Below are 112,335 nucleotides of genomic sequence, written 5' to 3'. Positions count from 1 at the left end.
CACCCCAGACTGGTGGCCACTGCAGGGCAGCCACACGTTACTCAATGGGCAGCGTGTAATAAAATCCCCCCGTTCACCTCTGGCTCTGTCACAAGCAGCGTTTAGCCATGACTCGAAGAAGGAGCAGAAGGGCTGGAAGCTGTCAGACCTGCTTAAAACCATGGCGGCTCAGTGCTAACATGCAGCACAGCAGCAGCGGCTGCAAGGTGTGCAGCCAGGCTGGGCAGAGCGCAGCTCCCCAGACACGCACCGTGCCGCAGGCAGGTCTTGCCCCAGTCCCCGTGTCCCCCCACAGCCTCCCACACCTGCTGGAAGCCTTTAGGCAGCCAGAGGGTCTTGTGGGGTCTTGGACACTGGCAGCCCTGGGTCTGTCACCATAATGGAGCTCTGGAGCCCTGCTCATCCCACACAGACCCAGCCTGCCAAGCAGCTGGCACGGCTGGGGGAAATTTGCAGGGGGAAAGAGTAGGGGCAGCCCCGTGGCTGGGCCATGCAATAAGCAGGGTCCTTGGCAGCAGGCACCTGGCCCCAGGGAGGGACAAGTCGCCTCCTTTCCCCCAGGGAGGCAGGGCGGTCCCTGGGGCCGTCCCTGGGGCCCCAGAGGGCACAAAGCAGTCGATCAGGACCCGACTCCATGCTCCCCTGCTGCAGCACCCCAACCCTGCCCCGGCCGCCGTGCAAGCAGCACCGCACCGCGCCCTGCCCGGAGCCGCCCGTGGCCGCGCTGCCCCGGCGCCGGCTGCGGCAGGGAGCCGCCCTCCGCCCGCCCCCGGCACGGCAGCCGCGCAGGCGGCAGCATCCAAGATGCCGCTTGGCGCAGGCTCAGCCGTCTCCCAGGGCCGGCAGAGGAGGGGGCTGCCAGCCACGGCCGCACACGCCAGGAAGAGGGGCTTTTTCTGGCCAGAGACAGTGCCCAGCTCGCCCAGGCTGTGGCTCCGCTGGCTCCAGGGCACCCCCTGCCCACACCCCAGGCAGGACGGGGGGAGCACAGCCCTGCTCCTGCCCCAGCCGTAGGACCCTCGGAGCAGGAGCCAGCTAGCACAGCCATGGCAGTGAGCAGGGCTTCCACCTCTAGGGCCACCCAGCACAGGCTGTAAGCAAGCAGAGGCCCTGGCACGGTCGCCCCTGGGACATGAGGGGATGTTTGAGCCAGGTGGAGGCTGCTCCCCAGCGTGATCCTTACAGAAGGGGAGAAGCAGGGATGCACAAAGGAAGCAGCCCTGCACACACATCTGTCTGTCCTCAATTAACGAGGGAGCCCATCTCCATCAGGCCTGGGCAGCAACACCTTCCAACCCACCTGCAACAACACAGCAGGAGCCTGGTGCAGGGCAGAGGGGGGCTGTGGTGCCAGGCAGCCCCCACCGCGGTGCCCCTGAGAGCAGCCACCTGCCTGCTCCCAGCAGGGAAAGGGCTCAGCTCCAGTCCAGCAGACACGGGCCCATCAGCCAGCACATGGGGCACTGCCCTGGGTCCCTGTGAGCCTCACCATATCCCACACAGAGAGGGCAGAAGGAAAACATTGGTCAAGAAAATCTACCACAGGTCAAGTGGTCCACAAGCAAATTGCAGAGGAAGAACCAGAAAGAGAAGAAAGGTGCTGGTGACAGCGGTTTCCAGGTTCAACAGACAGCAGGAATGGAGAGCACTAAGCTAAAGCAGCCCGCTGCAGACAGAGATGAGACTCCATACCAGCAGGCTGCATTAGGCAGGCCAAAAGCTGAGAATGCAGCATGTTACCCATCCACAGAAAGCACTGTGGCTGTCAGGAAGGAGCTAGCAGAGGAGCCTTGGTGCTTATCAGCAAAACCATGCTGCGATGAGTAGTGTTGTGAGTGCACTCGGTCTGCAGCTCCTCCTAGACTGCAGAGGTATGATCTTGAGCATCTCTGTAACTGCTGTGGCTCAGAAGCTGGGCTTGTTAAGGCTCAGAATTACCCTGCAATGTAACTCCCTCTTTGCTTTATACCTCTGTCGTGGTAGAACACGCCACAGACTACTAGTAAATCAACCTACAAATCCTACAAAGCTTGCACAAACCCTTGCAAGCATACGAACACCAGCTTATGAAACAAACAGGGAAGAAGGGCTTTCTTTCCCAAACCAAACTGTTTAGCTGTTCACAAAAGCTGAAAATGCAGACATCAGTTCAACTGAGAAAGAGATAAAGACCATGTGTAGAGCTGTTGCTGGGCTGTACTGGGAGGAGCACTGAGGAGGAAAGGCAGGCTCTGAATACACACTCCTTTTGCAAAGTAAGCTCTCTGTATTCATCCGAGAATGTCTGCAGTACGGGGTTCATCTGGTATAAATAAAATACAAAATTTTACAATGTCTTAATCATTATTTTAACAAAAATACTAAAAACTGAGTAAAAACTGAAACCAAAGTGGGAAGGGAGACTATCAGCCACAAGGGATCTCCATAAACGTTTGTAGAAATCGGATAGTAAAAACACTTTTTCTGTACAATAAAACCATCCTCCTGGCATCTCCCTGTGAGACGGGCAGCAGCAGCACTGGGGGCACAGGCCCAAGGACAGAGGCTGGGGCAGCCCCTGTTTGTGGGTCAGGCTGAAGAGGCTGTATCCAGTCCACAGTGATGTCTCCCTCCTGAATTGGGCTGAAGTGCCACGGATCAGTAGCGTCCAAACGGGTTGTTGTTCTGCTGTGTCTGTGTATCTGTTGAGGTCAAGACAGAGTTAGACAGTCACGAGGTCTGGTTCAGAAAAGAGACCCCTCTCCCCACATCAACAGCACAGTATGAGGAGTGTGTCGCAGGCTGTGAGAAGAAAAAACTATAACCTTTATGGCACTCCCTGCTCTGCTCATTTGTCTGAGCCTTTAGGCAGCAGCACAGTCAGGACCTCACATTCTTTGAGGAAGAGACAGACATGTGCCAGTCCCGATCCTGAAGCTTCTCCAGAGGAGATCTCTCCATCTCTCGCGGTGGAATAGGTGCACCATAACAAAGTCCTGAAAGGTGGCAGCTAGCTGGGAGGATGAGTTTATGGATGAATTATTTCTGACTTTGAAAGAAAAATCAGCCCTACAAGATTGCACAACACCTGCAGCCATACAAGCTGCTCAGACAGCTAGTGTCAAACACTCATCCTGAGGCACATCCAGAAACCAGAGCTAGTGAAGGTTTCAGAAACAACTATCCTGGCTCCCTGTCAGTATCTCAGTACAAAAGAAGGACATGCCCAAAGGACTTCCAGATGGCACAAAAAGGGCAGGAAACATGGTAAAGTTATATTCAAGAACCTCGTGAACTTCCAGGCTGCTGGGACTGATGTTCTGTGATGTACAGTGCTCAACACCTGGGTACTGTACAATTAATAAAATTATGTCGTTTTTTTTTCCTGAAACCTCATCAGCATGTTTGACCCTAAGTCAGACTAAGTAAAAGGAGACCAGTGTAACCTGGCTAGCCTGCTCTCCTCCTCAACTCTGCTGGACAACAGCACATTCAGGGATACGCTGGGGCCTCCTAATGCAGCCTATCCTGGGCCCAAAGTATTCTTGTCCCCCTCCTACAGTCTGTTCTTGGTTTATGTCCTGCTTTCCACTCCATCCCAGACACTACAAATAAGAACTCCAGATGGTTCCTGGTGGAATTGATGCAAACCCAATGAGGGAGCATGGAAGCTGCATGCTGACACATGGCTGCATTGGACCCACGCATCTGTTCCATATAAAACAGCTCCGTTTGCTGTACAGACAGGATACAAAAATATGGCTATTCTGCTATATTCAGATTCTTATATGAGGTCTTCCTATACTTGAATGTCCTGGCTGCGATCCTTGCACAGACTTGTGGTTTGTGAATCAGGCTAGCGGGAAACTTAGCACATTAAAACTTCTGGTTTGAGGAGTTTTTTTTGGTCACAAGGACTAAGAATTTTCCTTCAGTGAACAAGTATAAGCACAATTTCCAAGCCTCCACTCCACACATTATTACATCTAGCACAGCCTCACACTTAATGGACTGCAAAAAACCCTGTGCAGTCCATTTCTGGGTATTTTCATAGCATGTCTACCATTTTTATGGCAGAAAAGCCAGTGAGGTGACAGTAAAACAGCAGGCCATTCAGAAAGGAACAGCACAGACACTGGGTTCTGTTTCTAGATCCTCCAGCCAGTAGTTCAATGCAGATTACAGGAACACAGTGCCAGACTGAACACCAGCTATGCCATTACCCTGTCTGTGACGGCAGCCACAGAAGCCCACAGAACACCGCAAACACAGCAAGTGTGCAGCAACACTTCCCAGAGTACCCTCCCTGCCTCCAAAAAGTCTTGTCCTGATCACAAGACAGACATAGTATCTCTGGGTCATCCACCAAGCGAGTGCCCCAGGATTACAGCCTCCCTGTGCCCCTCAGAGGTCATCTGCAGCAGAGGAAATACCTCTGACTGCTTTAAAGCTGCAGACCGGATCCTTTCAGGAAAGCTGTGTGGCAGTCCCTACAAAGGCTCAGCTCCCTCATCCCTCTGCAGGCAGCAGAAGGAAGGTCTGGAAGGTTGCTCACAAGCTGGCAAGCACTGCCTGCCTGGCTGCTGTGCCCCCTTGGGCCAGGAGCTCTAAGTCCTGATGCCACCTCCCTGCCAGCATCATTTATGGCCTCAGACAGTCTGGCTTGGCCTTGCTTCTCTACATCAGGGTACCTGCAATAGAAAACTGCGGGGAGGAGACTAAGGACAGGATCAAGAACACTAAGGCTTACTGGAAAGCTGCTGTTGAAGCTGTCGAACCAGAGCAGCTGTTTGCTGCTGCTGCGGTGTCTGCTGAAGGGCCTGGCGCTGGAACTGCAAAGAGAGAAACGTAGTTATAGCCACACCACCTGGCTGGCAGCCTTGGCATTCACACGAGCCCTGGGAGTGCAGGGGAGGGAGAAGGGGGGGGATGCAGGTGGAGCACCGTTGGATTTGTGCTGGACTATCACGTCCCTCTGCCTCTGAGGGAACACTCACAATGGGCTGCTGGGGGGCAAGAGCCTGCATCCCCAGCCCGGGGGGCTGGCCCTGCGCCTGTGGCTGAGGCACTGTGGAGACCTGGGGTTGCTGCTGCGGCTGTGGCTGCGGCGGCTGCGGCTGCTGCTGTTGTTGTTGCTGTTGCTGCTGCTGCTGCTGCTGTTGTTGCTGCTGCTGCTGCTGCTGTTGCTGCTGTGAAGACAAAAGAGAAGGGACCATCAGGGAACTGTCTGGGCAATGCACACAGCAACAGGGCACAGGAGGGGCTGAAGGAGGAAGGACGTTCCATGCAGTAACGTACCCTCTTACACCATTTTCCTTTTAGGTACCTAAATTACCCAGATTTCACCAGGACCCTGCCCCGGGCTGAAAAATGGCAAGAAATACAGGACAGTAACAAAGTTCTTATGCAAGATGAGGTATCGACAGATGTCAGGAAGAGGACTACAAGTCTACTGGTCAGCTGGGGAATGACTAGGAGCAAACAAGATAAAAGAAGAGAAAACAACTAAGAGCTACCCTCAAGAGGTTGGCTGGTTCATCTCTTGCCTTCTGGTTAAGATCAGCAATACTGACTTCACTGAGTATTTGCCTGACCTATTCTCAAAATTTTTCCAGAGGTAGCAACAGAGCTCCTATAACCTCCCTACGTAATCCACTCCAGGTCACACAGTTACTCCTACCACTGGAGTTATCCCTACCTCTACCCTAAATCTCATGCGTTACGATTCAAGGCCATTTCTTGTCCTACAGCCAAGGGACAGGGACAAGAACAGATAAGGCTTTTTTGAAGACAAAAAATTTCAAGACTTATCTCTCCTCTTGCGTCTGCCTCTCTAACTCAATGCCCAGCTATTTCAGCCTTTCCTTCTCAGTCACCTTCCCCAACTCTTCGATCTATCTTGCTGCCCTTCTCTGCCACTCATGCCAGCTGGTGTTGCACTTCAGTAAAAGGATGCGGATAAAATTGGATGCAGTGCTCTAACCTAGATGTTGACAGAACTAGTTACGGTGAGAAGAATATTCAGCATGTTGAACTTGGAGTCAGAATATACCTACAAATCTCAATGTTCTTTCATTTCTCCTAATTTTCAGGCATTTCTCCCATCTGCCAATGTAGTTTTGAACTCTCTAGATCAACAGAAGAGAAAACTACTAATGCTATCATAAAAAACCAACATGGTGATGCCAGGTACAGTTCCAATCAACTGGCTCAAAAGGGTAAAGTTCAAACCTTGAACAGACTCAGGAAACAGACAAAAATACAATCAGGAGAAGGGACAGTATCTTATGAGAGGAGGTTAGAAAAACCATGATGTATGCAAGCTGCAAGTGCTCCCTAGGAATACGTTGGGTAAACATCAGAGAGAAAGAAGAGCCAGTAAACAACAGGACACAGTGGACAATAATAACTGGATACAAGAACCAGTCACAAACACATTGAGGATTCGATCACAGATTCAGTCCAAAGGGAGTGAGTTTCTAGAACAGCCTCCTAACTTCCATCTTAAACCAGATTGGCCACTTAGGTTCTTGAAATGGATGCTATGACCTGGGTACACAAGAAAGCAGATGACTGACTAAATGAGCCAGGATACCCCTCCCAGTTTCATGTCCTACCTTCTTGCAACAGCTGACTACCAACCCATGCAAGACAAACCAAAAGGCCACCCGTCCCTTCTTACAAGCCACTGCCTGACAGTCAACTCAAGCACCAGGCGTGTGTTCTTCATCTGGTATGCCTCTGATAACACAGCAGGAGTCATAGTAACAGGGGAGATTTTGGGCACTCCACTGTGTTTTTGTTTTGTTTTTTTTTTAAGCAACCAAGCAATGTCAGCTAAAAGCTGAAGGTATACATGAAGTTACTGAGCTAGGAGAAGTGCTAGCAATTTGTCTGAGGCATGTTCTTATTCTAAGTATGAGTGATGGAGAATGCTAAAAGAAGCCAAGTAAATAGTCAGGGGGTGCTACTCATCAAAAGGACTAAAAGCTGCTGACCATGCTACAGGCAGTCTCTTGTCCTGTGCAAGGCAGCAATTCTCAAATACTGCTGATTGCAGCTCTCTGCAGGAACCACTGTCTTGCTCAGGCCCCTCTCAGAACACAAAGCCTCAGCACTCCGTGCCATGTAAAGTTTCCCCATATTCTACAGGTTTGCTAGGCCTTGTCATAAGGTATGCAATTCACCAGTTAACCCAAGCTATGTCTTTCTCTGTCAATTCAATACATTTCAGTAACTCCAAGAAATGTATTCATATCTGTGTAAGTATTTAATATTCATAAGACCATAATGCAAATCCATGGAATACTCATGTCTGTTGACACACATCTGTAAACTTCTTCAAACCCAGAGAGCTGGGTCTAACAGCTTACTTTGGATCAGTTTTTCACCATTCGCTGTGAGCTGTGGAGTACATGGACTGATTCACACCAGATTTCCTGCCATTGGAAACTGCAACAGACACTTATTTTGATCTTGTGAAAATGCAGATATGCCCCTAAAAATGATCTTGTAAGGAACAACTCTACCTGCTCTTGTGTGGACAGGGGGATTTTCATTTTGTTTCTAGCTCCTGGCAACACTTCTAAGACAGCTAGCTTTCTGCACAATCTTATGGGCTCAGCTGGAGCAGGAAGAGGTGGGATGCAGGCCACAGAGGACTAAACAGACCTTTACTGCTCCTAACTTCCCTTTAGCTCATGCTGGGTGACTGGCAAAAGGCAGCACAGCAGGTGTCTCCATCAGGAGTGCCCAGCTCTAAGGAAGGGAGAACTGCCTAGCAAATTATTACAGATGACCCCCAACAGAGTTGACATCCTTCCCAGCACAGAGGGGCAGAGCAGAGCACTGCTGACAGAGAGGTAAGCAGTGCTGGACAAGCCTCCTCCAGCTCCAGCAGCCTTGCTCCTGTCAGCAACCACTCACCCTCAGCATCTGCTGCTGCTGTTGCTGCTGCTGCCTCAGGTACTGCTGCTGCTGCTGGTCAGGCAGTATCTGGCTGGGTCGAATTCCTGAGGGGACTCCTTGTGGACCCAAATGGTTCATCCCACTCATCATGGGGGCCTGCTGTATTGACTGGTGAGGAAACCTGCAACAGAAAAGCTCATGGAGTAAAAGATTCATGTGCAGCCAGATTCTTTAATCCAAACCCAACTTCTGCCATCAACAAGACAGACAGCCCAAACAGCCCCCTGCAATCCACACTGCCTCTCTGCAGAAAGGTGAGGGACACCAGGGCTTTCCAAGGGTTTCACTCAACCTGTTTTTCTAGAAGCCATAAGTAACAGTCCTCGGTCCACTGTTCTGCATGGTTTCCCTGCTGGATTTATGCCTGCTCAGGAACAGTGGAAATCCCAGATTCTAGCCCTTTGATGGTAATCTGCTGGTCAAATTTAAAACCAAAAACTATGACTTTCCCAGGTCATTTTTCTCATCCTTCCCAATTCCATCTTTCTCTGGCTGGTAACACTGTCTCCCGCCTGTGACTAGCATCTCTGAATTTCATCCTGTCTCTCTGTTTCTTCCCAGGACTGAAAGCTGGATAAAGATGTTCCCCTGAGGGTGTGAAGGACTCAGATGCTGTATAACACAGCATGAAGAACAGGATTTTAACAGATTGCTGTTAGCGTTGTGTGAGCAGAGAGGGGAAGCCCTTGATGAAACACAGCTTATTAACACCCAGCAGGGTGGGAGGTACCTTTGTGTGTTGCCCAAGGTGTGCCCATAGCCAGGGGCCTGCTGGTGTACGTAGCCGCTTGGTCTCTGCTGCATCTGTCTAACAGGATCCACCAGGGCAGGATTAGAGCTGGGGTGAGAATTCTGATAGGGCTGGCCAGAATAGGTAGGAGGTACCATTGTGCCTGACTGGGAGGGGTGCTGCTGAAGGCCTATGTGGGAGACGTAAGATGTGTAACCCTGAAATGAAACAAAAAGCCTTTATCAGTCATGGGGTAAGGTACAAAAGAGAATCTGGAACACAGGACATCAGCCTCCTGTAAATATTGTCACAAGGCTGATCATCTCTGGGATTCAGATTCATGCTGCCCAGTAAAGGAGTGAGAAGAGCCAAAAAATGTCAGGGTTTAGCAGCAGAAACAAAGATGCTGCCCTGTGCTGGAGTCAGATTCCAGTCTTACCTGCAGTCACTGCCACTTACCTGGGAGGGCTGCAGTGCTCCATAGGATGGGGTTGGAGCCATCTGGCGCACGGGCTGCTGTCCCATTATGCCTTGACCCTGCTGGAAGGCAACAGAGGAACACTTTTTTCAACATCTCCAAAGGGTAGGACAGTGCTGCTCTTCTCTCAGCAGCTCCCACCAAACCAGACAAGTAGCTTCACTGCTAAACCTACGAGGCTGCTGCACAGCTAATGATTTTTGCCTCACCCCGACTTGGGACAAATAGGCCACTAACATCCCTACCACCTCACAGCCAGGATGTGCCCCTCTCACTGCCCAACAGCCGCGGATGCCCCAGTGCACCTCACTGACAGCCTCCACCACTGTCAGTGGCGTGGGCCCACAAAGCAGGTGGTGAACACAGTGCTGCACCAGAGGAATAGACATAAGAGACAACACCTTTCCAGGGCAGAAACAGAGACAGGGTTGGAGAGTTCTGGCTAAAAGGGATCGCCCCAGCAAAGAGCTTGGGCTTGCTGTACTGTGGGGTCCAGCAACAGCAAGAGCACAGCTTTGACTTACCAACTTTGCTTGAAGCTGCTGCCTCAGTATCTGTCCCTGGGACACTGGAGGCTGCTGTCTGTACACTGCTGGCTTGTAGGAGGGGTCAATGCCCATCATGCTCCCCATCCCTGGAGGCAGCACACCACTATAGGGAGGACGACTCTGAACAAGTTTCCCCAGTGGCACACGTACAGGTCTGTAGGATGTATCCAGGCGAGGGCCACCTGTAAGAGGAATAGAAACAGGCTGACTAGTCACATGCTAATGCTGACCCTTGTAGCTCCAGAATGACTGTTCGTCACTGTATCTAGACACATGACAGGCAAAAGGGGAAAGTGTAGGGACTTGCATAGACCATCTCACAGAAGGGGTTCTTACAAGAGGTTCCCAAAGAGGTGCAACATGCTTACCTCTCCTGTGCACCTACCTGCTGGAAGCGGCTGATTCTGGGCATAGAGACCCACTGGTGATTGCCCGTATGCCAGCCTCGACATAGTGCTTCCTGACTGGTGATGCAAGAGATCTGTAGGCATACCAACTCCATATGAAACCCCTCGGCTAGGGCCCAACACATAATCCTGCAAAGACAAAGAAGGAGTAAGAAAGATCAATGTGCACTGGGAATCTGTGAATGGATGAAGAGTATGAAAGGGTTGCAAAGTCCACAGCAGGAAGCCTGGGATGCTATCTGAGCTGGGCAGCCTCCTTCCCTCCCATTTGCCTTGCCCCAGGCTAGAGAGAGCAGGATAGAGCTCCAGCACTCCCAGCTGAGAGGAAACACATCCCATCTTCACCATTACACCACTCAGGCTTCTCAGGAATACTCAAGGGAGTGCTCTGTGACTAGGAGGGGTGGACACAGGAGATCCATAGCTGCTGGGCAGTCAGTTACCTCAGTTTTGCTGGCAGATTGGTTGCGTTTCTTGGTTTTGCTCTGTTTCTTCTTGCGTTCTTCAGTAGAGGTGGCTGGATTGGAGCTTGTTTTATCAGCCTTGACTGGTTCCGCAGCTTTCTTCTCTGGCTCTAAAGCCACAGGTGTAGGAGGCTCTTCCTCTTCAGGGGGCAGTGGCAACGGCTCCAGGTAGTAACTGCGGGGCTTGGGTTTCAAGTGTGTGTGGTACAGAAGAAGCCTCTGCTGCTCCTCAAATCTAGACACCTTGCGATCCACCCGGACTGTCCCAAACCATCCCCAGGAGAGGGGGGCTGAGTGCTTTAAGCCCTCAAACAGATCCCAAGGGGAAATCTTCTGCTTTGTAGAGACTTGCAAACCCTTTAAAGCAAAAGAGAGAAGAACCTCCAAGCCCCTGTTGTTTCCCTTATGAGGGTACAGGAAATTCTATGCTTTCTTCAGGCTCTACTCCATGTGTCCCACTAAACAGCCTGAGCCCTTACTAGTGGTCCCTGCTCTTCCATGTGGCAAAGCAGTCATTTCTAAAGGCCTTCATCAACAACTGCCAGTCTCCTTCATCCCATCTCTACCAGTCTTCTGCATGCTGGCACTACCCAGTAACTCACATGACAGGGATTATGGGTTTCTCTTTATGCTTTGATTTCGTACTTATGGCTATATAAAGTTTAAACAACTTCTCAGGCCGTAGCAGCATGTATCGCCAAGCATTAACACCCAGCTTTGCCCTTTTTGGACATGGTTATGTGCCAACTTGTCTGTGTGCAGCCAGCCACTTCAAGCTCAGCAGGCAACAAGGCACTGCATACAGATGCCTCCCAAGCTGTGTAGACTCAAGGCATCAGAGGACAAGGTGACACCTGCACTCAGGAGCTGTGATGCAGACAAAAAAGTTTAATTTACCTCCTTCTTGAAGATGGAGTCAAATCCAGCTATTTTATTGCCTTTGGTGTCAATGAGGGATCCCTGAGGTTCACAGGTGATGACATCTCGGGTCTGCTTGGGAAGTGGCAGTAGCTGTCGCACCTTCTCCAGGCTGTCAGATTGCCGGTCCCCCAGCTCTTTCTGCACAAGTGGAATAGAGAAGACTTGAAGAATCACTCAGGAAAAATCATGCAAAGCCCACCTGTGCCTCTTCTGGTGACAACCTCCATCCCTGCATTACCTCTCACCTTTGCACCCTTCAGCCCTACAGAGCCACTGGGGCCATGCCACCCTCACTGCTTCATCCAAACAGCAGCAACAGGACAAGTACCATTCTTGAGACACAGGTAAATCTGCATAGTTTGACAACCACAACACCACACACACTGCTCCCCATACAGGGCCTGAAGTCCCTCACCCTGAGTTTCTTGACAAGATTCATGTATGCCCGCTTGTTCTCCTCCATGCTGCCCTGAGAAATGCTGGACATATCAGCAGCCAGGGTGCCGTTGATGAGAACACTCAGCATGTCCAACACAGTGGTGAAGAGCTCACTGTTGGTCAGAGCAGAGAGGTCAAAGTCACCTGAGAAGCAGATATAAAGGCTCTGCCATCATAGTAACACCAAACATTATTACATTGCCGAGAGTACTGCTTACAGTCAAAAGTGCCAAGCACTTTTCAGACTAACCTCCCAGACTAATCCTCCTTTTGCTTATACACCACAGGGTGTTCACACTTGAGTTAAGTGCAGTATCACAGATTAAGACTGGCCTCCTGTCTATCCATTCAGCTTCTCCAAAAAGCAGGTCCAGACTCAGCTCTCCCTTGCTTATCTCTCTGCATATGGACAGCCAGGTTTGCTCTGGGTATATCAAAGCGCACTTGGATACTAGTACCTAGGTTGTGGCTTGCTATTACTCCAAAGTCTCTTTTGGCTGTCCCAGTACATCTGACAGATCGTCTAGAGAGACAGCTAGCTCACATGAGAAAAGGGGCCATGCTAACAACTGCCTCCCGTGGGAAGTGTACGGATCAGAAGTCAGCCAGAAAGTTACTTGTTTGACTGCATGTCCACGGTGCCACTGCTGATGATGTCCAGGAGAAGCACAGCCCATTCAGTTGTCTGCTGTGTACTGCGTTGAACTGTGTCAAACATTCCCCCCACCTGGCAGAGAAAAGTAGTTTAGTCACAAGGACACCATGAAGAAACACTAAGATTTAAAAGTGAGAAAGGAGCCTAAACCAGAACAAGTCCTGGGCTACAGCAGCTCCTACTGAGAGCTGAAGGAGACTGCAGTCAGCAAGACAAACCTCAGATGCAAGTAGTAGTGCTGTGGACTGCAAAAGCATTGAAATAGGAAGGCACGTCTCCAAAACAGAGACCAAGGCTGTGGATTTCATCCTGGTGAAATAGAGCAAGGGGGTTTTTCCACGCATCCTATCCCAGTCAGGGCTCAAGACCTAGAAGCAGCACAAGTGCCTCTCCTACTTCCTTGCCTCGGGACATATATAGCCTCTCCAGTGTGTGCATGTTCCAAAAAAAAAAAAAAAAAAAAAAAAAAAAAAGTTAAGCTCTTTGCTCTTTTTCTGCAACTGCTCACCAAATTCAGCCGTAGTTTCAGGGCCTCATGCATCAGCTGCTTGGCTTTGCAGTCATCTTGGTACTGATCTTCCCGCCAATTTGTAACAATCTAAAAAATTCAGAAAAGAGGACAGACCTCACGAGCTGTACACTGAAGTTTACAGAGAGCAGCTTGTACTGCCCACTGTCCAGTGACTTAGCTCAAGCACCCTATACTGACCAGGGTATGATCTTTGCCTTATTGAGCATATAATCAGACAGACAACATCCCTGAGGACATGTCCAATAGCCTGCCTGCTGGAGAAGCATGCCCTTGAGGAAAGTGAAGGGAGAAGCGGGACACCTACCTGCTGGACTTGACTGTACAGAGAGGTGAGGAGGCCTTCCCGCTGCTCATCCTGTCCTTTTAAGCATGTTAGCACCAGTGACAGAAATGGCTGCTGGCTCAGGAGAGACATGCTGCAGAGAGAACAGAGATGGAGCTATACTGCCAGGCTGGGGGATCAGCACAGAAAGCATTGCCTGCCCTTTCTCCAGGACTCACCTCTTCTGCTTCTGGCGGTCCCGCTCTTTGCGGGACGATGACCCCAGATGTTGTCCTTTCTCCAGTTCTTCTCCAGCAGCTTTCAGCACATGGCCCTGCACTGATGTTGGAAGCTTGGCAATCAGAGGGGCCACCAGCCACACTCCTGATCTCTCCAGGGAGCTGTGACAACACAGGAGAGAAAAGCAGTTTGCAATCCAACCTATGATTCAGACTCATCTAAAGGCAGCTGCATGCTGGGACTACACCTACCTGAGGATGGGTTTGGATTTGTTGCTGGCAGGCGTAGCACTTGCTGAGCTACTGATATTGTTGACTCCATTGCCAGCACAGCTAGCAGAGCTGGTCTCTGCTGACTGCTGGAATACCTCAATGGTGGCCTTGGCTATATTTTCTAATAAGGAGTTCATCTCCTGGAGATAGGAAAGAAAAGACAGCCAAGTCCTTCTCTGAGAGCACCCACTGACAGGCCTTGCACGTTTCAACACAACTCAGTACAAACCCAGTTTGCCAACTTCCCCATGGCTGCTGCTCTTCGGGTCTCACACTCGTTGCATCCTTCTCATGCTTGGCTTTCACAGGTCTGACTCCCTCTTTGTTTACTTCCTCCCTATTCCCACTTCTGCTAGGCCACCTCCCCACCACCTCACAAGCAGCCACTTCAAGACTGGCAACACACATCCCTGTATGGTCCCTCTGAGCAGAAACTCACATTGTTTGCCGTCTGCTTAATCATGAGTTGCAGCTCCAGCGAGGACTGCCTCATGGTCCACTGGTCCAGATTCTGCAACACACGTGCACACACTTCATATGAGTCCTTATCTCAGTTCAAACTATGTCAACCCACACCCTCAGCTCCCATGATGATGAGTGTCAGACCCCTCAGAGGGCTGCATTTTGTACAACCCCACTCTAATGCTACATTAGGCAATTACTAGGACATTCTTAGATTCTGCCAGGAGCCTGCACCTGTAAGATGCGTTTAATCCTCTGCCGCTGAGGATTTTCTCCTTCCTCATTGTCCAGCAGCCGGTGTGGATAACAGATCAGCTGCATCAGCCTCTGGGCCTGTGTGCTGCTCAGGACAGGATCCTGCAAGTCATTGCTGTCTTCACAGAGGGACTTCAGACATCTCTCACCTACCCACTCCTGCAAGATGAAGGCAAGAGTCAGCACAGTCAAACTGATGTCTGATTCCAAACCAGCGCCCCTGCTTTCAATCTTGGAAAGATGCAGGGAACATGTCAAATTCATAAAAACCTTATTAGTACACAGTTATGCCTGATAATCATTTCTCTTCATGAACTGTACTATCCTGATTCAGCAGGCATCAGGCACAGCACAGCAATCACAAGAGAGGAAACATCAACTTTGACAAGTCAGCAGTGGCGAAACACAGTAGCTGCTTTTTCTTTTGATAAAATATTGGTATGATTTAACAGTACACAGTCACTGCCATGCTCAGGCTGCATCAACACTGCTGCTTGGGCTCAAAAGATCAGAAGGGATCACTTAAAATGATTTGGTCTATTTCCTGCACAACAAAGCCCTAGAGCTGTCCTAAATTAAATAATTTGGGGCTGCAGCTAAGGCTAAACTAGAACATGTCTTTGGGAAAAGCACACCCCTTAATTCTCAAATAGTGATGGAAAACACACGGCCATCCTTAGTAAAAAACAATGACTTTACTTCTCAAAGCCTGGAAGGGGAAACAACTGACTGGATGCAAGCCATTTATAAAGTCACAAATTATGAGGAGAAGTTAGAGAGAAAACTATTATTGTTGGCCTCTCAATTTCAGTTGGCGGTCCCTAAATGTATGACAATAATAAACGCAGCGGTTTCCAAAACAAACATGAAGTAGGTACTTCTTCACACAATTTACAGTTAACTTGCAGCATTTGTTACTGCAGAATGTTTTCATATTGAAAATCAATTAGGCAAATTCATGAATTTAAAATCTACAGAGGACTGCTATAGAAGCACTTCTGCAGCTGCAGAGCAAGCCTGATCAGAGAATTCTTCCACTGAGAAGTGACAATCAGAGGATAAGAGATGAGGATCCAGTTCATGAAGCACAGGCGCTGGTGCTAAGCCTAGAAAGCAGGGAACAGTCCCTCTCAGCAGCAGACAGCACTCTAAGCACTAAGTAGAGCACAAAGATCGAAAAGGCTAAATCTCCGGTTTGAAATCCTTGTGAAACTACAGCCTAGATCTTCAACTTCATCCCACATGAAGTTTCCAATACAGGCAATCCGGTGATTTCACCAATGCCTACTGCATTTCTCCCCTTCAGTGTCATCATAATCTCTTGAAACTTCTCTTCCTTGCATATGTAACATGCATATCCTTGGGAAGACCGTTTTTGTCACTTGCTCAGCTTCCTACAAGAAATCAGACTTTGTCTCTGACCCACTTTATTGGTATAATCTCACAAATAAGTATGAAGTCAACTACCATTTTCAACCTTGAGGGACTTCTAGCCTCCCTCTCTCTCTCTGCGTGCAACATTTCTTTACAAAACAGCCACCTCCGCAGGCTTCATATTACTGAAACAGAGCCCCTCATCTGCCTTGTCACAGGAGACCACTATGAATCTGTTTTCCAAGCACTATGGACAACTCCACCATCCCAGTCACCAGATTCAAGTTAGCACCTTTGACTCTAGCCTCCCTCTTGGTTCCCACTGTGGTTTATCACAGCTCTATGAAATTAACCTTTTCAAAAGGCCAGCCATGATTACATTTACTAATTTAAACAGGCTAAAGGGCAGAGCAGCAACTACATCATAATCATTTGTACCTAAGAAACCTTTAACTTAATTCTATAATCTGCTCCTTTTCCCCACCCCCTCATGATGAAGTCTATTATAAAATATACACCTGAATATGAGATGCAACATTTTGAGTAATCACAACCTGTAGTTTAAGACATTCTACAGACATTTCAGAATTGATAGTGTGAGTTCTGCAGCTCACGCTGGAGGTGCTAATATTAAACACATCATTTTACCAGCCCTTTACAGCTGCAGGAACCCTGCAGGAGCTCTGGCACAATTTGGTGTTACTCACTGGTGTCTATTGGAATGCTCACTCCTACATGACCAGCACTGCCAACAACTGGTGTGAGTAGTGATACCTGACACTGCTACTCCCTCCTGTACACACACACACACACACACACTTTCTACCTGTTGTGAGTCCTTCCTACATACACGGGGACCAGCAAGGGAATATCTACTTCTGTCAATGTTTCAGGTCAGGTTTCAGTAACGCCAAGTATGTTGAATTTATGTTTGTAAATAGGTGGCTCCAGTTCTTCTTTGGTAGGCTGGTAACACTGCTATATAGCAAGCCAATTAATAAACAACAGCATCACAAAGCATGAGGACAACACAGCATTAACGTGTTGTGTTTACACATTAGTAATACGGAATACAGGTTTCCAACTGTAACTCTACATCTTTGCTGTTGACATAATAATTTGCAACCAAAGCCAAGGACACCCTTCAACACCCATTTTCATACAGTAGCAGTAACAGCCACTCCACTCTGCAATTAAGTACCTTATTAGCCAGGTTTCAGTTCCTTAAATGTCAGTTTTCCACAAAGGAACAGAAATACTGGTGCTGTCAGATTAGGCTAAGCAAAAGATTTTTGTTGTTGTTCCTTTAATTAACTAAACAGGGCACTGCAAAGCCCAGGGATACCTTAACAGCCTAGCTGCAAGCAACACTTAAGCAGCATTCTGAAAGGCACTATTTATCACGTCAACAAGCTGTCTTTTTCATGCTTATCTTCTTTGCCTCCAGCACACATCTCAGCAAACCACTCCCAGCACTCCCCTCCTTGGACAAGAGCCCTGTCGTGTTGCCAAAGCAAAGGGGATGTGCAGCCCCTGCATACTGCAACACCTAATCTTGACAACTGTTTGCCTCTATTTTTTTCCTAATGGTGAGCAATCCTTGGCGCCATCACGTGGCAGAACCATCGCAGGTTCTTTACTGATGTGCCAAACCCAATCTGCAGAAAGTCCTATGGGATATATCTGTCTGTAGAAGGACAAACCTAGAGATGGGACAGACTCACCTGTTGACATATACTCCTTAGTACATACTTGGCATAAATATCCAAGCTAGCTGTTTCTACAGTTACTACCCGACCACCGGCCTTCCTGGTGCCCAGCTCATCATCCATGAGATCATCGACACCACCAGGGTGGGAAAAGCCAGAGCCTTTCAGTTCTGCATCTCCTACAAGGAAAGCACAAGTGTCACTTAATCATCAACGCTAAACCCAAAGCCTGACCCACAAGACGTCTTAAGCTTTTGTAAACTCTCTGCGATCAGTGACCTCTCTGCAGCTAAGAGATACGAAGCACGTTTACAGTTCAACCAAAGGGCTTCAGAACAAGCTATATATCCACCCAAACAGATCTCCTCTGGCCTTCTGTACAGCCAACGCATGCAATACAGTGCCTTTCTCCCACCCCCTAAAAACCATTCTTACAGGTTCAGGCTAACACAGGTACACACCCAGAACAAAGACAGCCTTCAGCACTGCAAAGACTGCTCCATCCACAATACGATTCTGGGAAGCTGCCAGTAAGTGACGGTCACAGGAAGAGCGGATTCCCACCGTGGGTTTGTCTGCAAAGAGGACAATGGGGAAGGGCAATACCCAGCGAGAGAGAAAGGCACAGGCTCCAGAGCTGCCTGAATTACGTGCCAGCCAGTACCGTAGAATCCAGCTCAGAGAATCCTGAGGCTAGTCCTTTTCCCAACTGTAACATGGGGTCAATTTAATTAAGTTTCACGAAGCATAGTGCCAATCACGCTGTGACAACTGAACCATGAAATCCAAATGGGGAGCAGTGCCTGTGTCATGAACTCCAAGCTCCAACAGTACCCTAACCTAGAATACAGGCTGGGTTTAGAGATCTGAGCTATCAGGATACTGATGAGGAGCCAAGAACAGAGCTTCCTGGACTGTGTCCATCATAGACAAAAAGGGAGTGCTGTAAAATAACAGCTTCTGGCACCAAGTTAAGAGGCTATACAAAGCTCTAGACATAAAAAAAAAAAAAAAAAAAAAAAAAAGAAGTGATCATTACTCTAATGGCTTAGTGACAGCAAGGCCACCTCTACTGGCTGGCATCCTGCCTCCAAGGACCTCCTCCCCAACATGCCTGACTACCATGGAGTGACATAAATGGAAGGATATTGTTCTTTGTCCTCTGCAGAAAGCAGTGTATCAGGCTTTGCCTGCTGTATTCAAAGCAAGCAGGTCATGATCTCTAATCATAGGGTTCAGTATCTCTTTTCTTGGGGTGCAAGAGCCTCAGTACTTTCACAATAAAGAAAGGCTCTACTTTCTTTCACTTACTGCCATCTTGCTGGCATGGGTTCAGCTGCGGAGTCTTAAACAGATGGAGTAAAATCCGGCAGGTCAGACGTGCTCCTGGTTCTGAGTCCTGCTCACTGCAGGCTATGTAAAGAAAAGAGTCAACTGAGATTTCTTAAGCACTGGGACAGCTGACTCCCAATCCAAAAGCTATTCACAGTGCACTGCCCTGGCAGCCAGCTGAGAAGCTGCAGCAGCCTTATTGTATCTACAAATATGGAGCATGTGCAGCAATGAACATGCAAGTGAGCGAATCCATCAGTATTATCCCCAATGACATGCACTGCATTCTGTTTGCTCCATCTTCCCGGCTTCACCCTGTCAGAGCCTGAATGCTGCAATCTCCAGAGCAAAGCTAGGAAGGCTGGTGGCAGAGTAAAGGCAGAGTGACCCAGACACTGTAGGCCCAATTGGTCAGCTGGCTGCTCTAGCCAAAATGCTAAGCTGAACCATATCAGCAGTAGGACGTGCGCTGCTGGAGTTCAGAGCTGAGTACACTGGTCAGTGTGGCTGATAACATCTCTCCGTGCTTATTTTAGATTGCACACAAATTCCAGAGAGCAAGACACTGAAAAACTTTAGCAGAACCAGTTTTTGATAGAAACCAAAAGGCCAGAAACTCTCTAAAGCAAAATGTTCAATTCTTAAGTACCATACTATAAAAGCAGTATTGGAGGCATGTTTCACAACTATGGGGTTCACAAAGTATCCATTAAGCACAGGCTTTTGCGCTAGAATTAAGACCAGCTTTCTGCAGTGATGCACTTACCAGCATTGAGGAGTGAGGGGATAGCAGCACAGCGAATCAGGTCCTCCAGCAGCAAGCACTGCCGGGCAATGAGAATGGCAACAAAGGTGGCCAAGGAATCATGGAAAGATAAGTCACTGACCTGGAAGAGAGGAGATCAGCCAGTGATCACAACAGCCTCTGCCTCATTCCCTCTGTCAGCAATTCCTCAGCTTGCCTAGGAGCTGGGGGGTAGAAGGGCCCATAACCCCAGGTCAATGTCCATGATCAGCCCAGGCTGCAACAAACACCAAAAGGTAGCCCTGGTATTCAAAGCCTTTCCCCTGTCCTCAGAAGACAAAGCCTCCATCCCTTGTTCATTTCTGCCTTCTCCCAAGGGATCCCTCCACTCCTGCTTCAATTCCTTTTCCCCTTTTGAATGTTTGCACTTGCATCAACATTGCAGAGGAGATCATTGAAGCCACAGGTCCCATTATTGGAGGAACAGCACAAAGCTTTGAGCACACCCAGCCACTCGGCGCTTAGAGACTTGCAGTAGCCAGTTAGCTCAGCACACAGGATAGCAATGTCGTTCACCCTGTTAAATAAATAATGAAAAAAGCAGAGGGTCAACTTTGCTACTCGTGCATGCCATCAGGTCAGTGATTCTCTATAGGAACCCAGCATTGGCTCCTTCTTCCTCACACCCCAAGACAGCCAAGGAATGGCTACTGGCTTTCTTATCCTCACCTAAAGATTTTACTATCTCAGTAGAACCATGAAAGTTCTGCTTCTCACCTGTCTGGATCGTGGTGTCCCACACACACATGCATAAGTGCATTACAGACGAAACTGTAGCGGTTGGCTGGGTTTTCGTTGAGGCTCTTGCCCAGGTTGGTGTATGTAAAGTTATGTGCAGATGGATTTTCAATAGTGTCAATCATGAACTCTGGTTCCCATAGCATGTTGGAGTCAGATGGCTCAACATTGCAGTAGATTGTGTTCTTCACCTTGGAGCAGAAGTCACTAAACAGGACAGGAAAGAGAGATTAGGAACACAAAAAAACCTAAGCTTCCACTGAACTCTGATAAGCAAAGCAATCCTGTGCAAGATAAGCCCTCCTTGGGCAAGAACTCAAGATTACTGTGTACCATCAAAGACTCTCCCAAAAGAGTGAGGCTGGTTCTTTGTTGTGGAAACACATGGAAGGTATCCATGGGCTCAGTGTACATAGCGTGGGAATGGCTATTCCAGGTCAGATGAGGGAAACACCTAGCTCAGCCCTTGGTGTCAGAATAGTTGGTGCCCAGAGAAGAGTTTAAGAGCAAGGTAGGCACGTGGCAATACTGCTCCAGCATCCTTCTCCACCCTGCTGCAACCTAGGGCTCACAGATTTTCAGAGTTAAAGAGAATGCTCTCCTCAACATATTTTCCTCTTGCAAATTTGTCCACCTACTTTTTGAATCAAGTAGATTTTTGATGTTCACAACATGGAATGAGTTCCATATTAACTATGAGAACTACAAAGTTTATTCTTTTGGTCTGAACATCCTATTTGTGACTTTCTATTCATTCCCTTTTGTGCTTGCATTCTAAGACATATTGAACACTCAGTTTATTTTCTGTATCAACCAGAACTTTACAAACTTCTATCATTCCCCCTCAGTCCTCCTCTTCTGTGGGGAGGAGACTCAGTTCCTCAACAGTAAGTCATTCCAAACCCCTGGTCATCTATCCACTCACCCTCCTTTGGGCCTAACTCCACTATGTGCTTTCTGGAGTCTGTTGCCCCAAACCAGAAGGCACCATTGTATCATGACTTAAATGGTGGCCTAATGACGTGCTCTGGTCTGTTCTCCATTCCTTTCCAAACAATACCTAATGTTTAATTTGCTTTTTGACTGTTACTGAACACTATGATGACATTTTCAATTATGTACCTGTTACAAGATCCTTTATCCAATAGCTAGTACATATCCTTCACTACATAGAGTTTGGGAAGGAACAAGGACAATCCTATGTGCATTATTTTATGTTTCACAACACTAAACTTAATCTGCCAGTTTATCACCTGGTCACCATCACCGCATCCTACTACAACAATCTGCAGCCAACTTCTATTGTTATATGCTGAATAACAGTTACATGAAAAGTTTTGATATCACCACTCATACAACTTCCAGGGTGTAAAACAGCAGAAGCACTAGCAGAGTCCTATGGGACTCCTTGCGGAAGGATCACCCTCAAACTACAAACGCCCACTCCTTGTCTCCATCTCTAACCTATTGTTTGCCTGCTAGAGGATATTCCCTTTTATCTTGGCCATTTAAAGCCTTGCTGAACAGCTTTTGGGAATTCAGTTAGACTAATATCAGGTTTCTCATTTCTGTATGTGTGACGACTCCTTCAAAGAACGCCAATGCACCTGTAACCACAGCACTCCCTCTTGCTCTCAATTCAGTCCAGAGAGAGACTTCAAAGGCTCTCAGCAGCCAGGAGTTTAGCCAGCTGACACCAAGGCACAAGCCACTCAATGCGGGGGTAACACTGAGGGTTAGACATCCCTACAGCACGCCTGCACTGGAAACACTAATAGGGAACAGGGGCTGCTAGAGGAGACAAAGTGTAACACTGTACTGGGAAACAGGGCTGTCAGGAGAATTACCCCTTCACAGGATCATGTAAGCAAAAAGCCAGGGAGATCTGTGGACTCCATTTCTGGGCTGCTAAGGGAGGAGCTCCACAGGTAGCTGGCGGAGGGACAGTTCCCAAGAGAAGCACTGCAAAGGGCAGAAGGCCACCGAGTAAAGTAAGCCCATGGGACAGAGCCTGGGGGCAACATCAGCAGAGCAGAACCTGAAGAGCCAATAGGAGCAGAACGAGGATAAGGAGTGCAAAGCAGCACAGGAATAAACCCAGAACCAAGCAGAGCAGGTTCAGAAGCAGTCCAAGGATTATTAGGGAGCTGAGCACAAGCAGAGAACAACCTTTAGGATGAACTGCTCTGTCATCAGAGTTTGGTAGGAACAGACCTCTCTACTTCTATTCTCTAGGAGCAGGGTAAGAACAGACCTGTGGAGGTGCAGAGGACTACTAAAGGGAATCTACAAAAAAAACCTTGATGATCTAAGAGTCAAGATTATCCACAGGATCATTAACTACCTGTAAAACAGGCACTACTCCCAAGACTTCAGTTCCCCATTGAGAGGATCTCGGGGACAATCCCATCAAACAAGACCACAAGCAAAGCTTAAGCCGAGGTGCTATACTGGTCAGCACCCACTGCATCCCACCTGCCTCAGACTCACCTAAAGAGCTCCCCAAATTTACTTTTGAGGTGACTGCAGGAGGTATACAGGTCGTAGAGATAGGCCAGGATACAGCGCTCTGCTGAGGAGCCATCCGAGCGGTTCATGCCATGTTTCACCACCCCACACAGACTGTATAGAGACAAAAAAATGCTGCAGCAACACAAAAAGAAAATCTGAAGGAATAACCTCATTACATAGTTATCTTCCTGAGCTCACAGCAATAGTGCTCACTGGGTGCTCATCCTGTTCTCCACGAATTCTGTGAGCTGAACCCTCAGGCACAAAGTTGCTGCCTTTTAGGAAGGACACAGATATACCCCTGCCCCTCACAAGTCCCCAGAAGATACATTGCTTTCTTCCACACGGTGGGGGGAAGATTCCCTTACCCTTCGAAGACCTGAGCCATCTGGTCCTGATTCAATATAAGGCAGGAGTGGTAGTGCCGCAGCACAGCCACGATGCACAGGCACAAGCTGGTGGTGTAGCTGCCAACAAGGTCGGAGGATTTCAACAGCAGTTCTGCCTCCACCACGCTCAGTTCATTCAGCAACTGCACCCAATGACAGAAAAACCCTTCAACAGCCACAGGGGTAAGGTATGGTCAGAAATGGAGCAGGCACACCACACCCACAGCCTCTAGGACCTGCCAGGAAAGGGACTGGCAGGCACTTTCTGCCTAGACATGTACCCCTGGAACAGTTGGCACCCCATACTTAGGCACAATGTCTCACCCAGGCAGTATGAGGGGCTGTCAGTGCTCAGGTATCAGCGGGTGATTGGGATATGGCCACAGATAGTAGCAGGCAGCTTGTTTGGTAATTCTGTCCTGCATAAATCTCACTTGGCTCCCTTTTTAAGGCTAACAGCCTCAATTCCGTCAGCAGCCATAGCAAGGCTTCAAGAGACACCTGGCAGAGGCTGCAGAAACAGCAACAGGATTTCAGCAGGATCCAGAAGGCAGCCTGCGCTGCCATGTGCCAAGGATCCTTCTAGGGGAGTGAGGTAGGAGAGCTGCCAGAGACAGACGATCCCCTTCTCACTCAGAACAAGGCCTTGCTGCAGCCAGGGACAGAGATGCAATGCAAGTCCTTTGGAGACAACCCTGAAACCTCTGGAAGGATAATCCTGAGAACAGAACGTGTAAGACTACCTGCCACAAACAACCTATTCGTAATAGCTGCAGCCCAGGAGCACCACAATGACCACTTGATCTGACCACCTCCATGACACAGGGAAGAGGATCACCAATGATCCCAGGAGGAGCCCAACTATCACAGCACAGATCTGCTGCCTTTCAGACTGATGAACCCCTCCCCAGAAGGTGTTTGAGCACACTGCGCTTACCTGGATGGCAAAGTCGATAAGACCACTGATATTGAGTGAATACTCCATCAAGTCAAATATGAACTGCACGTGCTGTACCAGAGGCAGGTGGTATGACATTCCCAAGGCAAAGCTGGTGATCTGTTCCAAGACATTGCGAGATACCTGCAAGTGCAAGACGACACATAGTACTATCTCCCCTTGCAGAAGTCCCTCAGCAGGCCCATCTCCCTTTCCCTCCAGGAAGCTGCTCTCAGTAACGCAAAGGAACACAGTCAGGGCTCAAGAAGGACAACAGTCTTGCAAGATTCATACCTGAGATGTGACTTGGTGCTGATCAAAGTGAGAAAGGTGCTGAAACTTTGCAAAGATATCTTCAGCTGTTGGGAATGCTTCTGGCTTGCTCTTTTTCCTTTTCTGGCCTTCCTCTCCACCTACCAGTTGGAAGGATCAGAAAACAGTATTAGGCTACCTTCCTCATCAGAGGAGGACTAGACATCAGCCATCAGCACCTGCCTCAGCAAGAGCAGCCCCTGCCATGCAGCATAGCCAAAAAGCCTGAGTCCCAGACCTTAAGCTGATAAGGACCATCTTGAATTCAAAACAACAAACTGCTGAGGAAGGAATTCCTAACCTGAGAATAACAGTAGGGTTAACATCTAGTTTATCCCAAGTGAAGGTACTCCTTGGAGGGGGAAAAATACTTTCTCTCTCGATTTAGAGGTACACTGATTCCCTGATGAGAACAGACGTTCTGGATTGGAGATGTTCAGCCTCAAAACTTCTTTGTCAGAGCACCCCATCTTTTAAAGAATCATCTTTCTACCACATTTCAAGTTGCCTTTCAGGAATCAGACTAAGAGAAAAAAAATTGTAGCCAGATTCTCAGCTGATGGAGGTCAGAGGCTTTCTATTGATTTTGATACAGCTATCCAAACATCCCATCCTATGCATTTAGCATGTGCCCCAAGCGTAACGACGTGCTACATTTAATCAAGGTCTTCGCTGAATATGCATAGGCAAAGTCCTCTGCTTCTTGTGCAAGGATTTAAATGCAAGAACTAAAGAAAATAAAATTTGAAAAGACAAAGTTTTGTCCAGGGTCTGACTGTGAATTTGATATGACTTAATCCTCTTAATCCTCTTCTGAAGAAGAGTTCAATTAAACAGATATTGTCAGCAGGAAACCAATTGTCTTACTTGCTGGTTAGTATGTCTGGGAACAGAGCACCATTCTAGAATCTCAGTGATGATACAGCTTACCAGGCACTGTAGATTATATAAAATCCTTTCACTGTGAGACTCCAGAAAAAGGAGCCAGGCAACTAGAAAGAGGCTCCTACTTCAGAAAGGAGTGGCTCAAGCTCTACTAACCTGTCTCTGCAGTGCTCTTTCTGTTTAATACTTTTAGAATGTCTTTGGTTATTTTCTTGATCGTATGCCGAGCATCATCCCGTTGTTTTCCAACCCCAAAAAGAACTACCAACCGTTGGTTACATTCGTGACTGCATGACTCCTCCTAGGGAACCAAAAGAGACAACTACATTAGCAACTATGAGTCTGAATGCTTTAATCTTGTTTTACATCTGGTCTCTTAAAGAAAAAGGAAAGCTTCATCTCAGAAGTTGCTCTGGGAGTAAGCGAGGAGACATCACCTCCCGCAGCAGTGCAGGAAAGCATGACTGCTCCTTACCCACCCACAGCAGCACCGCAAGGAAACACAGCAGCCTCATGACCAGAGCACAAGGCAGCAACAGGGGAGTGGTTATGAGCAGGTCTCATACCTGAGGAATAGGAAAGTGTGTTGCATACTGGATGTGCCGAGGCTGGTCATACAGGGAAGCTAGCATTCCTTCCACAGACTTATCCTTCAGCAGAGGCTTTGCTTCCTTTTCAGGATCTGGTTTCTCAGGGGAAGGGCTGGCTTTAGATTCACAATGCATTGGAGGAGAAAACATCTAGGGAGACATAAGAACAAGAAAAGGTAGCTACGCAACATGGTCATGCAACAGTGAATATTGCTGAAGGAAGGTACATCTGCTCAGGCCTAACAAGGAGCAGGAAAAGGGAGGGTTGGAGAAACATCCAGTTCTTACGGCAATGACCAACGCAATGTGCTAAGACACTATTCCCGTTTCTGCTTCTGGTCCCTTTTGTATATTGAGTTAAAAACAATAGGAAATAAATAACATCGACTTAGGATTTTGGGAACCACCACCTCCACAGAACAAGCAAGGATCCTGGGAAAGCCACATAGCTCTGCACATCACACCTGCTTAACATGTACCTTGAAAGGCCAGAAATGGCTGGAGAAATGTAGGTACTCAGGGATTTTTCAACCACCACAAGTTATTTTTATTACTACGTGCTTCAAAGCAACCACAAACTATGCCCACAAATATTATGAAGAACTGTAAAACTGAAGAAGTACTGACGGCCACACAGTACAATGACAGCAGACGTGTCCTCTCCCAGGTGATCAAGAAAACCCCTGCCAACAGTAACCGGCCACTCCCAGTCTCCTGGTGCTATCATGGTCATCCATTTCCCAGCAGCCCACTTCCTACCCTGCCCAAACACTGGGCTGGCAGTGGCCACAGCGTAAGAGATCCCAGGAATGACTGGGACTCACTCTACTCTGATGGACCCTGACCTGCATAAACAGGTTATATGGACCTTTTTACAGTGTCAGCTGCCTTACAACCCAGCCACCTCCAGCGTACTGGCTCTACAGCAGAGAGGGAGTACTCACGCAAAAGTGAGGCACGTGCTGTCCCTCGTCCCGCTACAACATACTGACCTACTTACGGCGTAGCAGGTAGAAAATGCAGGAACATACCGAAAAGTCTGTCTTCTCCATGTCATCAAAGAGCATGCTGGAGTTGTGGTCGATGTCCATGGGCTCAGAAAGACCTGTGTCCTGGGAACAGACAGAGCAGCTTTACATCTCAGTGATGCACCAGGGAACAAGAGAGTACTTGTTTACTACAGCACTCGATGCCCATCACAGCAACATGCCAACACACCCATGGTGCCTGGCAAGTTGGAGCCTAATATGCTGCAAACATCATGCACAGGCTTCACACAGCATCTCAGGATATGCTGCTCTGCTCCGAGCACTGCAAGGTTTTCCTATCTACCCCCTTACATTCTGCAGACCCTTTCCAGCCACTTAGAACACAGTCTTCTACTTTCGAAACTGAAATGCTAAGGAAATAGGTTGGGGGAAGGAGAAGCGTAAGTCACTGGTATATCCTCCAGCAGGTGACAACAAGGAGGTTGCAAAGCTTTTAAAAATAGGCAAGCATAACATGGGGACATGTACAGGAGCACCATTGTGTTTGTGCTCTCACCTCTAGCTTGATACCACTGTTTCCCTCTGTCTCCTTCCTGTCGTGCTCCTCAGCAGCATCGTCAAAGGGTGAGGGCGGGCGAGGCCCATGAGAATCCATGGCGAGATCACCCCGGGAGATGAGCGTGCACATGTAGATGTTGTGAGAGAAGACATCATGTCGGATTAGCTCACAGAACAGCAGCACCAGGTTAAAGAACTCCACCTTCTCATTCTCCTTCCCAGGATCAGCTGCAAGGACAGCACAGACAGTCAGGGCTATCAGAGTTCTTCTGCAACACTCTGAGCAATACCAGCCACCTAACCTAGTGCTACAGAAAGTGTTTCCAGAGATCTCAACACAGTAAATGACTGATACACAGTTCTGGGATTACAGCAGGCACTAAGAGCAGAAAGCCCAGTTTCAACAGATGGTAATTAAGCAAGTCAAAAACTCTCCAGTTAGTCTCACAGACCAGAAGCATAGGACTTTAGCCTGGAAGTGCCATTCGTGGGTGTACAAACAGCTGCCTGCATCATTCAGAGCTGTATCCTGTCCCCCTTAATCTGTTTGCAGTACTTCCTCTGAGAGACTATTCCAGAGGTTTGTCACTTACTAGTTAGAAACCTCTCCCTCGTTCTCAGCCTGAATTAATTCCTGATTAGGCTATACTCATTTATTCTTGGCCAACACTGTCAACAGAAGTGCTTCTGCATTATCTTTCTGTCATCTGGCCCTCCAGGCTGCTTTCCCTCCCTCTGCAAGGTATGCTCTGGATTGCAAGGAAGCCAGAGAGAAAATTTAGGTACATCCAAGACCTACACACAAGAGAATAGCACACAAATTCAAAGTCTGCAGGAGAGGGAAAGCTAGAAACTGGGAGACCACAAGTTCTTAGTACATACTTAGCATAGGAGCTTGAGTGTCAAGGAACTGCATAAGGACATCCTGAAAGACGGGAGCGCTGGCTGCTGAGAGAGAGCCTGAGGAGATGGAGCCCTTCTCATCCACGACTTCAGAGTCTCCACATCTCTGTAGAAACAGAAAAAAGTACAGACTGCTGTCACAGAGGAGAAACTCACTATCCATAAACCCCCAAAACAGAAGTCTTCAAGAGAATTTTCCTATCTTGCACTTATAGGAAAGCCACCACACAGGTTTCTGTAAGCTACTTCATAGTCTCCAAGTATGCCAGTGCTTCCACACTGCAATCACCTGTCTTCAGACATATCCAAGAAATGGGATACACACCATCCCACAGGCTCATTTATGACCTACTTTAGGTTAGATGGAGCAAATGCCATGATTAACAGCACCAGTGTTAAGAGGCATTGTGCCGACCGGCCTTTGCCTTTCAGTGCAATAGTTAGATAATTGTAGTTAGGTACCTCTGCTCTCCTTTACGCTGCTAGCCTTCCAGGAATAAGGACTTACCTCAGCCTCTATCTCTGCTTGACGCTTCTCCAGGAGTTTGGCCACGACCATAGCCCTGTGGCGTCCAGAGCGTTTATAGCTGACAGCCCACTCGCACAGCAAGGCCACCACTGCATCATCGTCTGGGGAGATCTGTTAAGATATAAGCACTACAGTGAGAACCTGAGCCAAACAGAAGACGTGAGCAGTTCTAAGGCCTCAGGTTTGATATAACAGTGAGTCTACTTCTAGTAGAGGACAGCGTGAAGACTGCTACATTCCCCTCTTCCTAACATGGAAGACAGATGTCAAGCTAAAGCCCTACTGCTTTTGACTCCACTTTGCAACATGAGGTGATCCTCAGCCCTTGACAAATCTCCAGGATGGCTTTGCTTCAGAAAATCATCCCTCTTCCAGGAGCACATCTATGGAGTGCTAATCTTCGCACAGAGTGAAACACAGCTTCTCAACAGCATTACACAAAAGTATGCAAACTACCAGTCCTGCAGCTCACTTCCAGGAACCAGTGCAGTATTTGTTGCACTATGGTCCTACACGTCATAAACATGTCCCCTTCCAGGCTAAGAGGAACTTGAACTGCGAGCTCCCAGACTCCCAGGAAGTAGCTGCCAGCCCAGAATTTGACAAAGCTAGCATTTACTTCTCTCAGACACATAACATGTCTTTATCATCGGCCTGCTATCCAGACTGATGTCTTCCATCAGGAGACTCTCCTCAGTTAGCTGTGTGGATTCCCTCAAGCTTACACGTACTCATTAGTGTAGACTTTCTAGAGCACAGACCCCCCATTCTCACTTTAGTACCTCCCTAACTTAAGGCTGCATGAAATCCTTTTCAATGGAGATCGCGTCTCTTGGCCAAAGGCCACTACCTAGTCAGCTCTCTGCAGACACAGGACAGTAACCGTGGAATATAAACAAGAACATAGCCACGTCCAAGACCAGGGCCCAGCAGCAAAGTCCCAAGGCACCTCATGACTGTCTTTGGTTGGACCCAGCCCAAATATCCTGTTATACAAGGAATCCAAAGAGTTGCTGAAGTCAGATCTTTCAAAGCTGTGACTGTCCAGAACTTCTAAAGTGTGCAAGACACGGCCAATAGTGAAACCTAGAAGAGAACAGAGAAGAGAAATGCATATTTGGCAACTGGTACAACAGACTCTGGAACAAAAGTTTCTGTGAGCTCATTGCTCAGGAGACTGCCTAAGGAAAGCTGTACCAGTCAGGCAAGGGTCTACCTAGCTTAGTATCCCGACTCTCACAGCAGCCAAGAGCAGACATTAGGGGAAAGCATCAGAACACGGCATGTATACAAGAGTATAGTTGTCTGGCATACATTTCCAGCTTCCTGTAACAGAAATTCCCCCTATACCTAGGGAAACAGACCCATGCAAGATTTTGCACTGGAAAGAAAAAGAGCCACTTGGGTTTTTTTTTCACTGCTGACAGTAAACATGAACAGCAGCGAATAGAAAAAAAAAAAACAAAAACAAACAAACAAACAAAAAAAAAAAAAAAAAACAAAACCAAAAAACCAAAGAAAATAGCCAGACAGGAAGATTCTCAGGGTAACACAAGGAACAGGGGGAGAGAAACTTTAACCTACAGAAAGTTACCTGCTGTGGTTTCCTGGCACTTGTCAAATGACCAGCGAACCTCCACAGCCTGGCCACGTTCCTTTATCTGCTGCTCAATTTCACGCAGCTTTGCCCGAACCTAAAAGCAATGGACTTGTGTAAACATATAAAAGGATGCCTTGGAAGCCCTGTGTACAAAGTTACCAGAAAACAAAGAACATGACAGTAATTCTACTCAAGGTTAAATATTGCCTGTCTTCCAAGGACATCACTGTCTTGCTTATGGCAGAATGGGAGCAGTTAATTCCTTGGGAGTGAGGCAGCACTTCCAGCTCTGCTTATCACACAACATGAAAAGAAAATCCTGAAAGAGCTAAGATACAGCTATTATCCTGAATCACAAGAGCTCCCTTATTTCAAGGCTGCTCACCTGCTGTGTAAAGGCTGAGTTCCCTCCTGGCATGGGCAAGTTGGATGGGGCTATAGGCAGGTGGTCCAACGGAGAGCCAGTCTTTATCCTGCTATCAGTCAATGAGTAATGCCACACAAGGGCACTTGGGCAACACAAAATTATACTCTGCAACAGACAGAAAAGTCAGCATCATTGAGCAAATCAAGGTCAAAACAATTAAGTTAGATTACTTTCTACAGAAATAACCACTCCTTTATCCTACTGCCAAGGCATTCATCATCCTGTATACATATTTACTATTTGGGATTTTTTTGTTCTAAGCTCTGAAAGAGTCTTTGGGCTAAAGACCATACTAGAGTAGAAAGGAATAAACTAGCATTTTTGCTGTACTGAGTTTCTTGCCCTAGGTATGCTTAGGAAGCCAAGACCAGAGTTCCACGTTATCCAAAAGCAGCAACATGCTGTTGCAGAGCTCCCTGCTGCTTCTGAACAGAACTTATTTTCTACAACCCACACCGTTAATGCACAATGCAACCCTCGTGGTCCAGGAGCAGCATTTACATTAGTGACTTAGAGCCCTCATCAAGAGTAAAGTGTTAGAAGAAATATGAGTCAACAGACACAAATTCATTATAGTATATTATTTAATAATTACAAGTATGATTATAGTAATGATTATAGTAACAATACTATTATATATGCATTTTCATTCTTTTATGATCTTGTATAGACACCCACACAAACACAGACAAAACTTCACTGAACGATTCCTAGGATACACCCCTACAGCTTCTGGCTCACAAGGAGCCAGACATTAAGATAGACAACCAAGGCTGTTTTAAACACTCAAACCAAAGAATCCGCCACATCTCGAGAACATTTGAGCAAAGGTTAATTATGTACACTGTTAGAAATGCATCTGTTTCCAGCCTGACTTTACCCAGTTCCAACTTCCAACCACTAGATCTCATTCTTCCTTAGCCTTATCTACTATCTGCACATCAGAAGAGCTGTAGATCTTGTATCAGAACTCTTCTGAGACATACTAAAAGAGATCAGACCATCATTAACCAATTTGAACTTTTTAAGCAGGTTGTGTTCAAACCCCAAATCAGCCAAATCTTTGAGGTGTATATGCTCATATATTTTCCCTAAAGTAAGCTCCCCAAATGATTTTTATATTTAAAAATACGTGGTTTATCACACAGAAACTAGGAGAAAAAAAAATCTAAACTTTTTTACCTGAAAGCGACCAAGAAAGACTTAATAAGAATACAAAGCGGTTACTTATAACCCTCACATTGCTTTCTAGTCCTTGCAGACTTACTTCTTACCATTTTTCTTATGCAAGTCAGTCAAGGGCACTGCTACAGCACTGATGCTACAGTACAAAAGCTCTATAACATGTCAGCAAAGACCTACCCTTTGACAACCATAGTCTGATATTTCTGTACTCAGGAAGTTGCTGGCTCAGACTGTAATGATTTTTCTGTGATGGCATACAATATAAACTGTCCCTGTTGACCCCACTATCACCAACCACTACTCAAACCTACCTGGAGGATGCAGCTGAGCCCATATACCACTGGCCGGTGCTGGGGGCACAGCAGTAAGTCACTGAAAGGGCTGGGAGGAGGATTCCCTGCAGCTGGCTGAGGGGTGGGAGTTGAAGGAAGAGCGTTCCCTGTCTGGGCAGACAGGATGTGGGGTGGGTGCCCGCCAGCACCATCCAGTTGCATTGCAAGCCTGCGGGTGCAGAAGTAGGCCAGACGTCTGGACAGGTATGCAGACTGCACAAACTCTCCAGAGTACTGTAGGGAAGAGGGAGGGAGGAGGAAACGTCCTCGTTACAAGCAACACAAGAGAAACCCTTGACCCTCCCAAAGTAGTATACTGTGTGGCACTGCCTTGTTAGAGACAGTCCCTTTTTACAGAGAGCTCCTTAGCACCACCAATCACCCACTGGCTACTAAGCATCAAAAAACCCCTTTAAATGCTCTATGGCAACGACCTCGTATCAAAATGTACCCACACCCAGCCTTCCCAGGGCTTCAAAGGTCTGCCTAGAATCTGTTGCAACAGAAAGAAAGAAAAGCAGTTTCCATGTAGTGGTGCACAATGAGTCCAACTATCACAGCTATGACATGGGCGGGGACTACCAAGTCCAGTGCAGGGAAACAGGGTAAAGGAGAAAAACAGAAGACAGCGGGACTAAAAAGGTGTCCTTGCGTGAGCCAAGAAGGATGCCCGGAGGAACACTCCCTAGTGTTCTTGGTGCAAAATAGCTCATCGTCTCACAGGCGACAGGAAGGGGACTGACAATAATGGAAGTCAGCGCTCTCCTGAAGAAAGCTGGGTACGTATTTCTCACCCGCAGCAGCAGGGGTAGGAGCATTTTCAGAAATTCATCTTCTCCTGACCGTATCTTCTCAAAGCACTCGAGGACCCACGTCAGGAATTCATGCCGGTCCAGCATGCCATCCTGCACACAGATAAAGGCAGAGCAAACAGGCAAAAGCTGAAGCAACATCCACTAAGGAAAGGCAGAGCAGCAGCAGCTGCTTGCTTTCTAACAGCAGAAACAACTCTAGAAGTTTGCACAGTTCTGTACTACCCCTGTTCTGCTACTGATCTCAAAACTGTATCCAGCCCTAGTGGTCTAATCACAGAAGGATAATATTCTACAAAAATAAATCAATTTGCATCCACTTCCCCTAGCCCTCCTCTGCTATGCACCCACCCAGCAGCCCCCTCCAGTCCCTCACCTGGAACATGAACATAGCTAGTTTCTCATTGTAGTCCCACTGCTTCAAAGCTTGCTCCACCTCTTGGGGCATTGGCCCAGACGGTGAACCACAGCCTTGCCCTGGGAGCTGTCTATAGAACTCCGCAATTTTCTGCAGCTGCTCTGACAGGTACTTGGTGATGATCTGCGTCCATTCTGGAGAAGAGGAAACAGGTTAGCAACAAGTGCCGTAGTAAACAGAAGCAGGAAAGAACCAGGCTGGTGCACAGGTGGAAACCCAAAAAAGTTCCTGTCATTTGAAAAGGACAGAAAGACAAAGAAAGAAAAGTGAGTGCCACAATATTAGCTTTCCTTGTGGCCTGGGGGTGATAGGGAGGAAGAGGCATCCACAGAAATAGGAAACAAGTGGAAAAAACTTCTGTGTTTGGGGGGCAGGGTTACTTTGTACAAGAAAAGCTGGGAAGAAAGATTCCTCAAATGCAGTTGTTGAGGATCAGCAGGTGGAGAGAAGAGGCTTTCCAGCAGGGAGCAGTGTTAGGCCAGCCTAGTTTAGCATCCTCAATAATCTGACAGACAGCAGAAACACTGGAAACACTTCAACTCTGAACTTGTTCTTAATCTCTTTCAGATATTAGTGTAAAGCCATGATCAATGATTTTTTTTAAATAATTGTTTTTACTAAAACCTAACTGTACAAGAGAGAAACTTGATACACAAAGTGACAGCACGATTACACTCCTCTAGGACAATGCAGATGGCAAAACCCAAGGCAAAATATGCAAGAACATGAAACAAACAACACTTACAGGGTCAGCAGTAGGACAAACACCCAAAGGAACAGGAAAGTAAATGGAATAAATATATCTAACAACCAATCAACCTCCAGAAATAGAGCTAAGAAGCCTGTGAAATTTTTATACCAGAGAGAAACAAGAAGGGGGGGAATCCATGGACTTCAGCTGCTATACTGCTTTTCAAAGGAGTGTGGTCAGGTCCTGTAGTCACAGCCATACAAACCACAAAACAGCCAGGGGAGCTCTCCTAGATCACAGCAATCTGGAGCAGGCCAGGGTGCAAAGCATGTTAGATATGGGATCCAGTAATGCTTAATGAAATTGGAAATGCAAACAGGGAATAACATACTGGAATTCTCTGGGAAACGTACTTACTCACTGAGAAGAAGCTAATCAGTCATTGCTAAGTTGTAACATTTACAGTCTTTGTAGGGTTTAAAAAAAAACCCAACCAAAACAACAGGTTATACAGCGGGGGAGCACAGTAGAACTTAACAGGGAGAGAGAAGAGCTAGGCTCTCAGGAAGTATTTGTGGCTGCTACGACTTATTTTTTAACAGTGTACTCTCACAGGTGGTCCCTGTTGTTTTAGACAGTTATGCATGTCAGAGCACTAGGGCTTATCAGCAGGAAACAATTTTATATGTATTTCTAGGCTCTCTCTTACTATTCAAGAGCAGGCTGAGAAGGAAACATCTGGGATGGACAAAACCAGTACTCCACACGAAGTGCTTACCAATGAAGGGATCAATGACATGACGCTTTTTCACCTTGGTTTCTGTGATGGCAGCATAATAGGCACAAGTCATTTTGATGAGCCAGGCTGCTCTCATTACTGGAACAGTGTATTTCGCCAAATAACCAAAGACCTCTTCCTTCTTGCTGAAGATGGGCACCTGTAACAGAATTGAGAGGGAGAATTGCAACCAAGGACTTAGATGGGAGCTATTCCAAAGCAACTACACACACTGTAGGCGCTACAAGCTGTGAAAAAGGGAAAAGGTACTGTGTTGCTCTGTCTCTCAAAAAAACCTACTGCAAGAATTCACCTCTGGTCAGAAAGCAACAGTACCAGAGCTGCACTTCAATAGAAACAGAAAGAAAACAAATTGAAAGAAGACAGAAAACATAATTACATCACTGTAAATCCACGCCCTGAATCCTGCAAACAGCTTTGAGGATATCCTCCAGAGAGGATATAAACAACTACAAAAGGTACAGACTAAGGACTGAGTCAGAAATACAGAATAACTACTACACAGAATGAAGATAGGACTCTTCATTTTGTAAACAAAACAGAGGGGTTACAGAAGTCTTGTAATATCATGAGTAGCCAACAGAAGACTGAGAAACAGGGAACTGAGTACCATAGTAGGAAGGACTTCATTAATCCAAGATTCAAAATTCAAGATACAACATGGGAGGATACCAGTGAAATCATCAGACTGCAGATCTACAAACCAGGAAGCAATAACACATCACAGGAAAAAGTACAGCTATGGGGCTCGTTTCTACAGGATACTACAGACAGCTAAAGTCTGCGTGTGTTCACAGAGGAATGAGACAAATTCACAGAGAACAGGTCCATTTGGTAAGTATCTCAAAGCTCCTGAACTACCAATGGTTCAATCACTTACTTGCTGTTTCTTACATTCTTCCTAATTATTCTCTGATGCCTCAAAGACACAAAGACACAGACTACTTGGCTACCGACAGTCGCTGCTTTCATCTTCAAGTCCATGAAAACTGACAGAACTCATTGCAGGAAACTGGGGAAGGCCTTGAAAAGTTCAACCTTTCACAGTGACCTCTAGAAGCTGACAGCCAACATGCAAAGAGGGACACGAGGACTAAGTTTATAAAGAGACAGATTCTGGGAAAATCTGATTACTTTCTTTTCCCCAAGAGTGACTCAGAACACCAAGGACCAGACAAACTCCAGCTTCAAAACTATGTGCTCTGCTACCATTTCGCAACTGGGAGTTACGTTTTTTCACAATGCATACTAGATTCCCAAGCTCCTTGTTTATAAGCCCACCCTGACAGAGAGTTAGCTCCCCTTGCTACCAGGCCCGATACAACGGCAGAGTAAGACCCTTCTTTCTTCTTTCATACTCTACAGAATTCAATGCTACCAGAGAAATAATCTAGCCCTAGACCCCAGGGCACAGAAACGCTCTGGCCTGGCTGAGACCAAGCTATAATACACATACTCTTCTCAGCTTAAAACCAGAAAAGTGTCACTACAACAGAAGTCTGGGAATTCACTCAGCTGATTATTTCCAGTAATTCTCACTGATTTTTGAGAACTTGAAAAACTCTCCACAGTAAGAATGGTCCTAATCTAAACAACAGACCACAGGCAATAGCAGCAGCTCTTCTGAAAAACATCCAAACCTTAAAATAAATCAGTCATATCATACAAGCCAAAAGGAAAAGTTGAACACAACCTCCAAACAACGGACGAGGGACCAGTTCTTTGAGTGGGGATGATTACAGCCAGTGCACTACAAATCCTGGATACGCTCTTCGAGCTGAAAGCTTCGAGAGATACAGACAGCAGAAACTTCTCCAAAGAGTAAAAACCTTCTACTATACAAACACTTCAGAAACAAGAATGGATTAATGCTCCGCCCTGCCAGGCAGCCTCTCCTGTAACATACCTTCTTAGCGAGATGAGTGAGGGGCTTAGTTCCAGCCAGATCTGTAAACCAGTTATTTATGGCACTCTGAGAACGTGCTGTCACCAGCCAAAAGTTATCCTTCTGATTCACCTGGGGTTTCCGTCTTCCCGTGTCAGGCAGCGTATTGCACCGCAGCTTTTCTGCAATAATACTGCTAAAATTTGAACTGATCTGGAAAAAAAGAAAAAAGGATGAATTACATTTCACAGGTCAAAGATATACTCTATGTGCTTAAAATCTCATTTATCATTCCTACCAGAAGTCTCACCAGTATCAACTTCTGAAACACAAAAAACCTGCCAATAATTTCCTTTGTTATACTTGCAAAGAGGAATGTTTCTAGACAACTCGTACAATAACCAAGCAGGGACTTAAGTTGAGATGGACACAACTCTTTACAAATACTTGTCAAACCAGGCAGAAGGCTTCTCGGACAGATGTCAGCCAAGGAAAACAAATATACTGTGCTTAGTGATTGCCTTCCACCCAGGTCATTACCAGGCCTCTTGTCAGGGAGACCAGGAAGTTAACATCTTGATTTTTAGAGACTGGAAAAATGGAGTTGAAGCTTGTTATGTAACTCCCACATTTAAATTGCCAGATGTTTCGAGAAATCTTACTTCTCTTCTACCATGGCCATAATGTAACCAAACCAATAAGAAAAAAGTTTCTCGTTTCTGATATCCTAGTCTTCTGCTTCAATTGCAGAATACAACAAATTCTAGATGCTGGTTTAACAGAGACTGCAGATACAGACCTGTCCCTAAGATGTATAGAGCAAGACAAGAACCTGCTCTGTCAGAGGGAGGACACAGTTCCAAAAGAATGCAGAACATCATTGATTTTTACAGGGACAGAGAGTTAGGTTCTAAAACACCTGTCCTAAGGGGGAGGGTCTCCTGGTTCTGGAGATGGGGAAGGAACAAGACCCAGGACTGTCCAGGACCCAGCAGCCTGCCCATACAGGCACCAGGCCCTGCCAAACCCCCACACCCTCCTGATAGCTCTCACCTTCGCCGGGTTGAAATTGACATTTTTGGCACTGCCGTGCTCGTCCCCAGAGACGGCTGGCTGGTTATTGAAGCCTTGCTTGACGTTCAGAGCGGTCAGCTCATCCTGCAGGGGAAGGACGATGAGCAGGGCCCGGCGAGGCCCCTCCACGCCAAAGGCCCGCAGCTCTCTCCCCACCACGTCTGCTCAGCCAGCGGGGGGACAGGGGACGGCGAGGGCCCGGCGGGTCCCAGCCGGCCTCCCCCGGGCCCTGGCGGCGGGGCAGCGCCCCAGGCGAGCGCTGGGACACGGGAACGGCGGGTGCCCGGGCCAGGCCCCCCACCCACAGCCCAGGGGCCCGGCCGCTCACGCCCGGCCCCCGCGGGGACGCCGGGCTCCCCACCCCCTGCTCGGCGGCTCCCGGCGCACCCCCGGGGCCTCCTCACCGCCAGCCCCGGCACGGCGGCCCCGCGTCCCGCGTCCCCCCGCACGCCCGGCCCCCGCACCTCCTTCTGCTTGGGGTCCTGCGGGTAGACGTCGGGCGGGCCGAGGCGCGGGCGCTTGAGCGGGCGGTGCTCGTAGCTGAGGACGCCGAAGGCCGCCATCCCGGGCCGGCCGGCGGGCAGAGGCGGCCGGGCCACAACAAGGACCGCCGGGGCCGCCCGCGCCTGCGCCCTGCGCCGGGGCCGCCCGAGCGCCGCCGGAGAGGCCCGAGCGCCGCGCCGCGGTCACGGGCGCCGCCGAGGGGAGCCGGAGCGTCCCGAGGCAGCGCCGAGGAAGGACGAAGAGGCCCGAGCGACGCCGGGAGGGCCCGAGCCCGCGCCGAGCGGCAGCGGAAAGTGTCGAAGAGGGACGGGGCGGCCCGAGGGGCGCGCGGCGCCCCCTGGCGGCGGTCACGTGACCGCCACCCCCGGCGCCACTCGCCGTCGCCCCCGGGGCCGCCCCGCAGCCCACGGCCGCCGGCTGCCCCCGCTGCCCGCGACGGCGGCCCCGGCGGCCCCCGGCCCCCGACCGGCCCCGCGCCACTGCCCCCGCCGCTGGCACCATCGCTGGCCCCCGCGACCACCTCCCGCAACTGCCCCCCGCTCCCTGCACCTGCCCCCATGAGCCCCTCTGTCACCGTCTGCCCGGCGCTGCCCCCGGGACTGCCCCAGTGACTCCCAGTTCTGCCCAGTTCTCAGGGACCCAGGCCTGCACACCCACGGTCAGGCCGTGGGTCGGGATTGCCGCACTGGCCCTGCTCCTGGGGGGCAGCCTCGTGGGGGTGAGCCCTGCAGCATGGCGGGGTGAGCCGTGGGAACACGGCAGGATGGAGTGGGGGGTCCCCGGTGAGGCCCGGAGGGGTGAGCTGTGGGGCCTGGGTCGGAAGGGTGGTGGGGCCCCACTGGGGTGAGCCGTGGGACCCTGTTGGAGTGAGCCATGGGGCCCCACTGGGGTGAGCCATGGGACCCTGTTGGAGTGAGCCGTGGGACCCCGTGGGGGTGAGCCGCAGGGTGCCGGGGCAGTGAGCCACGGTCCCCACTGGAGAGACCCATGGGGCGCGGTGTGGGGTGGGCCCCTTGGCAGCGGGCGGTGCCGTGGGGCAGGAAGTGGCGTGGGTGCGGAAGCCGGCAGCCTTGCGCAGTGGGCTGTGCGCGGGGCCCGCTCGCACGCACCCCACGGCTCGCCCCGCCATGGCGGTGCCCGGCACCTTCCTCGCACCCATCATCCTCCTCCTCGTCTGTGGCCTGAGCCCCTACCTTGCTGCTGCCCACAGCCCCCCAGGTAAGGGGGCACATGGACCCCGGGGGGGAGCGGGAAGCTGCAGTGTCCCATGGGTGGTGGGGCTGAGGGATGTGGCTCCCCAGTGATGGCGGGCGTGGAGGACAGGACGTGGGGCTGCGTGGGCTGGCAAGCCGCTGGGGCGTGCACCAGAGACCCCGCGACCCCCCGATGCACTCCATGACGCCTGGCACCTACATGGCCCCTTGCAGTGGGGCTGCTGGGAGAGCCAGGCTGTGCCAGCAAGCCCCATTGAGTGTCCTGGCTCCCGCCCTGGCGTTGGAGCATCGCTGGCACCACCAGCCCCATGACTACCAGCCCTGCAGCTCTCCTGGCCCCACGGCTCCTGGCCCCATGGCTCTACTGGCCCCATGGCTCCCAGCTCCACAGCTCTGCTGGCCCTGGGGCTGCCAGCCGTGCAGGCAATGCTGCTGGGAGGGACCCTGGCCATGGGGGTCCCCAGTGGCGGGCCGGGGTGGTGGGCAGTGGCAGGATGTGATGCGCAGATGCTATCGGCCCTGTGCATCAGCCAGGCAGGGCGGCAGCCGGCAGATCTGCGCCAGCTGCCCTTTGCATCCCAGTCACGTCAGCGGTGCTGTGCGCAGGCAGGGGACAAGGGACAGGGGACAGTGGCTCCTCTTTCCACCCAGCACCCTCACCCCAGCCGTCATTTTCCGAGAAAAAAACCACTTCTTGGCTGGCTGTCAGTAAAACACTGGCTTTCCGTGGAAACACAGCCCCTCTGTACTTCCTGGGCTGCTGGGAAGGTGCCCTCCATCTCCATGCGCTGAAACAGCTGGAGTGCAGCGCCTGTTTGCTGTGTCATGTTACACTACAACCCAGAAAAGCCCAGCTCTGGCTTTCTCCTGCCCCCGCAGCACTGGCTGATGGGTTTGGACCTCGGAAGGGACCCGGTGTCCCATTGCCTGATTTTTAGGGGGAAAAATCACATTTTCTGGGAGCCTCCAGGACAGCTCTCAGCCGCCAGCAGCTGGTTTGGCACTTGCAAGGGCTCTGCGAGGTGCCTCAGCCCATCGGAGGAGCTTGTCCCACAGCGAGCTGTGCCAGCGGCTGCCAGAGCAGACTGCGGTGCAATGCCCGGTGCGGGGACCAGCACTGCCCTGGTGGCCCTGCAGCCCCCAGCCAGCCCAGGATGTGGCCTCCGGCTGCGTGGGCAGGACCAGGCTGGCACAGCGTGGCGGAAGGAGGGGGCAGAGGAGCCGGCGTAGGCGCCTGGAGCGGCTGCTCGGCCTCCCGGGGCTCAGCGGTGTTTCCTGCAGAGATCAAAATGCCGGGGCTCGGCTCCTGGCCCCGTGGCAGAGGGGCTGTGGTGGGAAGCACAGCCCAGCATAGCCCCCATCACCCAGACACAGGGACACATGGGCACCATGCAAAAGGGTAACAGCGAGATTAATTTAGCCAGGATGGAGACATCAGGCACAAATCCCAGAACCCCCCCAATTTTCTCATGGAACAAGCAAAATGGGTTGGCAGGGAGAGGTTTCTCTCCTGTCCCGCAGCGCACAGCTGCAAACAGCGGCCGCGGGGTGACTAAGGGGAGCAGATGGAGGAATCGGGGTGAAGCAGGATGTCTGAAGCAAGAGAAGTTGATGGCATGGCTGCGGGAGGGACAGCTGCTTGGCCAGCAGTCCTTTGGAGGAAGATGTGGGGCTGCTGGCAGCCAGGCATCACCGGCACAGCACGTGCGAACAGGATGGTGAGCGCCTGGCACTGCAGGCAGGCTGCACTGCAGCTCCGCCAGGAAGAGCTGGGCTTGTTTGGCTCACACAGAGGAAGGCTGATTGGGATGTGCAGGGACTCCTGGCACGTGCTGTGTCTCGCCGGTGCACCCCCGGGCCCTGGTGCGGTGCCCAGCGGTGTTTGTCCCTTGCAGGGGTGGAGTGTGTCCTCTTCAATGAGGAGTACATGACCTGCACGTGGGGGAGCAGAGAGACGCTCACAGCCAACTACTCTCTCTACTACTGGTAGGTGCCCCTGCCCCATGGCCAGCCCCACAGCAGGGTGTCCAGCGTTGGGTCCCTGTGCATGGGGCTACTGCCAGCATTGCTGGTCCCAGCATCAGCCTGCTCCTCTTCCCCGAGGCCAGGGTGGGGGGGGCTCTGTCTCTGGGGCAAGCGGGATGGGATGTGCTGGGGAGAGGGGTCCCAGAGAAGGCTGGGGTGTGCCGGGTCTCGGGGAGCCCCGGTAACCCACTGCGGCACAGGTATGAGAACAGGTCTCCTGTGGTGGAGTGCAAGCACTACCTGCAGGATCAGGGCGTCAGCGTTGGCTGCCACTTCGACCAGAGCGAGATCATCCAGTTCCAGTCTTTCCGCGTCCTCGTCAATGCCAGCCTTGGTGGCAGGACCCTGGAGATCCCCAGCGAGCGCATGGAGCTGCAGGACCTGGGTACGAAGTGGTGGGAGGCACCCGCTCTCCTCTGCGGGGCTGTGGGTCCCCAGGGCAGCCCCATCACGTCCTGGCTGGCAGCAGGGCCACCGGGGTGTGGGGATGGCACTCACCGGGCATCACCTGTACCTTGCTTGCAGTGAAACCGGAGGCGCCTGTCAACCTGACCGTCCGCAACACAAGCAGCAACCAGCTGGAGCTGACCTGGATCTCCCCGTACCCCAAAGCCCACTGTCTGGAGCACGCTGTCAAGTACAAGAGCAACAAGGACACCAGCTGGACGGTGAGAGCCCCCTGGATGTGGCACCCTTGCGGTTGTGCCTGGGGATGAGCTGTGCACCAGCCTCCATGGCAGTGCCAGCCCTCATCGCATGGCCCACGTCTCTCTGCAGGAGCACCGGGTGAAAGGAGACATCTTCTCCTTCCCCAGCGTGGACTACGAGAAGTACTACACCTTCTACGTGCGCAGCAAGATCAACAGCTACTGCGGCAACACCCAGCTCTGGAGTGAGTGGAGTGTTCCCGTGGTCTGGGGCAGCAACTCCACCAGCAAGGGTAGGTCCTGGGGGCTGTGGTGCGGTGGGATGGGCTGGGGCAGGTGGGGCTCAGGAGGCGAGGGATGGCCTGTGTCACCCCGGCTCTTTCCAGGTGCCGCGGAGGAGCAGCTGCACTGGTTCTGGATCCACACAGTCTTGATCCCCATTGCCTCCTGCCTGCTCTTGCTGGTCCTTGTCGTCCTGCTGGTGCGCATGGAAAGGTGAGCGTGAGGGGCTGGTGGGGGGTAGCAGCGCTGGGGCTCTTCCCCTCCGACACGTCTCTCCCGCACAGGGTGTGGGTCATCCTCATGCCCCGAATCCCCAACCCCAGCAAGAATTTTGATGAGCTCTTCATCACTCACAACGGCAACTTCCAGGTAAGGCAGCTGTGGGCACCCCTGCCCCGGGGTCACCCCCTGCCCCACGGGGCTGGGGCTGGGATGGGTGGTGGCTCCTCTCACCCTGCTCTGCTCCCTGGAGGAATGGGCCGGAGTCCCCAAAGATGTCATGGAGAGCTTCAAGCCCAACTACAGCGAGAACATCTGCTACGTGAGCGAGCTGCCCCCCAAGGACACGTATGAGCCCCTCTGGGAGAACAGCAACCACCATCTGTGACGCCCGGGGCCCTGGCTGCCCCCCGTGAGCACAGCCCCACCAAGAACAGCCATGTGGGAGTGTGACGCACTCCTGCACCCCTGCACCCCACACTCTCTGTACCCCCGCTTGCCCAAAACCTCACTGCCCCGCAGACCTCACTCCCAGATCCCACCCTGCCTTCACCAAATGCCCAGGACCCCCAGCCCGAGCAGGCAGGAGCCACCGGCCAGCCAATGGGGAGACCGGGGCTGAGGAGTGCCAAGGGCGAAAGGGGCCAAGCCACCCTTGTCACCCCCGGCCCCAAAGGCTGCTGCCCCCGGGGCACTGGGCAAGCCCAGCTGTACCCCGGGGCCTCGCCGATCCTTCATCTGTGCCTGGGTTTCCTGATGCAATAAAGCTCTGCTGCGCTGGGGGCCAGTCTGGGATTGTCTTGCAGAGTCTGGGGGAAGCGCCAGTGGAGCCTGCAGTCCCAGCCCCACCATCCCAGTACCACCACCCTGGGCTCACAGTGGCAGCATGTCCATCTACATCAGTCACGGGAGTGAGTCCCCTCCTGGCCATCCCACGGCTGCCTGCTCCCAGGCACAGCGGGGATGTGCCGTGGCCTCGCTGGGTGGCAGGCTCGTCCTCCAGGCTCTGTGGCCACTGACAGGGCTGCCTGCTGCCCTCAGCCACCGTCCCTCTCCCTGCAGATGACCACAACTTTCTGGCCAACACCAACTGTACCATCCCACGGCTGCTCTCCTACATGGGGAGGATGGTGGGGGTCCCCAACACTGGTGAGCCCTGGCTGCGGGGCTGCAGCTCCCCCCAGCCTTTGCAGCAGCACCAGCGCTTTGTCCCATCTCCAGTGGGATGCTGCAAAGGCTCCCCATGGCGTGGGCGCAGCAGTGAAGTGGGGGTCCCTGGCTCACCACGCTGGCAGCCCACCCCACCCAGCTTTTCCAGATGTCATTGACCTGTGTGACGAGCTGGACACCCCGAAGCTGCTGTTCCAGCTGCCCAACCTGAGCGATAGGACCAGCGAGTTCCTCCGGGCGCGCAGCACCTACTGCAGCGTGCAGGGTGCAGCTCAGAGCACCTGGTAGGTGTCCAGGCACGCAGAGCCCCCCGGTCCCTGGGGGTCCGGGCAGTGCACAGGGCGGTGGGGCACAGCAGGTGGGAGCGACCGCAGGGCCGTCCCCCAGGGACCGAGGAGGAGCACTCGTGCTGGTCCTTCGCGCCCCTCCTGGAGCACCCCAGCCCAGCACTGACAGGTGGGCGAGGGGACAGGGATGGGGAGCAGTGGGGCGGGTGGGCACAGGCGTGGGGGCCCGGCGGTGGGGCTGGGGGCTGCCGTGGAGCCCCCAGCCCCACCTCTGGCAGCAGAGGCCCTGCGGCTGCAGAGCGGCACCCCGAAGATGCTGGAGGAGAGGACGCCCGACACGGAGACACTGCCCTCCACGGCACGAGGCCAGGGAGCGTAAGGGCCCCCAGGGCGGCCGGTGCAGCCTTGCCCACCTTCACCAAGGCCACCTCTGCCCTGGGGACGGGGGGACGCTGCCAGCCAGAGGCCAGCCCTGCCCAGGGCACCTTTCCCCCTTGCGGCCTCCAGCACCTGGTGGATGCGGGGCTCGTGACAGGAGCTGCCCCGGCCCCACGCCCTGTCCCCCTTGTGCCCCGCTGCCCCACCTCCGTGCCTGCTGTCCCCAGGCCCCGTCCCCCTCACGCCCCGCCATCCCCGCGCCCCCCTGCCGCAGCCCCCAGCGCCACGGCTCTCTGCGCGGGGGGAGGCCCGGGCAGAGCGGGGACAGAGGGGACCCGGCGCAGGGCGGCTTCACCCCCCGGAGGGCGGCCGGGGCAGCGGCGCGGGCAGCGCTGGGGCTCGGCACAGGCCGGGGCCGGGCCCCCCGCGGGCGGGGACGCGGGCAGGGGACGCGCGGATCGGTCTCTCCCCCCCGGCCCCGCAGCGCCCCCCAGCGGCGGGCAGGTCCGCCCCGCCCCCTACCCGGGGTGGGCGTGGCCTCCGCGCTTGACGGACGGGTAACTTTCCACCCCTGCCCACGTGGTGCGCACGGCGCCCGCCCCCCTCGCGGCCGATTGGGGGGGAGAGGAGCCGGCGGCCCCGCCCCCTCGCGGCGGTGATTGGCGGAGGCAGAGCGGCGGCCACGCCCCCCCGCGGCTCGGGCTGCCGCGGTGCCCGGTTCGGCGCTGCCGGTGGCCGGGACGGGGTAGGAGGGGGCGGGCGGGACCGGCGCCGGTCACCGGCACGGCACGGCACGGCACGGCACGGGCTCACCATGATCGTGTGTCCCCAGAGCGTGGAGCACCCCCGAGGAAGCCGGTGCCAGCGGCTGCCGGGGCAGGTAGGACTCGCCCCGCCGCCAGCGGAGCCCGTACCGGAGCATCGGGCTCGGCCCTGCTCGCTGACACCGGCCCAGCCCGGCTGCGGCGCCAGCAGGCCAGGGCGTTTCCGCCGCCCGCCGGCGGTGCGCGGGGCCGCGCTCTCCCGATGCGGTGGCCGGCGACCCGGTGCCGGTGCGGCGGCGCCGTCCGCGTCCCCGTCCCCTTTGTGCGGGATGTGCCGTGCCTCCATCACTGCCAATCAAACTTGTTTTTCTCTCTCCGCCTGCACTGCTCGCGCCGCGCACCGGGGGCGCTGCCGCCGCCGCCGCCGCCCGCACAATGGGGCCCCGGTTACCGGCCGCCGGCACGGCACCGCCGCGGGGACCCCTGCCGCGGGCACCAGCACTTCCCCCGTCCGCTGGAGAGCCGGGGCGGGGGGGCCGGGCGGTAGGTGCCCGCCGCGTCTGCGTCCCCGGCGAGCATCACCGGTGGAGCCACGGGTACCGGCGGAGCCGCGGTCTCGCCTCACGGACGGATGGAGCCCCGGGGGTGCGGACCGCGGAGTCTCGCCCGGCCGGGCGGAGGGGGAGTGAGGCGGGGTCCCCTGGCCCCTCTCCCGCGGCTGCCGGCGCTGCCCGGGCTTGCTCCCGGGCACAGGGCGCAGGACCGGCTGGGCTCCTCCATCCTCCTGCCTGCTTTACATGCACACTGCTGCCCGGCGATTGGCTGGCCGGGTAGCACCGGGGCATCGGTCCCCGGCAGCGCCTGCCCGGGCCCGTTGGGGTGCAGGGGGCTCGGGCACACGAAAGCCCCCCCGGGGAGGGAGGCGATGCTCCCACCGCCCAGGGCTGCGAGTGGGCGCGGGGGAGGAGGAGGAGGAGGAGGGTTATGGCTGGGGAGGGTGAGGAAGGTGGCACCGGGGGCAATGCGGACGTGGCCACCAGGAGACACCCTGAGCTGAGCCAGCGCCGTGGGGAGCAGGCAGGAGACGGGGGACGAGGGCAGAGGTGCGGGGCTGCCCTGCACCTTCCTTCGTCCTCCCCTTCCAAGCCATGGCTGCCTGGTTGCTTGCTCCATCGTCACCTCAGCTTGCAGAGCGAGGAGAGCTGGCAGCCCCGGAGGCTGAGCCGTGGGCTCCACATGGCTCCTCGCCGGGGCCCACCTTCACCCGGGGGGAGCAGAAGGGCCCGTGGCTCCTCCACCTCTGCCCACCAGAAGGAGCAGACCAGTGGCTGTAGCCCCATGGGTGTCCTCAGGGCAGCTCACTTCCCCGAGCAGAGGGACTTTGCAGGGGACTTCCGCAGTACAAACACTTCTGGTTTGCACCTTCTCCTGTGGGACAGAGAAGCCAATGCTCTTCATCCCTCCCCATGTTAATTTGGGGTTTGCGAGTTTTTTTGGCCAGAGGAAGCAGAGAGGAAGCTCTAAATGGCATCAAGTCAATCTCTTGACACCTGAGCGGTGGTGCGTTCGTCAGAAGTGCAGAACAGTAGAAAATAGCCAGAGCTGCTTCCTGCACTGCCTCTGTGGGTGCGACTGCTCCGTGCTGCTGTGCGGCTCAGCGCCGCTCTGCCTCCCCCTCACCCCAGGGTGCTCCGCTCCGTGCCCCGCGGCTTTGCCATCCCCACTGGTGCTGCCCCGACCCTCTGGGTCACCTCGTGGCGCCACACCAAGGTGCTACAGAAATTAAGGCCTGATGCAGACCTCCGATTGGCAAGATAGCTGCTGGCAAGGTGCGGTGCATGGGGCATCAGGGTTCCTGGTTGGGGCTCCGAGGGCTGTGCGTGTGTCCTGGCCAGCAGTGACAACCTGGGGTCACGGCGGAGCAGGGGCTGGTTTGCTGCTGTGCCACTGTGGTTGCTGTGCCCTGATCACCGGCGTTTGGGTGACTGCACCAGAGAGACAGGTGGGAGGAAGATGATGGCAGCGTCAGCAGGGCCAGTTGCTCCAAGGGATATTTCGGTTTGAGCCCTGGATGGGAGGCGCATCCTCTGCATCTGGGCTCCCGTGCGCGAGCGGGAGCCGTGGCTTTCTGTGTGATAAGGGTTAGCACCTGCTGCACCCGTGCCTCGGGACGGGCAGGCTGTGGGTGCAGACCCCGCTGTCGGGTGGGAGGTGTGGGAACAGGGCCGCTGGGTGCCAGCAGCTGCCCGGGTGCCTTTTGCACATCCCCACCCTCTGCTCCCACCACCCTCTCGGGAGGGACTGGGGCAGTGCGGCTCGGGGCTGTGCTTGGCTGGGACACTGGTGCAGGGCTGGGGCGGGCACTGCTGGGGACGTATGGACCCCCCTCGCCAAGTTGCCTGTCTGTGTTTTCACTGGTGGGCACACCCGGTGCCAGCTGTGCCGTGCACCCGTGTGCTGTGGGACCTGCTCCCATGCTGTCGCCTTGGGCAGTGTGTGGGGAGACCTCCAAGCCCCTCCATGTGCTCCCCACCATGTGGTGGATGCCAGGACATTGCTTGCCCCTTGGCTTGCTGGGGTAGGAGCCTGGGAGCAGCTCAGCTGGCCCCACAGCTCTCCCCCTGTCCCAGTGCTGGGCGGGAGGGCTCGGTGCTGGTGGTGCAGGGGCCTGGCAGTAAGGCTGATGGACTGCTCCATTCTGGGAGGTCTTTCATCTGTCATGTTTCTCCTGTTCCGGCCTTGCCTTCTGCCTCTAAGGCTGCAAGGAAACATCACTCCTAGTTTGCCCTTTGCTGCTGCTCACCAGGCAATGCCCTCTCCTAGGCAGAGACCAACCTGTGTTTCTTGCAGCCTGTCCTCCCACTAGCAGTGACCGTGCTGGGCCGTGCTCTGCCCAGCTCTTTGACCCGTGCACTCTGTGGTGGCTTCTGACCTGGTGATGTCCCTCTGGGAGCACCGAGCCGGGAGAGGGGTTCCCAGCCCCTTGCAGAGCCTGGGCTTGGCTGGGGTGGGCTGCAGCAGCGGGGGCTGCTCCGGGGAGAGTTAAGCAGAGCATGTTCCCCGCAGGTAGTGAAGATGTCTGGCAGCGACCCCGAGCGCCCCCAGTTCCTCTTTGTGAAGGTGCTGGCGAGCCGTGGGCGGCTGGAGGCAGTGACCCAGCAGATGGGCTACCACCCACAGTACCTCGACAGCTTCCTCAAGACGCAGCACTACCTGATGCACATGGATGGCCCGCTGCCCTTTGACTGCCGGCACTACATCGCCATCATGGTGAGCCCCGCTGGGAGATGCTGGAGGGGATGGGGGGCTCTGCTCAGGCCCGCAAGGCTCCCCGCTCTCCCTTCACCAGACTGCCTGTGCCACAGGCTTCTCTGCAGAGGCCAAAATCATGCTGTCCTGGAGGTTGGGCAAGAGGTGGGCACAGGGTCCCTAGGACGCCTGTCCTGCCAGTGCGGTGCAGGGATGCTGATGTGCTGCTCTTGCAGGCAGCTGCCCGGCACCAGTGCCGGTACCTGGTGAACCTGCACGTGCTGCAGTTCCTGCGGGCAGGGGGCGATCCCCAGTGGCTGCGTGGCCTCGAGTTCATCCCCCCCAAACTCCGCAACCTCAACGAGATCAACAAGATCCTGGCACACCGGCCATGGCTCATCACCAAGGAGCACATTGAGGTATTGGGGGAGGGACTATCAGCCAGGGACCAGGGCGGTGGTGGCAGGGACAGCAGCATCCCCAGGCGGTGCCGGCACCCTGCCCGCCTGCCCGCATCACATCGCTGGTCTGTTCGTGTCCTGCAGAAGCTGCTGAAAATCAGTGAGTGGAGCTGGTCGCTGGCGGAGCTGGTGCACGCCGTCGTCCTCCTGGCGCACTGCCATGCGCTCGCCAGCTTTGTCTTCGGCTGTGGCTGTGAGCAGGACGAGGGGCTGGGGGGCCGAGGCTCTCTGAAGCCCTTGTCACCTGGGAACCAGTGCTTCTGCGAAGCCACCGCTGGCAATGGCTGCAGCCAGGAGCTGCTCTGCATCAACCGCAAGCGGGTGAGGCCCCGAGTGTGGGTCCACGGGGAGACGGGGGGCATGGCTGGGACCGCTGCCCTCACCCCCGAGCCTGTCTCTGTGCAGTCCCTGGACTCCTGCATGGAGCTGGATTCCCTCCGGGAACGCATGCAGCGGATCCACGTGGAGACCGAGGGCAGGGAGGAGACGAGGCTGCTGCAGCAGGACCGAGAGGAAGGTGAGGAGCAGGAAGCGGAGGTGGGTGTGCAGGACGGGAGTTCCTGTGGCATACCTGGGTGTTGCTCGCCCATCTCTATACTTCTGTTTTCTGTGATGTACGGTTTGGAGAGGGGCTCCTGGGATGCTGGGGAGGGGGAAGAAGGCAGTGGCACTTCCCAAAGAGGCACAGCAAGGCTCAGCTTTCAACGCCGGCTGCAGCTGGGAACAGGGCAGCTGAGCATTGCTCTGACCCATTTGCGGGGCTCTCTCCTCGCAGATACTGATGGGGAAGTCACCAGTGCCACCAATCTTTCATGCTACATGCAGGACCCTGACTTCGGATACCAGGACTTTGCCCGGCGCGATGAGGATCAGACGCAGGTATTCAGAATCCAGGTGAGGTTCCTGCTCTCTCAGCGGGCAGCAGCCCGGGCTGCCTCCGCTCCGCTCCTGTCTGCTCCTCTCTTCTCCTGTCCGCTCCTCTCCGCTCCACTCCTGGTGGGGAGCGGGCGGTCGCGGGGTGCTCATGCAGCCTGGATCTGGTGCAGCCGCTTTTGCAGAATGCCCAAGCGGGGAAGCTCAGCTCTGAGAGGGGACCTGCCCCACTAGCTTTGGGGAGAGGGAGGTGACTGGTGACTTCTGTCCCCAAGGACTGCCAGTTTCTTCACATCGCCCTCATGGAGGCAAGGGTCAAAATCATTCAAAAGCGGCCTGATGAGGGATGTTGTGGTTCGTGGCAGAGCTGCCCCCACAGCAAACCTACTGAATTCTGCTGCATCCTGAGGTCTCCAGCCCTTCTTCCTGGGAACGTGCCCTGGGCTCCTTTTTTGCAGTTGCGAAAGCCTCTTGCTGTGCTCAACAGGATTACTCCTGGGAAGACCATGGCTTCTCGCTGGTCAACCGGCTCTACTCTGATATTGGGCATCTCCTGGATGAGAAGTTTCGGATGGTGGATGGTCTGCAAAGCAGTGCCATGGCCAAAAGGCAGGGCTGTGAACCTTCTGTCTTCAAGCGGGGCATCTGGAACTACATCCACTGCATGTTTGGCATTAGGTAGGGAAAGCAGCCTCGTGGTCCAGGGGAGAAAACTGAGCTGATCCAGGCAGGAGGAGGGTAGGGCACTTGGGTTGTCTTGCAGATAGGCTCGGAAAAGAGACAGAGATGAATTGCCTACCTGGATGTTGGGCCAGGCAGGAAAGAGATGCTCAAAGGGGCTTCAGTGCCTGGTGGCCGCTGCCATGTGTCCCCCTGCCCCACGGCTGTGCTGTGCCCCGGACAGAGCACGGGCCAGGTGCTCTGTACGGACATGGTGCTGGCCATGACTCACCCCTGTGCTCCCCGCAGGTACGATGACTACGACTACGCAGAAGTGAATCAGCTCCTGGAGCGAATGCTCAAAGTTTACATTAAAACTGTAACCTGCTACCCAGAGAAGACAAACCCAGAAATGTTTGACAGGTTCTGGAAGCAGTTCAAGCACAGTGAAAAGGTGGGACAGCCAGCCCCTGGCTCTGACCGGCTGCGGTGGGGCCGGGAGTGGGCAGGTGCTGCAGGCTGGAGTGCTTTGGGGGGTGTACGGGAAACCTTTGAGCCACCAAACCAGTCTGAGGCAGGTGGGGGGGAAGTGGAAACTGGTTGTTTGTAAGGAGTTGGGCTTGGCGTGGCGTGGGGCTGCCTGCAGTGTGACGAGCACAGGGGCCACTGCCAGCGTGGGGATCTCCAAGGCCATTACCCCATCAGTGAGTGTCTCCAGGCGAGCCCTCGGTCCAGCTGTAACTCGCAGGAGCGGCTGCTGTGGGTGGCAGGGACTGTGCCGGTGCCAGCCCAGCATGCTGGTGCCAAGTGTGCCAGGGACTCCCCAGCACGTGGCTTGGGGAGGCAGCCACAGCCTGCAGGGCTGGAGGAGGGGGAAAGGGCAGCTGCCTCTGCTGGAAAAATTGGTGGCATTTTGTCCCATGCCAAAAGACTCGCTAGCCCCGGTGGGCACTTGTTTGCACCACTGCCCGCAGCACGCTGCAGCTGCCTGAACCTCTCTTGCTTCTCCCTCAGGTCCACGTGAACCTGCTCATTCTGGAAGCCCGAATGCAGGCAGAGCTGCTGTATGCGTTGCAGGCCATCACCCAGTACATGATCTCCTAGACGGGGAACTGCACTGTGGCAGGGCCGGGCAGCATCCTCTCTCCCTGGACTCGTGCGTGACCCCTCATGCTGGGACTGACGGCGAGGGATTACTCAATTTAGTTTACTTGACTGTCTTGTTCCTTCCCTCCCCGCCCCCCCCCCCCCCCATCGTGGGGCTCGCTGAGTGGCCCCGTTATGTGCAATTACCAAACTGTGAGGCAAGTCCGTGCTGCTGAGATGTCGGTGTGATGCTGGAGACTTGAACATGTCCAAGGAGGACTGCCAAAGATGCGGGGTAGAGGGGGGCGGGAGGAGACTGGGGCTGCTTTAGAGGGATGCTCCCCTGCGAGCAGAAGCTCCTTGCCCGGGCGCTGCAGGAGCCTCGGCCGCCACAGAGAGGGCAGACGGGAGAGCTGGCTTCCTTCCCTGTGGCCACCCTTCGGCACCTGGCCTCGTTGGGGTGATGCATCTCGCTTGGGAACAGCGCGGGCAGCTCATGGGCGCGGTGCAATGTTCCAAGCTGCTTGGTCAGGCGGGGAGGAGCGCTGGCTCCGAGCGAGGGCCCTTCCCCAGGACAGGACAGGAAGGGGATGCGCTTGCTGCCTATGTGTCCTGCCCTTTAGGTCTATGTGCCAAACCTCTCTGGGATGGAAAAGCAATGACCCAGGCAAACTCCAAACTGTGAAGCTCTTGCTGGCAGGGTGCCCGAGTGCTCTGCCTTCTCTGACAGCGAGGTGAGAAGGTCTCTGACAGCGTTCAGGCTCTGGAGGTTTCTGCAGGGGACTTTGGGCAGTCCTCGAGGAGCTTGCCCCAAAGCCCCTCCTCTGCCTCCCGTCAGTGGAGGGGCAGGGGGAACACAGGAGGCTTTGTGAGTTAATGTGGCTTGAATCTTCTTACCACCGTGAGAGGGCTGAGGTCCTGTGCCCAGTCACTTGCTGCTTAACAGCATGGTGGAGGAGCCTGCGGTCAGCACAGGTGAGCTACGGGAAGCTTCTCCTTGAACCTGGGCTGGGGGAACTCCCTAGGCTGTCCCCGTTTGAACAGTGGCAGCCCGTGCACCAGCCTTGCCCTCTGCCCGGCGGGCGGGAGCACGCACCACTGCTCCCCCCGTCCCAGGGCTGCTCCCTGCCCATGCTGCAGCCCCTGGCTGGGGAGGTACGAGGGCTCTGGCGCAGGCTCCAGAGAGCAGCCGCGAAAGGGGAATGAGGCTACCTGTGATAAGTGGGAGCCTGAAGCAAGGGCAGCCGTCGAGTCAGCCCAGCGCACGCTGCTTCAGTCGACCTGTTTACTGCATAAATGTATGGGGAGAAAACCTTGTGTATGAAAGCTACAGAAAAAGCCTATTTTTGCTATAAATATATTATGTTTGACATGGATGCGTGCTTTATTTCTGCCAGATGTTGGAAAGGGGATCCAAACTTACACAGCCACTCTGAAGGCAGCACAGCAGGGCCCGGCTGACTGCGGCCCCAGGATGGCTCCAGCTCCAGGAAACCCAATGTTCCCAGCTGCGGCGGGACCAGACAGCTCTGGTCCAGGGCCAGCAGCTGGTCACTGAGGCTGGACCCATCCTGTTCAGCTCAGATGAGCAACTCCCTCAGTGTTGCATGTTCAACAGGAAAAGAGGGAAGGTTTTCAAGGGGCTGCAGTGCTCTGGCAAGGAGGAGGGTGCCAGAGGAAGGAGCTGGCTTCTCCTCTGGCAGGTACCTGGCCACAGGTGGGCAAGGTGTGGGCGCTGCTTCTGCAGTTGAGGAAGCAGCATTTTGCTTGCACTCACAAGCAGATGCTTGGTGAGCAAGGCCAGAAACCAGGACCAGCTCTTTCCCCAGTCACGCTGCAGGTGCCCTCCCTGCAGCACAGGCTGGAGGAACCTGCGCTGGGGCTGGGCCAGCTTGTACTGGGCCAAGCTGGTGCCTGGGCAGTAAAACGCCAGGACAACTGGTGCTGGGCAGTACTGGCTGAGTCAGTACTGGTGCCAGGATGACTGGTGCTGGGACCCCTGCTACCGGGTTTGGCTCAGCAGTACTGGGACAGGCACTGCTGTACCATCCTTTAGCCCCAGCGAGGGCTGGGCACAGATCAGGTGCCCTGCTCACCACCAGGAGCAGCGCTCTGATTAACCGTAGCAGCCTGGCTGCCTGCCAGCTGTTTTGCCAGCCTTTCCCCTGCCCCTGCGAAAGCAGCTCTGTCCCCTGCAGGGCTGGGACGAGCTGCAGCAGCCAGTTCTCCGCAGGGCTCACCGCTCCCGAAGCAAGCAGCACATCCGCAGCTCCACGCAGCCTGCAGCTGGCTCCCAGCATGCTGCTAGCAGCAGCATCCTCACCACCCACCATCACCCTGCGCTGCTGGGAGAGAGAAGGGAGAAGGCAGTGACAGCACAGCGCTGTCTGGGGGCAAAGGGCTGCCCGTCCCCAGGAGACGTGAAGCAGGTTCCCTTTTGCTCCCCATCTCTCTCTGTTTGTGCACAAAGAGCTGGCCTTGCAGGAGCTGGGGCAGCTGCCGCTTGCTCCAGCTCGCAGAACAAGCACCGGTCGCAGCAGCAAGACAAAGGGCTCCATGGGCTATCACCCCTGACCAGAAACGAGCACAGCTGCTGGCAAAGCCATGGGGGACCGCCAGCCTCAGCTCCCCAACAAGAAGAAAACATTCCCACATGATCTCAGAGCTGGAAAGCAAGAGATGAAACAATCATCTACTCCCATCCCTGCAGAGCCAGCAAAGTTACTATCATGTCCCAAGGAGGTCTTGTAGCAGATAACTCAAGTATGGGGGACTGTGTCACTGGAAGAGCCTGTAAGGGTTGACCAGACACTTCAGGGCAGTTTTACACCCACACCACTAACTACAGCTTAGCTTTTGAAACCCATGAGCTGGTCCTTCACCTTATCAATGCCCCCTGCTCCTCTCCTGTGCCTGGCCAGGCTATGAAGCTGCTGCACGCACTGAGGCCCAGGCTTTGAGGCTTCTTGGGAAGGGCAGCACAGGCACTGCACTGTTTGAGGTAAGCAGATGACTCTAAGCCACACAGCACACCATGAGTCTGGCAACTTCAATTCTTAGGACCCTGCCCTGGTGCCCCCTGCACCCTTAACCCGCTTGGACTAGGTATCGGACTAGGATATTCCTCTCTACTGCTCTGTGGCTGGAAGGAGGAGAGCTGCCAGAGCCCGGGGTACCTCTCCTCTGCAGGAACCCTCCGGGATGTCCAGCACACCCACGTGGGAGCCAGGCCACCATGACCTTACCTGGAATTACTGAGGGGAGGATGCAGGCACACATCCAAAGCAGTCACCAAGTTTCTTGCAACAGCCTGTAGCAGAAAGGCATGCTGGCAGGCGCAGCCAGGACTGCTTTTGTAACAGCTGAGCTGTCCCCAAGCTGTGTGGTGGGAGGAATGGTGTGTCCTAGCCTGCAGAGAACAGCAAGCTGCGCAGCAGCAATGGTTACTGTCACGGCTCCTACAACCCACCCATTAAAAGCCAGGCCTATGGCTGCTGGTCTTACCACAACGGTGGAGAGGGAAAAAATAGTACATGGGAGCTGGGGACAGACTGTCCTGCCAGGACAGCTCTGGAACAGGCAGCGTGCAGCCCACCATCTCCCCATTCCCCAGCCTGCCTTACCCACATACCAGCTACTCCACCACAAAAGCCACATGAAGTAGGGCAACAGACTTCCCCACTGTGCTTTCACACATGGTCCCATCACTGGTGGCACAGGAGAAGCGTTCATCAACCAGCAAGCATCCGGGGCAAAGCGGATCTCTGGCCAGAAACTACGCTGAGCAGAAAAGCCGGTGAAGTTTTTGCACTGGCTTCAGGTACTGCTGCTCTGCAGGCAACTAATCCATAGGCCAAAATGCTTATGGTGACAACTTGGGAGAGCTATGAGGTCTCCAAGACTACAAGAAAGGCTGACCTACTGCAAACAAGGTGCACTGACCCCACGTAGCTGTTAGGACAGAACACAGCAAGACTCAGTGACACACAGCAGGACTCCTGATGACTACTGCAGATGGTGTCACACACATCAAAAGCGACCCCGAGCCAAAGCATCCAGGTCCCAGCCTAGCATCTACTCTGCGCTTTGCTCTCCTTGTCAATGCTTAAGAGTCACAGGTCAATGCTCAAATCAGCAAAAAAAGCATTAATGGCTACTGGGGGACTGCGTGGTCCCCTCTTCTATGTTGAGTTTTGAATGCATCCACTCTGATCCAATCAACAACTGCAACATCCACCCTCGGCATTTTGTTTCTCCAACAGCACCTACTGTCACGTGCTTGTAGGAAGCCCTAAGAAGTGCCCAACAAACAGATGAAGGACAGACAGTTCCCCTAAGGATCTCCTCTTAATCCCCCATTTTTGGAGATTGGCTTAAATCTTGAAGCAGGAGCCTTAAGATCCCTTCCAGAGTTATTTACATTAACTATTTAACACTATTATTTTTCAATGGTATTCTTTATCAGATATTATTGAATATTGAGTATCCAAGGCTTTGAATGCAAGTTTTCTGGCCGTACACATACTGCACAATTTCATGAATGAGACTTTCTCCTCAGTAGTTTTAAAAACATCCCCAACTTGCTCTCCATGTGTCTAACCAGGCCAGTGGAATCTGTGCTCTACACCCCTTCCCTCATTTCTCTCCGATCTCCTTACCTGCCTCTATTCCAAAGCAACATAACCAAGGCTCTGAACTGGTCTTGTCTTCTGCAAGACCTCTCCTGAGCTGCACTGCATGGAGCACCCCCCAGACAGCACATTCTCCAGCCTCATCCCAGCTGTGAGAAGGCAGACCTGCAGGAATGACACATTATTTTCATTCAAGGGCTCCATGACATTCCTCACAAGCTGCTTCACTAGCTCAGACTGTATCTGCATTCCTACTTGCCTTATGTCAAGGAAGGACCCCTTAAGGTACCTAGCTGAAGCCTTCTCCTGCCCAGAAAGGCCTCTTACCCACTCACACACCTCTGAGCATTCCCAAGGGATGACCAGCTCCTGGCTTCCACTCCGAGATTCATGTCCCCTTTGATGGGCAGCTCCAAGCCATTATCTTCTAATACCAAAAATGGTCCCCAGCTGTAGTAACCTTCCTTTTTCTGATGGAGGATTTGGGGTAAGCAAGCAAAGATAAAAGCTCACTCACATGCTCATCTGTCCTTATTAAGTGTCAGCATCTGCTTGCGGATGGGGTGGCTGAAAGAAGAGAGTAGCAGCATCTCTCTCTTCCTAGAGATAACTGGTAGAGTTGTCAACACTCAAAAGATGTCTGAATGTAGCTATATAAAATGAACAGAGTCATTTTCTGCACTCAGGTCTAGAAGGGCAAGGAATGAAGGGGCTAGGGTAACTTCTGCAGGACTAGTCCAGAGTCAAAATGCCCCAGGGTCAGTTTTAGGGCTTGGCAACCCCCTGGGTCCCCACACACTGCCGGCAAGTTGTAACAAGGGGCTCTACACACTGCACGCTGGAGCCTTCAGGGGCTGTCACGCTGTGACCCTTCCAGCTCTGGCCAGCTAAGGGGTTGCCCTAACAAGTGAGGGCAGAGGAAAGAAGCCAAGGGCAAGGGAAAAAAAATAACTTGTCCTTACCAGGGAAGCAGAACAAACCACATGAGACACAGAGCAGAGGATTACAGGTTTTTATTTGTCAAACATTCCCCCCTAGTCTAGCACATTCTACAGTCTTGCTAGCACAGATGGTAACAAAGAGCCTGTAATGGTTCAGAAGTTACACTGCTACAGAGAGCAAACAAAAGCAGAGATTTATTACATAAAAAAATTTATTGTGAGAAATGGGTGAAAGAGTGCAGAGGGGATGGAGTGGAAACTAGTCAGCTAGTGGCGCCTGCCTTGCGTGCAGCAGACGTCTGTGCTAGCAATGCAGAAACCCTTCCTGGGATTGCACCAGGTGAAGACTCCACTGTGCTGGAAGCATCATTTCACAGAACCATCCTCATTGCCTTATGAAGAAGGCTCCTTCCAGGAGCAGTGACCTATCTTCTACGTAGCCAAACCTCTCAAGACACCTTGGGGAGCACCACAGAGTAGCACCACGCTGAGCACCACGGCACCAGCTGCAAACATCCCCTTCTACCGCACACCGTAACACTGCCTGAGCCAGAGAACCATAAATGCAACATCATCAGCTCTTTCACCTTCAGCTTCTCCTGCCTCTTCTCCCTGCTTTACACCATGACATCAGATGTGACTTTGATTCCATCAGAGATTGTTTTCCATTGACTACAGACACATCGCGGTGCAGGGAGAGACATAAAGGCTACTGAAGAGAGGGGATTCCTTTCTTGAAGGGTGAGCAACTGTCGTGATGGGTTACCACATGCTACTGAGCTTTCAGATGGACAGATCTTTCAGGCTTCAGAAGTCACTTCTTGCTTGCTTTCCCCCACATTAATTAGAACATGTTTTTCATTAGACATGCAACTGAGGCAAACCCTAAGCTATCCCTGTTCGTGCTCATGTCCCAAAGTTGATTGATTTCTTGGGGTTTTTTTTTGATAATGCATCCAAACTTGCACATTATTTTGGTGACAGTCCAGGACACCACTCCCAAGGCACTCCTACCTGTGGCACCAGACACAGGTTTCTCATTCCTGGAGCAAGGCTAGCCCTGAAGCATTTGAGTGTGGCTATAAATAAGCAACTAAGTAAGAAAATTAACAAATGATGATCTACATAAAAGCTTTCTAGGCATTTCCTTTGGAAAAGCTGATTAGTGCTACTTGCTTCTAGTATGAGCCTCGTTTATAATACACCCAGGCTCTGGAACGCTCCCACTGCTTTCATTACTCTCACTTACCAGGATGATTCAACTGCTGTTTTAAAGCAGCACAGGGTAGGGGATGACATGTTTTTAGACACACCAACAAGGAAAATTAAGGGCTCCAAGAAGCTTTCAATATTCCAAGCTCTCACAGGAAGCTGTGAGTATAGTAAAATATGTTTAAGTTATAAAGAAGGCCCAAGCAATTTGCTAAAGCCAGGTGTAAATCAAAGCAACAAGCCTGCCTCCTACTAGGCTCCTGGGCCTAGTTACCCGAATCCTTCGCAGCCCAGAGCTGCATGGTGGCTTCACGCTGTGAAAGATGGCATTTGATCCTCTGGAGATGAAGAAACTTGTTACCCAAGCTCAGTGAGGACAAGGAAAACGCACACAGCGCAACGCAAGACTTCATGCCAAGAATCCCCTGCCCACTCCCCTCACGCGCTTATCCAGGAGCATCACTCCCCATGTCACTGGCTCCTTCCCCTCCCCCCAGCTCACAGCTGCTCTCGAAATCCCAGCCCAATCCTTCATTAGAGCAAAAACTAGCCCACAAGTACAGGGCCTGTGGCGCTAATGCAGAACGAAGATCCACCAAGACACTATCCTGAATCCAGCAGCAATCAGTAGCAAACACCTTGGACAAGAATACAAAAACACAGACGAGTATTGAGCAACCCCCTGCCATGTACAGCCTTTCAGCAAGCAGCAGTTTAGGAACTTCAAAGTCTCCTATGTCCTATGAGGAAATATCCCAGGCTCAAGGTTTATGAAAAGGAGGTTATTTGAGAAGGGGTTGGAGACCTCCCAAATTCTCTGCATCCCTGCCCATGATCCAAGCTATCCTGCTACACATACAAACGAGAAGTTAAGTTGCCTGCCTGAGCCTGCAACATTACATTCATGCTTTATTGAGCACTCCTGGAGCACTGTTAGTCTTCCAAACACCATCCTCACCAACAGCAAGCTCTCAGGCTTCTTCAGCCACTGCCAGCTCCTGTTGCGTTGAGGAGACAGAGAGCACCTGCACGGACTGCTGCAAGACAGAGACCTCCCTGTCAGCACACTGGTACAGCAGGGCTCCAGCCACAGGTGCTCCTGTCTCCAGTGTTGTCCCCAGGACAGGCAATTCCTCAGGAGTCTGAGGGAAAAACAAACAAACAAACCAACCAACCCCAAAAACAAAACCCCAAACAGACAGGTGCTCTATTCCTTTTTTCTATTCCTCTATCCTATAAAGGACAGGGTCTTTTATGAACTCATACTGTAGGGCACCAACCACAATGAGCTTTGGTGTACCTGGGCTGCAGCTCCTTCAGCTGGAACAGGGTGAGGACATGTACTAGCTGAGAGTATGTCAGATCTCCCCGGGGCGCTACCCGAGTGCTCAGGGCCAGGCTCTGCAGCCAGAGATCAGGCCAGGTCCTCAGTGCTGTCACACATAGGGGACACCTTGCAACAGCCTGATGACAGCACTTCCTCCCCACAGACCAACCCAACTAGAAATGGCTCATCATGGATTTGCAGGTTACTAATTCTGTCCTTCCTATTGCTTTGGGCTCCATTTTCAGGAGAAATAAGCTAGAGATTCATATATAACATGACCACACATACTGGTGTCTTGTCCTTTCATACATGGCTGCGAAGCACAGGCAGCCATTCAACTTGCTCTGGAGATCACGGGATTCATTTCCCCTCAGGGCCCAAGCTGACGAAGTGGCATATTATGCACCAAATAACACAAATCCTGCCAGATCTATTAGCTGCAGCCCAGAATGGCCAATTCTTATGTGCAGCACATGCCATCATGTGTTTGTGGAAAGGGTTATCTATTCAGTTGTGTAATGAACAGTGAGAATGTGCACCTATGACTCAAGTCTGCAAGACCTGGGATCCCGGCTTAGGATCTGCCTTTTTGTTTGTTTGTTTGTTACAATGAGGTATGGCCAGACATGCAGATTGTGGGTAAATTTGAAACATATCACCATGAGGTCTGTGATGAAGACAGCCTTCAAAGCAAAGGTTATCAAAATATTCAAAGGCTCTGATGGTAGAGCATGCTAAAGATAAGACTGTTGAAGACTCCTTGTTGCAGGTAACCAGACAAACCACTCCTGTTCCAATCTCCATTCAAATGAAAATGAAATGAAGCCCAGGAAAACAGAGCAGACAGGGTGGTAAAACAGTATGGCTCATTGCACTACATGATACAAACCTTCTGAACGGAAGCCACTGCCACTTTCAGAAACAATTGGACAGGCTTTCTGCCAGACCAAGCCTACCAGAACACCATGAAAGCACCATGTCTCCCACAGATCCTGCCACTGCAAACACCAAAAAGGTGACAGGAACATGTCAGCTAATGCTCTGAACTAACCTCTTGACTCCTAGCTTCTGTCCTGCAAGAAGAGACAGGGCAGGATCCTAGGCACATCCCCAAGAGTGCACCTACAGGCTTCAAGTTCCCCAGCAGTAGCAGAAACTTCAGCAAGAAAATAAAAACCTTCAGAAACCAAAAAACGAGCTACCAAATACAACTGATCATGCCCTCCATAAGGGCTACCCAGAGTGTCAGCAGATCTAGCACGATGCAGTCCATACCATCTTCGTAGCAGACTAGGGGACACGTCCTGTGTATCAGCTGCAGTTCAGCTACTTAAGGGATTAGCTGTGAATGAGTGTGCTGTTAATGACTAGCATTCCCCAACATCGTGCTCTTAGCTTGGTGGGAGTGCTCAGTCAAGGAAAGGGAATGAGTAGCTGTGGCTGAATCCCGTGCCACACAGGCACCTTCTGCCTGTTCTGGGGAGAGCAGCCATTCCCCAGTTACACTGTGGTGCCCCTCTTTTCCAATTACATTTTCAGCTTCTTGGCCCAAAACACCTTAGGCTTGTCCCCTCCCATACTGTAGTGTTATCTGGTATCAAGGGGACAGATGCAGCAAATGTTTTTTTTTTTTTTTTTAATCCAATAATCTCATTTTCAATTAAAATATATAATATATATTTAAAAATGTTTAGAAAAGCTTCTATGTAATTTGCAGCTACTTTTACATATAGATTACAATAATGTACAACTCTTCCCCAAGGTAGTTTGAAACCACGGGGACCTGCCAATTCTTTCCCCTCAATCATATACATTATCAAACATCAAATGTGTTTGCTCCTAATACAGCTCTGAAAAAGAAATCTGTCACTGGTACCTTCTCAGAGGAAGAGATGCCTAATATGCCTAATGGGGACACACTTAACATTGGCTTTATATTCACTGTAGAAAGTTCCCAGATTAGTAAAAAAATATTTCATCTATAGAAAATGCCCTTCTGAAAAGCAACCAGGGCTCTGTTAAGGCCACACCCAGGCTTTCCATTTCTCTGCTGTAGCAAGACAGATCAGAAACAAACCCCAAATGATGTTTTTATGTCCCAGAAACAGCTATTAGCACCTGTGCTTATTTTACAGCAGCCTGGTATATCAGGAAAGTGCTGAGAACAGCATAGGGACTTCTCGAAACATGCTTCTGATTCAATGGGGCTCAGTTGGCACAGTGAAAAACTCAATGTCCTCCTGGTCCACTCAGGTGGACAAGAGGAAGCCTTCTACACCACGACCACCACCCTTCCCTGCAGAATGACGATGGGTGATCCAGAGATGGGCACACTGAAACCACTGAAACCAGCCCCTGAAATAGGACACCCTTTTCCCACAGGGCTTCCACCAACAAGCTCCTTCCAATTCCTCTGCGAGTCTGTGGGATACCAAGTGCACATCTGGTGGCTTAATGAAAACATCCAACTACTTTGCCCCAGAAGGCAAGCCAAGTGAGAGCAGAGCCAGCCCCCTGCCAGTCCGAGGCACTGGGAGACTTTCTGCCATAGCAGAGAGAGGATAGCCATTCAGAGATTCCTCCAGCAAACCCAACTCTTCACATGGGAAAATGCTATTGCCTGGCACAGAGTCTTCTGGCCAAGGTTTTTACCAGGGCTCCTCTTTGGACATGTAAAGTCCAGGGTTTCTCCACATGGTCCAAGGCAGGGTCAGGTTTGTAGGAAGAGCCGTGGCACATAACAGGATTATTATTTTTAAACTCTTCCTGTTGCAGCCAGATGCAGGTTGCCCCTTCTTCCTAGGTAGGCAGCCCCTTCTGCCCAAGGCATGGTGTGCAGGGAAACTGAATCCAACGTGCTCCATTCTTTTCTCTGCCAGGGGTGGGAAGTGAAGTCAGAACCCGATGTTCAAAACCTGAAGGACACTAGGAAGAAGAAAAATAGAGTGAATGGTTAGATCTCAGCTTCAGTGGGAAACCTGGATGCATAGATAAGGAGTTAGTTACTATCAATCAGCCCCTGCTGCTCAAAGGATGCCAACTTCCAGCAAGGAACAAATACAGATCACAAGGAGCCTTGATCAATGGAGAGTCAAGTGGAGGATGCAACTGCTCAGCTCCAAGCTTCAGAGTAGGATTGAGACAGAAAGACAAAACAAAAGCACAAAGGTCAAAAGCAAGCACTCCTCCTGTAAGCTGACGGCACCAACAAAGCTCTGCAAGATAAGGAGGCTTAAAGGAGGACTTGGCTAACACCAGAGGCATTGCAGAAAAGCAGCAAGGAAGAAAATTACTCTTCACCTTAAGCAACCACAAATATCAATTGCTAGGAAAAAGCTAAAAAAGGGATTTTTAGAGATCACACACTAGAACTGTTTATGCTCACCCACTTAAAGAAATCCTGTATCCACCTACAAATAATTAAATATTTGTAGGTCTCTCATTCTCCCGCAAGTCTAAAGATCCCTTCTCAGGTCTTCTGCCTCACCTCAATGAAGCTGCCACAACTCGTTCAAACAAGCCTTGGAATAGGTCTAAGCAGACTTAAGACAGTGACATAAAACCTCCATTGTAGGCCTATGATCCACTTTGGAAGGCAGAATAGCAAGATAAATGTAGGGCATCCAATCAGTTGCATTCAGTAATGGTGTGCATGAAATAAACTTGTGGAAAGGGAAAGAAGCTACAAGAGGGAATCAGCCCTGAACAAGACAAGACAGTAACTTAAAACAGAAGCCAGAGCAACAGGCTACTTCGGGAAACTGCAAGTTGATGGGGGTTTTATTTATTTATTAATGTTCTGGTAGACAAAAATGCAGTGTTGGGACCAAAGGGAATTAGATAAGAGCACAGCGAGAAAACCATGAGTCCAGACCAAGCTAGACAAGGGATAAAGAGCTCTCCAAGCTATGAAGCTATAGGGAGTCTAACTGAACAACTAAAGATCATTAACTAATGTCCACCAGAAGAGTGAATGGACTTCACACTCGTCAATGAGGCACAAACTGTACCACTGTACAAAAGAGGCAGTTCTATTCCCAGGTATTCCTCCTACTGGTTTGCAGAAATATGTAATGTAAAGGTAGATGAACAAGCCCAAAGTCCCTGAGCTGCTCAGAGACAGCTGGGTGGCCACCCACACTTCCCCTGACCAGAATGGAGGACACTTGCATTAAGTGCTGAAGGGAAGAGTGGTTGCCCATGATTGAGCACCTGCATGGCCACGGTCTAATTCCAGCTGTGGCTACCCTTTTTCCATGACCTTGCTCACTAAGGCTCCCCTAAGTCACACTGTATGGCTTGCACATCCAGTGCCTTAACCAGTGAATTGCAGGCTTACAACTAAGTGGGCCACAGCTACCAGACAACAGCAGCAGAAATTGTAGAATTTATATCTTTCCTAGTCAAGGAAAGTATTCGCATACTGACCTTCCTCCTCTGCAGCTAATAGCTAGGTTTGTGGATGTTGCATCGCTGCTGGACAGAGGCAAGGTTTCAACGTTTGATATCTAATCTCCAGGTAAAGAGACACAGGGTTCAAATAGACTCCTGGTGAAGCTGTGGACAAGCTCTTTAGCATTTAACTTGCAAGAAGGGGATAAAGTCATGTCAGATTTGAGCACCATGGGTAACATCAACTAGCTTGTGTCTTCCCAAGTGCTGCATAGAGACTAAATACTTATTCCTAAAGATCTTCTCTTGCCTACAAAGAGAAATATTTGCCCAGGTCCAGTTTCATTCTGGCTGTTCAAATCAGAGTGTGATCACTGGCATCTATTGATGAACAGTTTTTGCTCAGCGTTACACCCATACCCGACCCAGAAGGCTACAGGTTAAGCCCACAGTAACTACTCAGAAAGACAGCTTTAGGTTAACGATCACAGAGTAGCTTTTGCCAATGTGAATTTAACATGGAAAAAAACATATTCATAGAAAGGATATGAAAGGAAAAAAGCCTGGCACACTGGAATGATATATAGTGACAGCCATGCTTTCTCTGAAAAGTGATTTCCAAACAGGGACCCTAATAACTCAGTAACATTCAGAGAAGGGAGAGATGATACAATCTTGACCTCTTCACAGACACTGATGTCTGCAGCTCACTTGGTTTTGGAACTTGTAAATTTGAGAAAACATTCTGCCTTCTTTTCCCAGGGTCCCTCCTGGCCTCCAAGAACACTCCTATTTCTCTCCACACGTGCCCTGTTCCCTCTTTCTTAGAAACCTGACCCACCTCTGTCTTGGCAGCATTTTACACAACACTTGCTCTCCTTTGGGAGATGGATTCCAGGATACAGGCAAAACTGAAAAGCTTTGCAAAGCTCAGAAAAAGCAAACATAATCTAAGGACAGAATAAAAGGCTTGAAACAAAGCACACTGAACAGGGCGTCACTTCTCCTCCAAGTGCAATACTGCTGTTAAGAATTGTTGACCGAGAGGCGTGTAGGAGCTACGTTTTCTGCTGAAACACAATACTGGTTCAGAACTTGTTCCAGATCTCACTCCTTTCTTAGTGAGCATGCGTCCAGCATATTTCCCAGAAATTATCACTTCACCTTCATGCATGGCACAAAGCAAATCCAGGGTTTTTAACATCAGATAGCTCCCTCTGTTTTGATTAAGCAATTCACATGGCAAGTATGGAATAACGATATGGAACAAGAACGTAACCATGCTGTTAAGAGCTCATGTTCTCCCTCGTAAGCATTTGCTTACAGCCACATCTTTACCAGTACTAGACCCTACCCTTTGATAAACATTCCCTCAGCTTCTCTGCTTTACACTCTTAAAAAAAATAATCTATGCCTGGTATTCTGTAGACAGAGGTCTTGTCTATCCAGCCCAGGTAATTAATGCACCCAGCACTGCAGGACAGCTTGCATGTTTCGAAAACACTGCTGTGAAAAACATTGACTTTGCAGGGGTGACATATATTCCCCAAATATGATGGCCTGCCCTAGCATGGCATGACAAAGGAAAAAAAAAAAAAAACCCACACAAAAGCTCAGAACAATATCCAGTGGAAACACTGCTCAAAAGGCCACAGCCTCTGTCTCTAACTTGCAAACAGTCCTAACACAGATGAAGGATGCTAATGTTTTGTCAACCAAATTTGTCTTTGAAATCAAAACTGAGTTTCCATATTCCACCTGAAGTTAGGATATTCAATTTAGGACAGCCACTCAGTAATTCAGCAAGAGCACAGTTAACAAATGCACAAGACTATAAAAAGCCCCATAATGAAATAGAAAAGCTTGATTGATCCTCCCTCTCTACGGTAAAGAGATCTGTCAAGTATAGACAGAAGAACGTTACTAATAAATGAAATCCTAAGCAGTGTGGTGGGACTTGGAATAAGAGGGAGTTAAACTGTGTTTAAAAAGTCAATATATAGCGGTGTATCAATATGTTCACAGGGTTTAAGTACCACCAGTTCAAAGGACAGCATTTCACTTTGTCTAGACCCAAGACGCTTGTCTAGAATGGCTGTACTGGGGCAGAGCAGAAAAATATTTAACTTAATATCTGGTCTCCAGCATGAACAGCAGCAGAAATTACCAGAAAATTTGGGTTGAAATGGGCCTCCAGATGCCACCTAGTCCAAACTACCTCCAGGTTACTCAGGTGCCTAGGAAAGAGTATTAAGGTCAAGTACATGATAATTTCAGTCTCCATCATTCTGAAGCTCAAGGGCTTCCCACAACTGAAGCAGTATCTGCAATTTGCCCTTACTTCTGCCTGCTCAGCTGGCCAGTATTGGGGGTTGAATTTGCAACACTAACAAATACCATATCTGCCTCCTAAACAGGAAATATTCTTGGCAAGGCTTCTACTTTCCAACCAATATCCAGCCTATGCTCCAGTCCATGAAAGAAACTGTCCATTTTCTGGACACTCCATTTTTTGGAGCTAACTGAGCTCCAGGTGTGAAGCATGCCTTCAGCTCCATTTTTCTAATTCTTCAACTGCCTCAGTGGTTGAAGAGCTTCAAATCAGAGTGTCACACCCTCAGAGAATAAGACATTTTTAACTCTTGTTCTCATATACACTATTTGCCAAACCAACTCTAGAAATTTTTGTGCCAACATGAAATATCATTCCAAAGGCAGCTTTGCTGTGCGTGGGACAGCACTAACGCATCCTTCCTCCTTCCATCTCCATCCACACTGCATACTCCCATTTCCCATTCCAATAACAGGTACATAAGCATTTCAGTAGTTAATGCTGATGAACCAGCTTACCAGACTTTACAGACACTATTCCAGATAAGGGAAGGGCAGAAGGTCTGATAAGTGAGAGTGACTGTGCCCTGCTACACACAGGGCAAAGCAGGCAGTCATGAGACAGACACGCTTTGCAACTACACATACTAGAAAATTTTCCAAGGATAACAACAACCTGAATAGAAACACAGTGTGTGCTGGGCTCAGTTCAACCGTTCTGTATATACAGGATCATGTCTTTATTTATGGAATCAGCATATGCTCTCATGTCAACTTCAGAGCTATAGGCATTGCATGGCAGAGACCAACATCCTGTAATGCGGTCATCTTTGGTAACGAGAGACAACAGGAGTTTCATTCAGGTTGCGGCTCTACTCCATAAAGGAGTTTACTACATGGTAAGTTAAATCTACACCTACCTTTACACAGCTTTTTCTCCTTCTAAAAGGGAATGCGGCTCTCCCAGAAGCTTTTTACTCAAAGAGCACCTGCGCTTCCAAAGAGGTATCTTTAACTGCTGCAGAAGTGGGCACAGGAGCCATCCCAGAAAGGGCTGTTCCCACTACAGAGTTGTAGCGTTTTACATAACTACACCTACCTTTTTGTGCTCCTGAAGTTAACTTGGTACCCAGGTATGGTTGGAGGCCTGCGAGGTGCTGGGATAGCTGGGAGTAGACAGAATGGGTTCAAAATTAAAGTCCAGTCCTTCTCCATCCATGAGTTCACTGTTGATTATGTAATCCATATCACATTCAAGGTTGTCCATGTACATATCAAGGTCCAGGTCAATGGGCAGCCTGTCCTGGTTCAACCCCAAGGGAGCAGGGCTAGCAGAAGAAAGAAGCAGTGGACTGCCCAGCTGGACTGACTGGGCAGTTGTTGCAGAAACTGGAGCCTTCAAACTGGTGATGCTGGCAGTGTTTTGAGGAGATGTTACTATGGGAAGTGTTGATGGCAAAACACTGGCACCAACTGGTTCTGCCTGCTGCTCTGTAGGCTTTCCTCGTGGATTGCCTGAGCTCATCTTACTCTGGGCGGCTTGTCCACCTAGAAGCAGAAGAGTTCGGCTGCTCATCCTGCTACCAGTCTGCGGGAGAACTGGATCCACCTGAGTCATCATAACATCCCTCGGAGGTGGAGAGCTGGGCGTCAGAAGAGCTTCCAAGGTCTGAGGGGCAGAGAAATGGCTGACAGAGCTTTGCAGCGAGATGTCAACAGGGTTAAACAGGGAATTGCCAAAAGTAGTGGTCTGACCAGCTGCATTCGGGCTCCGCAAGGAAAAGCTGGAATCTCTCTGCATCTGACCACTTGAGGCAGATTGCTGGGTAGATAACACAGATGAGCTGGGAGACATCAAATTTAACCCATCAATGAGCTCAAGCTCCTCAGTCACAGTTGGTGGAACATTGCTGGATGCACTGGAGTATACTAGAGAAGGAAGTAGCTCTTCATCATGGAGGTCAGCCTGCTCTGTCAGGATAGGAGAAAGCCTGGCACTAATGGTGCTTGCATTGGAACTGGTTCGAGGCCGGAAGGTGTTCCACACATCAGAATCCTCATTGCTTCTTGAGGATGGGCTCCCAGGCCACTTAGGGAATTGGGAGCCAGGACTGTCAGCAGTGGATTCTGGAGCAGACTGGAGAGAAGGCTTCTTTTTGGATGCTTTACCTCTGACTTTTGCGAGTTTGCTGCTGTTGTCCATGGAGGCAGCTCTTCTTCTTGGTGCTTTTCCACTTTTACCACCCTCAGGATTGAGCATCCACCAAGAGCTCTTCCCTGTGGCTTCATTATGGACTTTAATGAACTTGCTGTGCAGAGACAGGTTATGTCTAATAGAGTTCTGGGGGAAAAAAAAAAAAAAAAAAAAAAAAAAAAAAACAAAACCACACCAAGATATGAGAACCTGACAGTTGACACACCTCCCACCTAGAAACCTCACAAGCATAAACGCATTTAGACAGTATCCAGAGAAGAAAGTTATAATAAAGACCTACCCATGAAAAACTGCTATTTCTGCTTGAACATGCTTGACAGCACTAGCAAGCCGTGCCATGCCTCACTGCAGCACCAAGGCTGAAACTACCATGACAACTAGCAACTTCCAACTAGCAAAATACTGACAACAAAAGAACTTTTCATGATCATACAGAATCTGCAAAAACTAAGCATGCCATAGAGCAAGTACACAAATTCCCAAATACAGCTTTCAACTTCAACACGAGCCTAACTGAATTTGAGCTAATGCTGCTCCCACCCTTCTGCCAGCCCCATTAGCCAGCATAAGCCTGGCTGAAATTTTTAATTTTTATATGGCTAGCTTTCAGATGGATTCGAGCACAGCATAGCAGTGAATCAAACAGACTAGGTGAAGAGAAATGGCAACAACACTTCTAATTCAGTACACCCATTACCATTTTCATCCCAAAACCAGAGAAACAAGAGAGAAACTTTGTGGAACGAGTCCTAATAATCCTGGAGCCTGCCAGCCTCACCCTGGAAGGGGGCAGCACGCTTTCCTCTGTGTGTGTTTCTAATGGCGTAGGATGTTCAGCGGATAGCGCGCTCCCACACAATACACGCCAGTTTTAGCCTGTCCCATCTTTTCTTTTGGCGAGGCGCACATTCCTTGCCTCTCCCAACTCCCTTTTGGTTTAGTTTTGCTGGAAACTGAAAGCTAACATATCTGTACACCATCATCAAACTGAATTTTCATCCTGCAACTGATTTTGCAGGGATACATCCCCAGTATCTTAGAATCAGCAAGCAATAATCTCATTGTTTGAGCAGATCCTCCATAAACTCCCCTTGAGGCCTGTGTCGTGCATTTGTTTGATATTTGCATTTAATTTATTCAGATGGTCAAATTATACATCATCAAAAGGGGCTACACTGGTAGCATAACAGCGGTCCAAGAGCAGCATCTTTTTCTTATCAACTAAAAGGTATATAGCAGCCTTCAGCATTCATGCATGCTCTCTTAATTCTGAACAAAGTTCTTGTGCTTTTATCATCCTTTCCCACCACCTCTGAACACAGTTCTTTCCTGCCTGCTGCTTTCCCTCTCCCCACCCTTTTCCTCTCAGACAAGTCCTCACCATGCTAATTTTGGACACCTCACCAAAAGTACTATCCTAGAGCAAAGTAGATGTAGATAAACAATACAGGCAAAGTGGAAAGTTTTCACGGAGAGCGAAGGAGATGTGAGAATCATTCTGCGTTAGCTCTCATTTTAACCTTTGGCTGTTGAGGACTTGGAGAAGACTGAGTGCTTGTTGTGATCGGTATCAAAGGATACATATGCTCTTACTCGGAGAGCACCCCAAGGGCTACTGCTGAGCCAGGGCCTGATGGAACATGTGTCAGTCAGTGCTCTTACATAGCTTTATTATTTGAGTCGTTCACAGTAATAGCTATACAACACTTCTTCTCTAAATAAAGCTTTCTTTTCCTTCAAGTCTCAAAAAAAATTCAGACTGGTACCCTGTCTCCTGGAAGGCTGCTGCTTTCATTTCCAACGAATTGTCTCCCTTTTCCCAGGTAAATGTGCATGACTTTGAATGCATACTGCTGCAGGAATAAGAAGCACTAGGTTGTCACTAATTTTTCATTTATTCTCCTGAAAGTAATCTGTGAACTCATGACGACACTCAGCCCCATCAGGAATGACCCAATAGCTTGTACACACAGTATACATTTGGAGTCTCATAACCACATGATTTTTAGCTCCATTTACTAAAGTGGAACTTTAAACCAATAGATTCAGGATTTCAAAATTTCACAACTAACTATATTCTGTTTTCTTCTCATGCATGGCTATAGCCAGGTTTTAATTCCTGTGGCAGCAAAAGCACACTTAAAAACATTTCATTAACACTAAAACCTCAAGAAAATCAGCACCACTTTGAGTATCATAAGTAACAATTTTAATAACTAGTTTTCTAGTTTTTTGGCTGAAGAGCAGCTTGAAATAAGACATCTTGGAACAAGACTAGGATTCACATGAACACAGATATGCAAAGCCTGGTAACTTTTATGAAACTGTCTCAAAGTGCTTTTACATGTTACTGCTAAACTGACATAATGGATAATAGCTGTAGAAACAGATAATTGCTGTACCACTCCTTCCTTCCTCATCTCCAAACTCTCCTCCTCCCATAACACAAGCATTGTGACCCTATGAGCTGGTTCAGAGAGCTAACCCAACCGAAAAGCAGCCCTATCCTTCCTCGAATTTTTTTACTTTTTTTGCCTCTTTTATCTCTGCCTGTTTTTCAATCTACCTTGCTGTGGGGGTCAAGCACCAAAAACTAAGGAAGAGAACAGAATGTGTGGTTGGAGGCAGAGGAAAAAAAACGAACTCTTATATTAGGGTTAACTCTTGTCAAAACTGCAATGCCTAAATTATCACTTTCACACCTCTCCTGCAGACTTTGCAAGGCAGCTCATCATCACAGCCCCCAGAGCCATAACACACCTGCATGACTGAGCTTGCCTGCATCCTGCGGACTCAAGTCCGGAGAGTCCCAAAATATGACTGAGCTGACGCACCTACCACTCTGGGTGCTGCGAGACAGCACAAAAGATTCACACTTGCATACCGCATGCTCCCCAGCATAAGAATGCATCTGCTAGAATGATTTAATACACCTAACATATGGAGGGCACCCTCAAATCTCATTGAGAAAGTGAAGGACAAATCAATTATGCTAAAATAATCACAGAACTCCAGGTCAAACCTGACAGAAGAGGAAATGACAGTGTTCAGTCACCCAGGCAACCCTGACGTATTTCCTTTCTCGATGTTAAGCAACTCACACCAGAAACATATAGACGGCATTAACTTTTTAGATTCTCAACTTCAGCAGTGCGGGAGGATCCTAGTTGGTCTGAGCACCTGCAGTCCACACAAGGTCTTGGCTCTGCAACATCTTTGACTATAAAGAAGCACGACCTGAAGGAAGAGGAAGAGGCACAGGCAGGAATCCTTCAAATCCTTAGGGACCTCTTCAACAACTAGTTAGGGGTGGTTATTGCTGTTTATTCAGATATCTTACAGAAGTTCTTAATGACTGTGTGTTAAGTACTCCGATGAAAAAAATGCCAGTCTGTGGCTCTAATCCATCACAGATCAAAGGTGATTCCTGTTAACCACATTCAGACAAAAGCATTCTGAAACTAATGACAGATATTATGCAAAAAATTAAAGTTTGGCTAGAGACATTTATTGCACACTGAGGGGTGGACCATTCACTAAGTCCCAACCACCGTGTGTACAAGCCAGGATACATGCACCAGCCATAGAAGAATGGCTAGCAGCGTACACAAACTATTTCCTAAATCTCAGTTACCACAACATTAAATCATCTTCTTTGATAAAATCTCCTAGCCATATTTAAAGGACAGGAACGCTCCTTGCCACCGTACCAGGCCTGCCCCCACGCCAGCGTCAGCGCTGCTGTGGACCCTGCCCAGCACCGACCAGTGCTTCGATCTCAGGATGGGGAATTAGCCACGTGAGCTGGCAGCACAACCAAGCAATTACCCCGCCCGGTCAGCCTTCTGGACAACTGCCATAGGCACCGAAATACTACAGAAAATGCACAAATGGGTCGTACAGAAGCCAGAATGCCAGTGACAGCCTTTTCAGGGGACTATAGGGCTTTGTAGGTAAGGCTGAGATTATCTCCCATAAAACTGAAGTTTTACTCAGAGCAGGAACATTCAGGATGGTTTGTTCAGACTTTAAGTTTCCTCACACTAAAACCAAGCTTAAACTCACCCTCCTGTGATGTAGTTTCTTCTAAGCACGGATGAGACAGGAACAGAAGGAGGCTCTTGTGCCCTGCCTGGAGGAGCTCAGCCATGCAGCAGTGGTGTATGAACCATGCTAGCAGAGCGCTCCAGACCAAGCACAAGCTATGCTGAGAGAGACACAAGAAACAGTAGCTATCCTTGAAAATTTTGTGCTTGTCCACATTTGCCTGGATTTTCAATCACTGCTACCTAGCGCCAGGACCATCCTCCCGGGAAACGACAAGTTTCTGCTAAAAACCACAGAGGCACCAGATTTCTTAACAAAAAGTCTCTCTTGAGAATGAGTGACAGAGAAAAAAAAAAAAATGCAATCACTGCAGCTGCCTGCAATACATTCTCACTGCCTCGGAGGCATACAAAGAACATGGTCACATCCCAGTGCAGGGCCATGTTCCAAAGCCAGGCCTGTAATTGTGCCGAATTATCATTTGCCATGGCATTCTTGGGAGGCTGCAAGGGCAGAACACCCTGCCTGCTGCATTTGTCAGTGCCTGTCTCAGCATTCACCCGGCCACTTGGCTCCAAAGGCTTCAGGAAAGTCTTCGTTGCAGAGATTTTGCGAAGTTATGCTCCAACAAGTAAACAACTGCTCCAGAGCCAGGGAGCTAAAACATTTCCCCAGCAATCCCCTTCCAGAAGGCACACGTGAGCACAGACGTCAAGCTTGGCAGACGGGGAGCTGTATCTTGGGAAGAACATTTTCCTTTCTGTTATCTTTCAGTGGGAGCCCAGAAGAAAATCCTAGCTCTCTAAAAAGCAAAGACTGAGGCCATTTCCATGTTTACCAAGACAGGCAGGCATATACAACAAAAGCTGTTCAGGATTAGATGGAGCAGAAGAAACTTGTTGCAACAAGTAACACCAGCAGTCCAGGAGCAGCCTTCTCCAAGGGCTGCCTGGAAAATTAAGCCATGGTGCAAGGAATAATCCTTCAGCAAAGCAGCTTTCCAGAACAAATTGGCAGGGAGCACAAAAGAGTAGCAGCAAAATCTTCAGGTAATTTGACCGGCATTGCACGTGGCAGATGGACTTCTGCCAAAAGATGAGCTCTCCTCCACTTTTGAGGGAGACAACTACACTCTATAAGGCTTCAAATGAAAAAAAAAACCCAAACACCAACAAAATCTTGAACTTCCATACTTATTCAGGGCATTACACCTTGTTTGGGAGAAGGGGCTGTTAATGTCACTTTAACAAGGGCTAAATATATGTTACTATATCACAATGGTGGACCCTCACCATGGCTGAGCACTCATCAATAAGTTTTATCCCACCTGAAAAATAGGATACCTGGTGACCCCACACTCGCACCATTGTCCTGCTCCTATGCACTGCCACTGGCCCCATTTTCCACACCCAGCACTATCACCATCCTCCCATCCACAACACCTTGCCATGCCCAGCTGCCTTCCTGCCTCCTCACCGGGCCCTCACCTAGGCCAGACTACTTGCTGTGGCCAGACCACGTAAGGACTAATGGGATTAAAAGGTAAAAGATTCTGTTAAGAAGAAAGATTGGTGGACAAAAGCCACTCGTTCTCCTCAGGTTTCCATGCTAGACTCTTCACTACAGCTGCTGAACAACTATCGTTCAGCTTCTGTTCATTATTTTCTCCCCTGCTTTAAGGAAACCCAGCTAGGTTGTCAGCAGCTGGGACAGAGAACATCCCCCTGCTGCCAGGATTAAGCACATCGCTAACACCACATGAATGCATTTGGGGGCAGACGAGGTAATGGCAAGAGTCCAGCAGTTTCCACCCACCCCCAGCTACTCTGGACTCAAAGAGCCAGACCCTCCCTCCCCTTGCAGGGCAGCAACTTCCAAGAAACCAAAATAACCCCAATTTAATAGAAAGCAGCACCTTCAACAGCACTAAAGATTAACTGGACTTAAATTAAGTACCAACGATGACAGCAATGACATCACTATTCCAATTCGATCTAGAACACACAATTCTTCATTTTTAGTGTCAGAAGGTTTAACGGGGAATTGTATAATTTCGGGCACATGAACTCAGGAGTAAACACTATGGGCTTTCTCAGCATGGTCAACAAAAAGTAGCCTTCTTTCTTCACAGACTGAGGTCGATGGCTCTGTGCAGTGGAGAGAGACCCAGACTCTAGACTGAGACTCCACGATGCACAAACCTGCACCAAGCTGAAGGTCGGGCAGAATTCTACTTTGCTCAGAGCCAAGACGCTGAGTTTAAGTTTTATGCTTCCTTTTGCTTTATGGCATCAAGTCAGTTATGCCTCAGTAAGCAAAGACAGGGAAACATTTCCAATGTCTTCTCAAACCATCATCTTGAAATTATCATTACCAAAAAGTTAAAAGCAAACCTGTGTAAAGCTTTCCCACCGGATGTTCCTTTCCAGATGAAGGGTTTCTTTGTGAGATTAAAGAAAGTTCTCCTGATAGTGATTTGGGCCCTTACCTGTCCATGTTAAGAAGCTATGATTCTGACACGTCTGAGCCAAAAAATCTTCAAAGATACAGGCACACTCCAGCACAGTCCAGATGGATATAAGCAAACAGCTAATGTGACTATTTTAGGAACTGACCATTGCTTTTTTGTAGATCTGACTAAAAAAACCCAAAAGCTGGCTGAACAGTAGCCAACACTCCAACGAACGATAAACTTTTCATCTTTACCAAAACAAGTGTTCACATAATTTTGTATCCGCTGAACTGGAATTTATTTGCAAGGCGTAAGGATGACCTGACAGAACCTATCAGCTGCAGCACAGCAGAAATAGTCCAGAAGATGGACAGGCTTGCTTTTATCTGCTGGCCTATTACACTTTCATGGAGGAGTTTCAGAGGGCCACAGGATGAGCAGCTGCTCCAACCCGAGGGAGCTCTGTGCGTGCTCTGCCAGGAGGTCAGACATCCTCGAATCTGGGAGAGGCCGGGGACCTTCAGAGCCAGCACTGTGGCACTGGAAGCCAGTGAAGTCACTCTACCATCATAGACTGAATTGCAGGGTACATGCAAGGAAGCACCTGAGAGCCCTCAGCCAGGCCTCCCGATCCATCTGGTCTACAGTTAACATCAACTACGGGCAATATGCATATAACACAAGCATGGAATGAAAGGGTTTAAAGAAAAATGCTGCCCACCATAATAAAGATTAAGAGCTAGCCGAGTTTCCAGATGGATGACACCTTCTGTTTCAGACAAGCAAAATGCTTGGTAATTTTTAATTCCTAATACAGCTACTTGAGTTGTTACACATATGTACATGTATAGACATGTACACGTTTGAATCAAAGTGAATGTGAAGTACCAGAATAGAGGTGTGACTTCAGCCTCCCATAACTAATGCAATACTGCAGAATCAGTTGTTCTTTCCTTTACACTGCATGCATAGGTAACATCTGATTTTTGCTTCAGTAAAGCGTCTTCGGAGGGCGAAAAGGATGGTTTTTAAAGCTCATTCTGTTCCTACAGAGAGAAAGACAACAGCTTTGGGAGAATACACAGAATGTTTCCCTGAGAAAGACTAGTCCTTAACGTTGCTCCTCACTGTGTCAAACATGCTCATTCGCATGGATGCGAGAAATGTAATAACCAGTGCAAACTGCTTCAGTGGGGTTTATGCACTTTATTCAAAACCCTCAACACCTTCCTCCCCCAAGTAATCTCAAAGCCAGAAGGAATTATCCTCTTATCCACAGAGCAGATTACAAAGAAGCCCTGCGACACACCCCTGCAAGGACACTTCTGCCTCTCAGGCTGGTTAATTCTTAACTTCAGCTGAATTACTGCAGGGAAAGGACAGACTGCACACCCAGCAAATCTGTCCTTTACAAAGCACTTGAAGCAGTTCAAGAACAGCAAACACCACCTTCCTCGAAAACACAGATTCTTCCGGAATTCACAGAGGCTACACCCTGGCAGTCTGTAACAGCTGTATTTCCCCCAATTGTATCATGGAGTGGGACAGCTGTAAAGTAATTATGAAGCAACAATGAGTTTATGGGGTTTATATTAACTAAAGTAGATTAAAAAAAGTTTTTAAAGACACGCTACTTTTAATTTCCCATGTAAAACTCTCTATTAGGACTACACTACATACAAATAGGACATACGATCAGTATGGCTCTGCCCAAACAACACACAACTACCAGAACTCTAGGAGCTGCAGTACTATCTTAACAGGCATCAAAACGCTATATCAGCATTTAGCAGCAGCTCCATATTAATTTCCTTTATCCAAACTCATTCAGTTCAAAACCAAGAAATCAATAAAGCTAAGACAACTAAAAAAAAATTTTTTTTTTTTACTTTACAAATTAAAAAAAGCTGCAAGCAGAGCTTCACAGCTCTAAAAATAAAAAGTAACAGTGAAAACAAAAAAACAGGCAGGTCCATTCCTCAACTGAAGAGACATCTTTTGTTTTTTCAGTTTGTCTTAACTATAAAACACACACCTATTACATTTACTCTAAGTCCGCAAAACCAAATTGAACTGATTTGATTGATTCCACATGTTTAAAACTGTAAATGCCTAACCACATTGATTCCACATGTTTAAAACTGTAAATGCCTAACCTTGATGCAAATAGACTAAAGCAAGTAAACCAAACAGAACCTCTTGCAAATCTCTATAACTATATGTTAACATAAAGCAAGACTAGAAGTCAGAGCTCTGTGGTCACACGTGATGGGGCACGCATCCTGCCAAGCCCTGCCAACAGGATTTGAGAGCATCAGCAGGGAAGAAAATGGAGCAGAGGGAATATACCACAGCCCTCTCTGCCTCTCCTGGGCACGTAGGATTAACCACGTAACCCCTACATACCAACCCAAACTTTGACAATATTTGTTAAAAATGAAAACAATTTTTTAATGAGACTTTCCCCTGGCATTTAAACAGTTTCAACTGTATTTCTATGATGGCCTTCTGTTTGCTGGTTAAAGTCAAGGGTTTTAAACTGCCCTAATCATAAGGCAGGCTGATTCCCACCACAGCTGCTGTCATTCTGCCTTCTCTCATCTTCCGTGGCAAGAAGTTTCTGTTCTCTTCCCCTACTAAAGCCAGCCTGAGTTAGTCCATTCCCAGGCTGAAAAACTACAAATTAATTTCACACTGAAAAGTCATCACAGAACAGCTACAGCATCTGAGCAGGGATCTCAACTCTCGTATGTGCACAAATTCTCATCTCTGCCTTTCTGCAAGTTAAATCCAACTGCACGTTTCCCAAAAGTGACACATGATTAAAAGAGTAAACCCAAAGACTGACGGTCCTGTTACATGTGAATGAATACAACAAAAGAACAGCCACACTGTATCAAGCCAGAAGTCTACCTATTCCAGCACCCAGTCCAGCAGGACACTTCACTATATTCCACCTGCCCCACAATATCTGGGGATACATTTCAGAAGCCACGGGGAACTTTAGTCTCAGGCACTACTGCCAAACAGATACAGACACGTTCCCGAAGAGAAAATGTACCAGTTCCATAAACTGTCTGCCAAGATAATGTGACTCCACACAGCAGCAGCAGGACCAGGACAGCACGCCCAGCCTGAGGAAGCAAGAACTATCTTCCAGTGAGACCACCGTATCTTCCGAAGAGAAAGAAAATGCACCCAAGCACTGTCCCAAATCAGAACTTAATAAGAAGGATTCAACCTGCACAAAAGATTTAAAAAAAAAAAAGTCAATTTTAGTCAAACTACATGCACTTTCTGGAAACTGTCAGTGAGCCAGATAAATGGGAAAGGTGAAAAGTTTTGTATCGACCTGTGCCAGCCTAAGCTGTGACAGCTGCATCCCTCTCACCACGTTCCTACCCTCTCTCGAGCAAACATTCGCACTCATGCAACCACATGGTGTGCCACTTCAGAGAGCTGAGCCAGCTGAAAACTAACCTACCAGAAAAAGCTATCAATCCCCCCCCCCCCCCCCCCAAATAACTCTCTATGCTGACTTACTGCTTGGTCACACAGGCAGAGGAACGCATGGCTGGAGTCACGGAAGCCCCAAACCACACTGGCTCAAGCTGCTGCAGAACTGTGGCATGGATGAACTGCTAACCAGCTCCGCAAAGGGAGAGGTACACTGCAAACGGGAGCATGGCGTTAAGTGTAATTCCAGTCTGCAGCGAGACCAACAGATCATACTCTTTAGACCCCGGTCATGATGGCATCCACTGCGATATATCAGGAGAGGCTGAGGGACTATTTCGCAAGCCAACTCTCACATCTCCCTTTCTCTTTGCTAGAGTTTGTTTGACTAAAGAGAACAAGAACACCAGGCTGCCACCTGCGGAGGATGGAATCGGAGTTTAGCTCTTTTAATAGAACTTCGCACGTGCCTATTTCCAGAGCGAAAGGAGAAGACAACGTTGAGATTTGCAACAGTATATTGCCTTCCCTTTTCAGAACTCCAGCAGAGGTCCCCAGTCCCTGCACAGCTGCAGCACCAGCACTGCTCTGGGACACAGCACCCTTTTTAAAGGAAGCCTCTTGAAAGCCAAGAATGCCTGCTATGAAACAGTTATTTATATTAAGCTTTAGCACAGTCAGGTGACAAAGAGCCATGGCCTTGTATTTAAAAACCCTTCAACTGATGCTTCGTCTTGCAGAGAAGCTTAGCTGCAGCCTTTCAACTGACCCTCGCTCCTTTCCTGGAACACTTTCCAAACGGAAAGGGTGCAAGGAGCAGCCTCGCAGGGCCATGCCGTAACCACCCACCCGGAGAAGCCTGCTCCTCTCTGCTCCAGCTGCACGGCGCCGGAGCCTGGGCCGGGCCCGAGAAACTCCCACCCCGCACCGACGGGCGGGCGAGCCTGCGCCAGCCGGGTAGCCTTCGGCGGAGCTGGACCCCAGGGGGGATCAGGCCTGGCACCAGCCCCGGCCCGGCTGGGGACGAGTGGCAACAGGTGAGGGCGGGCAGGGCCGGGCCGGGCGGCTGCGCCAGCTCGGCAGCGGCGGAGCGGGAAGGCGCCTGGGGCGGCCGCTCCTCGCCCGGCCGCGCTGCCCGCCCCAGCCGACCGCGGGCGCCCCGGGCCCGTCCCCCCCGCCCCGTACCTTCCAGCCGGCGGAACTGTTGCTGTCGCCTTTGTCCTTGAAGTAGGGGACGGAGCGGACCATCCACTCGTAGATCTGAGCCAGCGTGAGCCGCTTCTCGGGGGCGCTCTCGATGGCCTGGCTGATGAGCTCGGCGTAGGACTGGTTGCCCCAGGCGTTGCGCCGGGAGCCGCCCTTCCGCGCCGCCACGCCGCCCGCCCGCGCCCCCTCGGCCCGCCCGGGCCCCGCCGCCGCGCCGCCTGCGCCCTCCTCCGCCGCGCCCGCCGCGCCGCCCGCCTCCGCCGGCAGCTCGGGCCGCGGCAGCGGCCAGGTGCAGGAGCGCGGCCGGCTCTGCGGCTCGAAGTCGGGGTCGATGTCCGGCGCCGCCCCGGCGGCGCCGCCCGCCTCCGCCATGGGCGCCCGCCTCAGCGCCACCGCCGCCGGGTCTGAGCCGCTCCACCGCCGCGCATCGGCCTGGCCTGCCGCCCCTTTGTGAGACCCGGACCCGCCGCCGCCGCGCCGCTCTGTTTACCAGGGAGCAGGGCCGTGCCCTGCGCCTGCGCGCGCGGGGCACGCCGGGAGCGGTAGTCCCGGCGGGGCAGCGGCGGGCGGCCCGGCCCGGCCGGCGGACTACACTACCCAGCGTCCCCCGCGCCGGAGGGGCGGGGTGCGGGGCCCCGAGGGCCGAGCGTGGCAGGCGGCGCGCCCGCGGGACTACAGCTCCCAGCGGGCACCGCGGCGGCCGCACTTACATAACCTGCCCCACCCCGGCGGCCTGCGGGGCCAGGCCAGGATCCCCACGGAGGGAGCGGCTCCTCCGCCCGCAGGAGAGCGTGCTACTGCGGCTGTGGAACTACGGGGTGTGCGGGCCCGGCAGCGCGGCTCCCTCACGCCGTCCCGTCACGGACGGGAGCCCGTTTCCGGGACACGCCCCAGCGCAAGGCGTGACCGGCCCGCCTCCCGGGCCCGGCCCGTTCGTCAGAACCGCAGCAACCAGGTTCCGGGGCCCCGGTACGCCCCGCGCCACACAGCGCCCAGGGCTGGCCCCGCCCGGGACGCTGTATGGCCCAGTCCCTATGTAGGTTTTTCGGCCCCGCCTCCCGGTTCCCAGCCCAGGCACCCGGCGCGGCCGACTCGGCCTCGGGCTCCGCTCCGCCCCGCGGGGACCCGGCAGGGGCGGCCCAGGTCGCACGGGGCAGCGTCGAGAGCGAGCCCCGGCGTGCAGGTTCCGGGGCCGCGCCGTGGCGTGCCCCGCGCCCTGAATACCCGCTCCAGTTATTCAGGCGGCAGCCGGGCGGCGGCGCTGGCGTGCGCGGACGGGGCGGCGGCTGAGGGACCCCGAACGCTGGATGCCCGCCGCGTTATGCAGGCGACGGGCGGGCGACGTCGCGTCGTGCGCGGGCGGGGCGGGGCGGGCTGCGGCAGCGGGCGGGGCGGGCCGGGCCGGGCCGGGCCGGGCGGGGCGGCGGCACCACCATGTCGGAGGCGGCGGTGGCGGACACCCGGCGCCTGAACGCCAAGCCGCAGGACCTGACGGACGCGTACGGGCCGCCCAGCAACTTCCTCGAGATCGACATCTTCAACCCGCAGACCGTGGGCATGGGCCGCGCCAGATACACCAGCTACGAGCTCCGGATGCGGGTGCGGCCCCCGCGGGGCCTGCGGGCCCGGGGCGGCGGGCGAGGCCTCGGGGCCCGGCCGTGGGCCGCGGAGCCCCGCGTGGGCCCGGGCGGGGCGGCGCTGCCCTGTGGCCGAGCGTCCGGCCCGGGGAGGGGAGGGGCGACGGCGGCGCTTGGTGCGCGGTGCCGGGGCGGGGAGGGCCGGGCCGGGGCGGGGGGGTCTGGCTGCTCCGGCCGAACGCGGCCGGGACGGGGAGCGGCCGTGCGGGCGTGGGGAGCGGGGCCAGGGCGGCCCCGTGCAGCCCGGGCGTAGCTCCTGCGTCTCGCGGGAGGCAGGCGGGGGCCGCGCTCGTCTGCGGCGGCGGGGGGCGGGGGAGGCGAGCCCCGGCCCTGCGAGCCGGGCAGTGCCGCGCTGGGGCTGGCAGCGCGCCCGCGGCTCTCCGGTGGGCCCGGGCTCAAGGTCAGAGCGTTCGCAGCTGGTGGGTTTGCCGGGGCCCTTCGGCATCCAGCGGAGGCCGGTATGCCCAAGGACAGGGAGGGTGCTGTCTCAGCAGGCTCCTGCGCCCGTCCCCTCTCCGGAGCCCCAGGCCTGGCGCTTGGGCACGGCTGGGTGGTTGCTGAGCAGGGCACGACTGCACGCAGCTGGTTATCTCAGGCAGGGGAGGAAAGCTAGCTAGCTAGCGGTATTTTGGGACCTGATCATAGTGCAGTCTAGCTACCCCTTCTGGGTCAGCTTGATCACTTGACAAAGAGCCCGTGATCCCGCGCAGGCTGAGGACTTCTTGCAGGGTTCTCTTAACTGGGCCTCAACCAAGCCGAACTGGGGACTTCTTCACAGCTCTGCATCTGATAGCTGAAGGAAGTAAAATTGAGCTTCCCCTGAAACAAGCTACCTTTAGCGTATGTTACGGTGCTGACGTTGACTTCTGTTCATAGCAGGATTTAACTGCTAAGTCTCCACCGCTTTTCAGAAGAATTGGGTGTTTGCTTTTTTCTGACCCTTGGTTTCCATCAGCCTGCCAAAGGGTGCCTGGCAGGTGTCACTGAGAACCTGTTAGTCCCACTGAAACTAGCTGCCACAGAGATGCTTTGAAAGCAGCTGGTTTTATTTCGCAGACCTCATAAGAATATAGTTAAATGTGTTGCAGCAATACCTGTGTTTGTCTGGGTGCTGCTTGTCAGAAGGTTTTGCTACCTCAGTTCCTTGAATGTTGCAGGCTGCGTTGACAGGGTAAAGGTGAAGTTACTGTGGCTGTCAGTCTCTAGTGGCAGGGGAGGAGGGTGGGGAATTGCTGCACGTTCCTCCCGTGACACAAGCCAGATATGAAAAAGCTGCTTGCCTGTTAGGGTAGGTGATCTGTTCTGAAAGAAGACTGTGGCACGAGGTCTGGCCTCAAACAGTTGCTAGGACAAGATTTCCTCCCTTAGTTCTTCCACGGAAATGCCAGTGTCAAGTCAGAGGTTCTTTTGCTCTGCAGGCTGCTGTGAAGCTCTCTTGTAGATCACTTCAAAATGGAGCAAACTCAGGGGAAAAAAAATCGGCTTTCTCTGTATTGTGAGCCCTGGTTCCAGCGCGTGCCCCTGGGAGGGGGTGTGTTCCTGAAATAGTCACTTGAGGGGGAGGGAATGGCTGGCTCTGAGTAGCCTGGCAAGTGCTTGCTTGATTCTGAAGGGCTTTGGTGTTTGTGCTCTGTCCTGAATAAAGAAGCTGGGTGTTCTCGTGATGCCTCCTTCTCAGGGGGCCTAGTTTTCTAAACGCAGCTTCAGGTTTCAATTACGTCTTGAAATACTATCCGGCTTCCAAAGCAACCTGCAAATTAACTACTTCTCTTCGTTACAGACAAACCTCCCAATCTTCAAATTGAAGGAGTCATGTGTGAGGAGACGATATAGTGACTTTGAATGGCTGAAGAATGAGCTGGAACGAGACAGTAAGGTGAGGCCTGGCTCAGACCTGCCTATTCCTGAAACTAGGACGTATGGGAACAGTTGTAGCGATGTCTTGAGCTGCCCAGAAGAGAGGCCGTGGTTGTGGGCAGCTGCTGGGGCTTGATCTCTGTCAATGTAATGGGGCTGGAGATGAGTGTCAAACGGCAAAGGATATCCACTTGCAGGTGGCCATTCTGCCCACAGGGTGATTCTGTGCTTTCAGATTGTAGTGCCACCGCTGCCTGGAAAAGCATTGAAACGACAGCTTCCCTTCCGAGGAGACGAAGGCATCTTTGAGGAGTCCTTCATTGAGGAGCGGAGACAGGGACTAGAACAGTTTATTAACAAGTAAGCTTGATGTTCTGGGTTTGCTGTGTGCTGCCTTTCCAGCTACTGCTGGTAGAAGAGGGCTGTGGGTTGACCGGGAAGGAGTCTGGATGTGCTGCATGCAGGTGCCGTGCTAAAGGATGGCGCCTGCAGCCGGGTAATGAAACCACAGTTCTGAAGCAAGTCCTGCCTTGGGTGTGGGTTGTGTTCAGCACTCTCTTCTGAGAGTGAAGCAAATCTTAGCAGTGCTGCAGAGACCCACTGACAGGGTAGCGTTGGTTCAGGATGCTCAAGCCCTGCTGCAGGGCATGGTGTGGGAAGGAACACCCTGTGCTCAAGCACCTCTTGCTGGCCCTGTTGCATGCCGATCTGGTGACCTTGGCCTGAGCCCGGTGTGCGTGTGCTTGGAGCTGGCTGCCCGTTAGCGAGGAGGTCTGCCTTACTAGCTCCCTACAGAGAGCGGAGGTGGGGGGGTCTCAGTGGCGCCTGTGCTAACCTCCACATCTGATTTTCTTCCAGAATTGCTGGACACCCACTGGCACAGAACGAGCGCTGCTTACATATGTTCCTGCAAGAGGAGACTATTGATAGGAATTACGTCCCAGGGAAAGTGCGCCAGTAGGAGCACCTGGCACTGTCTTCCTCCATTCCACCCTCCCTCCTGCAAAAATGACATTTATTTTTACACTAAATCTGTCTTCTCTGAACCAGCTTTTCCTCTCTTGAACCTCCCAGTTTGTTCAGTATTTTCCTCTTTTGTAACTGGCAGCAGCTTGTTCTACTGGGCTGTGGTCTTGACCTAAAGGTATGAAGATTTATGCAAGTGAGCGTGTTGTCCCGCACCTAGTGGCAGATGTGAACAGGTGTGGAGCAGGAACTTGCTTATTGCGTTATGGCGTAGGAGCTGCCTCTCTCCCTGTACAGGAAAGTATGATATGACCTTCACTCCCCTGTCCGTGCAGCCCCAAACATCTCTGCAGGAGACTCTGAAGAATAGCAGTTGTCATGTTGGTCAGTGATTGCATTGGGTATTAGAGTTTTACTAAGGCTTATCCAAACCAGTGAGTAGGTGCCTGGGTGTGTTGGTCTCTCGTCCACCCCATTCACCCTGCATGAAACCCCCATTCTTCACTGTCTGGAAGTGCTGAGACCCAAGACCTACTCTAACCCTGCTCTCAGCCTCCTGCATTACAGACCCATTTGGTGTATTCGTGTTAATCCCCCTCCTTTCTAATGTGCTGCTGGCAGCTCGAGGGGTTTCCATGGCGTGTGCTCTCATGATGCTCTGCGTGGGCAGTTTGGCGCGTGGAAGCTGGGGTAGCCTGTGCTGTAGCAGTGTGTGCCGTGATGCCTTGGCCCAGGGTTTAAAAAAATGCCAGAGCTTGCTCTGCCGCGGGCTGGCATGGTGGTGTTTCCAGCAGCACCCTGCTCAGCTGAGCTGTGGTGACCTTATCCTGCGCCCCAGCTGCAGAGGGGAGGAGACGGGTCTGGCTGAGGAGGAGCAGGGAAGGGCTGGCGGGGGCTGTGGCCATGGTGGCTGCCACAGGCGGAGCCCAGCAGCAGGGGCCTGGGGTGAGGCCACCTCTCCAGAAAGGGACGGCAGAAAATGGTCGGTCAGTCCTGGGTTAGAGGTTTGCTTACAAAGCAGGAGAAGTAACAATGGCTTTTTGTGTGCTCTCCCCTGTTCTGCAGTGAGCTAGGCAGTTACTTGTGTGGAAGCGAGGACACGAGACTGGTCAGGGAGGTTCAGAGCTTGAGGGGGACCGCACGGCTGCGGCAGAACCGTCCTGTGGAGGCTCGTCCAGCTGCTGCAGCTGCGGTGAACGAGGCTGGGCCTCATCGCGGGGGCTCTGCAGGTCAAGGCTGGCTGGTTTACGAGCGCTTGGTCGCTTTGTGGTGGCACGGTTGAGCCTTTCTTGCGGTGGCGGCCCTCCCGTTCCTGCCAAGCACGTTCCCCAAGGCCTCCTCGATGTCTCCTGGGTTTTCTGGTGAGGAACTGGCGCTGCTGGGCGAGGGGTGGCTCTCGGGGAGGAGGAGAAGTCACTGAAAGCGGGAGGGAACCGCTCCAGCCGCGGGACAGCGCAGAGGCTGGTGCTGGCGGAGGCGGCCCTGCCCGCGGTGGGGCTCAGCCCCCGGCCCCCCGCCGCTGCCGGCCCCCGCTTGGGGCGGCCCCTTCCTCCTGCCTGTTCTGCCGCGGGGCTGCCATCCACCCAGCTGTCCCCACCCTGTCCAGTGTAACGTCCGGTTCCGTTCGCATTAAACCACTGTGAAGCCAAGTCTCTGCCTCGTCCTGCGGGCCACCGAGGCGGGGCAGCACCGGGAGGGCGCGGGCGGGTGGGCCTCCCCGCCGGCAGGGGGCGCTGTTGGGCGGGACGGAGGCGAGAGGGGCGCGGGCGGGTGGGCCTCCCCGCCGGCAGGGGGCGCTGTTGGGCGGGGCGGAGGCGGGCGGGGCGCGGGTGGGTGGGCCTCCCCGCCGGCAGGGGGCGCTGTTGGGCGGGGCGGAGGCGGGAGGGGTGCGGGTAGGCCTCCCCGCCGGCAGGGGGCGCCGCGCGGGGGCGGGCGGGTCTCCCCGGCGGCGCTGAGGCGGGAGCGGGCGGCGGCGGCGGCGCTGAAGCGGGGATGGAGCGGTCAGAGCCGCCGGAGCCGCGGCCGAGCCCCGGCTCGCCGGGCTGCCCCGACCTGCTGCGGCACGTCGGCGGCCCGCTCCCCGCCCTTTCCTCGCTCTCCTTTCTCTCCCCGCTGTCCCCGCTCTACCGCAGCTTCTTCGAGGCGGAGTGCCGCGCCATCGCCAGCCGCCTCAGCCTCGCCGCCGCCGCGGCGGAGCCCTCGCCGGGCCTGGCGGAGGGCAGCGCCCTGTGGCCCGACGCTGCCGGGCCCGCCACCTCCACGCCGCTGCAGCACTCGCCGCCCCTCGACGAGGGGGCCCCGCGCGGCGCCGCGCCCGCCGCCCGCCCGAGCACGGCTGGCTGCGAGGCCGCCGCCCCGGGCCCGGCCCGCGAGCAGCCCCGGCGCCTCCCGCAGCCCGCTGCCGGCGGCTGCCCCGGATCCCGCCTCGCCCGCCCGCGGGCCCAGTCCCGGGCGGCAGCGCGGCGCGGTGCCGGACAGCCTCCCTGCGGCGGGCCGGGCCCCGCGGGCCGCCCCCGCACCCCCGGCCGGTCCCCGGGCCGCGGCGGCGGCAGGATCGCGCTCTTCCGGACACGGGCCTCTCCGCGTCTGGAGCGCCCCAAGGCCGGCAAGGGGCTCGGTGCCCCGGCAACGAGGCTCCCCCAGCCCGCAGGTGAGCCCCAGCACAGCTACGGCTTCCCTGGGGCTGCAAAACCCTCTCTCTTCCCCGGGTACCAAGCTGAAGCTGGTGCCGGCTGCCAAGTCCAGGCTTCAGCATCCCAGCAGGGCTTTGCAGCCGGCACAACCTTCTGCTGTTCCCAAATCCACGCCCCGGGACACAGAGATGGAAGAGTAATTCTGCCTCTGCCAGTTGCCTCGTTCAAGGTGGGGAAGCTTGGGGGGACTGGTGCTGCAGCTGGAAGGGAGGCGGGGGAAGGCCTGGGCTGCAGCATGGGACAGGGACAGCCTGGGGAGTCCCTGGAGGGAGCCCAGGAGATGCACTTGTGCCCTGGGTGCTGTATTAATTAGCACTATATGGCCTCCCACCAACACGGGCTAGCAGCCTGTTGGCTTGGAGCCCTCAGCCTGTGGTCTTGTGGGGTTGCGGGGGTGCTGGTGCTTGTGGGCCTGGGACGGGCAGCCCGGCTGAGGTGCGGTGTAGCCGTTTTGGAGCGGCAGCCTCTGTGCCTAATGTTTGTCCTCTATAGCTGCTGTCAAGGTTGGGGGTCGCAGACAGCCCTCCCAGAGGCTCTCTACAGCAATTCCTATCCTGGCTTCTCGCTCCCGACTGCGACTGCTGGGAAAAGTGCCTTCCCCAAAGCGCTTTTGCCTCGGTAAGGGTGAATCTGGGCAGAAGCCCCAGAGGCTCTGGTGTCACGGAAGGGGGGAGCTGCTGTCCTGGGGAGAACATTGAGGACTCAGCTGCGGAGTCAGGCTGATCCCGGGAAAAGGACAGGAGGGGGCAGCATGTGGTCGGGCTCAGAGGAGGGGAAGTGAAACACGGAGCAGTAAGGCTAAGCGAAGTCCCTTTCCCTGGAGAGGCACCCAGCAAAGACCCTGAACAAATCTGGTGCTCGAGCTCATGTGTAGGACAGGGAGCGGCCTCGGTCAGCACGTGTTGCTGCCAGGGCACTCTCCAAGCAGGGGTTGATGCTCTTCGCTTTCATTTCCTGGACCCCTCTCAGGATCGACTACACAGGAGCTGGTGTGCAATACGACCCAAGAGCTGAAGGAAAATGGTGAGAGCAAAGAATGGCTGGTTGCAGCAGGGTGAGCAGTATGGAGGTGTGGTCCCACGTAGGAGTGGGGAGCTGGAGCTTGCTCCTCTGTAGAGAGGAGCCCCTCTGGAGCTTTCCTGGCTCCTGGCTGCCAAAGACCTGCTGAAAACCAAGCGTCCTGTGAGGGTACCACGGTGAGGAGAGTCTATGTTTCTGTGTTGGGTTCTGCTGGATTCTCGCCTTGTGTCGGGGTGAGCATGGGGAAACATGGGCAGCCGCCAAGGGCAGCTGGCAGCTGCTTGTCTGGCAGTGCCGCTCCCCAGCAGGGTCCTCGCTGAGCAGGCGCCTGGGGGTGCTCCGGCCTGCTCGGCAGGCGGGGTGTGCTGCCTCCCCACGAACTGCAGCTGGACAGCCTGCAGTCCTCGGCCCCGCAGAGGGAGAGGAAGCGAGGAGGCCATCCCCACTCTGCTGGGACAGCCCTGCCCTGGGCAGCCATCTGCCCTCTCTGTGCGAGCAGACCCTGAGCAGGAGCCCAGAGCTGCTGGGAGAAGGTGCTCCTGCATGGTCTAGCTCCCAGCAGCACCTGTACAGGCCAGGCCAGCAGCAGCTGTTGGGCTGGAGGGGCTTGAGGACCTCTGGCTCCCTTGGACAGGTTCTGCCCCTGGCCTGGAGCAGCTCTGTGGCCTGGTTGAAGAGGGGCCGGGAATGGCAGTTACATTTCTAGAAACTTCTCTTCACTTCACAGATAAGGCTGACCAGACATGGGTGTGTGTGGGGCCCTCATTTTCCGGCGAGTTGGCCCCTGGCCCGACTCCGGCGTGTGGGGATGCTGTCCCTGCTGAGCAGGTAAGAGCCAACCGTGTCCTGGCACCACAGAGCACCGTTTAGCCGGTGGCTTGGGCCAGCTGTGCCAGAGGCAGGAGGTGATGGGACCTGGGGCTGCCAATTTCTGGGCTGGTACCTGAGCTGTTTTAGCCTTTCCCTGGGGTTTACACAAGACCTTGTGCATTTGCTGCATGGCTTTACCACCTCTCCGGTGCTCAGGGGACTGGAGGCTTCTGTCCAGTTAATTTTTTTAAGGGGTTTTTGAAAAATGTATACCCCCTGTGGCCTGTGGTGTCACTTTTATACCTTCTGACATGTTGGACATGTCCCCAGGACAGGGTGAGCAGAGCCTCTGCAGCAAGGTGAGGCTCCGAGGTGTGAAGTCTCCTACCTGCAAAATATGTTTGTGCATTTGCCAGCGGTTTTAGGGCTCGTCGCTATGTGGCCGTAGCTTGCCAAAGGGATCCTTGTGACCCACGGGCACTGGCAGTTGCTCGCTGACAAGCGAACAGTGGCTCCTTTGCCAGGCGCCACTGCTGTGTTGAACACACCCTGGCAGTGGTCCAGCAGGTGCTGGGCTTGGGGTGTTGGTTGGGCTGCACTGCAACAGCGCCAGGCTCCTGACACAGGGGTGAATGTCAAAACGGGACATTGCTCTGACGTGCCGAGGGGGGTGAGCAGGGCCAAGCCCAAGAACTGCTGGGGGGTGTGCTGCCTGCAGAGATGGGCTGTGCTGGGGCTGGGCTGCGGGTCACTGCGTGGGGGTGACCGCGCCCTGCATCACACTTACACCCTGCCCTTGCCAGTCTGCAGGTGACCAGCTGTTCCAGGAGCTGAAGCATGCAAAGAATGAGCTGGAGCAAGTGAAGGGCAAGCTTGGTACGTGGGGCTGGCTGTTTTGGGGGCTGCGGGACACTCTCAATCCAGATGACATCCCCTGCGCTTGTACCTGGAGTCCAGGGCCTGCAGCTCAGTGGGGACGGGGCTGGCTTCTTGCTCGGGGTCCCAGATGCTGCCCCAGAGGGTCTGGGGGTGAGGTGTTCAGGATGGGCTGAGCACACACCTGCTTGCCTCCCGCCTGCAGCTGAGAAGACTGCCCAGTGTGAAGCCTATCGCCAGATGATCTCCTCCTTGCAGGCTCAGCTCAGAGCATCAGGTATGTTCCCTCGCTGGGGTGAGCCCTTGCCAGGGATGCTCCGGTGATCCCTTGCCAGTGTAACTGAGGGCTGCCGGGGGATAGGACACAGCTCGTGGCCTTCCCCGTGGGGCAGGTGCTGAGTGCCGGCAGCAGCAGTGCTTTGATGCTGCTGTTGCTCCCTAGGAATCTGTCCGGAAGATGCAGCCGTGGAGGAGTGGTGACTCTGGGAGAGACTGACAGCCAGCACATGGGGACAGACAACAGCCACTTGTACGGCCGCCTGAGCCACTGGGCTGGTGATATTTGTGGAGCTCTTGAATGAATGAATATTTTAACTCCTTGTATTTAAAATAAAGGTGTCTTTTCGCAGTGATGTTTGCTGTCTGCTGGGGTAGGGCCAGTGGCTAGTGCTGCCTGCTGTTCTCCAAAGGTCTGGGCAGAAAGGGCAGGTCTGTGTCCAGCTGTGGCTGGCTCTGCTCAGCCAGAGACTTGAGGTCTGCTGCGTGGAGGAGATGGGTGCTGGTGGATGGAGGCGCAGCATGACTCTGGGGAAGCCTTTCTGGACAAACTCGGTGCTTCCAGGTGGCATGCTTGGATGTGTGGCGGTGGCAAGTGGCTGTACGGGCCGGTTTCTGCCTTACATTACCTTCATGCTGGACGTGGGAAGAGGCAGCGATGGCATGTTGGGCTTCTGCAGCCATTGGCTACTATTTACCATTTTATTAGCTGGCGACTTGTATCGGTGTCTGGAGGCAGGTGGTGGGGAAGCAGCGCATGGGGCTCAGTCCCTCACTGTTCTGCCTGCCAGCGCTGGAAGCCCTGCCCTGCTGCCTTCTCTTTCTGGTAGGTTGACACAGGCACCTTGTGCTGCCTCGCTTCTGGGTGAGGCCCTGGAGAGTCCTGCTGTCTGGTGCTGGCAGCGCCCCAAGGCTGGGCCGGGAATGCTGGCCGGCTCCCACTCCCCTGTTATCTCCAGCTGGTGTTCCGGGCTGCCCCGGCATGCCGCAAGCAGCCTGCACCCCTTTCCTGGGTGTTCCTGGTGTTCCTGGCTGCCCTTGACCGTGCGCAGGGGGGCCTGCACAGGGATGCTCTGCTGTCTCCCACCCCTGCTCAGCACTCAGTTGCCGAGGAGAGCAGCTCTGGTGCCGGCACGATCTGCAGTGGAGCGCTCTCACACAGTGTATGGGGGGTTCCCTGTACATGCATGTTGAAGGTAACTTCTTGGTGCAGGTGCTAAGGGAGCTGACAAGGAAAGGTGCCCTGCTGGATTTGTTGTTTGTAAACAGAGAGGGACTCCTGGGCGAAGCGGTGATTGGTGGCTGTCTTGGTCACAGTGACCACAAAGTGGCTGAGTTTCAAATCATTGGTGATAGGGGAAAAACTGCCAGCAAAACTTTGACCCTGGCTATGGGGATAGCAGACTTCGGGCTGCTGAAGGAGCGAGTTAGTGAGGTCCCCTGGGAATCTGCTTTTGAAGGTATCAGGGTCCATGAATGCTAGTCACTTTTTAAGAGCCGTCTCTTAAGAGCGCAGGAGCAGCCACTTCCGAAGTGTCAGCAGTCAAGCAAGCAGGGCAGAAGACCGGCTTCGATGATAAGGAATCTTCTAGAACTTGGGTGGAAAAGGGAAGTGTATGGACATTGGAAGCAAGGATAGGCGACATGGGAGGACTACAGAGATGCTGTCTGCCACTGTAGGGAGAAAAAGTGTGGCCAGCACTCTGAGGGACAACAGAAAGGGCTTTTTAAAATATGTTAATAGCAAAAGGAGAATCAGAGGTAACACTGGTCCATTGCTTGACGAGGTTGGTCACCTCACAAATAGGGATGTAGATAAAGCAGAGATGTTTAATGCCACCTTTGCCTCTGTCTTCAACACGGATGATGGGCCCTGGGACCCCCGGAGCCCTGCGTTGGAAGACTGTGACTGGGGGGATGATAAACTCCCAGCCGACCCTGAACTCGATCAAGACTTACTGCTCCAGCTGGATGCACATAAATCTATAGGGCCTGATGGGATTCATCCCAGGGTACTGAAAGAGCTGGCTGATGTCATCGTGGGACCTCTCTCCATTATTTTTCAATGTCCTGGGAGTCTGGAAAGGTCCAGTCGATTGGAAGCTGGCAAATATTGTCCCAGTTTTCAAGGAGGGTAAGAAGGAAGACCCTGGTAATTACAGGCCTGTCGGTTTCACTTCAGTGCCTGGTAAAATTATGGAGAAGGTTATTCTGGGAGTTCTTGAAAAACACTTGAGAGACAACGCAGTCATTGCTCATAGCCAGTATGGGGTCATGAGGGGAAAGTCCAACTTAACTTCCTTTTACTAGCTTAACCAACTTAACTTCCTTTTATGACAAGGTCACCCATCTAGTTGACCAAGGGAAGTCAGTAGATGTGGTGGTTTTGGATTTTAGCAAAGCTTTTGGTACTGTCTCCCACAGTATCCTTCTGGATAAACTGTCCAGCACACCGCTAGGCAAGTCTGTAATACCCTGGGTGAGCAATTGGCTGATGGATCAGGCTCAAAGGGTTGTAGTAAATGGGGTTACGTCAGGCTGCCAGCCAGTCACCAGTGGAGTTCCCCAGGGCTCAATTTTAGGGCCAGTGCTCTTTAATGTTTTTATAAATGATCTGGACACAGGAATGGAATGTACACTAAGTAAGTTTGCTGACGATACTGAACTAGGAGGAGCTGTGGACTCCCTCGAGGGTAGGAGAGGCCTTACAGAGAGATCTGGATAGACGAGAGAGCCGGGCAATCACCAACCATATGAAATTTAACCAGAGCAGGAGCCAGATTCTCCGCCTGGGACAGGGTAATCCTGGTTATACACACAAACTGGGGGACGAGAGGCTGGAGAGCAGCCCTGCAGAGAGGGATCTGGGGGTTTGGGTTGACGGCAAGTTCAATAGGAGTCAACCATGTGCCCTGGCAGCCAAAAGGGCCAACTGTGTCCTGTAGTGCACCAAGCACAGCATTGCTAGCCAGTCAAGGGAGGTGGTTGCCCCAATCTACACTGCACTGGTGCGGCCCCACCTTGAGCACTGTGTGCAGTTTTGGGCACCTCACTATAAGAAGGACATCAAACTATTAGAGTGTGTCCAGAGGAGAGTGACCAAGATGGTGAAAGGCCTTGAGGGCAAGACTTAGGAGGAGCGTCTGAGGTCACTTGGTTTCTTCAGCTTGGAGAAGAGAAGGCTGAGGGGTGCCCTCATCGCAGCCTACACCTTCCTCAAGGGGGGCAGCGGAGGGGGAGCTGCTGATCTCCCTCTGGTGACCAGCGATAGGACACAAGGGAATGGAATGAAGCTGCATCAGGGGAAGTTCAGATTGGACATTAGGAAAAGGTTCTTCACTGAGAGGGTGGTCGGTCCCTGGAGCAGGCTCCCCAGGGAAGTGGTCACGGCACCAAGCCTGTCAGAGTTCAAGGCATGACTGGACGATGCTCTTAGTCATATGGTTTAGCTTTAGGTAGTCCTGTGGGGAGCAGGGAGTTGGGCTTGATGATCCTTATGGGTCCCTTCCAACCGGAGATATTCTGTGACTCTGTGCTCTAGTCATGAAAGGTGATGGGGCTCCAAGGGCTGATTCGGATCTGCTTCTGCAGGGCTTTTGGCCCCCTTTCCGGGCTGGAGCCACCTCCTACCCTCCTTGGCGCTGGCTACGCGTGCCCTGCCACTGTCTGCCTTCCTGCCGCTCCTGTCAGGACATGTGCTTGGCTCGCTCCATGCCTCTGCCTGCTCTTGGCCCTTGGCCTGTGCTGCTGGATCATGGCCCTGAAGGGGTGGGGGTGGGGGGGGAGGGGGGAGAGCGGTAGACTGGGAGGTGAGGATGGGGCACTGGGAAGATGGATGTGGAGCTGCGTGTGAGGTCTGGGAGCTGAAGCCATGTTGGGTGCCCCAGTGCTGCTCCCTGCCCGAAACTGCCTCTCAACAGCTGCTGTCGCAAGAGGGTTTCTGGGAATAGGCGAGTCTTGGTGTCAACCCCCCCTCGCTGCTCTGGGTACCCAGCTTCTGCTTGGCCGGGCCGGGGCGTCCCCCCGTGGAGCCCTGCTGTGCCTGCGCTGCTGCCAGTCCTGCCCGAGAGCACCCTCAGCGATGGCGCTGCCCGTGGCGCCGCAGGCAGCAGGGCTTTGTCTCAGCTGGGTCCCTGCCTGCTGCAGGCAGCCCAAGAAGGAGCAGAAAGCGCTTGGATGCTAACAACGAGGCTGCAGGGGATTTCTGCATCTTGATCTTGGTCTCGCTTTCTTCCTGGTGGGGAACTTGCGGCCGGGGAGGGGATGGGCGTTGCTGAGCCACGGTTCATTCATCCCTGCAAGGACTGAGAGCAGACGAGAGCCTGCGTCACTGCCCGGCAGCTGCGCTCCCCCGATGCTGTGTTCTTGTTTCCATTGCCTCAAGATCATTTTGTGGAGCGGAGACTTTGTCTCCCCGCCCCTTGCATGTGCACCCCGGGGGAGGCAGGGTTGTCAGGCACCCAGCATGGGGTCCATAGCACCTTGCCTGGTGCTCCTGCCTGCTCTTCTGCAAATGGCTGGAAGCCTGTTGCCTCACCATCCTCAACAGTGGCGCTGGAGCAAAGCCTCGCCTGCGATGCCAAGGAGAGGCTGACTCACCTCGCAGCATCGCTGCCTGTTTGAATGGGTCCTCACGACATACTAACGCTGGATTGCATCAGGAGCAGGGTTCTCGCTCCGGGCCTGCGTGCTGGGTGCTGGCTGCCAGCTCGACTGCCAAACAGTTCTTCTGAGACTGGTGTTTCCCATCACTTAGAGCTGCCTGTTGCTCCCAGAGTTAGGGGACCGCAGCAGAGCAGCGTGGGCTCTGCCCTGGACTCACTCCCTGCAGAACACACGGGGGTCGGGGCAGAGCCCCGCTCCGTGCCTCGGGCTGAGCTCCGGCCGCGCTCCCTGGGGCCGGGCCGGCCTCCCCACTGCGCCCCGGCCCTCGCCTCGCTCCCAGCCCCGGGGCAGGCTCTGTCCCCCCGGCACATCTGGGCTCGGGGCACCCCGGCCGCCCCCTCCGTGGCCTTTCCCGGGAGAGCGCGGCTGATGCCGCCGGCCGCACCGTCCCCTGCCCTGGGCTCGCAGCAGCCGCGCTCCCGGGGGGCGAGCCTGGCCCCCGCCCCCGTGCCATTTATGACTCGGATTTATATATTTTTAAAATCTGTGACCTGGGGGGTGCCAGGGCGCGGGCAACCGGGCACGGGTGGGTTTGGGAGGGGACGGGCTGGTCCCGTTCGCCCCTCGCTTCCCCCGGGGCGGCGGGGCGCGTCTGCGGGGGCGGGAGCGGGGGGGTCCCGGGGGCCCGGCCCTGCCGGTTTCCGGGGCTCGGCTCGGGGCGGTGCGGTGCGCTCTGGAGCCAGCGGGCGGAGCTGGGGTGCCCTGCAACCCCCTCGGCGGCAGCGGCGGCGGCGGCAGTTCCGGGGCGAGCGGAGCGGCGCGGAGCGGAACGGGGCCACACCGGAGCGAGCCGAGCCGCGCCGAGCCGAGCCGAGCCGAGGGTGAGTCGCGGCGGGCGCCGCCGCCGGGTCGGGCGGGGTCTGGCGCAGCCGGTGCCACGCTTGCATGAGCCGCCGTCCGCACGTGGGGCCGGCGCGGGCGGCGGCCGGGAGCTGCCGCGGCGCCCCGTCCCGGTCCCGCCGGCCCCGGGGCAGCGCCGGGCTCCCCGGCGGGACGGAGCGCGGCTGGCAGCTGCCCGGGGCTGTTGATGCCCCCCGCGGGGGCCGGGGTGGGGGTCCCGAGCGGGGGCTGACGGCCCCCGGCGCCTGCCCCGGGCCGCGGCGGGCAGCGGGAGGCTCCTGCCGGCGGGCGCTGCCGCCCGGCGCCTCGCTTCTCCTCGCCGCTGCCCGCCCGCGGCTCGCTGCGCGCTCTCCGTGGCGGGCGGCCGCGTGGCTTTCGGCGAGACGCCCTTGGCCGTGGGCTGAGCCTCCCCGGCGCCCGCCGCCCCCCCGCGCCCCTCCCCGGGCCGGGGCTGGCGGGGCGGCGGGTCCGGGCGCTTAACGAGCTCCTTGCCCCGGGCGCGGGGAAGCCCAGGGCCCGCGGGGCTTCGGGAGGGGAGGCTGTCCCGCACGTTTCTGCGCGCCGCCACTCGTGCTTTTTTCTCTCTGGGAGTAAGGGCTGAGCACGTTTCTGCTGCCAGCCCCGTGCTCGCAGTTTGCAGAGCTTGCATCAGGCGTCAGAAATCCTTGGAGCAAACGAGCAGCGCTAGGGAAGGCAGCCGGAGGCGTCCAGGCAGTGGCTGGAGAAGGTGCCAGTGCTGGGGCACTTGTTCCTTGAAACCTGGCCCAGAGGCTGCCCTGGGCTGGGACGGCTCCTTGGGCCAAGGCTGAATGTGGCACATGCCAGCTCAGGAGGAGGCTTCTCCAGAAATAGGCTGGTTTGCTGGTTACAGGGAAGGAGCCGAGCTGGTGGCTGCCACTGTGACCCCGGTAGTCCCCCTCAGTGGGAAAGGGTCACAAAGTTATCCTTGTGCGTGCTTACGCTGATCCATATGGCGCGGCGTCGGTGCTGCCCCAGGCGCCTGGCTGGAGCGTGTTCTGTTTCCCAATGAAGGGAGCAGCCGGCAGGGAGAAGGCGCTGGTGGGCGGGTGGTCCAGTGCGTGGGGTGCCAGCTGCAGCCATGGGCATTGGGAGCTGCTTTCCTTGTGGCTTCTCTCACTGCCAGCTGCCTGCTCCACAGGATGCTCGTCTCCCAGAGCTTTTTGGGGATGAGTGGCTGCTGTGAGCAAGGGGAGCGGGTGTGTCACACGTTTAGGGAGATTGCAGCCTGCAGAGTGTGTGGGCTGCTCGGCAAGTGAGGGATGTGCGCTGGGGCCCGCACTGTGTGCCTGGCCACGCATCCCTGCGAGGGTGTAGTGCAGATGCTGGGAGCAAAGGAGGAATGGCCGTGTCCCAGTGAATCATTCCAGCCTGCCAAATCCTCCACTGGAGGAATGCTTTGTCTCCCTGCCATCGCTGCTCCACACGCCCACATGCCAGGCCGGAGGGATGTGCCAGCAGTCAAGTTTGGGCTGAGAGATCTCCAGGCTGCCAAATCAGTGGGGAGTTGCTGGGAGACAGTGGGCAAGCCCTGGGATGTGCCCCGGGGCCCTGTGGTGGGGACCACACAGGGCTCGTGCAACGAGCCTGTTTCCCACCATGGACTCGCTGGGTTCATCCTTGGCTTGCTCTCCCGGCACAGGGGCTGCGCAGGTGGGGTATGTGCAGCCCCGTGGTGCCTTGGAGGGAGCCGCCACGGTCTCTGCCCCACCAGCGTGGCAGGGGCTTGGTGCCGATGGGTCAGCCGGGAGCAGGCACAGCTCCCGTGGGCATCGCTGACTGCCCTGCTCCCCGCAGTGTAGGTCCTGCTGCCTGCAGGATACCGAGCTTCAGGCTCCTGCGGTCCCTTCTCTTGCAGAGATTTTGAGCAGCTGAGCACCACCCGTGAGAGGACAAGATGTTCGGGGGAAAAATGACCAGTGTTGGGAAGAAGCTGATCCGCCGGCGCATGGTGGATCTGAGCTCCGAGGACACACGTTTCGCTCGCTGCCTCTCCACACTGGACCTCATAGCCCTGGGGGTGGGCAGCACATTGGGGGCTGGCGTGTATGTGCTGGCCGGGGAGGTGGCCAAGGAGACGGCTGGTCCCTCCATCGTCCTCTGCTTCCTGGTGGCTGCTCTCTCATCGGTACTGGCTGGACTCTGCTACGCAGAGTTTGGGGCCCGCGTCCCCAAGACCGGCTCTGCCTACCTCTACAGCTACATCACCGTGGGTGAGATCTGGGCTTTCACAACTGGCTGGAACCTCATCCTCTCCTACGTGATAGGTACGGGGCTGGGCAGGGTGCTGGCACATGTGCCTGGGCTCCTTCCAGCACCGCACTGGTAGCGTGGGGGGCTTGTGGGGGCAGCGTGCGGTGCTGCAGGAGCAGGGTGTGGGGTGGGATCAGCAGGGAGGTGGGTGCTGGGGTGGGGGAGGCCAGTGCTGCTCTGCCCTGGGCTCAGACTGATGCACAGATTTGCCATTGACCAGGCACAGCCAGCGTGGCTCGAGCCTGGAGCGCGGCATTCGACAACGTCATTGGCAACCACATCTCCACCTTCTTCATGAACAAGACCACAATGCACGTGCCAGGGGTGCTGGCCAAGCACCCGGACTTCTTCGCTTTGATGCTGATTTGTGTGCTCACTGGTGGGTGCATAGGAGTGGCTCTGTGGCACTGCGGGTGGTGGCATGGGAGCGCAGCAAGTCCCCACTCACCCCTTCCATCCCCGCAGCGCTACTGGCCTTCGGTGTCAGCGAATCTGCCCTTGTGAACAAAATCTTCACGGCGGTGAACCTGGTGGTGCTGGGCTTCGTCATCATCGCTGGCTTCGTGAAGGGAGACATCAAGAACTGGCAGATCTCGGAGGACTACATCAACCGCTCATACCTGGACCCACCGGATGACATCAGGTGAGGAGAGCAACCGTGCCCGGCCAGGGTCTGGCACAGGGCTGGCACCAGCCCCGCTGTCCATGCACCCCACAGCAGCTGCTCTCCTCCGTCCTTTCCAGTAAAAAAGCCTTTGGCTCCGGTGGGTTTGTCCCCTTTGGACTGGAAGGGATCCTGACTGGCGCTGCCACCTGTTTCTATGCCTTTGTGGGCTTTGACTGCATCGCCACCACAGGTACTCCCTTGGGCAAGGGTGGTGTGGGCATTTCCCCAGTGCAGCTGGTGGCTGGCTGGGATCTGCTGGGGAGGATGCTCTGTGGCGTGGGAAACAGCCCGTCCCATTGCTCCTGGGAGGTTTCCCTGCGGTGGCTCTGTCCCCAGCTGGGCCAGCACAAAAGGGCTCACAGCATGCCCTGCCCCAGGAAAAGGGGCTCCCTGCACCGCGCAGCAGGAGCCGGGCTGCACCCTGCCTGCGCAGGCAGCTCCCGGGGCAGCGGGGAGCCTTTCCGCTGCCGAGTTGAGGCTGCGACAGCACTGGGAATTGCTGCTGCCTCCTGGTTATTTCCCAGCCTCAAGCAACGTTTTTCTAAATGACCGAGTTCATGCAGAACCGCTGCTCTCTGGAGCGCAGGGAGCCCTCTTAATTTCCTCTCATTACCCCAGGAATCTACTTAGCGGGTGGCTGGTACAGGCTGTTCTGCCTGACCTCCCTGCCCCCAGCGGCTCCCTGGCAGCCACCTCCTTCCCTCCTATGCCGGCCGCCGAGCCCCTTGCTGGGGAGTGTGATGCACGCCACTGCAAAGGCTGGGGCGCAGAGGACACAGTGGCTGCGTTGCTGTGCCCACGGAGGATCCGCATTCAGTGGGCCCTGCGGGGAGCAGGAGCTGCTGGTGGAGGCAGAGGGCTGGCACAGCCAGTGGGCTGCAAGCCCAGCTGCCGGGCAGCCGCATGCCTGGAAGCCGGGGCTGCAGCCACGCGCCTCTGCTCTCGGCAGTGCCGAAACCTCTGCCAGCTCAGCAGCACAGCTGGGGACCCCTCCTCTCCAACAGCCCCTGCCTGCTGCTGCCCAGCCCCACGCTGCCATGGAAAGTCCCTGCTGCGGCTTGTCCCCTGGGGCCAGCTGCCCCGCGCTGTGCCGCAGAGCAGGGATGGACGCTGCCTTTTGTCTCCGCACAGGGGAGGAAGCCAGGAACCCACAGCGCTCCATCCCCATTGGCATCATTGTGTCCCTCCTCATCTGCTTCGTGGCTTATTTCGGGGTCTCTGCAGCCCTGACCCTCATGGTGCCCTATTTCCTCCTGAACAAGGAGAGCCCTCTGCCTGAGGCTTTCAAGGCGGTGGGCTGGGAGCCCGCCCGCTACGCCGTTGCTGTTGGCTCGCTCTGTGCCCTCTCTGCCAGGTAGGACTGGATCCACTCCTGGCACGGCACGGTGACCAGCAGCACATGTCCCGGCTGGGCTGGGGGTTTGCCCCATCCGGCTGCTGTCCGGTTCCTGGCACAGAGCCGGTCCTGTACCTGTCTGGGTGGTGGGTATGGACAGCTTGCCTGGCAGGCCCTGAGTCATCTCTCCCCACGGCAGCTTGCTAGGCTCCATGTTCCCCATGCCCCGTGTGATCTATGCCATGGCGGAGGACGGGCTGCTCTTCAAGTGGCTCTGCAGCATCAACAACCGCACAAAGACCCCTCTGCCAGCCACCGTCACCTCGGGATTCCTCGCGGGTAAGGCTCCTGACCGCTGCCTCATGCTTGGCCTCGTGGCGGTCTGGAGCCGTGCTCATGCTGCATGTCCTCATTGCAGCGGTGATGGCCTTGCTATTTGACCTGAAGGATCTGGTGGACCTCATGTCGATCGGCACACTGCTGGCCTACTCCCTGGTGGCGGTGTGTGTGCTCATCCTCCGGTGCGTGCCTCCTCTCGCATGGCGGTGCCCAGGGTGGATGTGCCTTGCGTTGAGCCCGGGGCTTGTGGCCACAGCTTTTTCTCAGGGGGATGCAGCCTGGGGAAGCATCAAGCCCCCAAGATGGAGGCTGTTTACAAGAGCCTGCGCAATGTCTCTGGGTGCATCCGTGGGGTGGCTGTCGTGGGGCCACTGCTGGAGCAGTATGTGGGGCTGGAGGAGCGGGAGGGGTATGAGGGTGCTGCCCACTGTCGCCCTGGGCTGGGAAGTGCCTCGGGCTGCACTGCACCTTGTCCCATCTGCTCAGGTACCAGTCCGGGCAGCTGAACTCCCCAAAGGCCATGGAAATGCTGGAGCTGAACGGGAACGAGGAAGAGAGGGCGATCACAAACCTGACTGCCGCTAGCGACCAGCAGAAAGAGACACTGTCCCTGGCGACGCTCTTCAACCCACCTGTGGACACCCCCACTGCGCTCTCGGGGCGCATCGTCTACGTCTGTGTCTCAGCCATCAGTGAGTGAGCGGGAGCCGGCAGCCAATGTTCCCTCCTGCCAGGGGCCAGAGTGTTTTGGGGCATCTCCGCAGAGCCAGGAAGGGATGGTGGGCACGCTGGGTGGAGGAGAGGGGCCAGGCAGCACAGGGTGCCAGCTGCTGTTGGCAACACCAGCAGGCACTGGACCCGCTCTGCCCTGAGCAGGGTGCCCAGCGCAGGGCACGGCTAGGGTTTGGGGTGCATGGGGGCTGATGGAGGATGTGGGTGCTAAGCCAGGCATGTGTGGGTGGACATGGGAGCTCTCTGTGATGAGCCTGGCTGAGGCTGGCCACCCGGTGAGGGTGGTCCCCGGCTGCCCGAGAGCGCTTGGACTTGGCCGGTGAGGTTTGATCCATCCATCAGTGGCTTCGTTGTGCAGCCAGAATGGGGTGGCTCAGCCAGGTCTGGGCAAGCGTCAGAGCTGGGTTCAAGCCCAGCTGAGCGCAGGCTCCCCTTGGCTTGCTGAGCTGGTGAGTTCTCCCTGCAAAGTGCTTTCCTGAGGCTTTGGGGTGGGTGTTGGAGACAGCACATGCTGGACCTGACCAAGAGGAGCGGGTGCCTCAGCCCAGCCGTTGATGAGGCTCAGGGTCGCAGGGAGGCCACGTGCCGTGCAGTCCCCTGACTGCCTCCTCTCTTGCAGCCACACTGATCACGGTCATCTGCGTGGTCCTTACCCTCAAGGTGACTGCGCTGAAGGACGCCAATGTGGGCTGGATCATGGTCTTGGTGCTGTTCTTTGTGGCTCTGCTCATTTTCACTGTCATCGTCTGGAGGCAGCCACAGAGCAACACGCGGTTGAACTTCAAAGTAAGTGCAGCCCCCAGCAGCTCGGTGTCTGCACCCCTGCGGACCCCTGGCAGGGTCTGGGCCATTGCAGGGTCTGCCAGGGCTTGCTGCTGGGCAGTCACCATCCAGGAAAGCCCAGGGCCCCGAGACGCGGCTCTCTGAGGTGCAGTCCCCCCAGCGTGGAAGTGCCTGGATGCTCTCTGGGCTGTGGCAGGAGTGGGATCTCGCTGTGGCCAGGAGCATTCTCAAGCCCAGCCAGGTCCCTCAAGGCACAACTGACACGGCACCTCTTGTCCCTCGCAGGTACCTTTCCTCCCACTCCTGCCGATCTTCAGCATCTTCATTAACATCCTGCTGATGGTACAGCTGAGTGCCGGCACCTGGGTGCGGTTTGCCGTCTGGATGGCCTTGGGTAGGTGTCCTGTGGAGGGGAGCATGGTGCCCGCAGTGTCTCCCCTCGGGGGCTGTTACACTGGCAGCCCACCGCTGCGCATTTCATTGTGGAAACTGTCCTGCAGGTTTTATGATTTACTTCGGCTATGGGATTCGGAACAGTGTGGAAGGGAAAAATGCGGAGGAACCCTGTGCCACAGTAGAAAAGCCTCTGCACCACCCTGGACTGGACCTCAGCCCTGGGGCTGCTGCAGTCTGAGAGACTGGGCACCAGCACTCCGTGGACCTCTGCCAGTATTCCCACTCGGGGACAAGATCATGATCTGCATGGTACCTCCATACCATCTCCCACGGGGAGAGAGTCCCAGAGTCAGGACCGCAAAGCCGGGTCGTGCGCTGCCCTTTCCCCTCGCAGAGCAGAGGTCACGGAGACGAGTCCCTGGGCTGGGTGGGAGTGCTGGTGGCCCGGGGCTGGTCTCTGCCATCCCTCCAACCCTGCTGAGGGGCAGTGACACCGGCACGGCCCTCCCACCATGGATGCTGCTGTCAGAAATGCTGTTTTCCCTGCATATATGGGAGGCCCCATGTGATGGTGCAGCTGTATTCGTTCTGTCCATGTGGCTGTGGTCACCACCTCCTCTCTGTGCTTTCCAAGCGCTGGGCGTGTACGTGGCGGCCATGGCTGGAGCCATGCAACAAGGCTTGGGCGGCTCATTCTGGCACTGCCAGCAATCTGGTGCTCAGCTGGCCAAAACCCACTCTGTGGGAGCCCCGTCCTGCCCCGGCCATGCTGCTGAGTGTGAGCATCTAGCTCGGGTGTCCGTAAAGATGTCCACAGTGTAGCCAAACCAGTGTCCAACCTCACATGACTTTGTATAATTGGTGTTTTAATGTTGAATTTTATACTTATAAAACTAAACGTTTTTTAAGTGCTTGGCTCTCTTGGTCCTGCCACATCACGTGTTAATGCCCTGTGATCACGGACCCACGGGCAGGACCCCATGGGCTAGCGGGCCGTGTGCCAGGCTAGTGCCAGTGCAGAGCAGGGCTCGGCCACAGCTGGCTGTGCTGGGTGAGCTCCCTGCCCGAAACCTGCTGGAGCTGCCAGCCCCCGCGCTCTCCCCTGGGACAGTGAGCCAGTGAGCCAGGAACTGTGGAACAGTGCTCCAGGCCAGCTCAACCCAGTGCTGCCGGTACCTGTGGGCAGGACACCAGCCTGCGATGGCCCTGTCCTGTAGGCCCTGTGCTGCATGGGAGTGTGTCACCAGGTCCCAGGGCAGCGGCTGCAGTAAAGACTTTGGAAATATCTCCTGGAGGCTCCAGCAACAGCCTGCAGAGGAAGCGGGGCCAGGAGCTGGGCTGCATCAATGTGAGATGATGATTTCCCAGATTCTGGTCTGGTCTAAATCAGCCCTGACAGATTATTTTGCAAAATAAACTAATTTAGGGCAGATAGATCTTGCGTGGTTTTGGCATCTCTCCCTGTTTACTGGCAGCAGAGCAGGTCACTGCATGGTCAGTGCTGAGGACCCCACACCATCAGCTCTGCTTGGCCCCTGGGCTGGAGCTGTGAGCCCTGCCCCGGGGCTGTGCCCAGAGCAAAAGGGACTGTGGCACCTGCTCTGGCCCCGTGCCGGGCACTGCCTGCCCCGCTGCCCCGGGTCGGGGTGCCCTGCCAGAGCCTTGGGCTCCAGCCCTCAGGCGCAGCTGACTCCTGGCACTGGCTCCTCGCAGGTGCTTCCAGTTCTCCTGGTCATGCTCGTGCCTCGGTGTGCCGTGCTGGGTCCCACCACCCCGCTTGGTGGGTATCCTCTGGCCAGGAGCAGCACATGGGGCCCTGCTGAGCTTTGAGCCTGCAGTCCCCCCAACACCCATGCACCCAGGTTTGGGTGCTGTTGCCCAAGCCTAGCAGGCAATGGGCCCTTGATACAGCTGCAGCCCTCACGCCCTGGCTCAGCACTGCTGCAGCCCCGCATGCCTTTGTTTGTCCCTGTGTCCCTGTGCACGTGTGCCCATCCATACCCATGGCCGTGTGTGGCTCTGTTTGTGCCCACGGGCATGTCCGTGCCTGGCGCCAGGCCATCCCACTGAGCACCAGCATCCCATCCTGGGCACCCATTGGGACTGGCAGAGCTCCGGACATGGAGCGGGATGCTGGAAGCCCTGGGCAGCTCCCACCATGGCAGCAGCAGCCTGGCAGGGAAGCAGCTGTCTGGCAGCCACCAGCGTGTGCTGGTGCGGTGCAGTGGGTCAGTGCCATCCCGCCACGGGCGCAGATGCTGGTGGAAGTGCAGCAGCCCTGTCCACCCCCGTGCCCCATGCCGGGCACCCTGCCCTTGGCTGCCTGCCTCAGGGGGCTGCCCCAGCCCTGGGTGCCCACTCTGGGGAGACCCTGCCTTCCTCTGCCCACCGCCTCCTTCCGCCCCAGGAATGCACCAGGGATGCCACCGCATCCTCTGCCAGGCAGCGCCTCTGCCTTTCCCGGGCCCTGCTGGCATTACTGTACATCTTGGTGCATCAGTTGGCGGGTGAATAACACCCAGCCAGAGCCCCAGCATGTTGTTGGCACAAGGGAGCAGCCTGTGCTGCTCCTACCACTTTAAATGCTGCCGCGCCAGCCTGCGTGTGGCTTGCTGAGATGCTCTGATGGCAACCCGGGGCTCCGCTGTGCAGAGAGGGAAGCATGTTCCTGGGTGAAGGCTGTCAGGCGTTGGGGGCTGCAGGGTGGGCTCTCCCCTCCCGTGCCGGTCTGGAAGAGGCCATTTTCTGGTTTGAGAAAACACAGCAAAAAGCAGAGCCTGGCTTTTCCGCTGAGAGGCCCGGTTCCCAGCCCTGCACACAGCTGCCTGCCCAGGAATTTCCACCTGGATTTGCAGCACAGTCCGTGTTCCTGCCTGCTGCTTGGCCGTGGGCCTCCCTGGGGCGGCTCCAGCCCCTGCAGAGTGGCTGGCAGAGCCCTGGAGGGAGCCAAACAAGCCTGAAGCTGTACCCCTGCCTGTGCCTCTGCCGCTGCACGCACGGGTGCCGGGCAGAGCGGGCACAAGCGTGGGCAGGAGCATGGGCAGGGGAGGCAGGGCTGGCTCCTGTTTTGGTGCTGTCTTGCAGGCTGTAGTGCCAGGGGACATGCAGGCAGGCCCCACTGGGAGCTAGAGCCAGGGCTTGGTTTGTGATCTCCCTGTTGCCACCCTCCCTGGATTTAAAGGGGAGCTGGAGGGTTGTTGGCTCATGTTGCGTTTAGCCCAAGCCATGCTGAGGGGGCAGGCAGCTGGGGCAGCACTGCAGGAGAGGCCTGGCTGCGGCAACATGGTCTGGCCGTGGGCCATGGCGGGGATGCAGCACTGGTGGGTCAGGGTGCAGGTGGTGCAGAGAGCTGGTGGCTCTCAGCCTCCCTCCCCACCTGGCTCTACGCAGTCCCCTGCAGCTTTCATAACCACATGCACTGCCATGTGTCCAGTGCAGATCCCGGCTGCCTTCAGGGGACACGGGACTTTCCCAGCAGAGGTGTCGGAGCAGCTCTCTCTACACACCAGCTGCTTGCCAAGGAGGAGCCTCCACGGTGGCTGCCGAGAGGAGCCCGCGTGGGTACGCAGGCTCGAGGCAGGATGGAGGCGGAGGGCTGCACAGCTGAAACATTGGAGGGAGAGCTGGCACCGCAGAGCCTGCCCCCTGCACTGCTCCCCTGCCAGAACAGGGGTGGCCCTGGCACGTGGAGATGTAGCAGCGGATTAAATTTTAAACTGGGTGCAATGATCCGCTTGGGAGTTAAAATAGGCTGGCTGGTCCGCACTGCTTCTGTGACACCAAGTACTTCAACCTGAGGAGTTAATGCATCTTTTTCTTCCCTGTAGGACCGGCGAGCAGGTACCACCAGATCCTCCTCCTCACATGTGGTGGGGCAGACAGGATTACTGGCGCGACAGAGCAAACTCATAAGCTGGTGATGATAGGGCCTCACCATCCAGAAGAGCTCCAGGAGATCAAAGCCGGTGCCGGGTGAGATTCTTATCGCTCCTTATTCACCCGGCTCCAGGCAGGTCTCAGCACTTCTGCTTTCTGTGGTAACAGCTTAAGCATGCATGACCCAGTAGCTGGCATGAGGCTGTGTGCATCGGATAATCCTCTCGGCCCAGGGCCGCGGCAGGTGGCCGGCTCTCTAATCGTGCAGGCTTAATGCTCTCCTTGCTTTGCCTTTGCAGGTCTGGCACGATGACTTGCTGCCAGGTGGTTGCTCTCGCTCTCCTTTCTTCCCAGTGCTGCAGCTGGTGACCTTGTTCCCGCTCTTGTTCCCTGGTCCACGTTGCAACTAGCCAAAGGGCGGTTCTTGTCACAGCCTGTCCTGGAGCCGACAACACACTGCGATGACGCCTGCACCCGGCGGAAGGCTGCCCTGGTCCCTCCGGACTTCCGGGAGTACTTCTGTTACTAGACAGTGTATCCCAATGGCACCTGCACCCTCACCATGGTGGAAGTGAGCCCCCGGGCGAGTGGCACAGCGAGTAAAGAGCAGAGGCAGCGTGTGCGATGCAAGTGGCAGATTTATGGTGCAGGCAGGCGGTTTTCTGTCAGCGGGAACCGCTTCCTGATGAATTACCCCTTCTCTGCCACTGACAAGATCTCCATGGGCTGCACGGGCATGCTGGTGTCCGAGCAGCACGTCCTTGCTGCTGCCCGCTGCATTCACAACAGCAAAGACTATGTGAAGGGGGCCAAGATCAAGGCGGGTTTCCTGGCACAGGGTGCTGGCAATGGGACGGGGATGGGGAGGCTGGCGATGCACTGGGCTCAGGTGTGGCGCATGCAGGTGCCCAGGAGCTGGATCCAGGGACCCAACTTGGTCAGCATGGACTGCGACTACACCCTTTTGGAGCTGTGCAGGACACACTGGTGCCCGCACATGAAGCTGATGGCAGCTCTGGCAGCAGAGGAGGTGGCTGGGAAGAGGATTCATTTCTCGGGGTTTGACAGTGATCGGCCAGGTGAGCTGGTCTACTGCTTCTGTGGGGTGGAGGACGAGATGGTCCACCTCACCTACCAGCACTGCGATACCAGGCCTGGTGTGTCCGGCTCTGGGGTGTATGGCAAAGTGTGGGACCCCGTATGACACAAGTGGGAGAGGAAGATGATCAGGGTCTTCTCAGGGCACCAGTGGCTGGGGAGCACCACGACTATAATGTTGCTGTTCACCTGATTGCTCTAAAGTTTGCTCAGATTTGTTACTGGATCAAAGGGGACTCTACAAGCTGTCACACGGAATGAGAACCGCAGCCTGCCTCTTCCCCTCCCCAGTGCAGATGGCTTTAAGTGTGGTGTTCCTGGCAAAACTGCTCCACTTTATTGTGTTCTGTATCATGGAGGAAGAGGGTCTCCACAGGTCACAAGGGATCCAGCAGAAAATCACTGGAGTCCAAGTCCTGATTCCCCAGGAATCCTGAAGGGTGGTTTAAGCTCCTTTGGTTGGTGCTGGCATGAAGTGAGCATCAGGGTTCTTTACAGAGCTTGGTTGTTGGCTCGGGAAAGTGGCCTCTGCTTCCAGCATATTAACTGCTCACGACTTGGAGAGGCAGCCACATGCTTGCTGCTAAGCTGTACTCGGTTTCTCTTGGGTCTCATCAGGTCTCTCGGTCTGCTGGCTGCACTGCCTGGCTTGGCACTGCCCCAGCAATGTGAGGACACAGGGTTTTTCTCTCCTAATAGGACCTTTGTGTGCTGATGAAAGGTATCTGAAAGGCAGCCCTGGAGCCTGAGTTTTCTGGGCACAGAGCGTGCCACGGCCAGCAGCCCAGCCAGGGCAGGAGGGGCTGCTCCAGGACCCTGGCAGCCGCCGTGCTTGGGAACGCTCCTTGGCAAGGACGCCTCTTCTGACTGATGCGGCATGGTGCCACATGGATACCTACACGTGGCAGCATGGGCCGAGAGCTGGGAGCCCCTACTGACTTGTAAACTTGCTCATCTCTCTTTGTTTCTGTCTGGGATTGCTGTAGAAGGAAGGGATCCTGACATTTACTGCAGCAGTAGTATTTGAGGTGGATTCTTTTAGGTAAATACATGTATTTGAATAAAAGTCAGCACAAATCTCTTTGCAAAGGTTATGTTGAAAGAGGAATGGTGCATAGATTGCTAGCCCTGGTTTGGTACTTACTGAAGGAAACACTCTTCCTCCAGACTGAAGTGAGTGAGACAGGGAGATCTGTGTAGAGCTGAAATCACAGTATCTTGCAAAAATAGGGGCTGATGCCTTCTGCAGTCATAAATCAGCGCAGGCACCTGACTGAACAGATTTCTGCATGTTCCGTCACATACATAGGACTGATGTGTCCAACAGGCCATACCAGGCTCTTCCAGGAGCAAACCGAAAGCTTGCCTTATGTTTCCCTACCTCATACACAAGAGATTCCTTTGCTAATCCTAGAGTTTCATGGCCTCTCCCCATCTTCCTTAAGTTTTTTCCCTGCTGTGTTTTCTCAGGCAATTATTCCCTCTGTAATTCATATTCTTCACAAGGGACCTCACACTGATGCTGCTTTGCCAGGCTGGACAGGTGACTGCTTGTATTTTTTGCTCTTAAGTCAATGTCCTGCTCCTTTTCACTGCATCTCAGGGGCAGCCTGCATCACAGGCTTCTCAATGATGTCATTGCTTAAACCTGCTGAAGACTAAACATGCAGTTCCTTCAAAACCTGTGACAGCTGTACAGGCACAGCAGCCTGACTTGCAAAACAAACAGGTAAGAGACATTTCAACAAAGTAAATTTAACACTCTCTCCCGCTCAGTTATCAAGACTTTGGGGTAATGTGAGTGTTAAACTACCTTAAATTGTATGCCTGGTGTGCAGATGGGTGTGCAACAGTTTCTATTATCTTGGATGAGATAATGCATGAAAAATCATGATTACACATTACTGGGCAGGGAGCAGCTGCTATTATTTACATAATACAAACCCAATTTAAAGACAGAATTTAACTTGTTCAATGGAATTACCTGCCCTGAGAGGTTCTTGGGGAACCTGCTGAGAGGTTCTTGGGGACAGATCAGAAAGGGTTTTCATCTCCTCTGGTCCCTTGTTCGGACCATAAGACCAGGTTAGTGAGTGTCAGCCATGCTCTTAAAATGGGAAGAAAGCCTGTCATAAGCACAGGGGAGGGAATTCCTGGTTCCTTCCTCTCTGCAGTGCACACGGGGCCTTTGTTTTGCTTTATACACTCCTCTGATTGTGGAACAGGTGACAGGATAGGGAAAGTTCTAGAACCTGCTGATGTGAAACATAAGGACTTGTCTTATTCCGAGCAGCCATACATTTTATAAGCAACTTCCTTCTGACATCAGCTATCAGCTATTGCAAAACGGAAGAGGAGAAAAAGCCAGCACCAAGACGGAAATCAAGAGAAACACGGTGAGACTCACGCCCCCTTTTAGCGTTTGCAGCTTTAAGACACCAACAGGAGATGTTCCCCCCTAGTTTGTGTCATAGAGCGAGTGGTTTTGATGCACAAACTGCAACAGGTACAGAAGTCACTGTAGTAATGGGTTGACCTTGGCTGAATGCCAGGTGCCCACCAAGCTGCTCTATCATTCCCTTCCTCAGCAGGACAGGGGGGGAGAAAATAAGATGGAAAACAACTTGTGGGTTAAGACAAAGGCAGTTTAATAAAAGCAAAAACAAGGCTGCATGCGGAAGCACCTCCTCCTTTCTCTTAGCACTTATTGCTGAGCAGACATGGAATGGTATGGAATATCCCTTTGGTCAGTTTGGGTCAGCTGTCCTGGCTCTGTCCCCTCCCAAGATCTTGCCCACCCCAGCCTATCTGGGTGAGGGGAGGAAACGTTGGAGAGACAACCTATTCCATACCATTTGCGTCATGCTTAGGTCCCACATAATTTAATACATATATATATCTTCTAACAATCCCACTGTGTTTAATTCTTATTACTGAAATCCCTTCTTACCAACACTTACAACTTATACTACATACTTAAATCATCTTTATACCCAACTTACAGATTTATACATTCTCATTAACTACTGTCCCCTGTCCTTTAACAGATAGATATTATTCTCCCATTCCATGGGCTTCCTCCACTCCTCCAAATGTTTGTAAGAACAGGCTATGACTTGGGCCTCATCTGTCAAGATGGGTGTTCAGGACAGGAGAAGCAGTAGGTTCGATTGTTGGGCACTAACACTGGCTTGGTTTGTGTCATCATTGCATTCGTCCAGTTCCTTGGAAAACCTACTCTGTCGGTTCAGGTCATTCCTGCTACATCACTTCCTACAACATACAACTCACATCACAGATTATTTTTCCCCCAAGGTTAAATCTCCTTGAGGCACATACTGGGTCTCCCCATCCTTCTGCATTACCCACCAAGTACACCCAGGTCCTTGAGTGAAGACAATCCCATAAATGGGTTTGCCTTTTCCCATGGGAGAAGCAATCCACACCGCCTTCCCCAGCCACTTCCCTATGTGCACTACAGGGACCTTATCTCCTCTCGCAGTATGTATGGGTTTTGTTGGGCAGGACCAGATCCTCTGGTGTTAACCAGCCAAGTGGCTTCTGCTGAATTTATATCCCAGTGCTTCCATGCCCCATTGCCCAATGCTCTCAACATAGTCTTTAACAGTCCATTGTATCTCTCAATCTTTCCAGAGGCTTGTGAGTGATAGAGGATGTGATACCCCCACTCAGTACTGTGTTTCTTGGCCCAGGAGTTTATGAGGTTGTTTCAGAAATGAGTCTCATTGTCTGATTCAATTCTTTCTGGGGTACCATGTTGCCACAAATTTGCCTTTCATAGAATCGTAGAATCATAGAATCATTAAGGTTGGAAGGGACCTCTGAGATCATTGAGCCCAACCTGTTAACCTAACTGCCTGGTCCACCTCTAAACCATGTCCCTAAGCACCACATCCACACATTTTTTGAGTACTTCCAGGCACTGTGATTGTACTACTTCCCTGCACAGCCTGTTCCAATGCCTAACCACTCTCTCCGTGAAGAAATTTTTCCTAGTATCTAATCTAAATCTCCCCTGGCACAACTTGAGCCCATTTCTTCTCGTCCTATCACTTGTTACTAGGGAGAAGAGACCAACCCCCACCTGGCTACAACCTCCTTTCAGGTAGTTGTAGAGAACGATAAGGTCTCCCCTCAGCCTCCTCTTCTCCAAACTAAACAACCCCAGCTCCCTCAGCCGCTCCTCATAAGACTTGTGCTCCAGACCCTTCACCAGCTTCGTTGCCCTTCTTTGGACACGCTCCAGCACCTCGATGTCCTTCTTGCAGTGAGGGGCCCAAAACTGAACACAGTACTCGAGGTGCGGCCTCACCAGTCCCGAGTACAGGGGCACTATCACCTCCCTGGTCCTGGTGGCCACATTATTCCTGATACAAGCCAGGATGCCATTGGCCCTCTTGGCCACCTGAACACACTGCTGGCTCATGTTCAGCTGGCTGTCAACCAACACCCCCAGGTCCTCTTCTGTGAGGCAGCTCTCCAGCCACTCTTCCCCCAGCCTGTAGCGTTGCCTGGGGTTGTTGTGACCCAAGTGCAGGACCCAGCACTGAGCCTTGTTGAACCTCATACAGTTGGCCTCAGGCCATCAATCCAGCCTGTCCAGGTCCCTCTGTAGGGCCTTCCTACCCTCCAGCAGATCAACACTCCCACCCAACTTGGTGTCATCTGTAAACTTACTGAGGGTGCACTCAATTCCCTCATCCAGATAGTTGATAAAGATATTAAACAGAACTGCACCCAACACTGAGCCCT

The 112,335-nt window shown here is 53.5% G+C and overlaps 6 protein-coding genes and 1 pseudogene across 15 annotated transcripts; 5 read left to right on the top strand and 2 right to left on the bottom strand.

Moving 5' to 3' along the window:
* Positions 1-2,271: 2,271 nt before the first annotated feature.
* MED12 (mediator complex subunit 12) lies at positions 2,272-39,022 on the bottom strand. Of its 2 annotated transcripts, none has more exons than XM_082323527.1 (44): positions 38,860-39,022; positions 38,375-38,479; positions 37,343-37,534; positions 35,416-35,575; positions 33,905-34,080; positions 33,511-33,621; positions 32,696-32,950; positions 31,158-31,304; positions 30,767-30,866; positions 30,122-30,258; positions 29,152-29,283; positions 28,623-28,749; positions 27,739-27,968; positions 27,225-27,305; positions 26,170-26,343; positions 25,760-25,904; positions 24,701-24,819; positions 24,407-24,550; positions 23,449-23,612; positions 23,060-23,191; positions 20,549-20,776; positions 20,204-20,348; positions 19,793-19,913; positions 19,006-19,107; positions 18,156-18,269; positions 17,710-17,873; positions 14,591-14,770; positions 14,334-14,405; positions 13,874-14,034; positions 13,622-13,783; positions 13,425-13,536; positions 13,097-13,186; positions 12,551-12,660; positions 11,911-12,046; positions 11,472-11,633; positions 10,554-10,931; positions 10,089-10,239; positions 9,680-9,885; positions 9,137-9,217; positions 8,678-8,895; positions 7,906-8,068; positions 4,977-5,168; positions 4,730-4,811; positions 2,272-2,681 (listed from the first exon to the last, which is right to left on the bottom strand). In XM_082323527.1, the coding sequence occupies exons 1-44, from the start codon at positions 38,956-38,958 to the stop codon at positions 2,638-2,640; spliced, it is 6,504 nt and encodes a 2,167-aa protein (XP_082179653.1). In that variant the 5' UTR covers positions 38,959-39,022; the 3' UTR covers positions 2,272-2,637. The 2 variants fall into 2 exon arrangements, with proteins under 2 accessions (XP_082179653.1, XP_082179654.1); XM_082323528.1 differs by having other exon boundaries at positions 4,977-5,165.
* An 877-nt stretch (positions 39,023-39,899) lies between these two features.
* IL2RG (interleukin 2 receptor subunit gamma) lies at positions 39,900-44,063 on the top strand. 2 transcript variants are annotated; one of them, XM_082322904.1, is made up of 8 exons: positions 39,907-40,117; positions 42,009-42,099; positions 42,339-42,523; positions 42,664-42,806; positions 42,916-43,078; positions 43,172-43,280; positions 43,352-43,436; positions 43,540-44,063. In XM_082322904.1, the coding sequence occupies exons 1-8, from the start codon at positions 40,027-40,029 to the stop codon at positions 43,672-43,674; spliced, it is 1,002 nt and encodes a 333-aa protein (XP_082179030.1). In that variant the 5' UTR covers positions 39,907-40,026; the 3' UTR covers positions 43,675-44,063. The 2 variants fall into 2 exon arrangements, with proteins under 2 accessions (XP_082179029.1, XP_082179030.1); XM_082322903.1 differs by having other exon boundaries at positions 39,900-40,117; positions 42,916-43,280.
* A 1,843-nt stretch (positions 44,064-45,906) lies between these two features.
* Positions 45,907-53,479, top strand: LOC309595767 (sestrin-3-like). Of its 2 annotated transcripts, none has more exons than XM_082323078.1 (9): positions 45,907-46,001; positions 48,952-49,155; positions 49,371-49,553; positions 49,680-49,916; positions 50,001-50,112; positions 50,371-50,474; positions 50,956-51,146; positions 51,438-51,582; positions 52,143-53,479. In XM_082323078.1, the coding sequence occupies exons 1-9, from the start codon at positions 45,936-45,938 to the stop codon at positions 52,230-52,232; spliced, it is 1,332 nt and encodes a 443-aa protein (XP_082179204.1). In that variant the 5' UTR covers positions 45,907-45,935; the 3' UTR covers positions 52,233-53,479. The 2 variants fall into 2 exon arrangements, with proteins under 2 accessions (XP_082179204.1, XP_082179203.1); XM_082323077.1 differs by having other exon boundaries at positions 50,371-50,489.
* A 4,364-nt stretch (positions 53,480-57,843) lies between these two features.
* On the bottom strand, positions 57,844-80,899 carry FOXO4 (forkhead box O4). The gene is made up of 3 exons (XM_082322837.1): positions 80,404-80,899; positions 68,148-69,389; positions 57,844-63,250 (listed from the first exon to the last, which is right to left on the bottom strand). Exons 1-2 carry the CDS (start codon positions 80,794-80,796, stop codon positions 68,166-68,168), a joined length of 1,617 nt encoding a protein of 538 aa, XP_082178963.1. The 5' UTR covers positions 80,797-80,899; the 3' UTR covers positions 57,844-63,250; positions 68,148-68,165.
* A 902-nt stretch (positions 80,900-81,801) lies between these two features.
* On the top strand, positions 81,802-86,571 carry SNX12 (sorting nexin 12). Its single transcript, XM_082322934.1, has 4 exons — positions 81,802-82,023; positions 83,842-83,937; positions 84,154-84,278; positions 84,777-86,571. Exons 1-4 carry the CDS (start codon positions 81,859-81,861, stop codon positions 84,877-84,879), a joined length of 489 nt encoding a protein of 162 aa, XP_082179060.1. The 5' UTR covers positions 81,802-81,858; the 3' UTR covers positions 84,880-86,571.
* A 774-nt stretch (positions 86,572-87,345) lies between these two features.
* Positions 87,346-103,171, top strand: SLC7A3 (solute carrier family 7 member 3). 6 transcript variants are annotated; one of them, XM_082323046.1, is made up of 17 exons: positions 87,346-87,746; positions 88,070-88,195; positions 88,547-88,600; positions 89,325-89,425; positions 90,211-90,283; positions 90,489-90,560; positions 97,941-98,349; positions 98,556-98,714; positions 98,801-98,978; positions 99,080-99,192; positions 100,134-100,356; positions 100,538-100,677; positions 100,757-100,859; positions 101,164-101,369; positions 102,029-102,195; positions 102,478-102,586; positions 102,693-103,171. In XM_082323046.1, exons 7-17 carry the CDS (start codon positions 97,980-97,982, stop codon positions 102,824-102,826), a joined length of 1,902 nt encoding a protein of 633 aa, XP_082179172.1. In that variant the 5' UTR covers positions 87,346-87,746; positions 88,070-88,195; positions 88,547-88,600; positions 89,325-89,425; positions 90,211-90,283; positions 90,489-90,560; positions 97,941-97,979; the 3' UTR covers positions 102,827-103,171. The 6 variants fall into 6 exon arrangements, with proteins under 6 accessions (XP_082179172.1, XP_082179174.1, XP_082179170.1 ...); XM_082323048.1 differs by lacking the exon at positions 88,547-88,600; XM_082323044.1 differs by having other exon boundaries at positions 88,547-89,425.
* Positions 103,172-107,026: 3,855 nt separating this feature from the next.
* Positions 107,027-107,823, top strand: LOC309595704 (serine protease 23-like; annotated as a pseudogene). The gene has a single exon. The product of its transcript is annotated as a serine protease 23-like (transcript).
* Positions 107,824-112,335: the final 4,512 nt, after the last annotated feature.

This window comes from Platalea leucorodia, assembly GCF_965183815.1.
Source record: "Platalea leucorodia genome assembly, chromosome: 10".
In the NCBI taxonomy this organism is placed as follows: domain Eukaryota; kingdom Metazoa; phylum Chordata; class Aves; order Pelecaniformes; family Threskiornithidae; genus Platalea; species Platalea leucorodia.
Note: the sequence above shows the minus strand (reverse complement) of the source record. Positions and strands in the feature narration are given on the sequence as shown.

Bases quoted from the DNA above. Each gene is read 5' to 3' on its own strand.
- SLC7A3 (XM_082323047.1), top strand. From the start codon at position 97,980: ATGTTCGGGGGAAAAATGACCAGTGTTGGGAAGAAGCTGATCCGCCGG. The intron at 98,979-99,079 runs GTGAGGAGAGCA...CGTCCTTTCCAG, and splicing joins GACCCACCGGATGACATCAG to TAAAAAAGCCTTTGGCTCCG. The intron at 100,678-100,756 runs GTAAGGCTCCTG...TCCTCATTGCAG, and splicing joins CACCTCGGGATTCCTCGCGG to CGGTGATGGCCTTGCTATTT.
- SNX12 (XM_082322934.1), top strand. From the start codon at position 81,859: ATGTCGGAGGCGGCGGTGGCGGACACCCGGCGCCTGAACGCCAAGCCG. The intron at 83,938-84,153 runs GTGAGGCCTGGC...CTGTGCTTTCAG, and splicing joins AGCTGGAACGAGACAGTAAG to ATTGTAGTGCCACCGCTGCC. The intron at 84,279-84,776 runs GTAAGCTTGATG...ATTTTCTTCCAG, and splicing joins CTAGAACAGTTTATTAACAA to AATTGCTGGACACCCACTGG.
- FOXO4 (XM_082322837.1), bottom strand. From the start codon at position 80,796: ATGGCGGAGGCGGGCGGCGCCGCCGGGGCGGCGCCGGACATCGACCCC. The intron at 69,390-80,403 runs GTACGGGGCGGG...TTTTTCCCCCAG, and splicing joins ACAGTTCCGCCGGCTGGAAG to AACTCTATTAGACATAACCT.
- LOC309595767 (XM_082323077.1), top strand. From the start codon at position 45,936: ATGATCGTGTGTCCCCAGAGCGTGGAGCACCCCCGAGGAAGCCGGTGC. The intron at 49,917-50,000 runs GTGAGGCCCCGA...GTCTCTGTGCAG, and splicing joins TCTGCATCAACCGCAAGCGG to TCCCTGGACTCCTGCATGGA. The intron at 51,147-51,437 runs GTAGGGAAAGCA...TGCTCCCCGCAG, and splicing joins CACTGCATGTTTGGCATTAG to GTACGATGACTACGACTACG.
- MED12 (XM_082323527.1), bottom strand. From the start codon at position 38,958: ATGGCGGCCTTCGGCGTCCTCAGCTACGAGCACCGCCCGCTCAAGCGC. The intron at 23,613-24,406 runs GTAAGCGCAGTG...CATTGGGTGCAG, and splicing joins TTATCGACTTTGCCATCCAG to TTGCTGAATGAACTGAGCGT. The intron at 12,661-13,096 runs GTGAGCAGTTGC...TTTCTCTGCCAG, and splicing joins TGAAACTACGGCTGAATTTG to GTGGGGGGAATGTTTGACAC.
- IL2RG (XM_082322903.1), top strand. From the start codon at position 40,027: ATGGCGGTGCCCGGCACCTTCCTCGCACCCATCATCCTCCTCCTCGTC. The intron at 40,118-42,008 runs GTAAGGGGGCAC...TGTCCCTTGCAG, and splicing joins TGCTGCCCACAGCCCCCCAG to GGGTGGAGTGTGTCCTCTTC. The intron at 42,100-42,338 runs GTAGGTGCCCCT...ACTGCGGCACAG, and splicing joins AACTACTCTCTCTACTACTG to GTATGAGAACAGGTCTCCTG.